We start from the raw sequence: 144179 nt of genomic DNA on the forward strand, positions 1-144179 counted from the left end.
TTCCCTCTGAAAACCAAGTCTGCAACTGAAGTGGGGCGTCATGTTTGCTCTCTCATATACAGACATGGTTGTCCCAAAAGAATCCTCTCCGACCGGGGTGGAGAATTTGTCTCTGACGTACGTCGGCTCTTGAATCACTGTTGTTTTAAATACTTTTTCTGCTGTAAAGCTTGTGTTTTACACCTCTGTCATTTTTTAAGCTTAACCACAGGCTGTGCGGTCTACTGGGTATTAACAGGAGTGTGTTAGCCACCTATCATCCACACACCAACAGCCTGGATGGAAAAACTCATGAAAATACACAGAGGCAAGTTTTATTATGATGCGGGCCCGTGTTCTTTTTGTTAAAAACTAAAGGTTTTGCTTTTACTATCAACAATAGTTAAAATGTGTATTATTATAAAAATATAATGCATTTTATATTAACATGTATAATTTTACTATCTAACTATAAAAAATGTACTCAACTTATATTTAATCTCAAATGAATCATAGTAAATGTGGAATCATTCTAAAGGGAGTAAGTTAAAATTATAATTAAAATGTTTATTTAGTTTAATCAGTTTGCATAAAATGAAAACCCTCCCAAAATTTACACTAGTCATGTGACTAATTACCCTAGTCACTTTTTTTTTTTTTTTTTTTTTTATAAATTTAGTCCTGTCCAATTCTTTTTTCCCCGATTTTCTCCCCAATCTAGTCGTGGCCAATTACTCCCCGTCACTAGGGGGCTCCCACACACATCAAGGCTACTACAACCACTCAGTCGGGAGGACGAAAGCTATCCCGTGTTTCCTCCGAACCACGTGACGCGAGCCGACCGCATCTTTTCGAACTGCTCGCTCACGCACCGTTAGGGGCGGAGTAACACACTCGGAGGAAAGCGCTAGCCGCTCCTTCCGTGTGCGCGAGCTCACAGACGCCCCTGATTGGCTGTAGCGCCGTGACTAATGTGGGAGCGCAAGTACCTCTCATCCCTCCCCCCTGAGAGAGCTCGGCCAATCAGCTCTCTCTGTGCCTCCGGCTGTGAGAGGAAAACAGCATCACCCGGGGTTCGAACCAGCGACCTCCAGATGATAGGGCGAGCGCTTTACCACTGCGCCACTCGGAGGCACATTACCCTAGTCACTTAAGTAATTAAATATTACAATGAGCCCTAGTCATGTGACAAAGTGCTTCAATAATCTAATGAGCTTTAGTCATGTGACCAAGTAGTTAACTATATAATGGTACCCTAGACAAGTGCAGTTTTCCTTTCTCGTGGCAGCAATGCAACTTGGATGCCAACCGCCATAAAACAAGAACTGACTTAAGTGCTTCAATATAATAGAAGCTAGTTTGACTAACGATAGTCAAGTTATTTGATATTATAATGAGCTGTAGTCACGTGACTATATTAAACCCTGACTGACACAGAGCTGAAATGAAAAGAGATGCGATCTTTAACATTAATTTCATGGTGATTAGCACCATTAGCAGATCTGTAAAAGTGCCATGCGTACTTGTTTAAACCTGTTCTGGAGGTAATCCTGCCCTACCTTCAGTCATAAGCCTAAATTCTGAAGCGTTCCTCAGCGCAGCAGTGCGTGGTGAGGGCAAGACATTCTGCACTGTTCCCCAGAGAGGTGTTAATGTGTTTTTCCTACTTGTTAGAGCACTCACAGAGCTGATTACTGAGAAACAGAACAACTGGGACGTCTTCTTGGATGCGATGCTGTTTTCACTGAGGTGTACGGTCCACACCGCCACACAGCATTCCCCGTTTCATTTAATGTACGGCAGGGAGGCAGTTTCACCCTCTCAGGTTCCTGCTGATGTGACGGTGAGTGAGATTCACAGCGACTCGGGGTTACACTAAAATATTTGTCTATACAGATTCATAATAACACAAATGCCAAAATATCAACTATTCATACATGTATTTTATCATGCCAATCTTTATACATACTTGTTTTTTATTATTGCATTCTAGCTTTCCTCAATAACTCTTCCTGAAGAGAGTACGTATGCAGCGCTCTCTAATATCAAAAACCCTGATGGAGACTGACAAAACAAACAGCAATGGAAAACCTCTGTAAGTCTCAGGAGAAACAGAAGCAGGTGCAATTAACACGAGTACAACAGACGTAAAGTACCAATGTACAGTAAAGTGTACAGTGTTTTGGAAAGGTGCTTGTGCTCAACACGAGAACGTGTGGAAGGAAAAGAGGAAGGATCGAGTCTCAAAGTACAGTTACAACTTTTGTATATAGTGTACAAAGAAATAAAGTATTGCCATTGTTGTGGCCACTTCACTAAAGGCTGGTTTATTTTTATTTTCTCTCTCATCTCCAAAGCTGCTCAGATTTCCTGATGCTCATTGAAATAGGTTTTTAAAGCGTGCTTAATTTATAAGACCATTAGACATGTTCAGTTTAAATAATCCGGTAATTTTCTAGAAAGTTAAAAAGTCGAAAGTATTTACTCTCTTACTCATTTAGCATCTATATACCACTTATCCTATATAAGGGGTCACAGGAGGCAATGAGGGTATCCCAGGGGGAGTTGGGGCACAAGGCGGTTATTCCATCACAAGACACACAAGTACACACACTCACACACTGTGGGCTACTTAGAAACACCAATTAGCCTAGTCTGTGCGTCTTTGGACTGTGGGAGGAAACCCACCAAGTAAGCCGAGGCCACAGTTCTAACCGCTATGTCCTTGTGCCGTATCCTGTCTATCCTCGTTAAAACTAAAAATTCTAATTTGTTTTTTTTACGCACACGACCCTACAGAGTATGTGAAATGCTTATATTACTGTTAGTGACCAAAAAGTTGAAAAATATGATAGAATAGGAAGATCGAAAGATTTTGCTGCAATAAAAGAAAAACTGGACAAATAAAAAAAAATTAATATTAAAATATGGGATGAATTTACAATCCACAATAACATTTAAATTCTACAAAGTTACAATAAAATATGATTAAAGTAGACGTATGTAAAATAATTAAATTACACGAGATCTGCAGGATGTGAAATATAAAAGGATAAAATAGATACAGTGTATAAATATAGAATGGATGGATTTATTGCATCAATCTGAAATTCCCGATAGATGGGGAAGTTTGCGTCCTAAAAGCAGCGTGTTTGTGATTCAATCCCAACCAAACCGACAGTATTATACAGCGCTTTATATACAGCTGTACTGTGTTCAGTAGCTTCGGTGCCTGGGCCCCTACAATCTCCGCACGGTTTGCTTGATTTGCTTAAAACGGAAAAGAACCCGGATGCTGTATTCTGATTGGCTCGTGGCGCGTGTCACCCGGAAGTCGCCGGCTCGCTCGGGTTGTGTGTGTGTCAGCACTCCCTAAGATGGCGGGGGTGTTTGAGGTGGAGGTTGACGGTGTACAACACGACCACGGACACGGGCACGACGACGCCGCCGCTCAGGTAATGACAGCTCCGCGGTTTGACTTTCACACACTCGGTGTTTCTCGGCGCGGGAAGTGAGACGTGCGGACGGCCTTCGAGATCTTGCGGAAACGGAGCTGACAAAGCTAAACGCTAGCAGCTCTGATTGGCGATTCGAAAGGCTCTGTCCCAAATCGCCATTTTATCAGACAGGTAGTGCACTAGCACGCGGAAGCCTCGTTTCCCTACAGCGTGTGCAGGGCGCGGGTGTAGGGAGCAGGAAGGGATTTGGGACTCGCTGTGTGATTTGGTGTTCAGCCAGAGAGCTCTCTGCTCACAGTGTTATGTACTGTATTTGATTTCATAGTGTTTATTTCTATCAGGAAAATAGTAAGATAGAAAATAAATACACTATTAGATTACTGCCTTTAAACCGAGTGCAAATATGTATAATGATCTTTACAATTGATGTTTGGGCCAGGAGATGAAACGATGTAATCTTTCTTTTTGTAGATAGATTCGATAGATTTTTCTTTTTTTATGCATCAAAAATTTACAAACTGACTAAAAGGTACTGATTTAATAAAATGATCATACCTGGGCTCTAAAATCTGTAAATATTTATTGAATTATTAGATTTTAAAAAATCCCCCTCAATTTGTGTTAATTATTTTTTTATTTTTTAAGTAAATCATTGAACTGCTTTTACATTAATTACTGTAATGTGAACACATTTTTGTATATATATATATATATATATATATATATATATATATATATATATTCTTATTGTGTTCCTGTTTTCAGTGTTGGATTTCATTTTAATTACATTTTTTTAAAATAAAATAAAAACCTTAAATAAAACCTTATAAAACCTCTGACTTATATTAAATAAATTTTTAATAGAATTATGAATAGCTGACAGTCTAGGAATAAATCTGTACACATAACTGTGATAAACCGTACATATTACAGATCGTATACTTTATATTAAACAAAGGACGTCTATTATCTTTTATTTTTTTTCTAATTTTTGTCATCTATCATTATCCTGCGTAGAAAGTGTGTCTGGGTTTATTAATCAGTCCCAGTTGTAACACCTTTATAATACTAAGTAATAAAAGATAGTTTTTGTAAAAATCTTTTTATTCGGTAGGAATAATAATTATTTTTAACTAATCAGGGCGGCATGATCATTTTTTTTTTTTTTTTTTTCATTATTAAATCGCATTGCGATTATTTTCACTCGATAGTTCAGGACTGGAATTTCCTACAAGTCTACCTGAATCTCCAATAACTACCTGGACTCCATATTAACATCAATTAACATCAACTGTTATACTGAACTGGCTAACACACCTAACACACAGTATGAGTGCAGATCAATCCCTGCTATCTGTTATCACCCAGATGAGGATGGGTTCCCTGTTGAGTCTGGTTCCTCTCAAGGTTTCTTTCTATTACCATCTCAGGGAGTTTTTTTCTTGCCACTGTCGCCGCCGCCCTCGGCTTGCTCATCAGGGACGATCTGACCATTTTGATTCATACACACTCACATTCCATACGAGCTTAAATAATTCTTTTGATGGTGTAAAGCTGCTTTGCGACATAAAGCGCTATACAAATCAAATTGAATTGAATTATTCTGACACAATTTGATTATATTATAGTTTAATTATATAGATCAATGGGTTTATAAGGTTTTCCATCCATTTTTTTTATATTTAAGATTTTCATTTCATTAAAAAAATTAAGTAAAATTAAATCTAACTGGAAACAGGAACATAAAAATATATAGACATTTCCATAATAAAAAAAAAATTGTTCACATTACAGTAATGAATTTCAATGATTTACTTAAAAAAAATAATACAGTATTTGGCAAATGTATGCATTGTGCATTATTTAATTGTACAGTTTTAACTACGATATGTAATTATTAAATGTAACTGTTTAATCGTGTTTGTTTGGACTAACAGCAAATAAGCAGATAGATGATCTCATTAGGTTTGACGTCCTTATCTGTGTTTTAAACACCTAAAAAAATTTTTTTTAATTAATTAATTATTGTCAATTTCTACATAAATTCCTGACTACGCGTGTATTGCTTGTAATAAAATTGCAGATTTCATGCGATTAAATAATTGGTTTGGCTCATAAACCAATATGACACATGTAATTAACTGCGCAGCTTTCCACCATTTAACACAGTCATGTATTACAAACCGACTTCAAAAGAGTTTTTTAATGATTTTCTTTTTAATTCATGTACGTTTTCGGTAATAAAATATTGCACTTCCTTTGTAGTCCTACAGGTGGTGCACTATTCACCTGGTGGTAAACTATTCATTCACACTTTGGCAGGCAGCTCAAGGTGCAGCAGGTCATTTGCTGAGCTATTTTTAGTATTGTAAGAAAATCTTTTAAAAAGTAATATCAGATCAGGATATTTATAAAATTCTAAAACAGATTTGCAGTGTCTGGATTTCATTATAATATCAGGCACTGACTGGTGATTGCCCATGTCTAGTTAACCAGAGAGAGTCAATATTTTTCCCGAAAAATAGGGGAAAAGCAAATGTAAAAGTTAAAATTAAACTGTAATATTGAATTGACTTTGAGTTTAAAGCCTGATCGCTAAACGACCCACAGAATGTAAGATATTGACCGTATGTTAGATTTAGTCTATAATATCACAAGCTGAGTTCTCATGAGTAACAAGGGTTATAAAAAAAAATGGCAGACATGAATAAATAAATCAAAGTCATGTCCATATTTTTGTTTATTTACCCTTTTTATTAAAATAAAATAAAAGTACAATTTTATTTTAGACAGGGCATAGGCAAGATGTTAAGCAGAGACCTGATTCATGAAAGCACAGCATTTAAAAAATGATATATAATCTCTGTTTTATTTCTTGACCAGAATCTTATTTTCTGTTTCAGGTCGACCTCTCGCAGCTTTCACCAGAAGAGAAGTGGAGGTATGTTCTTTCTCTTTCTCTCTCTGTTTATTTATTTATTTATTTATTTTTTATTATGATCACGGTCACACGATGCCCTGCATCATGAACCAACAAATACACTTATTACATTTGTGTATTTATAGAATCTGCTAATGTTCGGTGAAAGTTACTTCCAATACATTTGCCCAGCGGTTGTTCTTTAATGATGTATAAAGATGTTACAGGAGTGTGTGGCTTAGAACGGTGTTGTATTTGACGGTCATGATGGACGTTACATCTTAAACACAGTCATCCTGCCTGTATCCTGACATACATATACTCAGGATTACGGCGTGGCTCTGTGTTTTAAGATGTTACGTCAGACGTCGTCTAGCATACTGGTAGAACTGGAACGCTGGGTAAATATTTACTTTGTGGTGTGTGTTTAGGCTTTGTGAACAGTAGAGGAGCATGAGCTTCAATCAGCTGAGTGATCCTGGGTCTGGTCACGTTAGACCCCAACGCTGTTGGATTCTTTATTCTGTAAAATAAATTCAAAAAAGATCAAATAATCGATAATATCTACTTTTAAATCTACAATTTTTATCTACTATTAATACATTTTCTTTCATGCAGTTCTCTCCTCAGTTTGATTTCTACTTCCATTTTTGTCAGATTCCTAACATAAGTTTTAGGTTTTCCCCCCGGCGGTTGTCTATACAGGTGTCGATGTTCAGATCCCCAATGATGAAGAAAAATCTCCAGTCGATTTAATAACAGTCCGATCCGTGCTTGTCTTTAGAGCTTGATACAGATAGCTGATACAGAAGCTTCTTTCAGTTTTTTTGATCAGTTCTGATTCGGAATCGTACTGAAGGCGATATCGAGTCCATGAACGTCTGTTTTTTTTTGTGTGTTTTTTCTGTCTGACAGACTGGAACATGCGAGAATGCACGCCAAGCACAAGGGGCACGAGGCCATGCACGCCGAGATGGTGCTCATCCTCATCGTCACGCTCGTCATTGCTCAGCTTGTCCTGGTGCAGTGGAAACAGCGGCACGCCAAATCCTACAACGTGAGTACACTTTGCGTATACCTTATTCCAACTAAAGGCAGGTATTTTTTTATTTATTTATTTAAAATGACTAGATGTGGCACTGAGTCACTCTCGCGTGTTCTGCGTCTGTGTTTGAGAAGCTTTCTGACCGTTTCAGCTCAGGATCTGGTTTGTACTTCAGCTGGAGAGGAACCAGAAGGGTTTAAACGGTCCCGCCCCTCTTATGAGTCTCTGTTTGTTTTGGTTGTTTTTATGAGTCTCTGTTTGTTTTGGTTGTTTTTTTCCCACTGCACCCCATGAGCTCAGAATTTGATTAATCCCGCAGGCGGGTTTTCTGCAGATCCGATTTCTGTTTTTATATTAGAAACAAAAAGTGTGAAGCTGTGGAATTCTTTTCAGCTGAACTTCGGTACACGTTGCATCATGCGTGTGTCATATGAATTTGTTCTTGTTGAAAAAACGCAATATGTTTAGAAATAAAAATGATTCACTGTTGCTGACCGTTCTGAAGACGAACACGTGATCGGTGTTGAATGTCGTGTCATGCTACGTCCTGTTTCTACTTTTTCTTTCTTAGACTAGCAAGTCTTTTAACATTTACAGTATATACCGATTTAAACACAGAATCACAAATAAGCAAAAAGTATGTTTGTATTAGACGTAATTTTTTTTGTGAATAAAAAAAAAAATAAAAAAAATTGATTTTCTTTACCTTCCGAATCAACTACATCACACAGCTATCTTAAAATCTGTTGTTTTTTTGGGGGGGCACTTGGGGCACACCACCACACAGACTCCAAAATGTATTTTTTTCTATACATTTATTTTATTTTTAGTGTTTGCATTTGAGGTGATCTGTTGCAGTTCTGCTATAATCCCATAGGTGGTGCACTTTAAACTCTTAATCATAGGCTGTATAAAAAGCCCTGGACAAACCCTCTGTGGCGCCACCTGTAGGTTTACTGAAGAGCGGTTTTGAAGCTCAGCCGAGGGAGCTCTGGGTGTCACCATCTTGGCAGGAGCTGACCCCGCTTAAAACCTGGTTAATCCATAAATGGGCAAATGGGCGGAGCCAGTTTGGCTGTTGGTTGAAACACACCTACCTAACTCAGTTACCACCCACAAGCTAGCGAGCTTAGCTTTACCTTAATTATTTAAAATGATACGTTAATTTATATTAAACATTCATTTACATGCTAATGCATTTGATTGAACTTCGTCGTCCGGACCTTACTCGCTGTCGACTCCTCTACATTCCTTCTAAACAGCTAGCGGATCGACACCTGCAGTGCAGCTGTCAGTCAAATCAGCCACACCCCTAATTATGCGTAAGGATTAATATAATTTTAACTAATGAGTTTGATAAATATTCACCTGCCTGCACATGTGTTGTGAATAGGAAACTAACTGTCGAAACCAGACGCGTTTTTTTTGGACCAGGCTGTAAACAGGTTTATTTATGTTCATTTGTAAATTTGGGCATTTTAACATTTTACCCCCATGGTGGATTGATATACTTTATGAGCCTCTTTATGCAGTTCACACAGAACAGAGTGGATAGCTCTTTCCTCTCAGATAAACTCTGTGCTTGACCACTAGGTGGAGATGTAGTGTTTGTGAACTTTGCTACTCATAACTGATGAATGACTTTAGTAAGTCATGCACCACGTTGGCACCGGTGACCTATAACCTCTCACTGCATCAATTGCTCAATTTCTATTACTGCCAACGTTATCAGTTCTACAGAATAAACATTTGTTTTCCAATTATATATGGAACACTTGACATAAATAGATTAATAAATAACAAGTATGATATTTTTAATGCCTGTTAGTTCATACAGGAAACTCTCATGGTGTCATGCGTCATCGTTTATTAATCAGGCCTCCCTGCTGCAATTAAACAATAAAACAATAAAGTCCTTTCAGTAGTTAATATCAGTTTTGATCATATAGAAACCAGTTTAAATACTTAATGAGAGGTTAAATACACACTCCACCTTTGACAGTTTCCATGGGAAAGGCATGAAAGCCGAATCGTATACTATACAAGCTCATGTTAACGTAACGTTAATCATTTACATGAAATATCAGATATATTTATTTTGTTAAAAAAGGGTTTTGTTTTATGGAAGAAGGAAGATTTGAGCATATCATCAGAGGAAGGAAGAGATGGGTCTCTGTCATTGTACGCAGATGGTAAGATAGCGTGTTGTGACATTCGTTAAAGGGCAGCGTTACATCACGTGACAAGTGGATGCCACAGCATGAGTTTTGTTCACAGCTAATTATTAACCAGCGTGTTTGCAGTTTCAAACAGGGTGCTACTAAAACTTTTGTGCATTTTTGTGGACGTTATCAATTTTCAATTTCTTATTTTATTTATTACAGTAATTATATTAATTATAATATATTTTCCTGAGCTTGCTCCAAGCCATTTCTTCATGTTTGGGTCATTCAATTCAATTCAATTTTATTTGTATAGCGCTTTTAGCAATTTTCATTGCCGCAAAGCAGCTTTACATAGTCAAAAGAATTATTTAGGTTTGTATGAAATGTGAATTTGTATGAATCAAAATGGTCAGTTTGTCCCTGGTGAGCAAGCCGAGGGCGACAGTGGCAAGGAAAAACTCCCTGAGATGGTAAGAGGAAGAAACCTTGAGAGGAACCAGACTCAACAGGGAACCCATCCTCATTTGGGTGAAACAAAAAGCAGTAAATGATCTGCATTTATACAGTGTGTAGGGTGGGAGGCAGTTCAGCTATAATAGCTGATGTTAATTGATGTTAATATGGAGTCCAGGTAGTTATTGAAGACCCAGGTAGACTTGTAAGAAGTTCCAGTCATGAACTATCGAACTGTCAAGTCCCCAGAGAAACAGTTGCCAACACCAGTCAAGGCCAGAACCATTTTCTAGGTAGAGAGAATCATCCCCAGACACCAGACGCATCCCAGAGAGACACACGGGGCATCCATGTGACGAGATCTTCAGCCAGAAGCGGGGCACCAGGATGGGTCAGACAGGTCCGGAGGGCAGAGGGAGTCTGGATCACTGGCAGCTCAGGAACGACATGTGTAGCTCGACAGAGAGAGAGAGAAAGAGTGAAAGGGGGGGACAGGAGGAGAGAGGAAAAAGAAAGAGGGGGGGAAAGAGAAGAAGAGGAGAGATGGCAGTTAGAGGAGTTCATTAAAGGATTTAAGTTCATTAAAGGAGTTCCTGGGAGGCTGACGTTTCAGATTTTTCAGTGTACTCAAAAAACTTTCTACCTTAATGGTAGAAGCACTGGGATAAGTTCATTAGTGTATCAGGGGATTATATAGAGAAATTAAGGGAGTTTTTACTCTCGTGTCTGTGTTCTGTTATTCTGGACAATTACATCTGAACATGTTTAAATTTTACGATCTTAGTAACAAACATATGTATAAAATAACTAAAAACGAAACCAGACGATTGTTCCTCGCTCTGACTCACCTGTCTGTTGGCTTTCGCAGGAAAATACTGTTTATCTGACCACACATGCAGCCGGAAAAAATTTAAAACCTTTATTTCCAAGGATGGGAGATGTTAGCCAGAAGACCTCGGTCGTCATGATCGCTGACCTTACATCTAAATCGTACTAATCCAGGACAGAACTTATTAGAACTAATTAAAAACAGTAATCAAAGTTGGTTAGTGTTAGCGCTCAGTAACTGTCTAGAATAGCGCACACATTTTTTTGTAAGAATTATTTTATTCTGCTGATGGGAGAGTTCTCAAGTTTTATCAGAAAAATGACAACTTCTATTATTGCTTGCATTGAATTATGTGCGTTAATGTGATGTAAAAAATTCTTCAGTCCAAACTTGATGCTAGCTGAATTCCTGAGTAGATCAGCCAAGGTCAGGGTCTGTACAAAAAAAAATCTCAAAATAATTTTTAAAGTGTATGATTTTTTTTTATTTAGTTTATTCATTTAGGAAGTGTTTTGTAATAAGTAAACCCCAAGGATATCCTCACAGTTTTACTCACACACACACAATGGAAACCTATCACATGTGCGTCATGTCTTTGTGTTGGAGCTAATTTAAGTTTTATTGTTTTTTATTTTTGGGTGACTGACTCATCCTAAGTATGATGTCATAATACTGAAGTTATAAACTACATGAACGCTGAAACTGGGTAAAAGGTCGTGCATTAGGTCACATGACTTTTTCAGTTTTTACAGCCTAATCCTTATGACTAATAATTCAATTATCCTGTCGTACAGTTGGTGACCCTGTTTCAGATGTGGGTGGTGCCCCTGTACTTCACCACGAAGCTGCATTGGTGGAGATTCCTGGTGACGTGGTTCATCTTCTCAGTTGTCACCGCGTTCATCACCTTCCGCGCCACTCGCAAACCCCTGGAGTGCACCACGCCGAGGTAATTCCTCTTTTTGAAAAATTAAGATAGAATTGAAGGGGAAATGAAAGGGGTGGAGCATCTGAAGAGTCAATAAGATCATGAGTTATCCAGAATCAAATGTTGTGTAACATCATGACGGTGACCCAGTGAGTTTACGAGTCGTAGGTCATATGTCATTACGTTTCAACTTTTGTTAGTCACCTCTTTGCAAATTCTTTGTTAAGAAATCTTTAAATGCTTGAAGGGAACACCTCACTACACCGCCCCCGCTACACATATCCATCCAAAATTTTTCATTTTTTCTCTCTCCCTCTCTCTCTCTCTCTCTCTGTCTAGATTGGTTTACAAATGGTTCCTTCTCTTGTACAAGATCAGCTACACGACGGGCATTGTGGGATACAGTGTGGTCATGTTCACACTCTTTGGCATCAATCTGATATTTAGGTGAGTTGTACACTCGGTGAGATCAAAGCAGGGACGCCGCGGCGAGAGTGTTGTTTACAAACTCATATTCATTCAGCACTTTACTGTCTTAAAAAAAAAAAAAAAAGTTTAAGTGCAAAATGTTAGATGGGGGGTCGTTACTGTATTTAAGTACAGATTTAACATCTGTAGGTTTATTAAAGGACACTTTTTACTTTTACTTCTCTCAATGTTACAGGAAATATCTGTACTTTTACTTCACTACATTTCTGAATGGTGCTGCGATACCCAACCACAGTGCTGTGTAGTATTTAGGTTGTACTGTGACAAACACACAACATTTAGGAATCCAACTCATGCAAAACACAAAATTACATGCAATTCTTTTTTTACGTACAATTATTTTTGACTGATTTTAATCCATTGAATTTCTCCACCTCCAGGCTATTATGTATAATCACATGACTTGCTTTTCCTTCAACGCCCGCCGAAACACCTGACCGGTGTTTAAAATCTGATCAAGAAGGCTACCACGAGCTAGCTAATACACGTGGAAATGGATGATTTCTACAGTACTTTTACTTCAGTAATACAGGGTGTCCCAAAAATTTTTATTTCAATCATTTTTCACAATCATCAAAATTAAAACCTAAATCAGCAACAGTAGTGTTGGTACTGACTACCTCCAGAATTGGACACAAATGTCCAAAAGTGTGTGTTTACACTGATATTGCCGCCTCGCCGCAAAAAACACATGGGGTGTAGCGATTATTTTTTGAGGAATGCACAATCCAGGTTAAAGACCATATGCACAGCGTCTGGTCGCGGCTTTTTAACTTTTCAACCTTGTTTTCGAGTGAAATAATAAACATGTTAGCAAAACAAGCTCAAAACATTTGTCATGAGAATAAAGTGATGTTTTTCTCCCCCTTAGACATTGTGGATCACCCTGATCATTTTTTTAGAAATCCAAAATATTCCACGCCACCTAATCTGGGTGGAAAGAACCCAATTGAACAAGTGGTACACCTCGTGAAGTTTCTGAGCAGTGTTTACCATAGGGGAAACCAAGGGGTGTTCAAGTGAAAGCGGGACTTTTGATAATGGTTCAGAATAACAGAACACAGTGCTGAGATTAAAAACCCCCTTTATTTCTCCATATAATCCCCTGCACGGTGCTTGGAAGCTGTCTCAGCACGCTCAAGCCTTGACCGGCCCTGCCTGTCTGATTCACCTCTGAAACACTGGCCTCCCAGGAAAGCTTTTAATAAGACAAATATGTGGAAATGTCTTGCAGTGAAGAAAAGACCTTACAGGGGATGTAGAAATAACTCCCAGCTGAGTTCCTGAAATGTGCAAGTGGTGTTGGTGAAAGAGTGTGTGTACAGTATCACACACACACACAGACGCGTTTCTTTAAGTTCCACTTTAAAGTGAACGCTTGTCTTAGATTCCACAATTATTAAACGTTTCTAATTACCAACAAACGGTTTCTACACCTGAAGGTAATGAGAGCATTAACACGTGATGTGGTTCTGTTACTCTACACTCCAGTGTGTCAGAGTTTTTTAGAAACGACATTGTTTACCTGAAATAAAGTCGTCTCATGCAATAGCTGTGACTTGTGTGTAATCTGCAGGTATTCAAATAACTCATTGTGTTTGGCATGTCAGGTGCTTAACGAACGGGAATGACTCAGAGGAACACTGCATGACTTGGCAAGATTTTGTTCTGCATTAAAATCCCTAATCTTAACATCAGTCAGGGAAATGCTGAACAACAGGATGGGTCAACATCCACAATCACATGAAAACCAATAGGCTGCATGAGTCAGGTGTATCGTATATGCAAAAAATGAATGATTATATGGTTTTATAACAAATTTGTTTTACATTTTGTCTGTACTGTTCAAGATCTTTATTTTTAACACAAATTTAAGTGATAAACAGGCAAGTTTTTAGTTTTTCTTTTTTTCTTTATTTTGCTCATATTTCTCTCTCAGAATAAAACCGGAGGATTCCATGGATTTTGGCGTCTCCATGCTGTTTTACGGACTCTATTACGGCGTCCTAGGCAGGGATTTTGCGGAGATGTGCGCAGACTTCATGGCTTCTACAGTAGGAGTGAGTATCTGATGATTCTTATTTAAAAGAGACAGAGCTAAGGTAACGGCGAAACTAGCTGATCATGATCTTCACATATGCAGAGGATGGCAGACGTACCAGGCTTTCCTCTGAGATACGGTTGTGTGGCTTCACACTCTCCTGACATGCTGCCTTTTAAACCTTTGTGCCTTGTGTCAGTATTACAGTGCATCCGGAATGCCCACTAAACACCTGTCGGACAGCATCTGCGCCGTGTGCGGTCAGCCCATCCTGGTGAGCGTGGATGAAGAAGGAATCATGGAGAACACGTACAGGCTGTCCTGCAACCATGTGTATCCTTTAACGATTTAAAGCACCCATAGGTCGCACCCATAGGTCACATGACCACCTGACCGTAGCCTGTGTAGGGCGACAAGACCTCAGTAACTTTTCCAGACACTTCGAGCAACAACGCTTCTCTGTCATAGCGGAAGAAGATTGTTTTAAACCTGGACGTGGGTTCATGTTGGTGTTGGCTAGAGATGCGCGAGTGTGGCCGGGAATATCTCTGTAATGATGAGGAAACCAAAAACAAACCCACACACGCACACACAACCAAAGTAGGAGGATATAGCTTAGCATTTCCCAGCATGTCATTACAGGACAGTGTGTGTACAGTGTGGTGTTTTCCTGCTGCTCGTTTATATCATAAGGAAGGGAAATATAGCATTGTCTTTCCAGTCATGAGGTTCTCCAGGAACTATGACTTTGAACTGTTTTTATACATGACTATGACGGTTATGTCTGTGTAAAAACAATGAAACGCGGCATAAAATACTGGATTGTAACCTCAAAAGTAGTTTAGAAATAAAATAAGTGATCAAACAGAAATTATTAAAGGAAAAGGTAACAATCTTAATTAAATTATACAGTTGATTAAGATGCTAAAAGCTATTTCATCAAAGTGCTTCTAAGTAAAGTGAACCTTCAGGAAGGTCCTTCTGTCAGACATTCTGATGAATCAACTAATAAATAAAATTAAAACTAATAAAAGTACTTCAGTTCCTTTACACTAAAGTAATACAGACGTTTTTGTAGGTGTATGTGTACAGTATGTGTATGGTAGTCTATAAAACATAGCATTATCATATTCTACAATCCATTACAATAATTATAAACGTGTGAGAAAGTTTTTTTTTTTTGTGGTAGCTGAAAGTATTGAGACAAAATTAAAATTGTTTTAATGACTGTCAATTTTTTACAGTAATGATGTTCAACAGGCACTTGTAAGTCAGACAAATATAACATAACATGTATAATAAAATAACCACAAATGTCTTTTCTGTGCTCAGATCATCAGTTTTATTTAACCCCCAAGTGACATTCATTCCTAGTACTTCCTTTTCCAGTTATAACAGCTTTTAAACGTGAATAGCTTGTCACAAGTGTCTTGCAGTGATTTACGGGTTTCTTAGCCTCCAGTTCAGTCACATTCTTAGGCTTGCGCGCTGCAACTGCTTTCTTTAAGTCCCACCAGAGGTTCCCAATCGGATTTAAGTCTGGTGACTGCGATGGCCACTCCAAAATGTTCCAGCCTTTAATCTGCAACCATGCTCTAGTGGACTTGGAGGTATGCTTGGGATCATTGTCCTGTTGAAAGGTCCAACGTCTCCCTAGCCTCAGGTTTGTGACGGACTGCATCACATTTTCTTCCAATATCTCCCGGTACTGAAGAGAATTCATGGTACCTTGCACACGCTGAAGCTTCCCTATACCTGCAGAAGCAAAACAGCCCCAAGGCATGATTGAACCCCCACCATGCTTCACAGTAGGCAAGGTGTTCTTTTCTTAATAGGCCTTGTTCTTCCTCCTCCAAACATAGCGTTGATCCATGGGCCGAATTTTGTTTCATCAGTCCACAGAACACTATTCCAAACTTTTGTGGTTTTCCACATGACTTTTGGCATACTGCAGTTGACTCTTATTCTTTGGAGACAGCAAGAAGGTGCGCCTGGAAGTTCTGGCCTGGAGGCCTTCATTACGCAGTGTGCACCTTATTGTCTGAGCTGAAACCAGTCCCCTCATTTGACCAATCTTTTTTTAGTTCCTCAGCAGTCACACGGGGACTTTTCTCCACTTTGCGCTTTAGGTAGCGCCCAGCAGTCGAAGTCAGCACCTTCTTTCTGGCTTGACCAGGTAGCATTTCAACAGTGGCCTTTGCCTTGAATTTGCGAATGATGCTTCCTGTGGTGTCTCTTGGAATGTTTAACATCTTTGCAATCTTCTTATAGCCATTGCACTTCCTGTGAAGAGAAATCCCCTCTTCTCTTGTCTTCCTGGACCATTCTCTTGACTTCACCATGTTTGTAAACACCCCAGTAAATGTCTAGAAGGAGCTGAGTATCACAGTCATTTTAAATCTGCCTAATTGGTGCTTATTATGCTTGATTGCTGCTCGTTGACATCCACAGCTGTTTTTAATACCTGATCGAAAACACTTGAATGAACCTCTGTTCTTAAGAGTGGTAGTCTTTAAGGGGTTGAATATTTGTGTCAATGAAGAAATAAAAAAAAAACATTTATTACTGTATTACAAAAACAATTGATGTCATTTTAGATGCATTTGGTTCTTTAAAAAGTCCTTGTAAGATTTCATTCTGAACACAATTACAAATGTACACTGAATTCCCTAAAACCCTTTACAGCATTGGGGGTTGAATAATTTTGAACACAACTGTAAACATACTAGTTCACCATAATACTCTACGTTCTTAGATCTGCTCCTTTACCCAAGACAAATCTATTTATAAAACTGCTTGATTAAATAAATAGGTTTTTAGCCTGGACTTAAACACTGAGACTGTGTCTGAGTCCCGAACACTATTTGGAAGACTATTCCATAACTTTGGGGCTTTGTAAGGAAATGCTCCGCCCCCAGCTGTAGTTTTAATAATACACGGTACTGACAAGCAGCCTGCATCCTTTGATCGAAGTAGGCGTGGCAGTTCGAAGGACACTAGCAGATACTGCGGCACTATTTAATGCTTTATATGTCAAGAGTAGTATTTTAAAATGGATATGAAATTTCACAGGGAGCCAATGCAGTGAAGATAAGATAGGGGTGATGTGCTCGTATCTTCTGGTTCGAGTGAGGACTCTCGCTGCTGCATTCTGGACTAACTGAAGATTGTTTATACACCTAGTTGTTACAATAGTCCAACCTAGAGGTGAGAAAAGCACAAACTAGTTTTTCTACATCATTTAGTGACAATATATTCCTTATCTTGAGGTAAAAGAATGCTATCCTGGTGATATTGACCACATGAGCTTCAAATAAATGTCTAGAATCTAGAATCACACCGAGGTCCAGAAAGGCCATTTAAAGTTACAGTGTGATCAGAAAGCTTACCTCTAGCTGCTTGTGGTCCAATGAATAGAACTGATTAATGATATCACAGGGAGAACCATAAGACCTGGCTTGTATACGTTTCAGGACGAGGCAAACGTTTGGACACATCTTCTATTTTAATGTTTATTTAATCATTTATTGTTTAAATTTTCTATGTAGTAGAACACTACTGAAGACGTTAAACCTATATGATAATGCACATGGAACGATTTGATCAAGTAAAGAGAAGCGACAGTCCATCATCACTTTAAAACCTGAAGGTTCATAGGTCTGGAAAACTACAAGAACTTTCTTTAAAACCTACATCATTTTCAAATGCAGTCGTGCCAACCGTGGAACACTCCGCTGAACCTGTCTCGCAGAAAAGGAAGAACACGATTTATAACACATCAGGTTCCTTGACTGCTCCTGCCTGCTTCACCACTGTACAACAGTTTGTAATTGGGTTTAGAGTTGTAGAGACAAAAGTCATGATGAGCGAGTTCCTCTTTTACCATGAAGCTGTCCACCCTCTTGAAGCAGGTTTGTCGTGCTCCTGAGAGGCCTCCCCAACGTTCCAGCACGCCTGCAGCCATGCACTAGTAACTGAGGGAGTTCCCTTTACTGTACACATGCCTGTACATGTTTGTTGGTAGGTTTCCATGACGTACAATGCGAGATATGTTGGAGGACAATTTTAATAGTCACAGCAAACAAAAAAAAGGAACTGTCTTTCCGTTTCCTCATCGTATGTTAGTGACCCAGGTTTCCTTATTTACCAGTACGCTAACATTAAGCCACACAGAAAATTCACTGGAAATGCCTTTTTAGCCTGTTCACCAGAACAGATTCCTGTAGATTCTAGGAATTGGAGCACCACCCTCATAATGGTGGTTTCGATGGTTGTGGTGGTGGTCATGGTGATGATGATGGTAGAGGTGAAGTGCTCTCACTAACCCCTTGGCCTGACTTGCTGACTGTAAAGCTCATCATGTGGATCCATTCAAGAGTAAGACCTCATGGAGCAAGTTGCTGCACGTCAGCAGTGTTTTCTCGCAACACTGACACACATTTTTTTAGCTACGCATCATTGGTAGTGAGAACTTCCTCTCGCAGACAGCGGTTTGCTCATTGGAGTTTCGATGTGACCACATTAACATCCTTTTCTTTTTTGAATGGAGCTAAATTGATGTCGTTTCCACAACAAATGAATAACATTGGGAGCTACTGTATGTGTGTATCTTCAGGAGTCAGAGATCTCCATAGATATGCATTAATGTGTAAATTGAGCACAAAGAAAAGTCACAAAAGGCTTTCACCCTCTATAATTAAAGGCACCATAATGATTTATCAAACAGTAAATTATGATCATAGCCCTTAAACTGTGGTTTCTGTTTCATTGTTAATTTAAACAAACCTGATAGCGATCTAGCTAAATAAAGATAATTGCTTTTTTTTTTTTTTTTTTTTTTTTTGGTCTCCTCTTGATGGAGAATTCCTGATGCTGGATAAAGACTATCCAGAAGGCTCTAAGACCATGCTGCAGAATTAAAGACACTCAACTTGGATAGACGCTACTGAATTTTTTTATTATTATTATTATTCAATCTAAACGACAGATGAAAAAGGGAATCGTCTGCGTGGTTTACTGTGTGCTAATCAGGTTTATCTGATTACTTTCCCTGTTACTTTCTCATCGTCTATACCGCTTTATCCTGTACTCAGGGTAGTGGGGGTGGAGCCTATCCCAGGAGACTTAGGGCAACAGGGTGCCAATCCATCATAGGACACACACACACACACATTTACACACTACGCAGACGCGCACACACTCATTTACACACTACGGGCAATTTGGGAACGCCAATTACCTAACCTGCATATCTTTGGAATATCTGTGGGAGGAAACCGGAGTACCCGGAGGAAACCCACCAAGCACGGGGAGAACATGACAGGAATCGAGCCTGCACACAGACAGAAATCGAGCCTGGCCGGGAATTGAACCCAGACACTGGAGGTGCAAGGCGACAGTGCTAACCACTACACCACCGTGCCTGCCCGAGCTGTGACTGTGGAACAAAACATGCCTCCAGAGGGCGGAGCTTATGTTTTTTTTTGAAGAGCGTTAAATAGAACGATCATTAATATTTGAACAGATCATCAGAAGTGATAAACGCTTCAGTATCATTGAGGAACAGCTTTAAAAAGCTAAAACACCGATTCTGATTCTCTGTCCTGCTGTCTGCTTAAAGGTAAACACGTCTCTCATGATCGTAGTAAAACGCAAACTCCAGCGCAGGTTCTTCAGTCAGAGTTTCTAATTTCAGTTCTATTTTTAATCCATTGTCTACACATTTCTTGTGTAGTGTGCTTAGTGTGTATGATGTTTATTGTATGCCGGAGTGTTCTTTCCTTGACTCTTTTTTTTACCAGATTCCACGAGTTCTGCATACGAGGGTGGTGCATTGTGGGTAAGAAACAGACATGCCCATACTGCAAAGAAAAGGTGGACCTGAAGAGAATGTTCAGTAATCCGTATCCTTTGTTTTTGTTAAGCGTGCAGACATGCTGAATATTAGAACATGACATTTATGTGTGTTTAATTGCCTGATTCTTTAAGAAAAAGGAAGAAAGGTTGAAAACGGAGAAAGAGTTGTAGCAATTACTCAAAATTCTACTTTATTATGATTCAGCGATGTCTCAGTTCAATTCGTTAAAGCACCCAGCACTATACAGTAAATGCACTGTAATCCCAAAAGAATTATAACAATAATGCACAGCGTCTGTGTGAGATGCGCAGACTCTTAGAGCGTATAACTCAATAAACCTGTGCGTTAGAATGCAATATATTTTAATGCGCTTAACTAAACATATTGAATTATTTATTTACATTTAATATGTTGATAAAAATGTTTCAGGAATCAAACTTCCAGTCCGAATTCATCTTAAAGCTCACACAGAAATTTTCAGGATTTGGAACGAAAATACTTTTTCTTTTTTTTTTTCTTTTTTCTTTTTTTTACAGATCATTATTTGTTCTAATTAAAGTGAACAAAATCCTCACAAAAGGAAAATAAATAAGTTAAGCCTTTATGTTTAACCTGTATGTTACAGAACAGTTAAATTCTTTTGCATATTAGAGCTTTTAAAATAAACAAATCCTAAATTGGTGTAAACACTGCAAACCTCGAGGAGGTGTGGCTTAAGTCACAAAGCTAATGTTAGCTTAGAATTCTTTTTAGATTCTCGATCCTGCGTACCAAGATGGGAAAATCTCGTGCTGGGGCAGATGCAGTGTGTTGGTGCTGCTAGTGGGGCGGGACCTCATTATCATTCTAATTAATTCATTAAAGAACAACGTTCTTAAACGTTGGACAAAGCGTGATATTTTTTTATTTGTTAAAAAAATTAAAAAGTGAGGATGCAGGTGTATAAAATTATGAGATCGAACGGTACGATGTGGTACGATTCACTGAAACACATTTCATTACAAGTACGCATCGTCTCGTTCATACCTCCACTCCCCCTTTGTTTGCTGAACCATGGCCCTAAACCACCCGCTTTATATTTATAGAATGAATGATTGAGACGAATATTTGGGGTTTCCCGTGCATGTTCTTGTAGAACTAAAGGAATTCCACACTAGTTTAATCACCAACCTGTTTTGCTGGTTAGTGCGATTGATGGTTTAAAAGTTTCTTGTTTTTATCCTCAGACTGAAACAGATAGTAACCAGAGGGAACAGTTCACTAGAATGTTGAATTGACCTCACAAATCAGAAAAAGATTTTAAGTCACAGATTTCCTGTTTGTCATCAGCCTGGAATTGTGTTCACATTGTTCATGGTGATGGCACAGTTTTGTGTCATAAAGAAACATAAATGTGAAACAATGCAAATTTGTAAATATTCATACTGGTCACTTTAATCGGAACACCTGTGCAGTTATCCAGTCAGACCTGAATGTTCACAACAGAACGGTTGGAAACGTCTCTGTGATGTTTGAGCGTTTCAGAAAATTAAACTAATCTCATGTGAAGATTTTTTTTTTAATGTGCTTACATATAATATTGCATTAAACATCTACTTTTTTTGAGCTGTGGAGTTAACTCAGATAATCGTTCTGTTTAAATGTGATGAAAAGCATCTCAGCACGTCCAAGGAGCTCCAAAAGGGCACAAGCAGGTATCACCCAGGTTCCACTCGTATCCCAAACTGGTACAGGAGACTCAGTGGCTCTGAGATCAGATTCTGATGTTTAACATGAACTGCGATTGGCTGATTAGATAACTGCACATTTAGACAAATGTGTTTATTGGTTTAATGAACTCCAGGTCAACTCCTGTTGGTCTCCTTAACCAGTGTCTGTAAGGTGGGAGAGGCCTCACGTCATGTACGGTCAGTTACTGGACTGGCTTCGTTATCTCGTAGCCTGGCAGCCGGTCATCATCGGATTAGTCCAGGGCATCAATTACATCCTCGGTCTGGAATAACGGCTACGCCATGCCATCCCCTATTCCAGAGAGAGAGAGAGAGAGACTATATGCAATCTGTCTTTGCTAGAAGGAGACTGGGACTGAAACCATAATCACCAAAAGTGTGTAATGTACTGTATATTGGCACGTGCACACACACTGTGCATATGTGTATTTAAAGGAGAAAAAAGAGAAAAAGAAACCTACTAGACGTCTGGTTTTGTTCTTTCATTTTTAAAACGTGTTTCTTATTTTGGGATTTTAATTTTTTTCTTAAAGAAACTGCTAACCTGTCTTAATGTTTTAACTGTAAATCTTACCCTCAAAGTTAAAAAAAAAAAAAAATCACTCTTTTCCAGTAACAATGAAATTCCCTTTTCCCATCCATTGAAAATCCCTCTTTCACTTCTCATCATACACTTTTGGTTAGCAGTGTGTGCACACTGACAGGAATCTCTGAACCTGTAAAGTGTGCGCTTGTTTGTTTTTTGCTTTTTTTATTATTTTTTTTAAAGGAATGTCGAGAATTGTTACTGCAGTAACACAGAGTTTCTGTTTGACTCCTCACTGAGGCGGTGAGTTTCAGCGGCTCCGTGTTCTGACAGACGGTACACTGGGAGTCTGAATGATCGGATGTTTGTGAAATTTATATGACGTTTAATGAAACTGAGTTCATGAGATCATGGCTGATGGAATTAATGTTGAAAGTATTCTCTGTAAAAAAAATAATAGTTATAAGTCTTTAGTAAACTTTTGAAAATGTTTCTAAGATTTCACAGTTGAGAGAAATAAAGAGACTGCAGGAGAATATTTATAAAAGCTTCGAGTTTCGAGCAGGTTCATTTCCTCAGAGGTGGATTAGATGATTCAAGAAGCTCCACTCGTCTAAACCACACAAAGTTTTACATTTCAGCAGGACTACAGAGTGTGATGATGCTCAATAACACACGGCTGCACATCTTAAATAATGATATAATAATAGAGTTGTGTGTGTGTGTGTGTGTGAGAGACAGACAGAATCTTCTCAGTTAAGATAAATTCAGCTCCAAATAAGGGATTGAAGTCTAATCCATGACTTTAGAAGTGTTGTGCTTATAAGATCTTTTAATGATCTGAATCTTGATCATGTCACAATCTGTAAAGTTATTTCTACTAGATTTGTGTTTCCTCACCAACGCGCAGCGATGCGGTTTACACTCCGTAGATAAATCGCTGATTTATGTATAGAGGTTTCTAAAACATTATGCAGCCTGTAAAACAAATTTCAACATTAATTTTCACTCTACTGGATTAATTTTACACCTCATTATTTTAAATGTTTTTATTAAAGAAATAATTTATTTTAATTAAAATGTTTACAGTTTTATCGTGCCAAATTATTATAAGCACTATGACATCAGCCCCATTATTATTATTATTGTTATTATTATTATTATTATTAACAATAAATGTAATTGTATTTAAGTAACTAGACAAACAACTTGCTAGCAGACCTCAGTAATAAACAAAAAAAATTGGATACTAATAAAAGTGTACTGTACTATACAGTACCACCACGGTAATAAAATAAACTAATTAATAAATCAATTATAAATAACCAAGTGCTGCTTTATATAATAGTAATATTTTTTTAAACTTATTTTAACATAAAATAAATATTAAAATCCATTTTGTACTGTAGACGGTAAGCATATTTGATTGTGTTTATATATGTTTAGGGGAGTGTTGTTTATTTGAATTTATTCTTTTGTCTGAAAAATAAAAAATAATACATAGGCTATATTAAATATGTATTATTAGGTAGCCTTAACTGAATGTATCCGTAGTTATAATACATTGATACTTATTTATTTTTATATGCATAAATTAATATTTAACACTGAGATGTGTGTGTGTATATATATATATATATATATACACATATATATATACACTGCGTCGGTATTTTCCGATTGAAGCGCTCGTCATGACCAAAGCGGAAGCAGAGTGACGTCAGAGCGCTTCTTTTAAGCCGGCTCGCGCCTCTGGGGTGTGAGATGCTCCGCACCATGAGCCGGACCGACACCACTACAGGTACAGATCATCACATCATCACATCATCACCTCTGGGGTTAATTCATTCTGGATTGATTTTTGATTACAGATATCAAAATAAAGGGAATAAATAGATTATTAAGATATAACTTCTAGCATTACAGAAAATTTATCAGAAATATAAATGATTTATTTTTGCTATAAAATTTTCAGACGTTTTTCAGGAGGATGTGATAAAATATATTTTTCTTGATTATTTCTGAGTTCTCTCTTTTATTGACGTCCTCGTGCAGTTCCTGGTTAATGCACGAGATGTTTGACTTTAGATAATAATTTAATACAATATTATATTCTAATGCAAACTTCTCTTAACATCTTAAATACATTCCACAGACTTCAGTAACACACTTTATAAACAGAATTAAAAAGTATTTAACTATTTAAGACCAGAACTTTGGTAGACCTCATTCTAATACATGTGTTATATTTACATATTTATTCCTAATTATTTAAATGTAAACATGTTGATTGTGTATTCAAGCCATTGAGCTTTTTTTTTTAAATTCCCGAATGTGTTTTTATTCTTATTTTTATTATTATTAGATTATGAGATTCTAGATAACATTATTTTTAACCTTGCTTTTGAGTTACTGTATTTAGGTTCCAATTTAATTCCATTTAAACAGATTACAGGAAATAAATCATAATAATAACAAAAAAAATGTAGGTAATAAATAACAAATGCTTAGTTAAATATATAATTTAAAATATGCAGATTTATGCAGAATAATTTAGTTTACAATTAAAACTTGTTTCAAGGAAGGAAATATATTTCAGTTATTTATTCACTTTATCGATTTGCCTCCGTCTTTATGTCGTGTTGTTTTCCTTTTTTTAGTGGAGCATCTTGTTTAAAAAGGAGTTTTAAACCAAACTTTCACTTATTACTTTACTTCTGTATTTAACTGGACTAACCAATCTAATCTTTATGATCGCTGCTTTTTGTTTTAAACATTTTACTGCACAGGAGTAAAAAAAAATAAATATAATTATGAGTTACTTTTGACTGGTGGGTTTATTTATTTGGCTCAACCACCAGATTTAATTATGTCTCTCAATCATTTACTTTCACTTTTATGATGGTAATGTAAGTGTTAGGGGGTTTTAGGGCAGAAATTTTAGTAAAGTACACACTAATGTCTGGTTTCTCAAAAAGTACAAAGTTTAACCGAATGTTTCAGTTGAGGTTTTCTTCTGTATTTATGAACCTCAAACCTCCTGAGATCCACCAACCTGAGCCTATCTTTGAGCCTTGTTTTATAAAACTGAATGGTTTGTTAAACTGTTTTTCTATCCTTAGAAGAGAGACTTTGCACGCTGTAGATCAGAACATGTTGCTGTTTATCAGCCATTATATTTATAAAAAATTAGCACAACTGTTTGGTTTATGATCTTCGATCTAGCTTATCTATAATTTAATAAGAAATGCTACTAACATAAATATATCTACAATGAAATGAAGTACAATGAAATACAGCATGACATCCCTTTTATAAAGATCAAGGGAAAAATACAAATATAAGAGCTAAGTACAAAAATAAATAATACAGTATAACTAAAGAGCAGCTTTTCAATAATTAGATTATTAGGTCGCTGCACTTTATTTTTTTATACAGAGTCAGAAATATTTATTTTTCTCCAATCTAAAATACAGCAAAATGAAAATATCTTTAAAATAATCATTTTTATTATTTTAGGAAGATTATTAAACATTTCTCTGGGCATCTCAAGCCTGGTGCAGTTTTGTTTTATAGTTTGTTTTTAAGCATTTAAAAAAAGTAAAAAAAAAAAAAAAAAGTAAAATAAGAGAAATAAGATGAATCATTTTGTATTTTGGTTTACTGGATCAACATTCTGTGTTTATAGATTCGTTATAAAGAAGTGATTGGAGCCTATTGTTACTGGAGTGTGTGTTCTGTGTGTTATTATTTTGCCATGACTGTGTGTGTAAAGTGTGTTTGTGTTCTGTGTGTGTGTGTAGGATTTCTCAGTGTGTATATCAGCGCTGTCGTGCTGCTCCACTGCCCCTCTCACACCCCGGCTCATTCCAGTGAGTTCATTCACAATCTGACCTCAGATCAGTTTATAAATGTATTATAATGGCTTTAATTCTGTCTGTCGCTGGAAAACGTTGGATTTAGTGTCTGAGAGTCGTTTTAGTCAGTTCTAACCTCAGTACACTTTATGTAGACACTACTGATATGTTTTTCTATACAAAGATCTCTGTTTTTACACATTTCCACGGTTTCTCCAAACCCACTTGTGTTACTGTTTATATTTATTTATTTTACACACAATTATTCCTAAGGTTCTGAGCAGCTAAATAACATAAATCATAAAAATAAATTATCATGTTTACAGCTTAAAACTAAAAAATGTATTTATTAGGGTTTAACAAATAAATTTTCTATATTGTCTATACAAATAAAATCTAAAAAGATTACTTTGTATAATATTTGATACATCTGCCTTTATAGTGTTTATAGACTTTCATCCCAAATTAATGTTTTTAAAAACAAAAACTCAGTGAATTTTCTATAAATTGGTTCAATTTGCTGAAATCCGAATATCTGTTTTACAGCGATGGAAATCAGTCAACCTACGATCATCAAAATCAACACCAAACAAACAGGTGAGCTGCATTCTTATCTCTTCTACATTTCTTAGACGAAACATGAGTGTTTTTATATTAAAGATTCTTCGGAGAGTTTTAGAGACATTTCTGATTTAATCTGATTTAATGCCGAGTGAAAGCTGAACTCTGTTCCTAACCAGTTTGTCTGTGATGCATCACTCCTCAGTCAGGGATCACAGACTCACCTGCCTGGTGAACCCGGGAGGGCTGATGGACGAGACCATGGTGTACTGGCTGGCCGACGGTGACTTTTTGGAAGAAAAATATAAAAAGTTCGACGTGAAAAATACAGAGAGAAAGTAAGAACACACTCTTCCTGCATGCTGAGCTTTAGAACTTATCTATTACTGTATCACAGCCAGGCAGAGAGAGGAGGAGATTCATTCTCTATAACAGCAGCTCTGGCAATAACACAAATCACATGATCATATTAATCTGCTTAATCGTTTCCATAGTAACAGCTCATCAGCAGGAACGTATAAAGTGGACACACACGAAACATGATTGAAGCCTAAAAATATTTTTGTTGTTGTTTTAATAAAATTGAAATGTACATTATGATGTTTCGTGTAAAATAGAATTCTGGAAGGAGTCTCCAGTTCCAGTGCTTAGTACAGTAGCTCACAGTCAGTACGATTTCCAACACTTTCACCTCTAAAATAGAGAATAAAGCAGAACTGGTGAGGAAACAAGTGTTTTTTTTTTAGCGGCTAGAAAATAAGAACAGGAACAGGAGTTCGCTTGTTCTCCCTGTGCTTAGTGGGTTTCCTCCAGGTACTCCGGTTTCCTCCCACAGTCTAAAGACATGCAGATTAGGTTGATTAGCGAATCGTAGTGTCTGAATGGGTGTGTGAATGTTGACCGGAGGTTCTATCATGGTCGTAAAATAGAAATGAACACAATGATCATCACCACTGGACATTTACAGTCGCTAGTTGGACCTTTGTGTATTATGGTACTTTATATCTAACCTTAACATTATACCTTTCTGTCTGCAGGTCATCTGACGGGACGGTGCTCCTCCACTCCAAGGTGTTGTTGCAAGACCTCACTGCAAAAGACTTGAGCACCAACTTCACCTGCGTCGCTCTGAGCCCGGCTGGGTTTGACAAACGAACTGTTCAACTAAAAAAGGAACAGAGGAAGAAGCTAGCTGACCGCGAGCGCTTAGCGCTGGTAAAACACTGAAGAAGATTTTTTCTTGGATGAAGAATTATTTTGAAACTGAATTTACTGAGAAGTTATACTATGTGAAGAAATTTAATGTAATGATGTTGTGGTTTATTGCAGAATAAAACCTCTAATTTATTCATCTGTTTTTTATTAGTAGTAGTAAAAGTATTGTTGATTTAAAATTTTTATTTTTGGTTTTAATTGTTCTAGCTGTGCTGGAAAACATTTTTCCAGTCAAGGAACTTCATGTAACTTTATACCATTGTAAACTTTTTCATTGTAAAGGTTGGCCTTGGCAAGGGACACACTGTGATTATTTTTTGTAATTGCAATTTTCTACACCAAAAAGCTATGAAGTTGTGTTGATATCAGTGATATTAATAAAAAAAACTTTTTTTTACAAATCTCATGTGAACCTTTGAGTTTCTGTATTTAGATTATTTATAAGCATTGTGTGTGCAATTAATCTAAAATAATCTGATTTATAAAACTGTCTCAGGTACAAATCTCCTAAATAATAGGGATAAGAATCTCCACCTGATACGATTTTATTACAATAGGCGCTAATTTGATTTTGATTTCAAGGATGCACTTGTGATTTTATAAATATCTCAACTTTCCACAGATTTTTGTAACAATTCTAAACAAACATGGCAAATGATGCTACTACACAAGATGCTGTGCTGTGTCTTGTTTAGAGTGCACCACCTGCAGGATCATACAGGAACAGCAACATGAAATACAAACATCTATAATAAAAAAAAGTGTGTTTAAAAAATAAATTTGGGAGCCTTTCCCAGTCCATTATAAACAACAAAGTTTATTTTTTCATTACGATATATCTTTAATAAACCACATACACTACCGTTCACTTTCTAACTCCATGATGGTTCCTGATTTTTATTTCTCTCTACATTGTAAAGGAATACTGAAGGCGCCAAAAAATGCATTAATCTCCTTTGAACAGTTAATGGTGAGATGTTTCTGCTACTTCTGCTCTGTAAAGACTTCATAACGCCTCTAATCTGAGGTGCTGTTAATGTCATTTTTCAGGCTGATAACTCTAAATGAACTTCTCGTCTGCGGCAGAGGTAGGTTTTGGTCTCGCCCTCCTGGGAAGGCCTTCATGAGAGCCAGTTTCATTATGATGCTTGACAGATTTTGCAAATGCACTTGACACAATACTGTTCTTGAAGAACTATTACAGAAAGGCCGACCTCTGTGTCTTAAAATAACAACTAACTGATGTTTTTCTTGTTGTTACATAATTACCTAATCCCATATGTGTTATTTTATAGTTTTGAAATCCCCAGTATTGTTGTAGAATGTAGAAAATAAATCACTAAACAAAAACAAAGAAATTTGCAAGTCACCCAAAACTTTTGAACAGTAGTGTATATATGGATTATTATATAAATTTAGATTTAGGAACCGGAGTACCCGGAGGAAACCCAGCAAGTACAGGGAGACCATGCAAACTCCATGCACACAGAGACGGGAATCGAACCCGGACCCTGAAGGTGCAAGGCGACAGTGAGTTTCATTTCATCAAAAACCAGTTTTGTTTTTGATGAAATGAAAAATGATGTTATGCTTAACGTTCACCAGCAGATGGCAGCAAACACGGCAGCGCGACGTGCGTGGTGACGCAGGCCTCTGACGTCATGACGGCGAGGTGGAGCTCCTGGTTTGAAAGTGGCGGGTGAACTGAAAGCGAGCCGCTCGTACAGAAGCAAGATGGCGGCGCGTGTTGTTTAGCGGCTGCGTTTATTTTTACTGACAGCAACTGAGAGAAGATTATTGTACTATTATCTTTATTTTAACTAAACTGTGTGGAGTTTTGTTTCATGCACTAGCGACGCGAAGGAGATCCTGAGGCGGATTTGGAGAGTTTGTGCGTCTTTAATTCATCCTCAGCTCGGAGATTTAACAGCAGGAGGAAGTCCGTTAGCTTCACACTCTGAGGTAAATTAATACTCTGAATAAATTAACATCAACCTTTATTAAATTAAATATTAATATCAGTGACAAGCCTGCTAAAGTTAAGGTTTAATTTTACCTTTGTCTTGATAATACTAATGTTTGTCAGGCTTTTAAGAAAGTTAGCAGCATCATCATCATCTTCATAAATAACCAAACAAACCTTCACCAAATGACTTTAAGGATAAAATTGTAATAAAACGATGAGTTTTTGTGTTTATTGTTCTCTTCAGCATGACGAAGGAGGAGGATAAAGTGATCCCTGTGCGAGTGGCTCTCCGCTGCCGCCCTCTAGTGGCCAAAGAGCTGAATGAAGGATGTCAGACCTGCCTGACCTTCATACCTGGAGAACCACAGGTCTCTCTCTCACACACACACACACACACACACACACTCTGCATCCGCTGGCCACTTTAATAGGAACACCTGGCCATGCTCGGTCAACTAGTCACGTGACAAAATACTTCAGGTTTCAGTTCAGGTCCACATTAAACTCTGATCTCTTTGGGGTTGGTAGTGTTTGCACAGGATGGTGCGGAGGATGGACGAGAACCATTCGACCTGACTTGTGACTCAAGTGAACACTCTTTACAGCAGTGCTGAGCAGAAGAGCTCCCCAGATCATGTAGAACATTGGATGCCTCAGAAGACACCCGTAACAGTATTTTGAGGCTAAACTGAGATCGGATAGACGAAGATCCAAGAGGAAGATGATGATCAGATTACTGTTTAAATAAGCGGGTGTTCCTATTAAAGTGGCGAGCGATGCATGTTTGGATTGACTTGAAGCCCCACCTGTCTCGCATCACTGTGTTGAATTGCTCAGGTGTTTACGTTTGTCTTGCAGGTGGTGGTGGGAAACGATAAAGCGTTCACATACGACTATGTGTTCGATCCCAACACCGAGCAGGAGGAGGTGTTTAACGCGGCCGTGTCTCCGTTACTCTCAGGGCTCTTCAAAGGTCAGTGTGAATTTTATTAAAGGAAAGCTCTAACCTGGATGTGACTTCCGTGGTTAGAAATGTTTAGAAGTCTTCTTGATGTGCTCTCTGTGTGTGTGTGTGTGTGTGTGTGTGTGTGTGTGATTTGCAGGTTATAACGCCACAGTGCTCGCGTACGGACAGACAGGTTCAGGAAAGACGTTTTCCATGGGAGGCACTTACACGTCGGCGCAGGAGAACGAGCCCACCGTCGGCGTTATTCCCAGAGTGGTCCGGAAAATCTTTCAGGAAAAAGTCAAGAGCTCTGACCGCGAGTTCCTCCTCACTGTTTCCTATCTCGAGGTATCGCTTTCCTCTGAAACCCTCTTAAAGTGACCGTTTCGTTTCTTCTGCTCAGACTTGCCGTCATTTTTCTTCCATCTGTTCGAAGACAAGCACCTAATCGCTGGATACTTTGGTGGCCACTTTTTTAGGCACATTTATGCATCATCTGTGCATAAAGCCTTAAAAGAGGATTGCTTCTTTTTAAACATTTTCCAGATTGGCATTGACATGAACCCATATCATAGCAAAACTGACTGGAGTTTATACTTTGGATAATCCAACCTGTCGGTTCAACTTTATCACTTCTTTTTTGGAGTAAATTACAATTAGAGTTATTGTGGTAGGATCTCTAAATGCATTAAAAGGTCGCCATTTGATTGTCTGATTTGGTGATTGCGTTAGCAGGCAGGTGAATAAGTGTATATACAGTGGAACCTTGGTTCGCGAGTACCTCATTCTGCAAGCTTTTTGCAATACAATTTTTAAATAAATCTTAACTTAATAATTAGGTGAGGTCTTGATATACGAGTACTGTAGTGCGCTTTGTATGCCAAGCGTCACGTGATCACAACTGAGCTAATGGTTCTACTCTCTCTTGCGCTGTGGGATTGTGGGTAATTGTCTCCCATGCTCAGTATCAGTGTGCGTCACGTGTATTGTTTACTATAACACTGTGTTCACGTGTGCGCACTCGTAAAGCTTTTTTTTTATTTGTCGAGTGTAGTGACTGTTCTTTAGTGACTCCACTGCAACAACGACCCTCGTGAAGGAAAAAACGGTTACAAGGGCTGTAGCAGTGCGGGAGATGAATCTGTTTAACGACAATGCAACATCACATTTCAGCAAAATCCTGAAAGGGAGGCAAAAGCAAGTGACATTTAGAGGGGTTCCTTGTTAAAGAAGTTTCCAGACCGAGCTCTGTGTGTGTGAGAAAGTTGTCCTATAAAGCAGCCCCCTCCTTCCTTCTTTCATCTGGTTTCAGCCATAATTTACATTAAAGCATTTGACAGATCGTCTTATCCAGTGTGATTGACAAAACGTGTTTGACGTTTTAGTCATTGGATAAATACTAGGGATGCACCGAAATGAAATTCTTGGCCGAAGCCGAATAATAATGAAATGCCTGGTCGAAGGCCGAATACCGAACGCGGTGTTTGGCATTTTTTTCCTATTTATTTTGCCAATTTACATTAATTATTAATTAAATAGTAAAAGTACTAGTAATTATTTTATAAAAGTAAATAGTACTAATTTGTGTTGCTTTTCAGAAAAATAAATCAAATAACAAAAATACAATTTCAAAATATTTAACACTGAACATTTTTTTTTTTAGATTCCAGCATATTATACAAACAAAGCACAATATAACTTAAAATAAATAAATTAGTAAAATAAAAAAATATTTTTATTTGGCCATCTTTGAAGCCCCCCTTCTTGAATAGCCTATGTAAGAGCTATAACTGACTGCTGAAAGAATGTAACTCTGTATGTCTACAACAACAAATGTGCATTGAATAGTGCAAAAAATGTGGATTCGCTGCTGCTGTTGCCGCAACCGCCGCCGTGTCTTTCTCGTACTCTGTATGATGTTCGGGGTGTCTTGATTTTAAGTGATAAATTAAACTTACATGCTGTACGTTTTTGCAGATGCACCCTTTGCCTCTTTCTCTGACACTTTAAAGTGCTTCCACACTGCTGACATGTTTGCTGCATAAAGCGCGCGTATTAGTATTTGATCGCGTCATTAAAAACGTCGTCGTTCGGCAAAATTTATTCGGCCGAACACTGAAAGTGCTTTTTTTGTCTATTTTCGGCCGAATAATTTCGGTTGCCGAACATTCGGTGCATGCCCAATAAATACTTAAACTGGGTTACTAGGTTCCTAATTAAGTGCCATCAGTCAAATACAAATATCATTCAGCCTTCTACAGACGGAGTTGGGATTAATGGGTTGTTTGGTTAGGCCTTATTTTATAAGTTTGGAGAATAGTTTGGAGAATTCAGAATCTTCCAGAAAAAATGAAGAAAAAAAAAAACATTTTAATTGTTAAGGTATTTCCTTATATTTAAAGTTTCACATGTTTTTTTTTTTATTATTAATATCCATAATTTTCTGTAGAAACTTCAGTTCCTGGGATTTTTTTAAATCAACGCAGCCTTATAAAACAAGCGACTAAGTGGTAAATTTTTTTTCCTTTTTTGTTTTTGTGTCCAGATTTACAATGAAGAGATTTTGGATCTTCTTTGCACGTCAAAGGACAAACCGGTTATCAGCATCAGAGAAGATCCGAAGGAAGGCATCAAAGTGAGTTTAAAATCTCAAACAACTAAAAGAGCTTTGAGGACAAATCAGTCAAACAGATATTAATTCGTTAGTTTCAGTAGTTAACCCTTAAGTCGTCGACCTCTCGGTGATGAAGTGCTGCTTCGGTGCCGCAGATTGTAGGTCTGACGGAGAGGGAGGTGTTTAACGCCCAGGAGATGGTGGGCTGTTTGGAGATGGGGAACTCGGCGCGTACCGTGGGCTCCACAGCCATGAACGCGGCCTCGTCCCGCTCCCATGCCATCTTCACCATCAGCCTGGAGCAGCGCCGCGGCGGCGACAAGTGAGTCGGTTACACACTCTGGTCATGTGGTGTTTTCTCTGATCTGTGTCTCATTTGCATAATGTGATTACTCGTGTGTCCCAGTGACTTGTTCAGTCTAACTTCTCACGGGAACAAGAGAGAACTTTTTTTTTTTTACTCTAAGCCCGGCAGGATTCTTTTGTTATTCTTTTATTTCTAACTGTAATGTTGTTCTGAATATCTTAAAATGCCCCGTTTCCTTAAATAAGCAAATGAGTAACTTTTACACCAGTTTATTTGCAAATTTTTGAGGCCGGTGGATAAGTCATCTAATTTTTTTTAAGAGTTCTTGTTATTTATTTATTATTTTTTTTAATAATTTTTTTTATAGCAGCTCTAACAGTAGTAGGGTTATAATTACCTTTATATTAATTATTATGTCAGATTATATTAATGTGGTTATCCTGTTAAGGTTTTTTTTTTTTTTTTTTGTTAGTGTTGCAAGTTTCACGCTTTTTAAAAACTGGTTATGAACACGTTAATCATTAATCGTTAATGGTAATTAATAATAAAGACACATTTTGGAACAATCTTATGTAACTTAGTTATGCGAGACAAATGAATGGAGCACATAGTCTAAACAAACAGAATAATAAAAAATATATATAAATAAAGCATCAAGGTTGTCGAAAATCCTGCTCTTGTCTCTGTGTCCTCATTCATAAACGACAACAAAAAGTGTCCTTTAGTGTGCTTCACCTGAGCAGCAAGTGCGTCCTCTTGTGGAGTACGAATTAATGGATATGTGAGCTACAGAGAAATACATTTGTTAATAATCATCTGTTATTCTTAATGCCATTTAGTCAATTAGTTAATTTTTAAAATTCCTACAGCGACAGGGGAGGGAACGTTAGTGGAAAGCACATAAACTTTTTTTAACTTAATGTAGATTCTATTGCTCTTTTTAGACACGTCTTTCTCACTGTTATATATGTTTTTTACGACTTAATTCTGACATCACCACATACTTGTACGTGCACGGCGTTTGGCATTCCATCCTAGAGCTGAAATACATCAAGTGGTGTATAATATAACCCAGAGTTGCCAGAAAGACCGAATTCTGTGTAAATGGATGGATTTTTTTTTCAGGTTTACTTATAATTCAGTTTATTTCAGTTTCATTTATAAAGTACTTTTTAACAATCCTTGTCACCAAGCAGCTTTACAGAATAATAATAATAATTTAAAAGGTGTAAGGAAGTATAATTGTGTATAAAAGTTAGTGGCTTCTCTTTTGACAGTCAACTGTACACAACAGCCGTGTTTCATCAAATAAATCTATTTCACGGTTTGCTTAAGCACATGGTGACATTACAGAGCTTTAAAAAATCATAAATTATTACCTGCTCTAGACATGTTTTCCACACAAAGTTGAAAAAAGTAGTCTTCAGTGTCAGCAGTGTAGCATCTGTTGACATTTTAACATCTTCGGGACAGAGAGGGAGAAAAATCAAGCATGGAGAGAAAAAGACTGTTTAAAGTTGATATATAGTTAACAAGAACAGGAACTAACTTGCATTGTGAATATTTCACACCACTAAATGTTGCTATAAATATTTGGAAATAGTGATGATAATTTTTTTCTAATAGAAATAACATGAACTTTAAGTAGAAATGATGGGGTAATAATCGCTGAAGCCCTTGTCTCAGAACAAAACGTATAAAGACAAAAACATTTCTGCTCCCAAATTTTTGTAATTGCCCCAGACTGCTGTCAGTCATTTTATAGACATGCCTATTCACATCCTTATTGAATTATGAATACAAGTTGTCTGTTTATAGTGTTGTAACTTGAGATCTGAGATTTAAACTATTGGAGACCTGTGTTTTTTGTTTTCCACAAATTTGACCAAACGCACATTTTAATAGATTTAAGATGATTAAGCGTTTGGTGTATGATGATCCACCTCACATTATTGTAAAACACTCTAAAGGACAATCTGAGGGTGATTGAACCAGATCTCATAAGAAACAAGCATAAGGTGTATAATTCTCATTATAATACTGTGTGTCTCTGTGCCTTTCTGTGTTTTTATTTTTTTTATTTTTTTTTTTAGAAACGATGCCATGGTCTCCAAACTGCACTTGGTGGATCTTGCTGGATCCGAGAGGCAGAAGAAAACTAAAGCTGAAGGAGATCGTCTCAAAGAGGGTAAGTGGAGGAGACCGGAGTAGGTGTCGTGTGTGTGTGTGTGTATGTGTGCTGTAACTCTGTCTGTTTCTTGGACAGGAATCAGCATTAACAGAGGCCTGCTGTCGCTGGGGAACGTCATCAGTGCGCTCGGAGACGAGAGCAAAAAGGGCACGTTTGTACCTTACAGAGACTCCAAGCTGACTCGTTTGCTGCAGGGTGAGTGTGTGTTAACGCGCTTCAGGATTGAGAAGCTCTGATACTCAACCGCTTCATGCAAAGTTTTCGTGTCTTCCATGTCATGCCTTTAGTACAAACATGTTATACAAAATCACAGATTTTTATTATTATCTCACATGCTTATTATTACTATAAATTATTTTTATTATTATTTTTTTATTATTATGCTCAAAACTTTGGCATGTATCTAGTCCTGTACGGTTTGTCGTAGCCCCATGAAGTTTATGTGCAGCTTATTCGGGAATAGGGTGCTATGACGGTTAATTGGGCAATTTACCAGCTCAAACAATTTCATAGATTTGACACTGAGACCATCGTTGACAGATTCTAGAGGCTTGCAAGCTGTGTCAGAACACGCACCGCAAGAGATTACCCCTCGGGCGCAAAAGCTTGCCAAAATTGCCCCACTGACATCTAATGGTGAAGGCACCCCTCCCTATTGGAACAGGAAGTGCTCACAATTGCATTCCCTGCTATGGTAACTTCCACAGCAACTGTGGATCCTGTTGTCATAGAGACATGGGGGTGTGCTAGCAACATGCTAATAGAGTTAACATCATGCTAGCAATTGGTTAATTATGTTACCTGTATGTTAGCAGGTGACATGCTAATCACGCTAGCATCATGCAGGCGACATGCAAACACTGTTTTGAAAGCTATACCAGCACTTTTAAATGTTACTCTTTTTACAGAGAAATAAAGAAAACGTTGTAATATTTTGCTCAAGTTTTGCCACGGCAAGCACCACTCACATTTTATTCAGAAACTGTACCTTTCTGGTTATTGTTTCTCATTAAAAAAAATAATAATAATAAATTGTGTACATTTGGGATCCAGTTAAGCCATTGATGTTAAATTGTATCATTCTGTATGTTTGATCACCCTCTTCCTCAGACTCCTTGGGAGGGAACAGTCACACCTTAATGATCGCCTGCGTCAGTCCCGCCGACTCCAACATCGAAGAGACCATCAACACGCTGCGTTACGCAGACCGTGCACGTAAAATCAAGAACAAGCCGGTTCTCAACGTGGATCCTCGAGCCGCTGAAATGAAAAGGCTTAAGCAGCAGGTAGTACGGAGGACGGGCTGTTTGAAGAAAGTCACATGCATATATAAAGTCTCATTTATCACCTGTATATATGAATTGTTTGGTGCGAAACTGCTAAACGTATGTGTGTTGATATAAAGAAGGAAAAAATACCAGAGTGCCCAATACACCTTGTTCTTTAATTAAAGACCAGCCATTACAGTCGCAAAATAATCCTCATCGACAAATAATCCCATTTTAGACACTGACAGTAACATTAGCTAAACTGTACTAAAAACATAATGAGTGTAGTCATGCCTTTGTGCTCTAGGATTGGCTCAGGTTTTTTTTTTTTTTATGAACACGCAGTAACAATTTAACCAGTCATAGCAGAAACTTATCTCTTATACCCCATTATAACCATTATATATACTGTAAAAATAATTTAGGGGTTAAGTGTACGTGCTTTCCACGAGCAATGAGATTCAATAATGCGATAAATAAATTAAATACATGTTGCGTCGCCTACATGGTACAGGATCTTAACCAAGGTTTTTTTTTTTTTTTTACTTAATTCTTGTAACCTCTCATGAGCTCGATAACAGATTTGTAATTTGCATTAAAATGCATAATTTTTTACAAAAAAAGAACAAATACTAAAACTCAGTTTAAAGATATGATTTCGAAATGGTCCAACAGTGACTCTTAAACGTTTGCAATTTATCGTATGGATTTTGATTGAGCTCAGATATAAAGTGTTTATAAACCGTGTGTATGGTCGATTCTGTACAGTAGATGGGATTTCTTATTTTTGCCCGTTCAAAACTGTGTATACACCACCCCCAAGTGGTAGAAAAATGTACTAGCAGGTAAACAGATTGAGGTGCTTCTAACTCCATTTGCAGACTTGATTTAAAAAAAGTTAACGTAACATAAAACCTTATGATTAAAGATATTTAATAGATAATTTGATTATATGCATACAAAATTATATTTAGTTGTTATATTTAAACATTTTGTTTTGCTTAATGGAACAGAACTCTTATTCCCAGTGCATCTCGGCTTTTATTCAATTCACTGTTATTTGTATAGTGCTGTTAACGATTGTCATTGTCGCAAAGCAACTTTACACAATCAAAAGAAATCTTTATGGCATGTCCTAACATGTGATAAATGATAAATGTAGACTGTGTTTAACACTTTGATAAATGAAACTTTTTATTTGTTAAGCGTTCTTTGGTAACCAATTAATCTGATTTGTCCTCCAGGTGCAAGAGCTTCAGGTGATGTTGCTGCACGCCCGAGGAGGCGTGGCTCCTGTCCTTTCAGGGTAAGAGATCGTACAAAACCTAGGGTTAACCTGTATGTCCTGCAGATTTGGATAATTCAATTCAATTCAATTTTATTTGTATAGCGCTTTTAGCAATTTTCATTGCCGCAAAGCAGCTTTACATAGTCAAAAGAATTATTTAGGTTTGTATGAAATGTGAATTTGTATGAATCAAAATGGTCAGTTTGTCCCTGGTGAGCAAGCCGAGGGCGACAGTGGCAAGGAAAAACTCCCTGAGATGGTAATAGGAAGAAACCTTGAGAGGAACCAGACTCAACAGGGAACCCATCCTCATTTGGGTGAAACAGAAAGCAGTAAATGATCTGCATTTATACAGTGTGTAGGGTGGGAGGCAGTTCAGCTATAATAGCTGATGTTAATTGATGTTAATATGGAGTCCAGGTAGTTATTGAAAACCCAGGTAGACTTGTAAGAAGTTCCAGTCATGAACTATCGAACTGTCAAGTCCCCAGAGAAACAGTTGCCAACACCAGTCAAGGCCAGAACCATTTTCTAGGTAGAGAGAATCATTCCCAGACACCAGACGCATCCCAGAGAGACACACGGGGCATCCATGTGAAGAGATCTTCAGCCAGAAGCGGGGCACCAGGATGGGTCAGACAGGTCCGGAGGGCAGAGGGAGTCTGGATCACTGGCAGCTCAGGAACGACATGTGTAGCTCGACAGAGAGAGAGAGAAAGAGTGAAAGGGGGGACAGGAGGAGAGAGGAAAAAGAAAGAGGGGGGGAAAGAGAAGAAGAGGAGAGATGGCAGTTAGGTATGGTCACAGTCACACAATGTATAATGTGAATGTATATTAACTGTAGAGTGCAAGCAGAGACTCCGGCAGGACTAACTATGACAGCATAACTAAAAGGGAGAGCCAGAAGGAAACACAAATATGAGGGGAAACTAAGATGTAAAGCAACCAATCACCTCACCGTCAGCAAACCTGAGTGATCAATGAGAGTGAGGAAGACAGCATCCAAACATACCAGTTCACCATAATACTCTACGTCCATGAGTCCCCCAGATCTGCTCCTTTACCTATGGCTAATCTATTTATAAAAATGCTTGGCTAAATAAATAGGTTTTTAGCCTGGACTTAAACACTGAGACTGTGTCTGAGTCCCGAACACTATTTGGAAGACTATTCCATAACTTTGGGGCTTTGTAAGAAAAAGCTCTGCCCCCAGCTGTATTTTTCATAATACGCGGTACTGACAAGCAGCCTGCATCCTTTGATCGAAGTAGGCGTGGCGGATTGTAAGACACTAGCAGTTCGCTCAGGTACTGCGGCGCGAGACCATTTAATGCTTTATATGTCAAGAGTAGTATTTTAAAATCAATGCGAAATTTCACAGGGAGCCAATGGAGTGAAGATAAGATAGGGGTGATGTGCTCATATCTTCTGGTTCTGGTGAGGACTCTCGCTGCTGCATTCTGGACTAGCTGAAGCTTATTTATGCATCTAGCTGAACAACCAGACAGTAAGGCATTACAATAGTCCAACCTAGAGGTGATAAAAGCATGAACTAGTTTTTCTGCGTCGTTTAGCGACAATAAATTTCTTATTCTGGCAATATTTCTGAGGTGAAAGAATGCTATCCTGGTAATATTATCTACATGTGCTTCAAATGAAAGGCTGGAATCAATAATCACACCAAGGTCTTTCACTGTTGCATTTGATGGAACAGAAAGGCCATCTAAAGTTACGGTGTGATCTAAAATTTTACTCCTAGCTGTATGCGGTCCTATGACTAGAACTTCTGTCTTATCCGGATTTAGCAGAAGGAAGTTAATTAGCATCCAATTTCTTATGTCCTGCACACATTGCTCAATTTTAGTAAGCTGTTTTTTCTCATCAGGTTTTGCTGAGACATATAACTGTGTATCGTCAGCATAACAATGAAAACTAATACCATGCTTACGGATTATGTTGCCCAGAGGAAGCATGTAAAGGGGAAAAAAGCAGTGGACCTAAAACTGAACCCTGCGGAACGCCAAACTCCACTAGAGAACATGCAGAATAATCACCATTTAAGTCTACATACTGATAACGATGGGTCAGATAGGATCTGAGCCAGGAGAGGGCTGTACCCTTAATTCCCACTACATTTTCTAATCTGTGAAGAAGAATAGCGTGATCAACAGTGTCAAAAGCTGCACTGAGGTCAAGTAATACAAGCATAGTTACACAACCCTGATCAGAGGCCAATAGAATGTCATTTACTACTTTAACGAGCGCTGTCTCTGTACTGTGATGAGGCCTAAATCCTGACTGATACAGTTCATGTATGCCATTTCTATGTATATATGAGCATAGCTGCTCCGCTACTATCTTTTCCAGGATCTTAGAGATAAAGGGGAGGTTTGATATTGGTCTGTAACTGGACAGCTGACAGGGGTCGAGGTCAGGTTTCTTAATTATTGGTTTGATAACTGCTAATTTAAAAGATTTTGGAACATATCCAATGCTGAGTGAAGAATTAATTATTCTCAACAGGGGTTCTATTATTGCTGGTACTATCTGTTTAAGAAAATGTGTCGGTACAGGATCTAATATACAGGTTGATGAATTTGCAGAAGAGATGAGTGAAATTAGTTCATTCTCTTCAAGGGGAGTAAAGTATTCTAGGTTCTGATCTGACATGGCTAGATTAACATCTGCATCAATTACATTTTTCGGTTTCAAAACCTCAATTTTATGCCTAATATTTACAATTTTATTATTAAAAAAGTTCATGAAGTCCTCACTATTGCATGATGTTGTTGTGGAGATTTCTGCAGTGGTCTTATTTCTGGTTAATTTGGCTACAGCATTAAATAAGAATCTAGGATTATTTTTGTTATTTTCTATAAGAGTGGAGAGATATGTTGATCTAGCTACACTAAGAGCTTTTCTATAGTTCAGGATGCTCTCCTTCCATGCTATTTGAAATACTAGTAATTTAGTTTGACGCCATTTACGTTCTAATTTCCGAGCGGTCTGTTTTAAAGTGCGCGTGTGATCGTTATACCAGGGAGCAAGTTTTTTATCTCTAATAATTTTTCTTTTGACTGGAGCTACATTATCTAGGGTATAGTGAAATGTCGACTCTAAATATTCAGTCGCCTGATCGAGTTCTGTGTGGTCAGACGGTGATCTAATCGTAGTTGGGAACTCTGGGAGATTACTGATAAAACTCTGTTTGGTAGCTGATGTGAATGTACGTTTCATACGGTAGCGCGGCGCTGTGTGTACATTATTATTGTGACACACTTGAATTGAGACAAGATAGTGATCTGAGATAACTTCAGATAGTGGTATTGTGAATAAATTTCTTATACTTAATCCAAATAATATTATTAAATCTAAAGTGTGACCTGCTTTATGAGTGGGTCCTACTACACACTGATTTACTCCTACCGAGTCCAGTATAGACATAAATGCAGTTCTCAGAGGGTCTTCTGGGTTTTCAAAATGAATATTAAAATCTCCAGCAATTAACACTTTGTCTACAGAAACGACTAGGTTTGAGAGGAAATCTGCAAATTCACTAAGAAATTCAGAGTACGGCCCTGGAGGTCTGTAAATGACAATTAGCGGGATCGACTGAGCTGACTTAATATAGTTAAAATAAGAATGCTCAGCAATTGTCATCAAGGACTCATAATGTGTCATGGAATCTCAAGACTGCCATGTTTTATAACAACGAATGTTGTGCTGCAGGTCAGAGGAAGCGGAGAACGTCTCAAAGATCCTGGAGCGTAACCGCAGTCTACAAGAGGAGAACAACAAGCTGAGTCGAGAGCTGAGCGAGGCAGTAGGACAGACGGCCCTCATGTGTGAGAGGATCATCGTGGTGAGTTTTAATTTTGATATGATATGCATGCACGCTTTTTTCCACTGTATCACTATTTGTGAGTCTAATTATTTGGCTTTTTTTACTCAGATACATCATGGTGTGATAACGAGGGTATAAATATATATATATATTTAAAAACTTACTTTTGGATCTTAGCTGTGTTTATGTTTGGGGTTTGGACTGTTTTTGAAAGTGAGGTTTAAGTAATGCAATAAAAAAAATGGTGTGTCCTTATCCTTGGTGGATCTTGACAAGTTCATTTTATTTTTTTTTTCTCTCTTTTTCTCTCTCTCTCTCTTGATAGACGGAGCAAGTGAACGAGAAACTCCAGAGCAAGCTTGAGGAACTAAAAGAGCATGCTGCGTAAGCTTAAAGCAGAACTGATCACTGATTTATTTAAAAATCTATGGCTTTACGTAGTGGAGGTTACGATCCTCTGTCATGCCTGAATCTGACTTTTGCCTCAGGTGCAAAGTGGATCTTCAGAAGATGGTGGAGACCCTGGAGGATCAGGAGCTAAAAGAGAACGTGGAGGTCATCCGAAACCTTCAGCATCTCATTCTGGAGCTTCAAGTAAGAAGAACGTCAGACCTTATTGCAGTAGGATTGTGGGAGATTTAAAGGATTAAACTGTGGCTATATGACATCCAGTGACATTTACTGTATGTGGAGAAAATGGGTGGGTTGTGTCAGGAAAGGAATATGGTGTAAAAACTAGGGATGCACCGAAATTTCGGCCGCCCGAAAATTTTCGGCCGAAATAACATTATCGGTTTCGGCCGAAACGTAAGAAAGCGCCGAAAATAAAAGCCGAAATTGTCGCCACGCCTCTCCCATCCTCCCGTCTCGTTCGCGCTGTCATTACGCATCAAACACGGAGGGGGTTAAGATTTTCAAAAGGGTCGAATTGAGCGCTCAACCTGAAGGACGTACAAGCTAAATCCATAATGGGCAAATCCTCATAAAAGATATTAAGGACTAAGTCGCACCTCGGAGATCATTAACTTCAAATACTTAAATGGTCTAAAATTTATTAAAAATATGCCATAGCTTTTTCCATTTTTAAAAAGTTACCTGCAAAATATTTAATTAAAGAATATACACTTTTCATCTGTATATTATGGCTGATCCGCCACCTACTGGACAAGCGTGTTTAACGCGAAGATTCTTTGTATAAAACCTGACATTTAAACAAAAGGATAATTTATTTTAAAATATATTATTTAAAAATATTTGCATCTGAAGTAGTTACATGTTGCAGTTCCTTTATAATCCTACAGGTGACACTCTAAACTATTCCTACATTGGCCATTAATATTAAATCGGGATATTTATTTATTTTTATTTTTATATTAGATACTCGTAGTACACTTGAGTATTTGATTTGAAATTTGATTTGATTACTTTTAGCACTTCTTTCTGATATTTCAAAACCTGACGAAACAAATACGTGGAACCTCGGATTGCGAGTAACACGGTTTGCGAGTGTTCCTCAAGTCGAGGGTCAAAGATGTTTTTTTTTATAAATTTTGACTTGGTTTACGAGTACCAAGTTTCATGCATCACCCATGCGCTTCTTGTTTTGATGCAGTGTGTCACGTGATTACAACTGAGCCAACATTTTTTTTTTCTCTCTTTTGTGCTGCGGAATTTTGGGTAATGGTCTCCCCTGCTGGGTCATATTTTATTTTGTGTCCGTATCCGTGTGTGTACAGCACGAGTGTAAAGCAAAAGCAACCCTGCCCCCTCCCCCACCCTCGGCTTCACACACACAAACACACACACACTGCTCTACACAAACACTGCTCTGTAAATACAGGTTTGTTTGTTTGTTTTACTTTACAGCAGTGATTCTATAAGTAAGCGCTCACATGAGTGTCATTAACGATGTTCCTTGCTAATTTTTCCAATAAAAGTCTTTCTGTGTGTGTGTGTGTGTGTGTGTATATATATATATATATATATATATATATAGAGATATAGATATGTATATATGTGTGTGAGAAACTTAAATAAGAGACAAGTAATGTTTACTGTGTAAGATAAGAAAGGGGAGGGGGGGCTGTTTCCTCCTTTCCTTTTACTTTAGCTTCACACACACAGCGCCTGCGCGCATATGCGGAAACACTTATCTGTCTGGATTTATTTTTATTTTTTTTAAGGTAAAGTGCAGGTTAACTTGTTTTATTTTTACTTAATATTTTGTTAATTATTTTTATGTATTTAATTTTTTGGGCCGTGGAATGAGTAATTTGAGTTTCTATTATTTTTTTAATGGGAAAAATCGCTTTGGTTTACAAGTGTTTTGAAATACAAGCCCACTTCTGGAACGAATTATGTTCGTAATCCAAGGTTCCAATAAATAAATATTGTAATAAATATAGCAGCTTCAAATAAACTTTGCCATTGAATCAAAAATTGCAGTGCACAAAAAAAACAAAGTTACAGCTTTAATAAATGACAAAAGTCATCGTTAGTGGGTATGTCCTGGTCCGGTGATGTCTGAGACCTTTACTTATGAGTCCAATAACATTTCATAAGGTTGTAGGTTTCGTATTTTACTTCGTATTAACATCTGTTCTGAAGATCTGAAAATTTCTTTGGTTAATTATTGCTCATGCTGGTAGTTTCACCCTTGAAGATGTCTTCCATCTGTTTATTTCTGTAGAATGAGAGCGCAGGGATCGCAGCCACCATCGACGCCATGACCTCGGGCAATTCCACGTCCCTAGAGGTGGAGGCAGAGGGCAGCGCCGCAGACACGAGTCGCAGTCCTGCCACGGGATCGCCTCTGGTACTCTCTCAATACCAACATTAACTGTGCGGTTTAATATCACGCTGTAGTCCTTTTAAGACCCTTGTGTGTTCCTTTTTGTTTTATTTAACAGGCCGGTAATGCTGAACCTCAGGCTAAGGACTCTTCAGAGACCTTCACAACCCAGCATGCTCTGAGACAAGCTCAGATGTCCAAGGAGCTCATTGAGCTCAATAAGGTTCTTGCACTTAAAGAGGCGTACGTCAAGAAAATGTGTCAGAATGACAGTCACTTGGAGCCTATACAAACACAATATCAGGTAGCTGAGCGATCACCGTACTGCGTGTTTTTATTGTCTTTGGAAACAACTCTTCTCTCTTTCACATAATACTGTTTTATTCACTCACTCCTAGGAGAACATCAAAAACCTCCAGGCTGAGGTTGGAGCTCTTCAGAAAGAGAAGGAAGATCTGATCCTCGCTCTGCACTCTGCCAAGAAAGACACCAATCAAGCAAAGTAAGCTAGTGCTAACGTTTCAGCTTAGAAAGGGGTTGATTTCTTTCCCCAGTGCTTAGAATAAAATAATAATAATAATAATAATAATAATAACTTAAAACTAACAGGAGATAAATTTATCACTTAGACAGTGTGAAAACAGCAGGACAGTCGTGTCGAGGATTCCTGTAATCTGTGGAGTTTGGAACTGCTTACAGAGACGCTCTACATTTTTACTATAATCCTGTTTACGGATCAGTTGTCTAATATTCTGCTAATATAGCTGATAATGTCGCTGTTAATCTGCAAATCAAAATATTTAAACGATGCAGCAGAGGGGGGGGGAATGTAAACAGTTCCATCAACATTGACATTACAGGTAGTCCCCGACGTACAAATGAGTCACGCTCGTAAGTCGGATTTGTTCTTAAGACTCGTACGCCTTTGCCTCGTACAGTGGTGTGAAAAACTATTTGCCCCCTTCCTGATTTCTTATTCTCTTGCATGTTTGTCACACATAATGTTTCTGATCATCAAACACATTTAACTATTAGTCAAAGATAACACAAGTAAACACAAAATGCAGTTTTTAAATGATGGTTTTTATTATTTAGGGAGAAAAAAAATCCAAACCTACATGGCCCTGTGTGAAAAAGTAATTGCCCCCTGAACCTAATAACTGGTTGGGCCACCCTTAGCAGCAATAACTGCAATCAAGCGTTTGCGATAACTTGCAACGAGTCTTCTACAGCGCTCTGGAGGAATTTTGGCCCACTCATCTTTGCAGAATTGTTGTAATTCAGCTTTATTTGAGGGTTTTCTAGCATGAACCGCCTTTTTAAGGTCATGCCACAACATCTCAATAGGATTCAGGTCAGGACTTTGACTAGGCCACTCCAAAGTCTTCATTTTGTTTTTTTTTCAGCCATACAGAGGTGGATTTGCTGGTGTGTTATGGGTCATTGTCCTGCTGCAGCACCCAAGATCGCTTCAGCTTGAGTTGACGAACAGATGGCCGGACATTCTCCTTCAGGATTTTTTTGTAGACAGTAGAATTCATGGTTCCATCTATCAGAGCAAGCCTTCCAGGTCCTGAAGCAGTAAAACAACCCCAGACCATCACACTACCACCACCATATTTTACTGTTGGTATGATGTTCTTTTTCTGAAATGCTGTGTTACTTTTACGCCAGATGTAACGGGACACGCACCTTCCAAAAAGTTCAACTTTTGTCTCGTCGGTCCACAAGGTATTTTCCCAAAAGTCTTGGCAATCATTGAGATGTTTTTTAGCAAAATTGAGACGAGCCTTAATGTTCTTTTTGCTTAAAAGTGGTTTGCGCCTTGGAAATCTGCCATGCAGGCCGTTTTTGCCCAGTCTCTTAATTATGGTGGAGTCGTGAACACTGACCTTAATTGAGGCAAGTGAGGCCTGCAGTTCTTTAGATGTTGTCCTGGGGTCTTTTGTGGCCTCTCGGATGAGTTGTCTCTGCGCTCTTGGGGTAATTTTGGTCGGCCGGCCACTCCTGGGAAGGTTCACCACTGTTCCATGTTTTTGCCATTTGTGGATAATGGCTCTCACCTTGTTTTTTAACAAGGGGGGCAATCACTTTTTCACACAGGGCCATGTAGATTAGGAGTTTTTTTTCTCCCTTAACGTAAACCTTCATTTAAAAACTGCATTTTGTGTTCAGTTATGTTATCTTTGACTAATAGTTAACGGTTTTCGATGAGCAGAAACATTTAAGTGTGACAAACATGCAAAAGAATAAGAAATCAGGAAGGGGGCAAATAGTTTTTCCACACCACTGTATATACAATGTAAAGCGTACCAATCCACTTGATTCAATCTCTGGCCCCTTTTCCCAACACTGTCATGTGGCTGAAAACTATAATTGCGCTTAAAGAAATGAATCGCACACACGTCAAATCTAGCAGTGTTGTCTCTGAGCCAATTTGTATCAAAGCCGTTTTCCACTCTATTGGACTGTGACACAAAAATCTGAGACTTTTAAAAAGGTAGGTAAAATAAATCACTTTTGAGCATTCAGAATGTGACAAAAAGTAATCGAGTTGAGGGCATCGGACTTGGTGGAAGGGGATGGATGGATGTCATTACTGTTATTCCAGATTCAGTTACATTCTGTGTTAAATTGACGCGGTGTAATATTGTAATGATACGATTACATCAGTGTATCTCAAACTTCCCTCCACACCTGTACAGGTTGAGTGAGCAGCGCAGGAAGAGGTTACAGGAGTTAGAGGGACAGATGACCGACTTGAAGAAGAAACTCCAGGACCAGTCCAAGCTGCTGAAGCTTAAAGAGTCTTCGGTGCGCAGCGTCGCTAAGCTCAATCAAGAGATTCAGGTACGTCACCAAGCGAAGGCTGTAATGACTGAGTAGCAACTAGGAGCTACGAGAAGTGTTCACAGAGATACTGTATATATTTGTGTGTGTGTTTAGGCCATGAAGGCCCAGAGAGTACAGCTGATGAGGCAGATGAAGGAGGACTCTGAGAAGTTCCGTGTCTGGAAGCAGAAGAAAGATAAAGAAGTTTTGCAGCTGAAAGAAAAAGTGAGTGTAAATTTGAAAACTTGTGTAAGAGACCGTCTATGGTAGAGATTACATTTATTTATTTATGGCTGATTTTATGAGAGCCACAGCATTAACTGTGCTGTGAGTTAAATATGCACTTGGCCTGAGATGAAACTGAAATGAGAAGGCATGTTTTCTCCAGCAATAATTATTTCTACTTTTGTGTTAGGATCGTAAGCGTCAGTACGAGATGCTGAAGCTGGAGAGGGATTTCCAGAAACAGGCGAACGTCCTGCGACGCAAAACCGAAGAGGTAATGTTTACGCTTGAACAGAGACGGACTCCAACTCCGGGAATGTTAAATGAGTAGATGTAGGACGCTTTTGGGGAAACGCTCACGCTGTGCTGTTTAAGGTTAAGTGGTCTGTCTGATCTCGCAGGCTGCTGCAGCCAACAAACGGCTGAAGGACGCTCTTCAGAAACGGAGCGAAGTGGCTGAGAAACGCAAAGACACGCAGAACCGCGGGATGGAGGGCGTCGCCAGCCGAGTCAAGGTACACAGAGCTTCTCAATGCAGACGGGATCAAACTGTATTGGGTTTTGCAGATATTTATCCATATGTGGGTGTGTGTATATATATATATGTGTGTGTGTGGGTGTGTATATATATATATGTGTGTGTGTGGGTGTGTGTATATATATATGTGTGTGTATATATATATATACACACACACACACACGTGTGCATATACAGAATACTTGTATGAGTTGAGGCTGCATGATGTGGATTATATTTTTACGATTCATAAAGGAACTTCTATAAGGAGAATCATTACAGTATTTAGTTTTGCAAAGCACAAAAAAATTTGTTTAATGCTTACAAAAAAGCATTTTTATTAGTTTTATTGTAAATAAAATGCATAAATAAATAATCCTGACAAGAGTTCAAAACCTGTTTGATATTTCATTCTTATAACACATTTGTTTTATTTATAAAACAAAACAAATATATTGCACTAAACGTTTTTGCAGTCTTTAATTACACTGTGATGTCTCATTAACCCGCGCCTCTCTCCCAGACCTGGCTGCTGAACGAGGTGGAGGTGCTGGTGAGCACGGAGGAGGCACGACGCCACCTAAAGGACCTACTTGAGGACAGAAAGATGTTGGCGGAGGAAATCTCGCAACTTCGGCAGCAGATGGAATCTGGAGAGAAACCTGTAGCTAAAGTCCGCGTGAGTTTTTTTTTTTTTTTTTTTTTTTTTTTTTTTAAGAATGATTCCCGGAAAAAAGAGAAACAATAAACACTGTGAAAATCCGAAGGAGGGAAACTGAAATAAAACTAATCTTGTTGTTTTCCACAGCGCCGCACGCTGACCATCTCCGAGCTGGAGGGTAAAGGAGAGCTGGAGGCTTCCATCAGTAAACAAGTGGACAACCTGGAGACTGAGATGGACCTCAGGTCAGCTACAGAGTCTCGCACATATAAAGATTTATAAAATAATAAGATATAAAACAAAGTGAGCTGCATGGAGCGATCAGTGGGCCCAAGCACCGACTATGCAGCAGTAAATTCATAATGTTTTGGCCCATGACTTCCTGTCTGCGTGGTGCAGTGTGTTGCCATGACAACAAATATTATTTTCACAAGTTTAGCATCTTGAATATCTTCACAGCACGCTGCTTTGCATCTGATGAATTCTTCATTTTATGTGTCAAAACATGGAAAGTTCTAAATGGCCGACTTTAAATGTCATCATAAATTTTGTTTACTTGATATAATCCAGGGGCTTCTCACATTTGGTGCATGCAGGTGAAACAGGAAGCTGATTCCCAGTGATTACTTGATTTGTGTAGAATGCTGCCCGAGTTTATAAGCACCTTAACAATTCTAAAATAAGCAAGACGCTTCTTTTTGTTTGTTTGTTTTTCCCCTCCCATGCAGGAGCGCTCAGATTGCCGACCTACAGCAGAAGGTTCTGGATGCTGATAACGAAGGCCGGATGAAGCAGCGCTGGGACTCGATCACCACCATAGTGGAGGCCAAGAGCGCCTTAAAGATTCTCATGTCTGAGGTAAAAGTTAATGTCCAGTAGATTTAATTTTTAAAACCACTTCTGCACACATGTTTTTTCATTTTCTTTAGTTTGGAACTTCATATTATAGTGATGGACAAAATGATAAGATTTTTTTTAGAGGTTGGATGGAGGACATCACTTAATGGGATACAATTAAGGCCTTTTTTTTTTTTTTACCAAGTATGCTGTCCTGTTTTTAATTTGTTGGTCATTAAGATACTTTTAAAGCCTATTTATTATACAACATGGAAAAACTGTTATCTGATCAGAACATGCAGTTAATCTCTTCTGGTTTAAATTCCAATAGGTGTTTCCTAGTCTCTTGTTTGTTTAATATTTACATTTAGGCATTTGGCAGACGCTCTTATCCAGAGCGACTTACATTTTTATCTCATTACACATCTGAGCAGTTGAGGGTTAAGGGCCCAACAGGGACAACTTGGTGGTTGTGGGGTTTGAACCTGGGATCTTCTAAACCGTAGTCCAATGCCTTAACCACTGAGCTACCCCAGGCCATATATATATTATATATCTCACACGCACATGCTCTAACCTTTTTATCTGTTATGACCTTTGACACGCTGCAGGTCGTGTCCTCAAAGACGTCAAACGCGAAGCTGGAGAGTGAGCTGAAGCAGGAGCGAGCGAACCACACGGACCTACAGAAGGTGCTGTGTGACGAGAGGAAGCTGATGTCCACTATGGACATGGAGCACCAGAGCCGCCTCGTGGAGCTCGAGCAGAGACACCAGGAGAAGGTCAGTGGGCTGCGTGTAAAAAATAGAAGGATTGTGATGGACAGAACCATCACCCTAATAAGAGAAATACGTAAAGATTGGGGGGGAAACTATTGAACATAAGCACATGAGCTGCGTTCTCATCCCATCCCACGTTTATTTAATTACACATTTGTTATGTACGTTTAAAATGTTTGGAGCAACGTGTTAAAGGTACATAAGAGGATTAAAACCTTTATAAGGAAGCGTAGACATGCGCTCGCGAGTATGTCTTTAGAAATAAAGAAAATTTTGCCTTCATTCCTGATCAGTGAACCTTTTGAGCTCTAAATGGTTAGACGCTTTGCTGCGTGTAAAATATAAGCCAGTCATACATTAGACTGAATTCTTCTAACCAATCATAACGCAGAAGGTGGGATTAGTCAGGAAACGATTGTAAACCTGACCTGCCGTCAAAGTTGGAGATAAAAATTTCATCTTTTTCTGGTAGGTTTTAAGCAGTTTAAACACTTTACAGTGAGCAGAACCACTTTAAACACGTGAGAGAAATTATAATTAGATTAAACACGTGAACACATTTCTTATCGGATCTTCGTCCGCAAAATAGACCATTCAGGTGGAATCTCTAAGCAAAATGATTTGAATAAATGTGGTTCATGAACCATGTAGCTAGTAAAATCGAACTGGATCTAATTTTAATTTAAATATTTATTCCAAATATTTTCCTTTTTTTTTTTTCCTTTGGTAAAGTTTGGGTGTTTTGTACATGATGGATCTTTTTCATTTCTATAATTTCTTTTTTTGGGGGGGGTTTGTTGTAGGTTCTTTACCTCCTCGGTCAGCTGCAGAACAAACCTGTGGAGGAGGAAGAGGAGGAGAAACAGGAGACATCTAAGAGGGAGAGAGAGCTGCTACAGCGTATAAAGTTTCAGGTTATCATCAGAACATTTTATTTTTATTGTTACTAAATATGAAACATTTCATATGATGATTAACACACACGTGTACACACACAACTGTAACAGGACGAGGAGCTTGGAAAGATGCGAGAGCTCACTGAGCAAAACCAGAAACTCCTGGAAGAACTTGAACAATACAAACAGGTACGAATAGACGATGTTCAGTTAATTTATGAATGTCGTTTATTAGGACGTGAATAATTTTAGCTAACTACATGCTACATCAACAGAAATTACTTCTGGCTCAGCTGACCAGCGCAAAGAAAGTGGCTGCGGCGGCGACAGTGAACGAGTCACCGGACACATCGTTCGAGTACATCCCTCCTAAGGTACGATTAATATCGTAAGGTACGAGAAATTAACGTCATACATGGGTTCTGATGCACAACGTCTGGTCTTCAGAGAGAGACAAAGCTGACAGTCATTATTTCTTTAGAAAGATCTTGGAGAATCTTTTATCCTACACTGTGTGTTAGTTTATACCCTATACAGTAATGATGTAACATCTCAGACGGGTCCAGAGAAAGTGTTTGTGTGTCTGAAGTAGAACTTCACGTGTAATAACAGGGAATTATTTAATTAGTTTCATTAAATTACACCTGAGGAAATCCTGCATTCTAAACACACTTGGTTTAGATCCTGTGTGTGTGTGTGTGGTTTCCTTGTTTCTTGTTGGTCCTCACGTCGTGGTTTCTCCCTGAAGCCTAAACCCAAATCGTTGACCGCACGAGTGCCGCTGCAGGAGCCCGTCATCGACCTGGATGAGCTGGTGTCTCCATCGGAGTCTGAGAAGGAGGAGGACGAGTGGCGTCCGGAGAAGAAGGAGAGAAGCAGAAGAGGATCTAAGAAGTCCAAGATGACCGGGGTGAGGATCGGTGATGTTCTTCTGTCCATGGAGTACTTTAATCAGGGTCTTGTGTTGATTAGTTAGAGACACGCTACGTTATTTAATGTAATACAACAGCGATGATGAAAGTGTCGAATTCTCACCTCAGAAGGTGTTGATTTAATTTTCAACAGTTTAACAACACCTTTTTTTGTTTGTTTCTATAGCAACAGCTCTTTGATGAGAACAGCTCTTTGTTGGTGGAATAATTATTTTTTTGCCTTTTGTGTGTGTGTTTGCTGTAGTGCGCATGTAAGGGCCGGTGTGTAAATAAACTGTGCCGCTGCCGTAAAGGACGGATGACGTGTGGTGAGAACTGTCTCTGCGATCACGAGAAGTGCCGTAACATGGACAACCAGGCCAGCATGGTGAGGAGAAACGATACACGTCACTAGTGTGTGCACCAGTGTTACTCTACTGAGCTTTTTGTTTTCTTCTTCACTTCAGGAAGTTGCTGAGATAAACGACGCATCCAGAGAGACCGTTCCTGAAGACCCCACGGCTGTAAGCCCGAGAGATGCCACCTTCTTCAGACCTCCTTGTGTTCCACCAACTAAAAAAGTAAGTTCTCTCTCTATTATTATTATTATTGTTATTATTATTAATTCTCACTAGCAACCGACGGCGCTACAAGCTCTCACTTTTGTCCAAATTAAGAGACGAATCCGATCATGGTTTGGATGATCAGACCCGAAACAATGGCGTGGACAGTCACATGTAATGTGGTTATGATGTCATACTGGTTATAAGAATAAATGTCACAGTACACACTTCTGAAGTCTCTAAACTTTCAGATTTATTTTTAAGCTTGATTTTAGGGATGATCTCGAGGTGACGATATAAAACATCCTTTTTCTCATCACTGTTCATTTCGTTCTAAAATAAGCACAAACGCTTCTGTAGTCTGTATGAGAGAAAGTGTGTGTCAGAGCGAGTTTGTGTTACATGTGTGTAAAAGAGGAGGCTAGTGTGTGTGTGTTTGACAAAAAATAAGTGTGAGACAGCGATTGCACGCGTGTGTGAGAGACAGACAGAGCAGTAGTGTGTGTGTTGCTGTGTTGGAGCGATGTTCTCCCGTGACCCTGTGGCGTTTGTGTCTCTGCAGGAGATGGGTGACATGAGCAGCCTGGCGTCGGTGCTGAAGCTGGAGAAGAAGCCGCTTCCCGCCGATGTGGAGAGCGACGGCGAGGAGTCTGAGGAGTCCATCATGCCCAGCTTCCTGCGCAAGAACAAGAGAGGACTGAGCAACTTCAAGAACAGCTTCTTCTCCGGCTGCACGCCTGTTCGAGAGGAATCCTGAAGACTTTCTCCCCTCACTTCCCCTCACTCTTCTTCTCTTTTCTTACCTTCCGTCCGTTTTGTCTTTTACATGTGCTGATCTTTCTCCTCTTTAATCCGCGTCTCAGAGCGTCTTCTGTCTTTTAACCCGAGTTCCGGAAGGAAACACTATAGTTTTGGTCATGTGACTCTTTTAAACGGATCTTTACTGTAGTAAAATAATTTTAAAATCAATAAATAAGAAATGTACTGGAGCAGTCGTAGGAGTTCTTTAACACTTAGATACGTTTATTACTTGTAAAGAATAAAGGTTTCAATAAAAAGGTTGAAATTTTTGACGTTTCTGAGCGTTCTCGTTCTTTGCTGAGGTTTCAGCTGAAACTTTAATTACATTAAAGAGTAAAATAAAGTGAGATTCAGGTGTGAAAACATTCATTACCTGAGGGGTATTTCAGCTGGGGCAATCACACACACACACACACACACACACACACACACACACACTCTAGGGGGGACCTGTGTAAATGGAACCTTTAATGTAGGCTGGTATAATCTATGATGTTTATTTAGGTGTACAGGATTAACTGCAAACTTTTATCTTTTCAGTTTGTGATCAGTTTATCAGGACGGAACTCCTGCACAAGTTAAGGAGCATCTAAAACCCTCCTTGTTATAGAGATCAAATAAAATCTTTTACTGAAATCTAAAAAAAAAAAAAGAATATCATTTGTATAACGCGTCTGTTTTACATTTTAATCTAATAGAAAAAGATTTGAAAGGGACAAAAAAGGAAATGAAAAGTGTTCATCGCACTTGCAAGCAGAATTGCATCATCTGAGAACTGAATGATGAAAATCAGACGTCACTACATTAATATTTATTTATTTATTTATTTATTTATTTACGATGTAGCTGGATGAGGTTTGCGGTCTTCAGTGATGATCAGTAAGTGCTTCAGGAGTCCATGCAGTTGTAGCTGTATCGGTTTGTGATAGGGACCGAGAGAACTCCTGGAGATTCCACTCGCACAGAAACCTGGGATTAACCCATAAAACCCGGTGCTGTGACGAGACATTTACTGCTGCGGCACAAAGACTTAGTACTTAGTACTTTTAGGACTGCACAGAGAAATGTGAAATTCTGGACTGATGCTGATGTTTAAAATAATAATTAAACTGATAGTTCATGTTTTGTTGTTTATTCCTGCCTTTTGCACCAGGATTTATGAAACAACCTTTTTGTGAGATTGTAACTGTTTCATCTCTTGGAGCCCAATGTACAGCTGCGGCTCAGTGAGATGAGTTTTTACAGTATTTCAGTAGCACAACAAAAACCTTTGAAACATAAACCAGACTGTAAAAGCAATTCAATCTGATTGGACGAGAGGTGTTATTTCCATGGGTGCTGATAACAGACAGTAACAGCACTGTAACTATACGTATGAGTGGGCGTGTCCCAGGTGTTGTCCAGTGGTTAATGACACTGTGTGTCTCAGCGTGGGTGAGAGTAGGTGTGTACGGTCCGCAGTACTGAGGAGAGAGCAGCTGTCTGACTAAACCCACATTCACACCCAGTCACAGAAGCACTTTCAGTAAGAACACACATCTGATAACGTTATGGCGTCTTAAACAACACGCCGTCTCTGCACTAATCACTTCTAAGTCCTTCTCAATCGCCTCTGAACCGTCCGTGTTCTTTTGTTTTATTTAAACTACTTGGTGTTGTGGAACAAGGGGTTATAAACTAGCACACTAGCTTTCCATTTAGGTCTATTTGGGATTCAACCTCAGAACCAGACAGTTAATGGAGCTGATATTCTAAAGTGTAATAAGTGTAAATATACAGTAAATCTGATGAGTTTCTCAGGACTGCCCACCACCTCCATGGTTTATTCTCATCACCTTCTGACTACAGAGTAACACTAAGAGTTTAACACCACTCTCACCTCCTACTGCGGTTAGTTAGTACCACCATGTGCGGAGGGATATGTAAAGTAAGAATAAAAAAAAACTGGTTAAATAAAGAAACAAATCATAAGCTGTTGATTTAAGATTCAAGAATTTCATTTGTCACCTACATGGTTGTACAAGTGCAGCAGTAGTGAAAAGCGACTGCGACAAACTCCAGACTGTGCAGATAAAAAAACAACACACAATTAAAATAATAATAAATAAAATCACTAATGATAATAAATATGTACAACAGACTAGGATATAAGTTATACAGTATAAAAGTTATGTTCTGTGATGTATGTGCAAATATAATAATTGAAAATAAAGTTTCATTATGGAACGGTTGTATAAAAGCGATATCACACTCAAGGTCTTGCTGTTGTACTGAATATTGCAGACATTGTGCTTACATTCACCACAACAGCGCCACCTTGAGAGTGATATCGCTTAATCAGCCGCTGCTTCAGCGAGAGTTATCTTAATTGCCGATACGCTGATGCTAACAGGGTGAATATAGAAAATAATTTCTAATCCTTCATGTCATTATTTCACGGCTAAAGGAAATTAGATATAGCTGAGAAGGAAGCTGGATGGAATAAAAAAATCCTGTGTGTTGTTCTTACGCTGTGGAGTTTTAGCTGGGTTAAACGAGGACCTGTTTTATGACGTTTCTTGACCGTGTAAATAATAAACAGTATCGCAGAATGCATTCTCATTAAACACGGATCCTATTCCCATTCACCGGCAATAACGTTTGAATTATTTAATTATTGGTTTTGCCTTTCATGTTTATTTTGAAGCAGACGCTAATCACTGAGAATGAGTGTAAACACTGTAAAGGAGCGTATGGCGTCTGACGGCGCATACTCGATCCCTGGACGTCGTCATGGGGGGAAAAAACTTCATAACGAAAATATCAAGTCAACTCTGAGTCGTGAAAATCTAAAGTGGCTCTCTGACATGTTTCAGGTCACGGGGTCAAATGGCCGTGACCTTTACTGAGACTGAACTTTATTTTAAGGTTGTTTTTTGGGGAGTTGTGCCAAAATTTAAATCATGTTCTGATTTCATAAGTATTCACTCCCCTAATGTGAATTAGATATTTTGAAAAAGAAAAATATAATAATAAAAAGAATAAGAATAAATACATAGAAATAAGAATAAATATGTACAACAGACTTAGGATATAAATTATACAGAATATAAGCTAGATACTGTGATATATGTGCAAATATAATAATTTATAATAAATGATGTTTGTGGAACTGTGGTATAAAAGCAACATCTTTTGCGATGTCTTATTTTTTGTTTCATTTTATTTTTGTTGCTAATGAAGAATTTCTTCTCATCAGTTAATTTTGTCAGTAGCTGAGTTTATAACTTGAGTTTACTGCCCCCTAGTGGAGGACTTTTTGTTTAATAATTCACTTGAATCACACACTAAACAAAATGATTTCAATTTTACACTTTTTCACACTCTTACTTTATTTTTTTTTATGTTTTATTTTATTGACCTTTTACCTATACAGTCTATATCCCCTGATTTTTGGCACTGCTTCTGCTCCTAGCGCATATGATACAATGACATCTGACATCCTGTGTCTTCCTTCTTATTGAAGTGAATGTTAGAATGTTTATCAACTCTGACGTTTCTTGTACAGCGCCCTCTGCTGCTGTGAAGCAATCACACCTCTCATTTTCTTACACAAACACATTTCTAGACTTGAGTGTGCCGGATTAGCAGGGCCTTATTGGGTCGGTTCTGACCCGTGGGCTGTTTGGGGCTTGAGATCTTATAAATCTAATGATTTTCGTTCTTTAGTTCGACACAGTTTGTACATTATTGATGACTCCAGCAGAATGTTCCTTACACACTGAAAGCTGCTTTTATAAAAGGTCTGTTTTCTTTCAGCCACGCGGTGCAGAGCTCGGCTCAGAGCCACAACACTGACGTCCATTTCATCCACTGACTCTGGTTTCAGTCTTAAAAATCAAATCGAGCAATATTAGAGAGCTATTTCACCTGCGGTCACATCCTTATGACCTGATATCATCACACACGTGGCTGTGAACAGCGATAAGGACACAGAGCTCCAGATGGAAACTTTAAAGTATTGTTAGTCTGCAGGTTCCTGACCCTGGCCTTGGAGAATTCTGTGTCCTGCACACTGTAGTGTTTCCCCTGCAAATTACTCACTCTCTCTCTCTCTCACACACATGCTTACACACACATGTACACATACAAAGAGCTGAGAAATGACATCATGAGTGCTGGGAGAGGAGAAAACCTGAACACATGCAGGACACGGGGTTCTCCAGGACCAGGGACCAGTGTGTGTTACAGCTTTCACAAACAAATGATTAAATCTTATTTACAGTTTGGTGGTGATTAATTCTGTGTTTTATATGTTTGTCTGTTTATACTAAATGTTAAAAAGTTTAATATGAATTTAGTAAATCTTTATTAGTTCCTAAACCCTGATCTTGTCCCTACTGCTTAAATAAATTATCGAGAGCGTTGACGACAAACTTGAAATCATTTTATTAAAGTTTGATTCATTAATTATATGATTAAGTACAATGTACAATATGGAATAAAGTTAAAGACCTGAACATGTGAAATCGCGTCCCAAATTACAAAAATAATTAAATCCGCCCTAACTAAAGAATAAACCAAGCCTTCTCTAAACTATCTCAGGTAATTAATCAACACAGAAATGCATCATGGGTCTGGAATTTGGTTTTAATTACTGAAACAAATCTATAAATTCACTAACTGCTCCAAAAGCTTGTCCATAAAGTCGAGGTGTGGATGTGGTCCAGCTGAGATACTGTAAACGCTAACCCACAGCATAGTTATTCTTCCTTAGGATAGTCACACCCTGGGTTGCCAGATCTCAGCAACATTTCCATCTTAACTATAATTGTTTTGGGGGAAAAACCTGCACCTAATATATACCACAGAGCTTACATTTAGGTACATAAGTATTTGGACAGCAACACTGGATTTGATATAAAGCGCTCAAGGTGTGATTGAAGTGTGGACCTTCTATACTTTCTATAACTGACTTTGGACGGCACGGTGGCTTAGTGGATAGCACGGTCGCCTCAGGGTCTGGGTTTAATTCCCCATAGTGTGTTAATAAATGTGTGTATATGTGTGACCTACACTGGATTGGCAGCCCATCCGAGGTGCCTCTAGTGCCCTAAGTCTCATGGAATAGGCTCCACGCCCCCCAAAACCCTGAATACGGGATAAAGCGGTATAGGCGGTAAGTGAGTGAGATGAGATAATAACTGGATTTTAAAAATATGACTATAACAGAAACTGCTCTATAAATAGACACACTGTCTGCACTTACACTTTAACAAAAATATTTGGATTTACTTTTTAATTACAGTGGTACCTCTGCCCACTGTAAGTCGCGTGTATGTCCAGGAGCCGTTCATAACGTGTTTGTGTCAGTGGAAAGCAACCAAAGCAAGTTTATTTTTGTTGTGTGTGTGTGTTTTTTATTTGCATTTTGTGTAAGATTTAGTGAAGACATAACACCATGGATACCAAGAATGTTATCAGGGACGTTAGCAAGAAGAAAAGGGAGCAGCTTACAGTTTGGTTTTTAAAGCAGCCAGTGCCAAGAGGAATCATAGATTAAGATTAAGTGGATCTTTTCTGTCTATTTATTTGATAAATTGCCAGAATATTGTATCTCGTTCCCACGCCTTGGTGAGTATTGGCCAGAATATAATATCTCATTCCCACGCCTTAGTAAATATTGGCCAGAATATAGTATTTCGTTCCCACGCCGTAGTAAATGTTGGCCAGAATATAGTATCTCGTTCCCACGCCTTGGTGAATATTGACCAGAATATAGTATCTCGTTCCCATGCCTTAGTAAGTATTGGCCAGAATATAGTATCTCGTTAATAATATAGTATCTAATATAGTAAATATTGGCCAGAATATAGTATCTTGTTCCCACGCCTAAGTAAATATTGGCCAGAATATAGTATCTCGTTCCCACGCCTTGGTAAGTACTGGCCAGAATATAGTATCTCGTTAATAATATAGTATCTAGTATAGTAAATATTGGCCAGAATATAGTATCTCGTTCCCACGCCTCAGTAAGTATTGGCCAGAATATAGTATCTCGTTCCCACGCCTTAGTAATTATTGGCCAGAATATAGTATCTCGTTCCCACGCCTTAGTAACTATTGGCCAGAATATAGTATCTCATTCCCACGCCTTAATAACTATTGGCCAGAATATAATATATTGTTCCAACACCCTAGTAAATATTGGCCAGAATATAGTATCTCGTTCCCACGCCTTGGTAAGTATTGGCCAGAATATAGTATTTTTTTAATAATATAGTATCTAGTATGGTAAATATTGGCCAGAATATAGTATTTCATTAATAATATAGTATCTAATATAGTAAATATTGGCCAAAATATAGTATCTTGTTCCCACGCCTAAGTAAATATTGGCCAGAATATAGTATCTCGTTCCCACGCCGTAGTAAATGTTGGCCAGAATATAGTATCTCGTTCCCACGCCTTGGTGAATATTGACCAGAATATAGTATCTCGTTCCCATGCCTTAGTAAGTATTGGCCAGAATATAGTATCTCGTTAATAATATAGTATCTAATATAGTAAATATTGGCCAGAATATAGTATCTTGTTCCCACGCCTAAGTAAATATTGGCCAGAATATAGTATCTCGTTCCCACGCCTTGGTAAGTACTGGCCAGAATATAGTATCTCGTTAATAATATAGTATCTAGTATAGTAAATATTGGCCAGAATATAGTATCTCGTTCCCACGCCTCAGTAAGTATTGGCCAGAATATAGTATCTCGTTCCCACGCCTTGGTGAATATTGGCCAGAATATAGTATCTCGTTCCCACGCCTTAGTAAGTATTTGACAGAATATAGTATCTCATTCCCACGCCTTAATAACTATTGGCCAGAATATAATATATCGTTCCCACACCCTAGTAAATATTGGCCAGAATATAGTATCTCGTTCCCACGCCTTGGTAAATATTGGCCAGAATATAGTATTTCATTAATAATATAGTATCTAGTATAGTAAATATTGGCCAGAATATAGTATCTCATTTCCACGCCTTAGTAAATATTGGCCAGAATATAGTATCTCGTTCCCACGCCTTGGTGAATATTGGCCAGAATATAGTATCTCGTTCCCACGCCTTGGTGAATATTGGCCAGAATATAGTATCTCGTTCCCACGCCTTAGTAAGTATTTGCCAGAATATAGTATCTTGTTAATAATATAGTATCTAGTATAGTAAATATTGGCCAGAATATAGTATGTAGTTCCCACGCCTTGGTGAATATTGGCCAGAATATAGTATCTCGTTCCCACGCCTTAGTAAGTATTGGCCAGAATATAGTATCTCGTTCCCACGCCTTGGTGAATATTGGCCAGAATATAGTATCTCGTTCCCACGCCTTAGTAAGTATTTGCCAGAATATAGTATCTTGTTAATAATATAGTATCTAGTATAGTAAATATTGGCCAGAATATAGTATCTCGTTCCCACGCCTTGGTAAGTATTTGCCAGAATATAGTATCTTGTTAATAATATAGTATCTAATATAGTAAATATTGGCCAGAATATAGTATCTTGTTCCCACGCCTTGTTAAGTACTGGCCAGAATATAGTATCTCGTTAATAATATAGTATCTAGTATAGTAAATATTGGCCAGAATATAGTATCTCGTTCCCACGCCTCAGTAAGTATTGGCCAGAATATAGTATCTCGTTCCCACGCCTTAGTAACTATTGGCCAGAATATAATGTATCGTTCCCACACCCTAGTAAATATTGGCCAAAATATAGTATCTCGTTTCCACGCCTTGGTAAGTATTGGCCAGAATATAGTATCTTTTTAATAATATAGTATCTAGTATAGTAAATATTGGCCAGAATATAGTATTTCATTAATAATATAGTATCTAGTATAGTAAATATTGGCCAGAATATAGTATCTCGTTCCCACGCCTTAGTAACTATTGGCCAGAATATAGTATATTGTTCCCACAACCTAGTAAATATTGGCCAGAATATAGTATCTTTTTAATAATATAGTATCTAGTATAGTAAATATTGGCCAGAATATAGTATCTTTTTAATAATATAGTATCTAGTATAGTAAATATTGGCCAGAATATAGTATCTCGTTCCCACGCCTTAGTAAGTATTGGCCAGAATATAGTATCTCGTTCCCATGCCTTAGTAACTATTGGCCAGAATATAGTATATTGTTCCCACACCCTAGTAAATATTGGCCAGAATATAGTATCTTTTTAATAATATAGTATCTAGTATAGTAAATATTGGCCAGAATATAGTATCTCGTTCCCATGCCCTAGTAAATATTGGCCAGAATATAGTATCTCGTTTCTATGCCTTAGTAAGTTGTGGCCACAGATTATTTTTTTTCAGAGGGGCTCTGTACAACCCTGGCAACCCTGCTCTTAGGAATCACGAATGCTGCTCAGTTCCTCCGTGAGGAGTCGACTCCCGAAAGGATTCAGTACTCGGTCGGTACACCCATTCTTTTCACGTAGCTGTAATTGAGAATACAGACTCCAGAGTACGCAGGATGCGTAAGAATCGGACGTAAACTGCGTGCTGGATGGTGGAGGGAGAAGTGCTCACGGAGTGCTGCTGGATCTGCGGTCAGGCACAGGATCCTAAAAACAGACAGCGACATCGACACTACCGACACCACCATACCCGGTGCTTCTCTACGCGCAGGCCCGACCACACACACACACACACACACTCAGACACACAGACACACAGCCCAGGGGCAGTATCCGGGTGATGGACGGCGGTGTTTGTGCTGTAATGCTGCAGCGTGAGGATGCGACCTGACAGACGGGTGACGGCGGTCCTGCCCACCGGGGGGCGAAAACTTTGGAGCTCGCGGATCGAGCAGTGAGACACACACACACACACCGAGTAACCGGTTCAGTGATGAGTTCGGAAATGACTCGCGGGTTTCAGTGACGGAGCGAGAGAGAAAGAGAGTGTGTGTGTGTGTGTGAGAGAGAGAGAGAGAGAGTGTGTGTGAAGGGAAACTGCGTCGATTTGCGGTGCGCGCTCGCGCTCTCGGTCCCTGCGCCTCGCGCTCAGCTGCCTCGTCGGTTTTAGATCGCGTGCATGTAAACAACTGACAACACACACACACGCACGCACGCACGCACGCGCACGGTTCCGGGGCGGAACGTCTCGTCTCGTTTCGTCTCGCGCGCTGAGAGACAGCGAGAGACGGATGGGTCCTGCGTGCACGAGCGGCCGGATTCCCGCACACTGAGGGTGCAGTGCGGTGCGGTGTGTCTGCGCGAGCTCTGATCTCACACGGTCTGATCTGATCTGATCTTCGGATTGTAGTTTTTGACACGGGGACGCATGATCTGATTCAGGAGGTAACACCAGCCCTGTGACTTCTTTACCCCACCACACACACACACACACCCCTTCACACCACCACCACCGGGGTATTTATTTCTCCGTTATTTATCCCGGGACGCAGCTGGAGCTGCCGATCTGCGAACATTGCGTAAGTCTGCAGCGTAGGCTGCGCTCTCTCCGCTTCCGTCCTGCCGGGTGACATTGCAGTCTCTTGGAAATCCCTTTTACTGGGCTTTTTTTTTTTTTTTTTGGATGTAAGCTTACTTCCGGGGGGATTACGTTCCCGAGAGGAGGAGGAGGAGGAAGAGGATAAAAAAATAAAAAATAAATAAATAACTCAATCTTAAACGGTGAAGGTGGAGCGTCGTGCGTCGTACGTGGTGACGCAGTGGGATTTTTACGCGTGGTCGGCGTTTGGCCCCGCCCTTCCCGCCGTGACGGCGATGGGTCGGAAGCGGTGTGTCGGTGCAGATTGTTCGAAGATGGCGGCCGGCTGCTGCGGGGTGAAGAAGCAGAAGTTGTCGGGATCCCCCGGCTCAGGGGGTCCCGGCGGGGCGGGCGGCGGGGCAGCCGGGACCGGGCACTGCGGATCGGACCTGGGGATCGGGTCCTCGACGTCGACGGTGGTGGCCGGAAGTGTGAGCCGAGTGAACGGCCTCGGGGGTCCGGGGGGCAGCGGGAGCTGTAGCGGGAGCAGCAGTAGTAATAATAACAGCAGCGGTGGAGGTGGAGGAGGCTGTGGCGGCGGCAGCACCAACAACACCAACACCGCTCTGTCCCCGGCTCCAGGCGGCTACAGCTCCAGCACCGGCCTCTCCCCGAACCTCAGTCCGGGACCGGGCTCGGCCAGGAAGATGGTGGTGTCGGCGGAGATGTGCTGCTTCTGTTTCGACGTGCTTTATTGCCATCTGTACGGATACCAGCCTCCCCGCACTCCCAGGTTTACTAATGACCCCTAGTAAGTACAGCGAATCACTCAGATATTTCAACACACACACACACACACACGAATATGTTTTTTCTCTGTTTTTCTTTTTGTTTCATATTAATTCACACGACACACACACACACACACTCTCACTCCGTGTTCATTTCTCATCAAACCCAAACCTGCTTATACGATTATTCATTTGGAACACACTTAAAAAAATGGAACTTGCTTTGCGAGTGTGTGTGTGTGTGTGTTATAAACACTACTTACTCACCGTCTCTTACTCAGGATTTCCACACCAAGTGCCGAGGTTTTTATTTATTTCCCTTTTTTCTCTTCCACACAAACTCACAACTCGAAAAACGAAAGCTTTTACAACAACATTTAATATAAACCAGATTTACATTTCTTTCTATATTTACGTAAAAATTGACGCTAATTACCCAACGAGTTTCTCTCTCTCTCTCTCTATTCAGCTTTACGGGGAACTCAGTGAGTCTCACAGGGCATTTAAAACCTTTATTTAAAAACCTTTTTTTTTTTTTAAATCACGTTTATTCCCTCTTTTGTTTAATTTATTCCCATATTTATCCAGATAACCGATGTTAATTCAGGATTAATTCACAACCCCGGCTGATTTGATCCCTGAGCTTTGTAGCGTTAACTGACGGCTAGCTTCAGCTCCATTTTTTTAATATATATGTTTTTTTCTTTTAAAATTTAATAAAAACTCATATTTAAAATGTGCTCGACCATGCTCTAGTATAATAAAACACTTTTACAGTATAAGCCTATGTCCTTCATGTTTGTCTCATGAGTTTATTTATATTTTTCCTCAGAACTCGTTGTTTAGCGGAGCGGCTAGTTCGGTTGTGTAGCTAGCATGTCTGTGCTAATGCTATGTGAGCTAACAAAGCCCGAGTTGTTGAGGCTGTTTGCTGTTTAACTCGAAGCTGCGGTCTAAAGGTCAGGGTTTTAGCCTCGATTTGTGAAGTGTTCGTGTTAGAAACGAGCTCTGGTTATTTTTAAACAAATTTAATTTAGTGTGTGTCGGTGTTTTAGCGTGAACTCACACTGACCTGACTGAAACCTAATTAGCTTAGCCGCTTATTCAATGAGAAGCTCTCTCTCTCTATCTCATTATCTCTCTCTCTTTATCTCTCTCCGTTTCTCTTTCTTTCTCCTTCTTTCACTTCTCTCGTCATTCTCTTTATATTCTCTCTCACTTTTTTCTTCCTTTCTATTTCTCTATCTGTTTCTCTTTCTCTAGCATTTTCCTCTATTTTTCCTCCCTCTTTCCTCTATGTTCTCTCTTTCCATTTTTTTCTTTCTCTCTTACATTTTTTATCTCTCTTTCTCACTTTAAATCCCCCCTCTCCCTCTTTCTTTTGCTCACACACACTCTCTCTCTCTCTCTCTCTCTCTCTCTTTCTCTCTCTGTTTGTTGCTTTGTTCATGTTCATTTCCACCATCTGGTATTTTCAGTTCTTTTTGTGAAAGTATAACGAAAGCGTTTTTAATTTCTGGGCCGAGCGATGTGACAGGAAAGATTGTATCACGGTTTTAACACAATTGTGCGATATGTTACTGATATCACAGGCCTTTAATAAAATATTTTAAGCAGTTAAAATTAGTATCAAAAGATGATGATTCCAGTCAGATTGTAAGTATAAAACGTTCGTTCGTAAAAATTGTTCACAAACATAGTTGATGACCGTATCGATATCCTTTATTCATGTCATTGAAAATCTTTTCTTTGCGTTAACATTATTAAATTGTATGTTTAATGTCCTCCTTTAATCTGGTGTGTTTTGTGTATACAGAATTTTATACAAGAAACTTCCTGTTATGAAGCGCTGACACTTGAGACTCCTTTAAAAAATATATATTTTATATTTATATATATATATAAATCGCTTAAACCTCTCCTAACAGACGGCATCACTACATCAGCACTTATATAAGGGTTTGTTAGTCTGAGATCACATGACGTTGCTATGGAAACATTGATGTAATTAACTAGAGTACATGGGCTACTATAAACATTGACCTGGACTGGGGCTGCGACTTTGGATGAAAATTTAGCATAGTTGTGGAAGAAATGCTAACTATATGATGATCCTCAGCATTTTGGGATAATTATAATAACTTTTTTTTTCCCTCCTCTTAGTAAAATTTTTTTAATTTTATTTTTTGCTGATAAATGAATTTTTCATTAGTGCCTTGTTTTCCCTCAAACCTCACTACTGTACTGTTGGGTGTGTTTATTCCATTTGTGTCATAATCTTTATAATAATTATGCTATATTCTTATTCCTGTACTTTTTTTTTCCCTCTTTTTTTTCAGTAAGCACTTCTTTGTCTCTTTTGTATAGACGGATCGTTTTCAGGTCGCCAGGGGCGTCCGCCATTTTGTAGGTTAACCGGTGAACGACTTTTGAAGTGTAACAGTTACAAATATAAATACAATTTGATATAATTGCACTAAAATCTAAAACGCCAACCCGTTTCACAGCGTTCCAGACAAAGCTTGGAATACTTTCAGGATTTGTTTCGACATTGTTAATCTGTGTGTGTCAAAATGGCGGCAGTGGTACACCTCATCTCATGTGACGTCACCTGAAATCTGTCATCTTAATATTTAAAGCAGTTTTTGTGAAAAAAATAACTCTGTGCTCGTACAGATCCACAACATGTACGTTGAGCATTTGCACAGATTTCATTGAACTACCCCACATTGGAAATCTGCTCCAAATCCTAATCCTTGCCCTTTTGTACTCCTGTTTGCAAACACAATCTCCAATGTGTTTGAAATCCCACAATGCACCGTTTATTTCGGCGAACGATGAACCCTGACCTCTGTCGTGTCCCGAAGGACCCGGGGATGTCCATGTTTGCCGGAATAATAAAGCAGGAGTTTTGACCCCTGTGTGTGTGAGTGCTTGTTTCCGTTGTGGCTTTAATGAGAACGTTAAGTCTGTGGCTTAATGATTTACAGTCAAGCAGCTGAACACTAATCACCACAAGCAGCCCTGTTTCTGTGACAAATTCTGCACTTCAGTGTGAAAAGGAAAGAAGAAGAAGAAAAAAAGTATCGCTCTCGTGTTGTACGCCGTGACCTTTTACAGCGACGTGATGATCCGATGACGTAGATCGATCGTTGCTCGTAAATTGATTATCGCCTGAAAAGGGCAGCGTGCCTCGCAAATAATTGAACACACCGACAAGGTGCTTTATCTTTAACTTTAATACTCTTATTAGTGCTCTGTACGGAGTAACAAAAAAACCACAACTGCGTTTAAAATTTAGTTTTCTTGCTCTAATCCTGGTACAGGATACAAAGCAGACGACTTTGCGGCGTGTATTGTTTGTATTCTCATACCCTGCGATGGTTTAGTTTTGATATTCATCACCAGAAGTGTTTTTTACACACTTGAGCTTAAGGTTTCCACCTGGCATCTGAACTACCTCAAAGCGTGCGGTACCTTTATATCGCAAAAACTTTAAGGTTCCCCAAAGATCTGTGTTTCAAACACTCGGCCTGTAAAATAATCCCAAAGCGGTCTGCTGAACGTTTCACACTTTAGTACGTTCCCAGGTTGATAACGTCTCCCCCGGACAAACGGACCGGCGTAAAAGTCTTTGCGTTACATCATTGATGAAGGAGGAGAACACTGTCCGCCGTTTGTTAGTCGGATCATGTATGACTTTGTATTTGACTTAAATTTTCCTCTTATTTCCCCCCGTATCTACACCCCCACTGCGCTGATCTGATGCAAGTGCTGGAAATGCAGCAAAGAAAAGCAAAACAAGCAAAGTGAAAATGAAATGTGGAAAGAATGAAGTGATTAGAAAGAGTTATGGCATCACAGAAAAAGGTTCTATTATTATTATTTTGTCCCAAAGACACTCACTGGAGTTGAGGTCAGGACTCCGTGGTGTCCAGGTCGTGTGTGAAAATGATTCTTTACACTCTCAGGGTCGCTCTTTCACACCAGTAAAGATGAAACTCTCCATAGATGTGATCCTCTGGTGATTCAGTACATTCAGGTGGTCAGCTGACTTCATTTTATTGCCCCATAGCGTGGCTAGACCTGTCTAGACCTGAGCGACTGAAGGAGCCCCATGATCTCCCATGGCACTAATTCAGGATTGACTCTGCACTTACACAGTTTAATTTGTTGTCAAGACAAGATAATTATATTGTAATGTAATATTGTGTTAGTGTTAATATCATCTCCTGAAGCCTCTCGTATCTTCTGGCTGCCCTCTGAGGGACGTTCAGAGACTCCAGAACGACCTGCTCCAGATTAAAACTCCTCAGACGACCGAGATGACGTTTTAATAACCAGGATACTTAAAAACGATCTCGAGAGATCAACGTGCTCAGGAGCTTTTAGCCTTAATTGCAGCAGGTTTAGTCATGGACTTTATTTCTTTGTGCTCCACATGAGGAGATGAAGATCTGACGAGCATCATGGATATTTCCTTAACGTGTAGTTTTATGAAGTTAAAGACAATCCAGGGCTCTTGAGTGGCGTAATGGAGGAGCGCTTGCCCTGGTACGAGTTCATGGGCGGTGAAGACAAAGAAAACAAATATTAAATTAATAAAAGTATATGATTAAATAAAAAACCCAATCCCATTTAGCGTTGTTTTATTTTATTTATTTATTTATTTTTTTAATCGGCAGTGATTGTATTTTATAAACAATTATTTATATATAAAAAAAGGTTAACTCGCTCATGTATTAATTTGGGCATATTCAGTAATTATTGTTCTTTTATTTATTATTTGTTTTTCTTTGTCAATAAAAAAAAATAACCATGCTACAGAACCATTATAAAATAAGAAATAAGAGTTCTCAAAGTGATGATTATATCAGATTTCATGATGAATATAATGTTGGTGCAATTGTAATGTACATGTAATTAGATAAAAATGTAGATCTTTTTTTCTTCTGTTTGAGTCTGTCTTCCTTCAGTCCTCTCTGTCTCGTATACCTCTTAACATTGTCTCAGCATTAAAAATTTAACCTCTAAAACCCATAAAACACACACAATGAATAGCGCTGTCAGTCACAGCGGGTCGGTCGATTTATTATCCCGGGCAGCTTTATTTCTTACAGGTTAAAGTATTAAAAAAACTACTAAACGTATCTAATAAACACTGAAGTGCTGTGTAACATATTGATTGTACAAAGCGGAAATCACACTCCAGTCCAGTAGGTGGCGGTGCTGTGCCAACCGCTAATAAATTCTGCAGCTATAGAAGAGTTAACCTAAAAAGTAAAAAAAGAAATAGAAAAATGGAAATGAAAACTGACTCGCTGCTTTGATTCAATTTAGTTAAATTACATAATCGATCGAAATCACACAGCGGTAATAACGAGCACTCGCAGGTTTATGATGTATGTGGTTTCAAAGAGAACAAAAAGTGAACGAGCGGGTCCAAGCACCTGCGCCATCGCCACAACCTGTGTGCTTTGATGACATGTCATGTCCCTCAATATGAAGTCTCTCAAGGCCCTGTTTTTTTTTTTGTTGATCCGAGCAGCGATGCCGCAGGTGACTTGGCCTGGTGGTTAATATCTTCAAAAAGGCCTGGATAATTGCTTTAAAAAAAATCCATAGTAAAACAGTCGAGGCCTCACACACTGTGACGTCCGTACAAAGACATCAACACTCATCATAGTGAGGTGATGACATCATAGTGCTGATGTCATAATGCTTATTCCAACATATCGGTGTGGGTGGAGCCATTAGGGAGCGGTGTTGCTTCGGCTTCACGATGATGTTTTTCTTTTCTTTTTCCTCGTCTCCTGTTAGACTAGCGGCGACTCATTTTCTCATAGTAACGAGTTCAGTGACGAGTCTGAGCGAATCCCAGCTGTTTGTGAAAAGCACGAGTTTGTTTATCCTTGCAGTGTGTGTAGTCTGTGATTACGGTCACGGTGTTAAAGCTACAGATTCATTCATTAAGAAATGAAAATAAAAACGACGGAAGAAAAACAGCACTTGAAGTTGTTTTATTAATTTACTCCGAACGTTTCCTGACCAGCTGCTGCAGATCCATTAACCGTGATTGAGATTTCCTCTGCAGTCGGGGTCACGGCTTTGCGCGCTCAGCTCACAAAGCTGATTTACATCATATATATATATAATCAAAAAGGCTTTCGGTAAGTGTGGACTCTCATCAGACGTTATTTCAAAGAGCACTAATTTATGAAACAACCTTTAATATAACCTTCCTTTACAGACAGACTCTGTTTGTGAGATCTAACTGTTTCAGGATCCCTTTTAGCCTAGTGTGTGTGTGTGCAGCTGCCGGCTCAGTGACACCATTTCTACACAACCTCCATAGCACAATGGCAACCTTTTATTGCGAAACATAAACCGAACTGTCGAAGGGTTACGAGAACAAAATATAAAAATTTAGCATCTTACAAACAACACATCGCTCTGATACGATAAAATACTCCCACACTGCGCGTGTCCACGATGTCGCTGTTATGAGAGGTCTTACTCACAACACCACCTACTGGAGCCTTCATCATACTGCAGCTGATGTCTGAGTCAGGCCGCCGCGGCTAGACGACACCGTACAGACCGAGTAATCTGATTGGGTGAGAGGCGTTCCATACGTGCTGATAATAAATGGTAACAGCACTGTGATGTTTAACTGTGATGTTTGCTGATTGATTGATTCTAACAGAGTGAATATCAGCTTATTTGAATAAATCAGTTCGTCACTAGATGGGGTGGTTTATTTATTTACTTATTTAATTTATCCCCCTCTCTCTATCATTTAATACAGTATTTTGTATTGTGTTTACGTGAGAACGACATCCCAGTGAAAACTCCCTGCATTTCTTGTTTTTTTTCCTTTCCTTTTTTGACACTGATGTGATTGAAATTGTGTAAAAAGTTTGAATGTACATGTACCACAGTGCTGATGATATTTGATATAAAACAAGACGATTCTTATTTCTTTAATTTGGTTTAGATGTGATGTTGTAAAGCGTCTCTGTAGCTTTCGATGTGTTTTTGGATCCTGATCGTATTAATACGACTGTGTGCGGGCGGCTTTGTGCTGTAATACCTGTAATATCCGTCCTCACAAACGTGGTAGTACAGTGTGTTGTCTGTACATTTCTGCACTTGTGTATTGTGTTTGGTTAAAGTTCGAGACCAAGTGCTGGATATGGAGACGTTTTTGTATGCACATCATATTTACTGAAAATGTTCATCCTGCCCCGCCCCGCCCCCACCCCTGGCTGGAAAACCCAGAGCCCCGAACCCTGAGCATTTAGTAAAAATGTGTCACTTCATTTCTTAAATCTAAAAACGTTTTAAAATGCTTATAAATTTGCTCGAAACAACTAATGAGGTGTAACAAAAGATTAGTAACTAGTTAATTTATATGCATACATTTCTTTTTTAAATAAATTCAAAAACTGGTAAAAATCTCATTACAAGCAGATGATTTTATACTTATTATGTATAGCAAGAACAATTGTGCAATTTTAAACATTTAGATTTTTAAAAGCCCGTGCGTCTCAGCTTGACTTTACAAACTCTTCATTAATGAACAAGAACACGTCAAAGATCCGGCCTTCATCAGCTTTGTTTAAATCTTTCCCCTATTTTACACACACACACACACACACACACACTAGTTGGAAGACAGGAAGTGAGAAGCTGTTGGCTGAAGCCCGGTCATGTGATCAGGTCTCAGTTTAAGTGCACTGGGATTTCTTGAATTAGCGCCCTATTTATAGCTGCGCACTCGGTGCGGAGAGGCGGAGCTTCACTGGAGCGGGGGCGTCTTTCTCTCCTCCTCGGTTCTACAGTTTCGTCTCCATTTGACGTGTGAAGTGAACTCTGGGCCGCGGGTCACCGTACCGAGCAACTGAATCAGAAGCAGATGCTGTGACTTTCTGAACATGTTACGACCTCCACAAAGCCCCTGCATGCTGAAAAAAGTTAACTAATCCACAGAAGAACAAGAGGGGCCTTCACACACTGACGTCATAGGGCTGATGTCATAGTGCTTGAGTCCTAATAATCCTTAGAAGAACAAGAGAACCTTTCACACACACTGATATAATGGGGCTGATGTCACAGTGCTCAATATATCATCACTGCGGGTGTTTTTTTCCTCTCAACATGATCTCTTTCACATAATGTTCAGGACAACACGATAGAACGCTGGTCAGCATAATAAATAACAAAAAGTCACACGACGCTTTTCTGATTTATTTTTGTTCAGATTGTGCGATCGATCTGTGTAGACTGAGTGGAAAAACCTTTTAAAATATTAAATCTGCAATGATGTATACTTTAAAAAATGCTCTTAACTTTTAGAATAAAAACAATATATATCCAACCATATATATGGTGTGTAATATATGTATGTCTGGCAGAGCAATGGAGTAAATGGATTGTTTTTTTTTTTTTTTGCCATACCGCCACACTCAGGATAAAAGCTAGCATCATGTTGCGCTAGCTAGCACAAACCCTGGAAAGCTAGCCTATAGCCAGGAAACGTGACAGTGTGATTCTGTTGGTTCAAATTTGTTTTATAATTTTTTTTTTGTGACGTTCCCGCAGTGCCGCTGGGGCTCAAACGTCTTCGTGTCCAATTTATTTCCCGCAGAATCAGATTCAGGATCGAAACGCACCTCATGTCTCGGACTGTGTGTGTGTGTGTGTGTGTGTGTGTGTGTGTGAGATCCGTACCCGTGTTCTCACCTGCAGGAAGTGAAAAACAAGCAAATCGTCCAAACCTGTAAAACTTGACATCACGGTTTGGTTTTGAGGTTGTGTGTTTTTGTAGTCGTGATGTCACATGACCGAGAGACGAGCGAGTCCCGTCCGGGCTGTGGTGCGTGTTAATCCTTTGATCCTTGTTTGTTTGTCTGTCCCGAGATTTAGAGGTCAAAAGGAAACGCCTGATGATGAATTCCCGAGCACTCTGTGTTCAGCGCCGCACAGCTGCATGGGTTTTATTTTTAATCATCTTTACTGATAAAGTGCTTTTAAAAAGATTTTTTTTTCTCTTCACGTTTGCAGAGAGTCTGAGTGATTATTACGGATCTTGAGATCACAATCTGGTGGGAGTTAAAATTAAGCCCGTTCCCCCCCTCAGGGATTTCAGCACGTTTTACAAAGCTCATGTTTTACAATTATGTTGTTCAAGTCACATGACCACGTATCAGAGATGTATATCTGCGAAAGTGACTTGACTGAGAACGGGCGGTTGGTTTTAGATGCTGTTTTAGAGGACAGACACGTCCCTCCACGTTAGAATTAGATGAAAGTCACGTGTGATGGTTGAAAAACAATCTTAATTTATTGAATCAATCGCGGGTCATAACGAACATTCTGAAACGTCAGGATTTTATGATGCGTTTTTAATCATTTTTAACAAAAGAAAAAAAATCCTTAGATTGTTGTTTTTTTGTGAAACGGGCGCGGCCTTACAATGTTTCATCACACTGAACATCACATACACGTGCTCAGGCGGACACACTCGCTCGTGTGTTTGTGTGTGACGGAAGTCTACAGGATGGCAGATGTCGAAGGTGTGCAGTAAGAAAGGAAGCTGGGACCCGTGTCCTCCACCCCTGAGTTCCTTCCTACATGAACTCTCTTCAGCGCTTCGGCTCAGGAAAAAAAAAAACCCTAAATGTTTCTCCTTTAACAACGCCCAGTTCTGTTAGTTTCCGCCCCCTTTGATATACACCAGCTCACAGATGCACGCGTTTGGTGCGAGAGAGAGAGAGACCACGCCCCTCACACCCTGCGAGCATGACTGATTTAGCTCGCTCAGACCCGTGGGATTCGAACTTGTCCTTCCCCTCGTGTTCAGAGTAGAGCGTCAGGGGATCTGACACAAGACACGTTTCCACTTGAATTAATCCCGCTTGTCTGTTTTCTCACACACACACACACACACACACACACACACACAAACACACACACACAGAAAAAAAACACACACACACAGAGCTCCTGATGTACGCGTCACTCTCTCCTATTTTACCTGAATAAACACTTATCAAATCTGTTTTTGTTCTCGAGTTTCAGCGTGAAATTAAATGAAGCGTTTCAGCTTTACTCTCGCGCATCAGGTGGAAATGTTCCCTTTTTTTTGGGGCGGGGCGGGGATTTTGAGCCTTTTCCGCTTCAGGAACATGGGTCACATGACGCAATATTAAAGTCGTTGGCTGACGAGGGCCTTCATTTTATTGGTCATGATGGTATTTTATAAAAAATAAATTAATGAAAGAATAACGACCCTGAGCGTTTCCTGGTTTTGATCTTAAGGGTCAAGCCAAGAGGGGCGACGGGAAAGTAAAAAAAGAAAAAGGAAAAACAATAGAGGCCTCGGACACACCGACATCTGCACTATAAAATATCAACACTCTCACAGTGAGCTGATAGTCACCATGATGTCATAGAGCTGATGACGTAGCGCTTGGGCCCTAAGTACAGTTGCATCAGTATCATCGCGCTTCTGTTTTTTTAAGATTCTTTTGTCGCAGATGTACACCAGGTGTGTGACGTTGTAGCTTCTTATTACATCACATGGGTTTAAGGAGGAAAAGAAGGGGGCGTGGCCTGAACTCCAGGGCATGTTTACTCTGTAGCTGCGGGCGACTTCTGAGTTTTTCTGACTTTAAAGTAAAAGTTTTTCCCCCTGCTCAGGTATTTTGAAGTGTGTGTGTGTGTGTGTGTGCCCGCTCCAGAAGGCAGGCAGCGCTGCTCAAACCGCTTTGCTCTCTGTTTGACGGTTCGTGCAGTCAGCACTCTCCACGCCTCGCTAAGCGAACGCGCCGCAAAAGACGCCGAGGTTCTTTTTCTTCTTTTTTATGCCCGCGTGTTCCTCGTGCTGCTGAATCATCAGGAATAAACCCGAACTCCAATCGTTTCTAATCCGCCGGAGCTGCTCTTTCAGCGCGTGTCCAGAGTGCAGCGTTCAGAAACATCCATCACGCTGGAGTGAAGGTGCGGGTTCACAAACGCAGCCAGATGTTCCTCCGGATGCTGAACGGAGCGGCTTCGGCACCTTGGTGACCAGATCACACGTGAAAAACCATGAGGAGACGCGTTTATTTATGTTCTGTTTGCTCGGACGGGCCTCGAGCGAATCGTTATTGTTCAGTATCTAGTGTGTGTGTGTGTGTGTGTGAGAGATTCAGTTTGTCTCGATTGAGTTATAAAGAGACGTACATGTACTGATTAAAAAGTGCAAATATTTACAGGTGAAACATTCAACCTCTGATCCTTCAGACATAATTAAATCTTTCTTGTACTCTGTGTGTTTGTGTGTGTGTGTGTGTGAGAGAGTGAGAGAGCAGCAGCCGGACTGTAACTCGAGCTCCGGGTTTTTATTACCGTGCTGGTTCTGATTCAATAGTGTTTCTATAGTAACGGCTCGTTTACTCGGACAGTGGAGTGTGAATAACGTTTCAAACGCGCGATAACTCATGTGGTTGGGTTATGATTATTATTATTATTATTATTATTATTACTTTTTATAATGTTTATGTAATGAGTCTCCGGTGTCGGTCTGTTACTTTAGAATGTTTTTCAGCTGTATGTTCAGGACGGACGAGTTTAACCTCCGACCCCTCGGTAACACAACAAGCCATGTGTAGAGAGAGAGACAGTTAAAGGGAGAGACAGAATCGCCACAATAGAGCAAGACAGCGAGAGTAAGAGGGAGACGTACTGAAAGGGAGACAGACAGACAGCTAAGTTGGAGAGACTGTTAGATCTATCACTGATCAGGACATATTAAGGCGGGTCAGTAAATACATTTCTGTATGTCTCACACCCTGTTTGTTTTGCGCGCACACACACACACACACACACACACATGGTACTACCTGTTTAAATCTGTGTTTTGTAAATGTTGATTATAAAAAATGTTATTTATATTTCTGTAGTGAGTTGTATTGACGAGTAATTTCCCCCTCCTCTCTCCGCAGCCCGCTGTTTGTCACGTGGAAGATCGGCCGGGACAAGCGGCTGAGGGGTTGTATAGGTACATTTTCTGCCATGAACCTGCACTCAGGACTCAGGGAGTACACCCTTACCAGGTACGCATTTCCTGTTCACTTCCTGTTCACTGTAACCCCGACTCATTTGGTTTATCACTGCAGTGTTACACTAACAGACATCATCCAGGCAGAGAGGGGGCACTGTTCCCCTCCGGAGAGGATCAGCTTCCTGTTTTAGTCTTTTTACTCTCTCTCTCTCTCTCTCTCTCTCTCTCTCTCTCTCTCTTTCTCTCTCTATCTATATATATATCTATATCTCTCTCTCTCTCTCTCTCTATATATATATATATATATATATATAAACACACACACCCCACTGGAGGGAGAGAGAGAAAGAGACGCGGGGGTGAGGAGGAGTAACACACTCGCGAGACCTTGTAAAGATGGCAGGGTTTTATTTACTTCTGTGCCACTGTATCCCACACTCTCTCTCTCTCTCTCTCTCTCTCTCTCTCTCTCTCTCTCTCTCTCTCTCACACACACACACACACACACACACACACACACACACACACACACACACACACACACACAACATTTAAAGTTGAGACACATGAGAGATGAGACGTTGGAGCTCAGAGTGATGAATCGTCTGTCTGTGGGGCGTCTGTTCATATGGGGGGGGGGGGGGGGAGGGGGTCTGTTCAGGGGTCCATCAGGACGAGGAAGAAAAAACAATCAGTCCAGCAAATTTTTTTTTATTAAAGTTTTTTGATGCTTAATAAAAAAAAATGTAATTATTAAAATGTTTTACTAGTTTTAAAAATAAAATATTAATGTTTATAATATATTTGTAATATAATTCAAACTTTAATAATAATTCAAGTGTAACAAATAAACAGTCTAAAATATTAAATAAATATAGAACGTTTTTTAAATTAAATTAAAACAATAAAAAAATATATAATTTTTATTTTGTCCAAATTAAAGTAAAAGGTGTAAGATGCTTGGGCCTGATGATCGGTATCTATATTTTTAATTTAAAAATACACTAATTTAAAAAATGGTAAGGTTTTTATTTTTAATTTTTTAAATCCATCCAAATTAAAGGAAAGACTGGGTCACTGAGAGCTGCCCAAGGAGGTGCAGGGTGTGGGGACGCGTCTCATCACTGTACTAAGCTTGAAGTCCATTAGTTTTTAAAATTTATTACAAGTCCCAGTTTGACTCGAACGCCCCCTTGTTGTGATCTTAAGTCCAAGTGTGGCGGTCTCGGCTTCGCACACTGGGATGCTCCCAAAATCAGTCCGTTAGTGACTGTGCGGAGAGGAAGTGCTGAAAGTGGAGCGAAGGTGAAATACGCTGGCGCTATTTGCAGACTTGGAGATGAGACGCTGATTTCAACACACGCGCACGCACACACAGTTGTCAACAAAACCCCTACTGAGAATATAAATGCTCTCTGACCCCCCCCCAACTCCCCTACGTTCCTGATAACACGCCAAGTCACGTTTGCACGCGGCATACCCGTTTACGCGACGTTCTGCTCGTGATTGGACAGATAAGGACTAACAGCGCCAGATTTTTCCCCCCCACAAACAGTCAAAAAAGTTCTTATTCATCTTGCGTCCCTTCAAATTATAATTTTTAAAAAATATCGTACAGACTCGCCAACTTTACAGGTTTATTATATGTATTATATGTTGTTGGTCTTTCGGCTGCTCCCGGCAAGGGGTCGCCACAGCGGAATATCCAGTCCGCACAACAGCTTGGTACAGGTTTTACGCAGGATGCCCTTCCTTACGCAACCCTCCCATTTTATCCGGGCTTTGGACCGGCACTGCATTCATTGGCTGGGAAGTTTGGGCAGCGGCTGTATTATTTATGAAAACTTGTACAGTAAAACCTCGGATTGCAAGTAACGTTGTTTGCCAGTGTTCTGCAAGACGAAAAATATTTTAAATAAATTTTGACTTGAAAAACGAGCAAGTCTTGGTTAAGAACTTTGCAGAACGTCGGGCATTCACTCGCGGCGGCACACAAAAGCTAACACCTCTTCTCACCCACGAGTCAAACCTATTGGTGAGATCTGGCTCATGGATTACATAAATTGTCTGAATAACGGATTATAACTATAACTGTGTACTTAAATGGCAGACATAGTGCGTTAGATTACTCGTTACATCAAAAAAGTAATCCAAGTACTCTAACGTTACTCTGTAACACCTTACACACAACACTGATTAACATCTCATACACTTCTATTTCAGTAGTTTTTTACTTTGTACATACTGTAAATTTCCCAGCTAAGGTTTCTATTTGTATTTCTATAATTTCATATTTTATTACTTTATATATTTTAGGTATTTTAGGTCATTAACACGTGCACAATATGGTCAGTTTATTAGAAAATTCCCTGGTCAGGTCCTCTCTATAAACACACACACACACACACGCACACAGAGGCAGGTTTCTCAGCTGCTCCAGTAATTAGGGAAGCGCTCTCTATCCTCTGTAGTGTTGTTGCCCTTTCGAGCCGCTCGGTTCTGCGGTAAATTTCGGTCCGGGCGTCGCCACTCCGGCACATCAGGAGAGAGTTCATCCTGCAGATGCTGTCGAGTCTCCTGCTTCCTGTGACACACCCATAGGCGCACAGAGTTTAGACCAATGATTTATAAAATCTAATGTTTTGTCTGATTTAAAAAAAAAAAAGTGTTATGAGTCACATGACATGAACACTTTCTAAACAAGTTCTAAACCTTAGTGCTCGCAGCCCTCTTTGATCTGTTTAATAATGTTTTTTAAGTACATGGAATTGTGATGCCTTTTTGTAACTTTTTAAGCAGCACCACGTGGGGTCACGACCCCTAGTTTCCCGATTGTGATGACATCACAGCTTCTGAGCGGCTTTCTGTTTGCTGTATAAATAAACCCCTCTGTTTAAAAGAGAGACTCTAGCAGTATTCGCTCGTATACACATAATACACACACACACACCAGGAAAAACCCTTAGAGCCACAGGGAGCTTTGGTGTTTAATCCTGCGCTTTAAAGAGAGGGAGGAAACACTGATCAAGTTGTTATATATATATACACTGTAGTTATTAATATCCGATCTAATCAGAGAGTGAACGTTAGAATCAGGAAGGAGTCAGAAATGTAAATCAGGCTTTTAAATCACGCCGTGCCGCGCTTTTTGTAATGAACGGGAAAGCTTTTAGAGTAAATATCAGAGTGATATTTCTGCACGAGCGACGTGTTTATGCGCGACCATCATAAATCTGCCAGAACTTCATCATCGTCATCATCTTGTCTTAATGTCAGAGTTTCTAGTTTCCCTTTTAAAATCTTTTATATTCTGCACGTCACTCTTGTGGTTCAGCAGACCAAGCTCTTTTAGCTGCTCAAGAGCGGCGTCCTGAACCGCGTGACTCCTGACGTTACAATCCCGTATCAGAGGAGCGTCAGGTCTGTTTCTGCAAGTGAAGGTATTACGACTTTCCAGAGAATACGAAGATTCTCCTCGTGCTGTCTTAAAGCGGAACGCTGCTGCTTATTCGAGGAACTCGAGTGACACTGGACGCCTGGTTAGTGTAAAACAGACGCTCACTGTTAGAGCCGCGCGAATATCCTCCAATGTCATTTGATCGGTTTTGGTTAAATCAGTTTATAGAGTTAAGAAATCAGTTTTCGATCCCGAATCAATTCACACCTTAATTATTTCAGTAAATTGATAATTTCTTTATAATACAGTGCTACTGAAAATGCAAACCGCTTCCATCTTCTTCTTTTGACTTTTTGTGCGGTTGGTGCAATACTGCCACCTACTGGACTAGAGTGCAGAGCAGAAAATCTGCATTAAAAAAAAAAACAATTAGCAACAGACATTGTTACAGCATTTCAGTTTGTTAGATACCTTATACTGGATAGTTTTTAAAACCTGAATGAAATTTAGCCGCCTGAGAAACAAATCAGACAGTAAACATTAGTGTGACTTAAAAATCACAAAGCTCCAAAAATCCACCTGGACTTGAATGTGTTTAACGTCTTTCACTTTCTGAACGCTGCTGAACTAAAGCCGCAGGCGTCAGTCTATGAGTGTGTTCTCACACACACACACACACACACACACATGCCTGTCAATCATCTCCGTTTGTCTTGTCTGGGTTTTTTTTTTTTTTTTTTTTTTAGGGAGATATACATTTGGGAGAATTTTTTTTCTATTTTTTTTCTTTTAATGTTAACTCAGAAGTCACATGACGTCTGGCAGTCTAATACACAGTCATGTCTAATTTTACTAATTAAAATGTTATTTGTTATATACACTGTATGATGTGCAGTGAGACGCTTATACGACCGCCTGTGACCTAAAATGTAAAAAAAAAAAATACTGTGTTTATGTAATAAGATAGAATTGAAATAGGAGAGAGTGTGTGTGTGTGATGTGTGTTGGTTATACAGGATACGTTACAACCAAGTGCAAATTGTTATATATAAATAATATAATAATAAACATAAAGTGATGTAATTAGAGTAAATATTACAGGATGGTGTGAGAGAGCTGCACAGCAGGCATGCACTCGATACACATGGCTAATGGAGAGAGAGAGAGTGTGTGTGTGTGTGTGTGTGTGTGTTTAGCAGCAGGACGTCCTCGTCTCCTCTCCACGCCGTGTGCTCAGGCTCCCTCGTGGCGTCGGTCTGTCGTCTCGTTTTGTGTGAAACGGACATAAAACCAGGACGACGTCTCTCAGGGCCGAGAGAACCGTTCGCTTTTGGAGTTGTTTGTTTATTTATTTACTTGGCGTAATCTGTGATCACCTGTAACGCTGTGTTCAGGCATCATCATCCTCCTCTCCTGAGGAAACCCCTCGCGCCGTGTCTCCCAGGGGCGTGTCTGGGAACTTGAAAACAACGCGCTAAAAGGTTCGAGGGGACGCACGCACGCACACACACACACACTCGCACGTGTACACACTCGGACATCTGCTCGGACTGGCCGGATCTCATTGGAAGTTTCTCACGCGAGTTCCCTATTGGCCGCGTTATAACTGCGTTGCTGGGACGTTGACCCTGGAGCCGAGGTCACGTCTCACTGCAGGGCGTCCCGATGTCCCTGACGCTCGGTTTATCATCTTATGACGATTATTTAATTATTATACTAATTATTATAAATTATTCCTGTTTTTATTTATTTATTTTTTTATTATTGGTTCTGGGCCTGTGCTCCTCCTCCGCACTTCTAATGCACTTGGCGCTCAATCGAGACTTTCCTCTTAGACATGAAGGAATTCTTGTCTCGTTCCAGCTGTCCGTCGTGTCCAGGTCAGAGTTAAAGTCCAGGAATGTCGCGATCCCTAAAGACTCGATGTTCAGCCAGTTGTCTTAAAGTCCTCTTCAGGACGCCGTCCCCGCTCTGCTCCAGCACGGCGTCGATGAGTTCTGATAAGCTTCGATCCCGTGTCTCTCTGAGTGGGACACGCCCCTCGTCTTTAGGGTTAGAGAAGCTCAGGTGATGAAGCAACACTGATCAACTCTGAGTCACACTTCGTTTGGTGTAATAATAAATCGCCAGTTTGTCTGTAGTTAAAACACACATCTGCTGAAACTTCTGCTTCTTCTCTTTCTCTCTCACACACATCATGGACGTGTTTGTAGGAGCTGCACGAGTTCTGCTGTTTAAAGTATTATGGGAAGAAATCAGGGAAGGTTAGGAGTCTTTGGAGTGACGGCTTAATCCTGAACAACTCCTTGATGAGTTTCTGTAAAAATAACGATCCGTGGAGAGGTGTGTGTGTGTGTGTGTGTGTGTGACTGTGCTCTCCACATCAAGGCTCTTGTATTATTCATCTCATCAGTGTGAGAAGTGTGCAGGAGTGTCTGTAGAGACTTGCGTGTGTGTATAACTCTAGATGGTTCCTCCACCCTTCTGTTTGGATGACGGATCGGGTTTGACTAGGCAAGCTGTCAGGGTTCGGAACTTTGTATCGTCAGTACACTCGTGTCGTTTATATTATTTTATGGAAATCAAACACAACAATGAGGAGATTGTTTTAAGGTGTAGGACGTTTTGAAGTCGTACACAAGGGTGTGTACATAAAGCTCCGCCCCCAGGATTTACACTCGTTATAATTTTATAATCGCACAGAATTTAGCTCCGATTTCTTAAAACGAATCTGAATTTGTAAAAAAAATGAAAAGGTTTATTTCCCCTTTAAAGTGCTGACGCAGTGGAGTACGGGACTCTGGGGGTCGCTGTAACTCGATCCCTTTGAAGCAGAAGGTCAGGACCGGGGCGTGGCCGAGGTCAGAGCGCGTGACTCCTGTTTCCCAAATCACTGCAAAGTTGATTGTTTTTAAATAAATGTGTTTATATTTTTATTGCGTTTAAGTTGGTAAAATGTTGCTGTTCCTTTATAATCCTGCAGGTGGAGCTCTAAACTATTCATACAGCAGCACAGCGTCCTGAGCTAATTATTTAGAGTTATAACAAAATCTGAAAATAAAAGGGTGTGTGTCTGTGTGTCCCGGGGCTCAGTGCTCGCAGAACTGAAGGGATTTGAACGTTCACGCTTTGTGATGGAGCTCCAAGCGCTAGACATCACACACACACACACACACACCGTAGATACAGGCAGCCTCCAGGTACGAACAAGATCTGTCCTTAAAGGTCCCGTATATTACTGTTTCTTTAACAGGGTAACACGTCTCTGAGCTACACCTGTGTGTGTGTGTGTGTGTGTGTGTGTGTGTCTGCGTGCATGCCCCAGCTGAAACATCTCTGTATTTCAGAGCCAAGCAACAGGGCAGGGGGAGGGGCTCCTCATATATGCTGTCACATTAGGGGGTAATCGAATCGGCGAGTCCCGCTGGCGCTGGTTTTTAGCTGCTTTATATGGTGTGTGACGTCCCCGAGTGTGAGAGAGACCCGTGTTACAGAACAGCCGTAACGGTTATCTGTGCCACTGGTCAGAAAATGTCCGTGAGGGGACGTAGGGACGAGTGCGGAGCCGTAACTTAGGGTGCTGGAGGGAACGTCGCTTTCTCTGCCGTTTCCATGCGGGTGAACCGAGAGATTAATTTTACAACTAAACACTTGTTCAATTGTGGTACAACTCTGTGGTGTTAAATCACAGCACCAGCGCTGGGGCAGGACTCGTCCTCTTGGTAGTCTTACCCCCTCTGTCTGTGTCTCTCACTCTCTCTCTCTCTCTCTCTGACTGTCTCTCTCTCTCACTCTCTCTCTCTCTCTCTCTGACTGTCTCTCTCTCTCACTCTCTCTTTCTGACTCTCTCTCTCTCTCTCTCTCTCTCTGACTGTCTCTCTCTCTCTCTCTCACTCTCTCTCTCTTACCGTCTCTCTTTCTCCCTCTCCCTGATGGTCTCTCTCTCTGTTTCTCCCTCTGTCTTTCTATGTCTCTCTCTCTCTCTCTCTCTCTCTCTTCTTGTCTGTCTCTCCCTCTCTCACTGTCTATGTTTCTCTCTCTCTCTCCTTCTCTCTCTGACTGCCTTTCTTTGTCTTTCTCTCTGTCTCCCTCTCTCACTGTCTATGTCTCTCTCTCTTTCTTTTTCTCTGCCTCTCCCTCTCTCACTGTCTGTCTATGTTTCTCTCTCTCTCCTTGTCTCTCTCACTGTCTCTCTTTCTGTCTCTCTTTCTCTTTCTCACTGTCTCTCTCTCTCATTGTCTCTCAATCACTCTCTGTATCATGTGAGATAAGAAGTCATTTCCTCTGATGGAACCCTCGGCTCTGGCGTCTCTAATCTCTCCACTTCCTCCCGCTGTGGTCACGTTCATCGCGCACGTCTACAGTGATATTTATCAGACGCTCATTTTGTGAGAAGAATGAAACGTGTGTGTGTGTGTGTGTTTCTGAGACTTGTGGAGAGCTCCACACATCTCCTCGTTCGTCCCCGAGTTCAGGAAGTGACGACAAATCAAAATGGCCGCTCACATACGGCAGGAGCGGTGACCTCTGCAGCACCTCTTAGCTGTAAATTTCTTACTGCGTACACACACACACACACACACCTTACAGTGTTGGAGCAGTCAGAATACACACAGGTACACTGCTCACCTGTACACGTCACTGTAGAGCGCAGTTCTAACTCACGGTAACCTCCAGGACGCATCGGTGCTTATTTTGTATGTTTGGAGTCATAACGCCGAGATTCGTGATGTAGGCAGCGTTGATCTAACGGTCCGATCAGAGTGAACATCGCCACTTCAGTCCTGTAGGTGGCGATATCGCACCAACCGCTCATAAACTCAAGTTTAATGTTTCACATTTTTTAAATACAGTTTCTAAAGCACTGACACTGGAGACTCCTTCCATAAATGTTACATAAATATGTTTGACATTATTTACGAGTTTTCTTTTTTTTTTTTTTACTTTAAACCCTTAATCTCTAATTAGTTCGAATCCATGTGAACGAGATGTTGCCACGATAACCATGCTGTCCAATGATGAAGGAAATTAAGCTAGACCTCCGGTTCGTTTCTTTAACGCAGAAATGGTTCCACGTTTCCGTTTCAAATTAAAAGCGAGACACTCGTCCCCTGCGAGCCGACGCCCGGTTTAAGTGAAGTGAAGGCGACAGCTGTACCCCTCTGTCTCTGTCTCTCCGACACCCAGCTTTCCTAATCTTCACACCATCTCTGCTGCTGTGAAATGAACCTGTGAACACAACGCTAACTTGGTGTCGCCGCGGCTGCGGGTTCAGCGTGCGGATGTTTGTCAGAGAAGAAGAAGAAGCGGGAGGATGAGGATGATGATGATGGTTCAGTACTCGTGGTTTATCTCAGAAGAGCTGATTCACATCCCTACAGCGTTAAACAGAACGCTCCAGCTCGTTAGCAGTCTGTCTCGACTCAAAGTAGTGGCTTCGCACGTTTTTAGAAGTGATTCACACGTTCGAGGAGCGCTAAAGTAAAGCTGTGCGTGTTGTGAAAGCGAGAGCCAATCAGATGCGTTCCCATTTCGTGCGCAGCAGATTCCTGAATCCGTAAACACGATGATGTCACTTTCATATACGTCGTTCCGTTGTGTGTCAAATCCAAAATCTGCTTTATGAAAACACATGCGGTATAAAATTAGCTGCGTTTCTCCTCACTTTGTGTTTTCCAACCCGTGACTCCTCAGAGCGTTTCTCCTTCGCAACATGGTGACGGTCTTTATTCTCTTTGCAAGGGTGGGTTGTGGATCTCATCTGTTGTTTGCATGTGCGCGTGTGTGCGAGAGAGCAGATAGAGCGGGCGTTTCTCGCACGCCGTGATGCTGAACAACATGAGCGGCGGTGTAATGGAACCAACAGGAACTGAAGCAGAACATCAGATCATCGGCGGAGCCTCAGTCACGTCTCGTTTCTAATTAGTTACATTAAAATGTTATGGACATGATGCCCTGTCGTCTCTAATAATCCTCCCCCTGTCTCCCCCCTCCCTTTTCTCCCCTCCCTCAGTGCCCTTAAAGACAGCCGCTTTCCCCCGATGACGAGGGAGGAGCTGCCGCGCCTCTTCTGCTCAGTGTCTCTGCTCACCAACTTCGAGGATGTTGGTGATTATCTAGACTGGGAGGTAAGACGTTTAACACCACCGAACATGAACAGCGCCCCCATGTGGACATCGTCTGAGTGCTAGATTATTATCATAAATAATTCCACATCACACTTTTCATGAGATCCTCATCTTCTCTTAAACCAAATCTTTATCTTCCAAAAAGGCCACGCCCGGTATCTGATGAAGTTTCTGATAAAGTTTTATGCATAAATGTTGCATCGTTTTAAAGTAATCTCTTTATTGTGTTTTTTTTTTACCATAACTTTTTTTCGCGTTATTCTTGTTATTACTTAAACTTGTTAGCAATTCTATACATCATGATCTTGAATCCTGTTATGTTATAAGTTATGGTTGATGTGATATTCCAGTCGTATCGGCGAGTCCTAGCAAATTGCATGTTTTTATTAACTGATAATTGATCATGTTCTTTAGCAAGAATTGATTCATCATTAATAATTAATACCCATGAAATCCAAACAATTTAGTTAAATACTCCAACAAACAAACAAAAAACTTGAATTAAAACTATAAGACTTTTAAAGGTCCCGCTCCCGTCTCTCCGCGCTCTGGTCTCTAAAAATCCTGCTCGATGCTTGAACCGCAGGTGCGCCCTCTTGTGGTGAATAGGGTAATAGACACCTGAGCTACTGAGAAATATCATGCAAAACAAAAAATTCATTATTAAAAAATAAGCAAAATTAACAATTAGTTCATGATTAGTCATTAACATCCTTTATGACAACTGTTTTTGTTTATTTTCATGGTTTGCAGTCGCACCTGTGTATGATTTGTTTTTCATTTTTAAAATTTGTTTATTTTTACTAATACCTAAATGAGACTCTAACGAACCATTTTTACCGCTAATGAGCTTCTATTATAGTGCAAGAGACGCCTTCAGGGGGTGTGGCCTACACAGTTCTAAAGAGCGCTTCACTTTAAGATTAGAAAGAGTTTCTCTAAAATAATTTTTTTCCTTGAAAATAAAATGAGTCTGAGGCTGTTCCGTGTCCTTAAGGAACAAAACATTTTGAGAAACAGATTTTGATTCCATTTGCACTTTAATCTCTAATCAGAATTAATGCATATTTATGAAACATTAGCATATAAACATCTCCAATGAGGCACTTACGGAGCGGCGCGTTATAGCCGCGAATGCTGGGGTAATTATGTGTGTTGGCTTCAGGCACGTCTAGCGCGCGTGTGTGTGAGAAAGTGAGACAGGTGTGTGGGCGATCCCCGGGTTGTCCTGCAGTGTGTGTGTGTGTGTCCATACGGGACGTGAGCTGAGAGATAAACAGGCTGCAGGATGAACTTTCACTGATCCTGATGACGCGGCTCGATCGTTATAAACTAATCGCTCAAAAACCTGATGGTTCTGAAATCTGATTGACTGAGCCTCGTCGAGTTGTTACTCACCTGCGATGTTTTACTGTGATTTAAATTTTTTTTTATCTTTGCCTCGCTCACTCACCACTTATGGTTTGACGTAAAATGAAATAAAGTGGACACTTAAGTACGCCCGGAGGAGGAGGAGGTGATGAAGACGATGATGATTGAGGATCACTGTTTGATCACTCAGATGTTTGTCCTGTTTGACCCACACAAACCACTTCATGAGAGACAGATGTTTCCTCACCCTGAGCTCCTCAGTCTTACCCAGAATGCATTGCTGCGCTGGTTTCTGTTCTGCTAAAGCCTCACCAGGCCTTAGACTGTTTACTGTAACGGTCCTCAGCACAGTCCCTCCTCTGCCCGAACTCTGTGACCTGCTGAACACACGCGCTCTAATCATCGTGACGCCGTCTACACCACGCCGTGTGTGTGTGAGCTCGCGCTGAAGGACCTGCAGTGATCACTTTACTCTGAAATGCAGGCGAGGAAACCAAGAGTGAGGACAGACGGCTCAGGACACACACACACACACCACACTTTACACATTATTCACACACTACCCACGCTACACATTACATATACACACTAAATTCACGCATTATGTGCATACACAGACATATACACGTAACACAAGTTATACACACACACACACACACACACACACACACACACACACACCAGTCCCTCTGATTGATGCAGTGTGTTGGACGCCAAGCGCTGATTCACTCTAAAGTTTAATCCCCTAAAGATTAACTCCTGAGATTAAAGATGCTGCTGTGCATGCTGAGGTCCGGTGGGCAGGAGGGGGGCACTGGGGGGGCAGTAGGGTGACCTTCGCTCAGCTCCACAGTTTAGGATTTTAATTTATTTTTTACTGAATTGTTGGAGGCCTGTGAAGGATTTGTATTTTATCTCTAATCTCATCTCTTTTAGTTATTAAGGTCTCAGATGTTCTTTATGCTGTAAACCTTAAAAGCAGCCCTTTGACTAGAAATCTCACCGATCTGATACAAAGGAAGGAAACTCAAAACTCAGCAGTGGATCAGACGCCGGAGGAACGGATCAGATAACGGATTCTTTAACGAGTGGGCGGAGTTAGAGGCGCTTTCGTCTTACTGGGATTTATTCTTCTCTTTGTAGAATCCGTTAAATCTTCACTACAGCATTTTTTGGATAAAAGAGTTTAATTATAAAACGTTTCTTAAAGACTTTAACAAGAGAAGACTTAAAGACTTAACGCTTCTTAAAGACTTTCAACATCAAGAAGATGTGTACAACAATCATAGGTCTCATCATTTAGCATCAGGAGTGTGTGTGTGTGTGTATAAATGTCTACATGTCTAAGGCTTAGATATAAATGTGTGTTCATATTTACATAAAGAATAAACTGCAGGTATAAATGGTTTTACAATAAACAGCTTAACCGAGGTCAGGTTTTGTAATTTTTTATTTATTTTGTTGTGATTTTGTTTTTTAATTTAGGAAGTTTATATCTGACTTTACCAAAAACAATTAAATAAATAATCCATGTTTATTAAACCAGTGTTTTGCTCCAGGTCAGAGAGCCTCGCTGCGTTTTGAGTCTAGAACCGGCTTTAGACTTTCAAGATCAACAATAATAAAAAAAAAAAATAAATTAAACTTTCCTTTGTACATGAACAACTGCAAAAAACTTTATTATACAAGAAGCTAATCATCTCAATAATCTGTCTTCCTCTCCCCCTGCAGGTGGGTGTTCACGGCATTAGGATAGAATTTTTCAATGAAAAAGGATCAAAGCGCACCGCCACCTATCTGCCAGAGGTTGCAAGGGAGCAAGGTGAGATTTCCCCGTTCCCCTCACTGAAACCCGTTCCCCTCACTGAGCGATGAAAGACGTGACCGGGGACGGGGAGTCCATGATCTGATCTAAAGCTGCTTATAAAAGAAGTTGTTTGAGAATAAATGATTCTGTTAAAGAAGTGATTAAAGTGAGAATCTCTCACGCGCTGCGTCTGAGCGCTGACGTCATAAACACGTTACACTTCACACCTTCACTCCTCCTCCTCCTCTGCTGTGCGCTTCGCAGGATGGGACCACATTCAAACCATAGATTCCTTACTGCGAAAGGGAGGATACAAAGCTCCCATCACTAACGACTTCAGGAAGACCATCAAACTGACCAGGTGCGTATGGCATCGCTCGGGGAGCCCCGCCTTCATCCTAAAACTTATCATCATCATAATCATCATCATCATTATTATTATTATTAATATTATCATTAATATTTAGGCTTTGTCTCTAATGCTGCTACTACTAATAATAATTATTGAAACGACAGTAAACTTGTATAATCACTTTAATGGCTGAACTGTGATTTAAAATATTTTTGTTACAAAAGACATGCTTAGTCACATGACTAGGGCTTATGGTAATTAAAGAGAGAGTCACGTGACCCTGGCTCATTATAATATTTAATGTATTTAAGTAACGTTACTATTGTGACTAATCACAATTGTGCATGCGTGTGTGTTTCTCTCACCGAGCCACAAGGGAGGGCGGGGCGGTGACGTCGCTCACTCTCATCTCCTCGTGACTCAAAACACTTTTTAAAATGTTTATAAAATGTCTAGTTTATATCTGTTCATTTACTTTTTTTCCAATAAAGTAATGATCGTCCCACAACCAGTTATTATTATTATTTTTTAACTCTCTAAATCCTTATCACCTAAAAACTCACCCCTATCTATAGTCTTTTTAAATTCCTTGAATTTTTTATTCTTATTTAAAAGAATTTTCCAGAATTAATTTATAATTTTAATAAATAACTAAAATATTATTGTGCGAATCTAACTAATGTTAATAATTATTTAAAAAAAAATTCTTTAAAGAAGCTACTGGTTGCTGTGCAGAACTCGGCCATGTGACGATGTACTGTAATCGCATTTTTAAGATTTTATTATCAGTTTATTTTTCAAAGCAGCTGAATTGGTTTGTAAACATGTTTTTAGAGTTTCTCATTAAACTGTTGAATGATGTAAGAAAATAAGTGTTTGTTTCTAAAAGCTAGCTGCAAAACACGGACGTTTCCGACTTTGCTGAAATTTAAACCCTTATTGTAACTGCTCTAGCTCTAACAGTAGCTATAACTGCGCCCTCTAGTGGAAAATCAAAGCAACGCATGTCTACATGCAGGAAAAACAGTCCAACATCTAAACTATTTTTTTTTTCTTTTAAGCTGACGTTGGCATCCATCCCTGATGCTAATTAGCATTTTACGTTAAAATCGGTCAGGACGCAGAGGCGTGTGACGATCACTGTCTAATCTTTAGTTTTGTGAATTTCCATGGATAAATCATTCAGCGTGTTTTTCAGAAATGTTCTCATAAGCGATGCTGATGGACTTATCTCTGTACCTCCTGATCCTCTTCATCTTGTGTTTGTCTGTTTTTTACACAGTTCTAACCCGATTCTGTAAATTTTTTTTCCCCTCTTGTTCTTTCAGGTACCGTAGCGAAAAGATGACGATGAGCTACGCGGAGTACATCGGCCATCGCCAGCACCACCACTACCAGAACGGCATCGGGCACCCCCTCCCCCCGTACAACCATTATTCCTGACAGCGAGCCGCATGACCAGTCACTGGACCTCTCCGCGGACCTCTTCCCGGGAGAGCCCGCCCCCTCGTGGTCTAGCTATCTCTACTACTGTACCATTTTATGATGATAGTTTCCGTTGCCATGCTAGCACGCCGGTTATGATGCTAGCATGGCAGCGGGTGGCAACGAAGATCACGATTATGACGTGGAAAAAAAAATTGAAAACAACTCGTTTATTTTCTCCTTTTTATCCTTTATATTAATTTAGTTTTTTTGCAGCATATATATGAAAAAAAAAAAGAATATGTATATCGACGTATAACCCCTTTTTTCCCTATTTTTTAAAAAGCAAATAAACAAGTACTGCTTTTCTTTTTTGCAAAAAAAAAAAAAAAACTGAAACAAAAAAAAAAATTTTTTTTTCCAACAATCCTAATCAGGTTTTTGAGTCTGTGGATGGAAATAAGTCATATTCCCGAGGGGCTCGTCTCGCAGATTGGAGATTTGTTGATGTTCGCTTAGCTTTAGTTCCGGCGTACGCTACACGACTGGGTTACGGTTACGCCATCATGCTAACAACCGCGACGATTTCATGCAAAAAAAAAAGTGGGGCGGGGGGATTTGTGTCCAGTTTATAGTTCACAGTCAGTTACTCGCTGCCTCTTTTTTTGTTTTTACTCCGAAGGAAAAAAAAAAGAAATCCACGCCTTCGGCTTTTCCTTTTACCGAGATATGTGGGCGTGGCTAGAACCTAAACTGCTGATCTGTGCAGAGAATCTTTTGCAAATGTGGCAAGGATTTTTGTTTGCGTTTGTCCACAAAAGAACAACAACTCGAACATTCGCTAAGACGTCGTCGCGATGATGGCAATAACCGCGGCGTCAGGGTCGTGTAGCATCTGCTCGGTCGCGCTATTTGCTTTTATTTCTTCTTATTCGTTTTTATGTACCGCGTGTAGCCACGAAAGGGGGTCGTCTTTTTGTTTCTTTCCTCGCTGCGATTCTTCTCCAGTCCAGATTGTTCTTCGTGAGGTGACGTTTGACGTGAAATCGTGAATAATGTCCGTGAGGTCTTTGGGGTTTGTTTTGCTTTCTGATTGTGAAGTTTAGCCAGACTGGCTTAGCTTATCGCAGTTAGCGTGTTTCTGTTTTTCCTCTTTCTTTCCTTCTGCTGTGAGGTGTTAGATGTACGTTGATGTTCGAATGAAGAAACTCGTCAGAAGAAACCGCTAGATTAAGGAGTTACTCAAAAAGTCTGAATATTTAGTTCAGTATCAGACGGACAGTCTTGTTTTTTTTCTCTCCCTTTTTCATTTTAGAAGAAGCAGCCAGATGGCGCTGTTGTTCTGACGGTGCTTCGATCTTGGTTCCCCATTCTGTTCCTCACAGTGCTTCAGGGTTTGGTGTAAAAGATGCTGAACATGAAGCACTTGAGATTTCTTAGCTCATTGAGTTAAACGGAAAAAAAAACAGCGCCACCTGAAGTCAGGAGGAGTTGGGGGGTCTCGTTCCACTTTGCTGAGACGCTGATGAGGTTTTTCATTTTCATCATACGATAGAGAGGAAAACGATCAGAGCAGGGACGAGCGGGAAAACAAAAACTAAAAGCCATAGTCTTCTGAAGGCATCGCTTACTGGTCAGGGTGTGGCTGTGGGGTTCTCCCAAACTGGGAATTTCTTTACTGGGATGTTTTCAGTCGCTGATGCTTTTAACTGCTTGTTTTGTTGTTTGGTTTATTTTCGGGGTCTGGGTTGTTCCTAATCAGGCGAAGTGTTGATGGAAACGAAACCTCTTCTCAAGACGTTACCTCACACTTTGAGACGTTCACATCAATCCAACACACACACACACACACACCACACCTCATGATGCTCGGCACAAGCAATGTTTACATCCATTTCTAAGCGCCATAAAATCAGGCGCCGCTCGCCGTGACACTCTGGGTCGTTCGCAAATCCCGGCGTCGAGCCCAGGCGGCCGCCATCATGACTCCTGCGTTGCACCGCGGCCTCGCGAGCGTCTCCTCTAGTCTCTCTCTCTCATGGGGTTCGTCAGGTATCGGTCACTTTTCTGAGCTTCTCTTCACGGTGGATGAAGAGCAGCGTTCCACATAGGTCTTTCACAAACCTGTAGATGGTAGAGTGTGGTGTTGCAGAAAGACGCAGACTTCTCAAGCAGCTCTGGTTCCGGTCCAGTTCTCCTCCTGGTGTCACAGAACCAGGCGTTTGAGATTTAAGAAAGTTAAAAATATATATATATTTTTTTCCTTTTAAAAGCTGAGACGCTTTTCCCAGGAGGACTCTCTTTCTCTCTTTGCTTTCATATGCAAAAAAAAAACAAAGTGTTAAGGGCTTTCAGTGTTCCATCCACAGTCATCTCCAGCTCCATAAAGTGAAAAACACGAAACTCCTGGATTCAGTTGTGTTGCCTTAAAACCGGATCAGTAAAGCGTTTGTCCCAATCGCTCGGGCTGCTCTCCCACGCCACGGCGAAGCGGCTTTCATCTCCAGCAAAAAAAACCCACAAATCTAAATCTGAACATTCGTTCGGATCTCTTCGTCTCAAGTCTCGTTTTATTTTTCTAAACGCTTTAAGAGAACATCTGGGTGAACATCTGGCAGGCGCTGAGCGATCGGGTCACCGGTTTCTGATCCATACTCGAGTACAGCACAAACTGGATTAGATTTATTAATGTTATTTTTTTAGATTTTTTTTTTCTGCTGCAAAAACAAAAAACTGATTTATTTTATTTTTTTGCGTACATGAACGAAGGTATTTATGCACATCTGCAATACGTTTGTTGCGCGTATGTTACAAAGGCCGTGTTGAATGAAGAGAGAGAGTTAGAGAGAATAAAATGGTGCTACTGGACCTCATTTTTTCTGGGGGGTTAAAGGTCACAGTTTAATCGTGACTGGTCATGCGGACTCATCAGTCATATCAGACTTATTCTTATCCTCGAGATATATGCAGATCTGTTTTACAGGTGTTTTTGTTTTTGTCTGTATTTTGTTTTTGTTTAGTTTTTTTTTTTTTTTTTTTTTTTTTTTTTTGTCGATCCGACTCGTGTAACAAACTGAACTTTCCTGCAGGTTTGAAAGGACACGGAGTCAGACGTCTGTCCCCATCCTTCCCTCATGGCCTCGGGGGAGACACACGGCCATCCACGTCCCGTCTCGTCTCATAACATCTCTGTACAGCAGACGAGCCACGGCAGCGGCGAATACGCGCGCACACATTCGCGTGCAAACGTGATGACTAGTTGCAGTCTGATCCGAGACGCCTCCGAGTTCCGTTATGAAACGATCCTGACTGAACGACTGACCGCAGTCACGCGCGCCCGCGGCACCGAGACACTCCGCTTTCGTTAACGTTTAAACTGTTATGCTGCTTTTGGCGCCGCCAGCAGGATTCGTCAAATACTTGAAGGCATCGAGCTCGACTGACGAGTCGTCCGATTCGCATTGCGACGCATTAGAGATTCGATCTAAACCCCAGACGAAAAGAAAGCGTTACGCCGTGTCGCTCCGCCAGCATCCGAGACCGAATACCATCGTTAAAAGTTTTCATCGTCACACGTTCAGACGGTGTCCGATGCTCCGGATCAGGACGATTGGACGCGCAGGAATCCGATCTCCTGTTCATCGTCGTGTTCGTTTTTATTCCTCACTCAGTGTGTGAAGGCTCGCTGCGTTAACGTTGTGTGTTCGACTGAACCAAAGATGCCTCCAGCCATGTCCTAATGCTGCTCTCAGACCTGCCTTCCTGTCCTTCCAAAAGTAAATGCACCCTGCAAGAATTCTGTATTTGTCATTTTTTAAAATATATATATATTATATATTTTTGTTTTGTACAATTTCTAACATTTTAATTTTTTTTTTTCGTTTCCCTGCAAACTGAGCGGCGTTTGACGTCTCACTCGTTCAGCGGCGAGGACATGACATCACGCCGACTCGAACCTTTGTTAGTTTTCATTGTTGTTAATATTATTATTTTTTTGTTTTGTTTTTTTTTTTAAAAGAAAACCCCATAGCGTGCCTCTTAGATTCATGGGTTTCTTAATGTGTTTTTTCCTAAAGACCAGCAGTTATACTTTATATAAAGATGATGTGTTGATCCTTATTTTTAAATGTCATTAAACGAAAAAACAAGCCTCTTTTCTTTACTCTGGACCCAGTAGCAGCACTGGTATACAGTACAATCGCACTGACGACTAAAGAAAACAAAAAAAATAAATAAATCAAACATATAAAATAATAAATGTCATGAAATAAGAACTACAATAAACTTGTTTGAGAACATTTTTCTAAGAAACTTCGCTTAAATAAAAAAAAAAAAATTTGAAAAAAAAGACAATAGTAAACCAGACAGTTTTTTTGTACGTCACACAAACATACAAGAAAAATAAAAAGGAACTTGATTCTTTAAAAGGAAAAAAAATATTTTGGATCTAGTTTCTAAATTATTTTAGTGGTTTTCTATGTTCTGGAACTTTTCAGCCGAGTTTCAGAGGCGCGACTCGCGGCCTGATGCGCGGGGTACCTGGCGTAGCCCCTCACAAAAGCTCCGCCTCCTTCACCTTCTTTTCTATTTTTATTCAGTTTGGAATTTTTTCTCTGCTTTAATAACTTGAAATTGTTAAAGATGATGATAACCTGAAAAAAAATCTGTAAAAAAAAAAAAAAGAAAAAAAAATTAATGACAGGAAGCCCCGCCCCTCCCCTCTCCTGTAGAACTCTAGACTCCTCCCTCTTCCTCCTGAAGCTGATATTATTGTGTGAAGAAACTTGAAATGGGCATTTATTAAAGATTGATGAGAAACTATAATATAATGAAAAAAGGAGGGAAAAAAATGACAAACATTAAAAAAATAAAATAAAAACCTGTGTGTGGAGGGGGGGTCGTCTATCGATGGATTATCAGTGGGTTTGTGAGCTGTGGCGATGATGTAGTTTTAAACCTTGTTATTACCTTTTAAATCATTTATCCAATAAAAAATATTCTGAAAGAACAAACATCCAGCGTTGTTGGATTTATTTTCTTATCCTTCATAATTTCTTTGTTTATGATAAAACTGTCTGGTGATGTTTTTTTTACCCCTGAAAAACATGCGCACCGTCCTTACAGGGAACTTCCACGTTAAACTCTCACACAGGACCGAAATCAGAAGCAGAAAGTCTAAACTTGGATTTGCACCACATTCGAGCTGCAGATAACCAGGGAAATAACCTGGTCTTAATGAAAGGACATGGTGGCGTTAGCTACACGCTCATCAGTGTGCATAACATCCTGCTCTGAACTCTGAACAGTGTGCTTTAGTTTTCTAAATTGGATTCTTCTCCACTGGTATGGTAGGTTTTTAACTTTTGTACTGTTTTTTATGAACACAATTAGTTCATACTGTATACTGTACCTAGTTTTTGCTGTTTGGTAGTGTTGATTGCAGTGTGATTGAAGTAGGTCTAAAGCAATTTGTTCTCAGGTAATTAATCAAGAGTAGTTTCAGGCTTCCTTAAGGTGTGAATTGTGGGCAGGGCTTAGCTACATATATTGAAGGTGTCTCCTGCAAGAATATCCTGCAACAAGGGTAGTGCACAGAAAATTGACTCAAACTCTTGTTTGCCAAGAAGTTACAAGTTTTTATAGACAGTTACCTCAGTCTAGCATGTGTCTTCAACCTATCTCTGTCAGTTCTCACAGACCACGATGCTTTTACTCACACAGCAGAGGCAGATCTCCCAGAAACCTCATCTACCCTCCAATACTGTCTCATTGTCCTGCACTGGTGGTAGGTGGGCTCTGGAACTGCCAATATGCTGTAAAGAAAGCAGACTTTATCTCTGCCCTAGCTACCCATTACTCTTTTGACTTTCTAGCACTAACTGAGACCTGGATATCTCCTCAGAACTCAGCTACACCGGCTGCCCTATCCTCTGCCTATGTATTCTCTCACACTCCACGAGAAACTGGCAGAGGTGGTGGTACGGGTCTCCTGTTGTCCAAGAGATGGTCCTTCTCGCCTATCACCCGGTCTCATTTCAGCTTTTCATCATTTGAATTTCATGTAGTTAAGGTAACCTCTCCAATTAACCTCCACATCTTAGTTATTTACCGTCCTCCTGGCTCTCTAGGAAACTTTCTAGATGAAATGGACATACTTCTTAGTCTTTTTCCTTCTGCTAACACTCCTCTCACTGTTCTAGGAGATTTCAACCTTCCATCTGATAAACTCCAATCCTCTTTCCTTCTCCCTCTCCTTAACTCCTTCTCTTTAACTCTAAACAGCTGCCCTCCTACACACAAGGCAGGAAATTCTCTCGACCTTGTTTTCTGCCGCCCTTCCCCAGTCACAGATATCACTACTATTCCTCTTCATAAATCTGATCATTACCTGGTGTCCTTCACCATAACCCTTCCCATTCTATGTAAACCTAACCACCAAAATGTCTCTTTTACCCGCAAAAACCTTCACTCTGTCTCGCCTTCCTCTGTGTCTTCATACACCATATCATTCCTCCCAGACCCAGACTCCTTCTCCTCTTTACCATTAGAGACTGCGACTGAAACTTTCCTCTCCTCTCTTTCCTCATCCATTGATCTCCTTTGCCCGCTGTCATCTAAACCAAGGAAGACGTCTTGTCCTGCTCCTTGGCTATCTGATGTACTGCGCAACAACAGGAGAGAATTAAGAACTGCGGAGAGAAGATGGAAGAAATCGCAACTTGATGCAGATCTCATCTCTTACCAGACTCTTCTTTCCAAATTCTCATGTGATGTGACTTCTGCCAAAACTATTTTCTTCAGACAAAAGTTGGAAGCCTCTGCACATGATCCTGGCAAACTCCACAACATCATCTCCTCACTACTCAACCCACCGACTCCTCCTGCCCCTTCCTCTCTGACTGCTGACGATTTTGCCACATTCTACGATGGGAAGATTGCAGCAATCCGCCAGTCCTTCGCTCTCAACCAAGCTCCTACGGCAGAACCTCAGGACCTTTCCTTCCCTCCTTTAGCAGAATTTTCCAACCTGTCATCTGATGAGATTCAACAGATCATCTCGTCATCTAACCCCACCACCTGTTCATTAGACCCAATCCCTTCCACAATGCTCCAGGCCATCTCACGGGACCTCCTTCCCTTCACCACAGCCATCATCAACCATTCCATATCATCTGGTCATGTTTCTGCCGCTTTTAAGAAGGCGAGGGTTATTCCCATCCTCAAGAAACCCTGCCTGGACCCATCAGAAGTTAACAACTATCGCCCGGTATCACTGCTCTCTTTTATTTCCAAAATTCTTGAAAGAGCTGTTTATAATCAAATGTCTCTTTATCTTTCACAGAACAACCTTAATGACCCAAACTAATCTGGATTCAAAGTGGCACATTCCACAGAGACTGCCCTTCTGTCAGTCACTGAAAAGCTCCATGCTGCTAGATCTGCTAAACTGTCATCTGTCCTCATCCTCCTGGACCTGTCAGCTGCATTTGACACGGTGAACCACAAGATTCTATTATCTATTCTTACAAGCCTTGGAATTTGTGGAACAGCGTGGCAATGGTTTGCTTCTTACCTAAAAGATAGGTCATATGAGGTAACATGGAGGGGATCTACATCTGCCCCACGTAGACTCTCTACTGGTGTCCCGCAGGGCTCAGTACTTGGTCCTCTTCTGTTCTCCCTCTATACCCGGTCTCTTGGTAAGGTCATATCATCGCATGGGTTCTCATACCATTGTTATGCAGAGGACACTCAACTTGTTCTCTCCTTTCCTCCCTCTGAAACTCAGGTTTCCACCCGGATCTCAGCATGTCTGGCAGACATCTCATTTTGGATGGCTGCTCATCAGCTGAAGCTCAATCTCAGTAAAACCGAACTGTTGTTTATCCCTTGTGACTCATCTCCAGGTCAAGACCTTGTGATATCCATGGACAACAACCAAATCACTCCTTCAGCCACCGCCCGCAATCTTGGGGTAACCGTGGACAATCATTTGTCATTTTCCCCACACATCGCTAACCTTACTCGCTCTTGTTGATTTCTTCTTTACAATATCAGAAAAATCCGCCCATTTCTTTCTTCACGGGCTACTTAGGTGCTTGTTTAGTCCCTTGTTATTTCAAGACTGGACTACTGCAACTCACTCATGGCAGGCCTGCCCCTGTCCACGATTTGTCCTCTGCAACTAATCCAGAATGCAGTAGCACGTCTCGTTTTTAACCTTCTCAAGTTCTCCCACCCCACTCCTCTGCTCCCTGCACTGGCTTCCTGTAGCTGCCCGCATATAATTCAAAATGCTGATCCTTGCCTACAAAGCTAAAAATGGCCCAGCACCCACTTACCTCTCTGCGCTAATTACACCACGCACTGCACCACGTTCCCTCCGATCCTCCAGCACTGCTCGCCTCATCCCACCATCTCTCAGGGATCGAGGGCGGCATTCATCCAGGCTCTTTTCTGTTCTGGCACCTAGGTGGTGGAATGAACTTCCTCTAGATGTCCGTACATCAGAGACTTTGACTATCTTTAAACGACGACTCAAGACTCATCTGTTTCTCCAGTACTTGGACTAACTTTTATGTAAACATTAAAGCACTTTTTGTAAGTCGCTCTGGATAAGAGCGTCTGCCAAATGCCTAAATGTAAACTGGACTAACTGAAGCTTGTTTATTGAGGATGCAGGACAACCACTTAGTAATGCATTACAATAGTCCAGTCTGGAGGTCATGAATGCATGAACTAGCTTTTGTGCATCAGATACGGATAAGGTGTTCCTAAGCTTGGCAATATTTCTAAGATGGAAAAAGGCTGTTTTTGTGATATTGGAAATATGATTTTCAAGTACAAGTTACTGTCTAATATTACGCCCAGGTCTTTTACTGTCGAGCTGGTAGTAACAGTACATCCTTCTAAACGCAGGCTGAACTGTGAAAGCTGTTGTGTGCTGGTTTTTGGGCCGATGAGTAATATCTCTGTTTTGTCTGAGTTCAGTGAAAAAGTTATCGGTCATCCAATCTTATATGTCCTGGACACACTCGGTTAGTCTTGACAACTTTCGTCTGATTTTGTTGAGATGTATCTGGGTATCAACAGCATAACAATGGAAACTAATCCCATGTCTTCTAATGATGTTACCCAAGGGAAGCATGTATATTGAGAACAGCAGAGGTCCTAAAATTGACCCTTGTGGGACTCCATATTTCACTGGCATTACACCATTCAGTTCTCTATTTAGATCTAAAAAAAACGGTATCGATCAGAGAGGTATGATCTTAACAATTTTGAACGCCTGTCCCTGAATACCTACAGTATGTGATTTTGTAGGCCATCTATGAGAAGATGATTGGATCTGAAACCTGACTGAAATTCTTCGAGGATATTGTTTCACTGCGAGACGGCGCATATTTGCATATTCAGTCGGCTCAGATGCTCGACCCTAGCAGCTTTTAGAGCCTGTCTATAGCTGCACATACTATCTTTTTACGTGATTCAAAAAACTTCCAATTTAGTTTTTCTCCACTTTTTCTTGGGATTACTTGTTGCTCTCTTGAGGGTGTGAGTATGATTATTGAATCATGGTGCAGGTGTTTTATCTCTGACCTTCAGATGGGGGCAACAGTCTCCAACAACATAGCTATTTATACCTGCACACTAGTCGTGTAATCATCTGCATTTAGGGCTCTGGTAAGAAGTTAAGACTGTCCAGGGTGTACCCCGCCTCATGGCTCATGTCCCCTGGGTTTGGCTCCGCACCACGTGACCCTGAATACAGGACAAAGTGGTATAGACGATGAGTGAGTGAGTGAGAGAATAAAGACTAACACCAGATTAAATGACAAGATTCCATCTTTATTCAGTATCTAACCAGCACTTTATTCCTTGTTGATATTTCAGTAGTAATCAGCTTGGATTAGAAAGTAAACATATGGACAGACTCCATGTCCTGTGATACCCTGGTGGACTCTCCCCATGCGCACCACTGCCCAACACAGTGCAAAGGGAAATCTAAAGTCTAAATGCAAATGCAAGAACTGAATTTTCAGTGTCATGTTTTGCACCAAGTGCTTTACAAGACCTAAGCAAATATTCCACTTGTTTTTCAGTCATCTGCTTTGTTTGTTCCTGAGAAACTCCATTGTCAAAAACTTAAAGGCTTCCCATGCGTTATTGTCCTAGTTGCACAACACACATCGACTACAGCTCTGCATTTAATACCATAATTCCCTCCAAGCTGGAGCACCTGGGACTCAGCTCATCTATGTGTCAGTGGATCTCCAATTTTCTGACTGGCAGACCACAGGCAGTAAGGATGGGCGGACATGTGTCAGCCTCACTCACTCTCAGCACTGGAGCCCCCCAGGGTTGTGTTCTGAGCCCCCTGCTGTACTCTTTGTACACCCAAGACTGCGTGGCCACTACCAACTCCACCACCATCATCAAGTTTGCTGACGACACTGTCGTGGGGGGCCAGATCACCAACAACGATGAGTCGGCCTACCTAGAGGAGATTGAAAATCTGGAGAACTGGTGCCAGAGGAACAATCTCCTCCTGAACGTCAGCAAGACAAAGGAGCTGATAGTGGACTTTAGTACAAAGCAGGAGAGGAACTACCAGACCCCATCATCAACAGGAGCCCAGTGGAGAGAGTGGACAGCTTCCGATACCTCAGTGTTCACATCACCATCGTGGTAAAAAAGGCCAGACAGTGTCTCTACCACCTCAGACACTTGAGAGACTTTAGACTGCCCTCTAAGGTGCTCAGGAATTTCTACTCCTGCACCATAGAGAGCATCCTGAGGGGAAACAGCACCATGCAGGACAGACGAGCTCTACAGAGGGTGGTGCGATCAGCCGAGCGCATCATCCGCACCGAGCTCCCTGACCTGCACTTGATCTACAGCAAGCGGTGCTGGACCAAGGCCAGGAAGATTGTGAAGGACCTCAGCCACCCCAACAATGGACTGTTTTCTCTGTTGCGGTCTGGGAAGCGATTCCGCTCCCTGAGGGCCAACACTGAGAGACTGAGGAGAAGCTTCTTCCCGCAGGCGATAAGGTCTCACAATCACATCACACCACACAGGAGTAATGTCTTTTAAACATTGACACTGACTGGACAATCATGGACACATTCATGCAATACATATTTACATATCTAACCATTGCACATGACACTTTTCATAAGTCACTTTATACAATACATGTTTATCTGCCATTGCACATGACACTTTGGCATTTTAATGCCACTTTAAAACATTTTATATATATTCCCCCCCATATTCCTATATTTTGTGATATTTTTTACATGCCCTTATTTGTACAGTTTGTTTATTTTACTAGTTACATTTATTTTCCTTTGTATTTTATTTCTTTTTATTAATATTTATTTCTTATATATAGTTTTTTTATTTTCTTTTTAAGGTTACCGGCGGTCGTATAAGCATTTCACTGCATATTGTACTGTGTATGACTGTGTATGTGACAAATAAAATTTTAATTTGACAATTAAACTTGTCATCTCTGAACCGTTCCCTGATTTTTGCTTCGCTAACTCTTGGGAACTTTTCATTAAGATATTGGAAATCTGGTTGTGTTTTGTCTACAGCCTTTACAAGTTAAGTTCTTCATCAGGCTCAGCTTTTTATGTAAACGGTGCTAACAGAATTCAACAAGAGCTGGATTTAAAAAAATTTTCCTCCCTGGTTCCCAGGACTGTTGTGATGGCCAGCTGGTCTTTCGAAAATAGAGATCCTGACATCATACTGTAAGAGGTCCCACTGTTGTAATCTGGAGCCCAGTAGTTCTGCCTTACTCTTAGGCAATTCCAAATTCCTGACTGGGTCACTCAGTGAAATTAGATGTGGTTCAGGAGGAACATACAGTGGGGTGAAGTCTGGATCCGCCGACATCGTCGGCCCTGGATCACCTGCATCCTGCTCATCGTGACCCTGGTCTAGAGAGTAACATTCTGGTGGATCTGGATTTGGCAATGGGTGAGGCCCTTAACCCTCAACTGCTCAGATATATAATGAGATAAAATGTAATTCACTCTAAATAGGGGCTTCTGCCAAATGCTTAAATGTAAATGTAGGATGTCTCTTCCACCGTACTTTCTTGAGAAGTTACAAGGAATCATCATCAGACATCCCCTCCATCATAGGCCAACATACTCTACCAGTGTATAAATCTTTATTGTGAAATAACTTGAGCCAACCAGCACATCTCTCACCAGTTTCCTAATTTATCTTATAAAAATATGTAAAGATCAGCACATTTTAATTTCCAAAGATTTGTAGATGAGATATTTGTGTGAGAGTTATTTTGGTGAAGAATCCCTGTATGACACACAATTGCTGACCTTCAGAAAAAAAAAAGAGACAAACATCAGCAACAAACACATCACGAAGAATACACAGAAGTGTGAACATGGACACGCTCGTATAAACCAGTTTATATTCACACCTTTGGAAAGCTCTCGTGTATGAAGGTGTGAACACGGTGTTGAGGAACATCAGAGGAAGCCGACAGCTTGGGGAGAACTTTTATTTTTTTGTTACCACAATACAGACAAACTTTAATAACAGTACAAAAAAAACTACAAAATCCCGCTCAGTCCCTCTTCTCGGATCCAAACAGCTTGGAGGAAACACCGTCTGGAGCCGACAAAAACCCTGCTGAGATCCAACTGCTGGAATCAGATCTGTTTCTGGAGTGTGTGTGTGTGTGTTTATATAACGATATCTATCCACTGAAACTGGCAGTGTTCATGTGCAGGCGTCTGATCAGCGTCTGTAAATCCCTCATGTTCCTAAAGACACAAAGGTTCGGCTCTCAGACGGAAGTCTCAGAGAAACTCACATCACGTCGAAAAACATCTAGAAATGACCTAAAACTACACAACATCCTCGTCTGTACACGACATCACAACTTATTAATGTTTTCCTTTATTAAAAATGTGCAGTATGACAGTTTTATTCATGAATTAAAAAAATAAAACACAAAAACATTGAGGTGTGAGTGTACAGGCGCGGCAATGCAGAAAAATGAGGCATTTTTAAAAAATGTTAACAAAAACGTCGTGTGTGTGTTCTACAGTACAGTCCGCTCTCCGACGGCACCCTTTGTACATCGTGTGTGTGTGAGGAACGTGTTGTGAGATGGAGAGGCAGAAAGCGTTAAAAGCGTCACATCAACACGAACACGACATCGACACACTGACGCTGTTCACGACACGTTACCGGGGGAGGGGGGGAGGGTTTGAATTGGGGCAGAGCCTGGGATGTGTTTGAAGTGACCACAGAGCTGTGATGTCACAGACTGTACATGTAAAAATGTAACAAATAAAATAAAAAAAAGAAAAACTAAAAGGCAACTGAAGATTAAAAAGTCTGCTGTTTTAACGAGAAGCTCAGAATCGAGCAGCGAGGCTTCGGGGGGAATCCTCTGGACCGGCGCGCAGCGTCTCCGGGTTCATACACACGCAACACACACTCGGCCCCGGGCTTGTGCGATATCAATGCTCGGTCAAACGGTTTAATCATCACGGATTGAAAGACGGAAATGTGGAGTCAGAGTTACAGGGTGTAGCGGAGTGAGGATGAGGAGGAGTGGTGGTCATATTCCAGCTGTGGAGGCGGGAACTGTTTGTAGGCGGAGCCAATCACTGCAACGGATGAGGTTTAATAAAAAAAAAAAAAACACAACAACAACAGCGCGTTTTAATTTTTAAAAGTCCTCACACACACTCAACATTTTTACTGTCGAGTTCAACAACGTCTGAGCACACAACTAACACGAGCGGGAAAATAAAAAGATAAAAGCGGTGTGTAAATAATCTGTATGTTTAGTTAGGGAATTAAACAAAAAACGAAAGCGGGGTGAGATGATGGGAGGAGGCGGGGCTTCTATGCAGATCTGATAAAAGTCTGATCTGGAGGATCTGATCTCGTACCAGAGACGTCCTTGTGTGTTTCATCGTCGTGATGTTGCTATGAAAGTGTGTGAGACTCGTTAGATCTGGAGAACGCGTGTGAGAGACGAGGCGAGACGAGACGAGACGGAGTGTGAGACGTAGAGACGATTAAACCGTTAAACAGCACAAGCCCGCCCGGACCGCTCACTATCTCCGGTTAGAGAAACAGGACCGTGGGTCGGAGCGCTCTGCGTCCGGAGCCTCAGTCGACTTTCTTTGAGCGCAGGCGGGCGGAGTGGAGCAGGTGACACAGAGTGGGCGGGGCATGCTGACAGAGGACGGTGAGTGCTTTGCCGTGCAGGAGCGTCAGCGCCGTCTGGTGGGCGGCGGCCCAGACCCGGTACCACGGCCCGTAGAATGGATCGGACACGGCAGGACACAGCATGTTGTTCAGGTTCACCTCAGTCACCTGCAACAGACAGGTACAACAGCGTCACACAAACGCACACACATACACACACCTGCACGACTAAACAACGGTTTGACTAAAAGTATTGGCACCCAAAGTAAAGCCCAACGTATAAAACATTAAGTAAACACAGATTCTGTTTTTAAACCCATACACACACATACACAAACACACAATTCACACAGACACCACACTACTACGGTGTATATACAGTAAGTAGTGTCAATGTACAGTTTGTGTGTGTGTGTGTGTGTTACAGACAGCAGGTACAGGGTTTTAAACTGACAAGAAGTCAGCATCCCGGAAAGCTGGCTGACGGTAAACACAGATATGCTACTGATCTCATTAACTAACACACACACACACACACACAATTCCCTGTCAATCACCCGCTTCAGCTGTTTACATAGCGTGAAATCTATGACATTTTCCAGCTGGATTTTATGTCAGATACAGCTGTGTGTGTGTGTGTGTGTGTGTGTGTGTGTGTGTGTGTCGTACCATTCCCAGGCCCTGCAGGAACACAAAATGGTAGAGGAACAGGATGCCTGTGGATAACAGCGCCCACCACATGTCACCCAGCGGCTCCGGCTTGTACACACCTGAGAGGAGAACGTGAAGGAGCAAGCATGAGGAACATCTGAATGTTCAGGCAATTAAATATCAGATCCAGGTTTCAGTTAGTGTGTGTGTGTGTCTGTCTTGTTCGGAGATGCTTTTCAGGTTGTATGCCACAATAAACACAATATTTTAAGTAAAAATCATACACACGTGTGTAATAACTGTATATCACCACTAGATGGCAGACTGGTTTTAGTGTTGCTGTGTGCGAGCGGAACAGGGCGTCAGGATGCGCTTCTGCTCTAACCGTTTTTTTTTTTTTTTTTTGGTCATTAGCATAAACAGGTGAGTGTGACAGACTGGTTTGGTCTCTGTGTTTTCGGTAATTAGAGCAGGATTTACACAGAGCCAGGTGTGAACAGGACGTCCTGTTAGAGAGGTGTTACTTTTATCATCATCAGATCTCTCGCTTTACTCTGGGTTTAAAAAGCAGAAGTGGGCGTGGTCTAGAGCGCATTCAGTTTAGCACCATGTTCAGGTTAAAAAACTGAGAATAAAAACAAACATCTACATAAACATTTACATTTGAGGTAGTAATATGTTGCAGTTCCTCTGAAATCCTACAGGTGGAGCAGTTTGACCTAGTCACACACGTGCAGACTGCCCAGCGTCCTGTGTGGTACGAGCAAATTATTCACCAAGTTTGTTTCGTATTGTAACAACGTCTGAAAAAAAACCTTAATATAAAATCAGGATGTTTATAAAATCATTATATTTACAGAATCGCAATACAGATCGAATCAGTGCAGAGGTATCGAGATAATATCTCACTGTTTGATCCCTGGCGTTTAACCTCCATTTTTTTTCTATTCATAAGAACAGCCTTCCTTAGCCTCAGCTACATCACATCATAGTTTATCACGGTTCTTAGTGTGACGCTCTGGAACTTCAGAGAAAGATTTTTTCATTTCTAAGAGAGTCAGTCATGTGACTAAAAATAAAAGCCTGTGGATGTAAACCAGGCAAACACTCCCAAATCAGGAAAACAGTGTTATTAATTGTCACATTTTCCAAAAATAGACCTGGTCAAGTTTCTAGATTTTTCCTAGAAACTTGACGCAACTAGGATTTTTTAGATATTATTAAAATCTAAATTTTAACTTATGAATGTGCTACCAGAATGAAACTAGTTCGTAAGTTGAATTTGTTCTTAAGATTGTCAAAGTCTTGTATGCCTTTCACACGAATATACAATGTAAAGCATACCAATCCACTTGACTAAATCTTTGGCACCTTTACCCAGACTGCCATCATGTGGCCAAAAACTGTAACCATGCCTAAGGAAATTAATCTCACACGTCAAATGCAACAGCATCTGCGGAAATTCGTAACTCGAATGTTCGTACGTTGGGGAGTATAAATTAATCTAAAAAAATTACGAAACTATGAGGGTGAGTGCAACAAATAAAATTTTTCATATTTTTCTAGATCATTATTACATGTTTACGTTAACCAGCGTGTCATGAGATTTACACTTCCTGCTTTTGTCAAACGCTTGTGGTGGGAAAAACACAAACTCACTTCTATATTGTATTTGTATTTATAAATTTCGAACAGTTCAGTTTGATTAAGGCACGTGTGTTCGTTTCCGCTCCCTACTGTATGCCGGGTGAAATCTCACCTCCTTTCCTGAACAGGTAGATGGGCACCAGGTAGAGCATGGAGTGCTGGATGTAGTAGATCTCCTTCTCAAAGGGAAGCTGCGAAGACAATTCACACACAGTTTAGTCTGAAAAAAGATAATTAATTAAATCACTCCTTCAGCCACCGCCTGCAATCTTGGGGTAACTGAGGACAATCATCTGTCATTTTCCTCCCACATTGCTAACCTTACTCACTCTGGTCGATTTCTTCTTTACAACATCAGAAGAATCAGCCCATTTCTTGTTATTTAAAGACTGGACTACTGCAACTTTGTCCTGGCAGGTCTGCCTTGGTCCATGATTTGTCCTCTGCAGCTGATCCAGAATGCAGAAGCACGTCTTGTTCTCAACTTTCCCAACTTCTCCCACACCACCCCACTCCTCCGTGCCCTCCACTGGCTTCCTATAGCTGCTGCATCAAATTTAAAACCCTGATTCCCGCCTACAAAGATAAAAATGGCCCAGCACCCACTTACCTTTCAGCTTTAATCACACCACGCACCCTAAAAAAAAAAAAAAAAAAAAACCTCTTCCCAGTTGTGTTTGACTGATGGCACTTAGTTAGTAACCTTGTAACCCAGTGAAAGTATCTATTCAGTGATGTAAACTTCAAAGTCATTTTTGTAAGTCGCTCTGGATAAGAGCATCTGCCAAATGCCTAAATGTAAATGAAAAAATTATTTGTTTTTTCCCATTTTAGTGGTTCTGGTTTCAGGTGAAGGTTCTGGTTATCTAGCATTATTTAAAAATAATACAACTGTTTGTAAAATAATAGGAACAGGAGAACTAATCCTTAATCCCTACTGTACTAAAATTAAAACAAAGCAGCTTTGGTTGCTGAGATCTGATTGATTGTTGCTTAGCAACCAACGCTTTCACTCCACACGACACCGCTTGACGGAAAATATCTTTTAAAAAAAAATATTAATAATATTGAACCGAACATATGATTTTATCAGTTTAAAATTGTAATAAGCAACACAGGTGAAGACGTGAGGAATGCTGCTAATGTTACGGCACGTTTACTCTGCGTTAGCGCCACTCACGCTAATCTTTAGGTTTTATATAAACACGATTAATGATTTATAACGAATTGATCAATAAATTATAAGATTTTACCCAATTAAAGCCTAAGGTTTCATGTACTGCAACCTCAACAACCCAGCCATATGCTAACGCTAGCTTAGCTATCCTGACTAGCCAGGCTTGTTTCATGCTTAAGTTCAAGTTCAAGTAGGCTTTATTGTCATTACAACCATATACAGTTAGTACACAGTGAAACGAAACAACGTTCCTCCAGGACCAAGGTGCTACATACAACATAAATTTACAACATAAATTAACAGAGACACTAAACTAGCTAACCAAGAGGCCTAGTTAGCTGGCTAGCAGAGACAGGACAGAGAGACCTAACATAAATTACAACATAAATTAACAAAAACTAACTAGCTAAGTATAACTACAGGTTTTATAGACAACATAAAGTGCACATGCAAATGTGCAAAAAGAGCAACAACAAAGTGACAGTGCGCAACCACGACATAACAGAACATAAAATATGGTGTTGAGGTAGTGGGTAAACATAAACATTCCTTAAAACAGCAGCAAGAGTTGAGGAATTAGTGCAAAAAGTAGTCCAGTAATGATCATTGTGCAAAAGATAAACAGTGAAGCATTTACAGGTTGGTGTGTACGATAATTTGGTGGTGTAGGTCAGTGTTTCTGCACTTGTGTTGATTCATCAGTCCAGTCCCAATTTTTTGAGGTTGTTGAGTTACATTTAGGCATTTGGTAGATGCTCTTATCCAGAGCGACTAACATTTTTATCTCATTATACGTCTGAGCAGTTGTGGGTTAGGGGACGCGCTCAAGGGCCTAACAGTGGCAACTTGGTGGTTGTGAGGTTTGAACCTGGATCTTCCTAACCGTAGTCCAATGCTTTAACCACTGAGCTACCCCTGACCCCACGTTAAGCTGAGTGATAATGTTTGTGTTGTGATGGCTTGTGGAAAAAACTGTTGCACAGTCTGGATGTGTGTGCCCGAATGCTTCGGTACCTTTTTCCAGATGGCAGGAGTGAAGTGTGTGTAAGAGGGGTGTGTCCGATCAGCCACAATGCTGGTGGCTTTGCGGATGCACCGTGTGGTGTAGATGTCTTCAATAGAGGGGAGAGAGACTCAGATGATCTTCTCCGCTGTCCTCACTATTCGCTGTAGGGTCTTGCGGTCCGATATGGCACAATTCCCAAACCAGACAGTGATGCAGCCGCTCAGGATGCTCTCGATAGTTCCTCTATAGAGGGTGGTCAGGATCGGTGGTGGAAGCTGGGCCTTCCTCAGTCTTCTCAGAAAGAAGAGACGCTGTTGGGCTTTCTTGTGTAGGGAGCTGGTGTTGAGGGACCAGCTGAGGTCCTTCTCTAGGTGGACACCCAGGAATTTGGCTCTTTCGACAATTCCCACAGAAGAGGTGTTGATGCTCAGCGGAGAATGGTCGCCTCGTGTCCTCCTAAAGTCAACAACCATCTCCTTTGTCTTGTCAACATTTAGAGACAGGTTGTTGTCTTTACACCAGTCCGTTAGCCTCTGCACTTCCTCTCTGTACGCTGACTTGTTCTTGCTTATGAGACCCACCACGGTCGTGTCATCAGGGAACTTAATGATGTGGTTCGAACTGTGTTGCAGTTCCCGATCCGTACTGACTGAGGCCTACCGGTCAGAAAGTCCAGGATCCAGTTGCAGAGGGAGGTGTTCAGGCCCAACCGGTTCAGCTTCCCAATCAGTTGTTGGGGAATGATAGTGTTAAATGCTAAGCTGAAATCTATGTACAGCATTCGAGCGTATGTGTCCTTCTTGTCCAAGTATGTGAGGGCAAGATGAAGTGCAGTGGAGATAGCGTCGTCCGTTGAGCGGTTAGGACGGTACGCAAATTGCAGTGGGTCCAGTGAAGAGGGCAGCAGGGTCTTGATGTGTCATGAGGAGCCGCTCGAAGCACTTCATGATGGTGGGTGTGAGTGCAACGGGACGGTAGTCATTGAGACAGGACACAGTAGATGCTGAGTAGATGCTGATTACTTATTTGAAGAGTTGCATGTCTGCGATTCCTCCTGTCAGCTCTGGATTGAGTCTCCTGGTTACACTCCACTTCCACATCATTATTTTTTGTGGAGTTTTATGTGGAGTATTGAATCTGAATATTTAAAAAAAAAGTGATCGTAATCATATTGTATCGGATCGTCCCTGGTGATTGCCGTCCCTAATACACACTGTACAAGCTTATATACAGAATCCTTCTCATTTCCAGCATGACACAGCAGGTGTGTGCTTGTGTGTGTGTGTCTCAGCACACACATCACTTCACACCATACAGAGATTTTTAATAAAGTCACACACTTTTTCTGTTTAGTGATCATGTAAAGAGACGGGAAAACTGGCAGGAACGCAGTGCATCTGTGGAACACGAGAGTGAAGCAGAGCGACTCGTGTGATTATTAATAAAAATATATGAGGCCAACACTGGGCTCTCAGTCCTTCACACACACAGTGCGCTGTGTGTGTGTGTGTGTGTGTCTGCTCATAAAATTAACTCTCCTCTATATGGAACTGCAGTCGAACAAACATTCCACTGTAAAGAGATCCGTGTGTGTTCATGTGTGTGTCCTTACTCTAAAAGTTTTCAAGCTAACACTCCCAGGTCATGCCTCATTCCTCTCTGTACACACTGAACACTTAAACCAACCACACACGCACGCACGCACGCACGCACGCACGCACGCACGCACGCACGCACGCACGCACGCACGCACGCACGCACGCACGCACGCACGCACGCACGCACGCACGCACGCACACACACACACACACACCTACAAGTCCAGCCCATTGAAGACCTGGTCCAGCTGCGCTGTAAGCTGATGAGTAAGCGCATAAATACAAAGATGTGTCCTTATTATGATTATTATTATTATAGTTTTCTTTTATGCAGGACAGAACAGACCCGCCCTTTAATTCCAAAGATCAAAGGTCACGGAGATGAACAGGTAGGAATCTTGAAACCCCGCATTCTGTCATTAACAGGATTAGTTCAGGTTAAAGAAAAAAAAAGGTGGGCAAAGTGCACAAACCCCCAGGGCAAATATTAAGTTAGAAGTCTTACGTTTACATGTGATTTAAGTAAGAGTATAGAAGTACTCAGCTTTAAATTTACCCAAGTAACAAAAATTATATAAAAATTCCCTTTTTTATATTGAACCCACTCCCCCTCTCTCTTTCCTGATGGAGAACATTCTGTTTTTCCCTCCCTGTCTACGATAATAGGCGTGTCCCAAAGGAAAGGCAAGTCACGTGGTTACACATAACAGTCTACAGGCAGCGACATCCCTGCCACAAGACGAGCAAAGATTTTTTATAAATTTTGACTTGAAAAACAAGCAAGTTTTGGTTTACGAGCACCGAGTATCATGTATCACGCATGCGCTTCTTGTTTTGACAAGCATCACGTGATCACAACTGAGCCAACAGTTTTTTTCTCTCTTGAGTTACGGAATTGTGGGTAATCGTCTCCCCTGCTGGGTCTTCGTGCTCGTCTCTTACTGGTATAATCAACATCCGTGCGCGTGTGTACTATTTCCTGTAACACTGTGACCACGTGTGTGTAAAACATATTTTATTTTGTGTTTGTATGCGTGTGTACACTCGCATGTACTGTTCCTTATAACACGTGTGCGCGTGTGTTAAGCAAAAGAAAGTCACATTAGCGAGGTTAAAGATTTATTTTCTCTCTTTGTATCAACGAGCCCGCTTCCCGAACAAATTATGCTCGTAATCCAAGGTTTCACTGTAAAAGTAGAAAGTATAATTTTATAAAACTATATTGAAAAATATGTACTTATTACAGGGTAAGTGTCTAAAAGAGCGATATTGAAGGTCTTTAGAGTGAGTGAGCCAGTGATACGTGATCGATTCTGTGAGCTGGAGCTTCTATGCACAAACCCTAATTTTTTTTTAACAGCATAAAATTATCAAAATCCTCCACTCGGCTTTTCGAAACTCGAATTAAGCAAAGCACTTGTGTCTCGAAACACACACTTCCAGGTTTCGTTATAACCCTACAGGTGGCGCTTTGAACTATTTTCACATGGGCATCCTGTGTGGTAGGACTGAATAATTTGCTTTAGAATAAGTTTGTTTAGAAATGATAATTATGGTGGATGACACGGATATGCTAAAGCTGAGGATAAGGTATAAAACTTTGGAATTACGATGACTTTTTATTAAGGTTCAAGGTCTTAAAATTGTTTTAAGCTTTGGAAAAGAAAATAATATTAAGGATATTGATGCAGAAATAACTTACTGAACAACTTGTAATAGTTAATTAATTGTTTACAAATAATCCAGCATTACTGACCTTAAATTGTGTCTCAATGAGAAAACGGATTGGTTTCATTCTCAGACGATACACTAAAGCCATGTGACCTGACGCATCACGATATCACAAAAAGATCATTTATAACACAAGGTCTAATTATTCGCGCGGTTTTATTAGTTTTTTTTAATCAATATTTTAATTGCTTATTTTATGAACACGGACAGATCGTTTGATGCCAATTTTACATGAAATTCTCATTAATGATCCACACACACTGCACAGACCACCACACATGCATACATTCTTTCTGAAACTGAATCAGATTAGAACATCTGATGTGTTTTTGTTTAGACGTGTAAACAGGAAACAGTACTTACTAATCTGGTGTTGACGACGGGAAACAGGAGCGCTAACAGGGCTCCGTTTAGCATGTGAACCTGTAGCCTGGAATAGAAAAAAAAACACAAAAACAAAACAAGAATGTTAATTTAAGTCTTTGGGACTTTCTGTGATTACCCCTTTCATATTAGCATTAGCTGAATAGCATGAAAAGACAACACATTTAGCAGCACAGCTATGCTGACAAACATAAGTGGAACAAACCCATGACCCAAACAGACATTTTTTACTTTTGGTACACATGAACAGAGCTCTTTCTGTGTCAAAGATCTTAAAGGATTTTTTCTCAGCATGGGAGACTCATCAGCCAAATCTCTTAATATAAACAGAGTGTTTCCTTAAGGAACGCGACGTTACAGGGTTTACAGCCTCTCCATCATCTCGCGGTGAACCGCAGCACGCGGCCAAGTCGTGCTCGACATGCAAAGAGATGAGCCGTCGCTAATCTGGAAAAAATTCTAATTTGTACTGCAAACTAAACTCCTCTAAACGATTTGACTTGCAAACAGGTTTGTACAGACACGTTAAAGTTTATTTCCAACAGACTATTGATCGAATGACTTCCAACAAGGTACAACGAGTTCATGTTCACAGTGTTTCCTGATCAGATACGATCCGATCAGCTTTCACATAATATCAAACTGTCTCTGCCTCAGACGTAACGCCTTCAAAACACCTCTCTTGGGTCTGAGAGACGCGTCTATGGATCCTTGTGACACACACTTGTCTGTGTGCAGTGTGTTAAACTAAGACCTGGTTTGTATTTGTAGACAGAAGACAGGAGGATTATGGGTAACCGTGGTGTAGAGAGGTGCATTAGCTGTTCATGGCGTAGTTGGGCATATAGCTGGGCGATACGAACTCGCATCAATATCACGATTAACTTAACGGTTTACCTCGATTATGATTAATGAACGATTATTTACTTTGTTTGTTTTCTTTGACCAGGTCTGTGCTGTAAATCTGCTATTTAAGCCGTGATTTTTCTTTCTAGGAGAAATTTTTCTCCACCATGTTGCTCCGATCTCAAAGACTGGGCGGGGTGGAGTCATGTGACCACACATGCAGTAGTGTGTTTTAAAAAGAAAACACACAGTGGGAAAAGTATTAACAGAATATAAGAAACCAGACATAACCAACACAGGATCACATCAGTTAGAGGTTCTAAATGTCGGTTTTTGAGGCGTGTCCAGTGACCCCATCCAGGGGAGACCCCGCCCTGGGCCCGGATCAGCGCTGAGAGACTTTAACCACAGACGAGTGACATCTATTCAGCGATGCGTCACATAAAACTTCACTTTATTTATGATTCACTAAAATTATTATTATTATTATTTCTCCTCCCCAAAGCTTAGGTTTCCAATGATTTGGACTTCACAAAATCGTTCATAGCAGTCCTGAGCCACGATGTGAGTTCACAGTTTGGCTTTACACATTCATCACTGTAACTCACATTGTTGTTACTTTGACTTTCAAAGTCGTTATTCTGAATAACGAAGCTATTCTGACTTGCTAAATCAAATGATTATTTTGACTTGGGTTGTTATTTTAAGTTGTTTTGACAAAAATCTCATTAAAAAGAACAGAATACATTTTGGCTTACCAAGTCATTATTTCTATGTTATTATAATTATTATTTAGTTTTACCTTTATTCTTATCAAATAAATTTCTATTCTGACTTAACTTATTTTAGGTTAATGAATTTATTTTTACTTAAAAGTATTAAAATATTATAAATATTCTTACTTATTATCTCATGATTTTAACTTTTTGGATTGAAGTCATTATTTTCTTTTTGGATCACATTTTTCTGACTTGGTTACTAAGTCGAAGTAACGAGTTGTGTTTCTGGCTTAGTAACAATAAATAATAGAGAATTTGAAAAGACCCCAAACTTTTATTGATTTATTTATCACTGAATGCATTTCTGTAACTTATGCTGTGGTCCGTGAAACGTTGCCCCCTATTGGAAACTCATCACCAAAAGGGTTTTACTTCACTCGTGTGTCCGTAAACGATGTGCGCTGGAAAATCAGCGCCGACACCATGGCGTGAACCAACACACACTCTCAGAGAACAACATTTTTCCCGGATCCTCGCTCTCTCTCTGCCTCGCTCTCTCTCTGCCTCGCTCTCTGTCTCCAGCTCAGCGCTCTGAAAGCTTATTCACGCCGCCGTGCTTAGTCACCTCACAGAGAACAAAAACAGAACAGAATGGGACAATTAACATGGAGACGCCGAGCCCGGCTCCCCGATCGCCAATCGTATCACGCGTACAGCCTCGAGCTGAATCCCAAAAATCTGATTGGTCAGATGTTGTGTTCGGCTCCGACGGTCGTTTCAGCTGAAAAATGAACACCAGATCGGGATTAATGCGCTCATTGTGGCTTCTATAGTAACAGTGATTTTTAATTAGATTACACCCTCACATCTTTCAGGACATTTATCCAGCCATTTAGGGAAGGAGTGAGTGTGTGTGTGTGTGTGTGTGCGCGTGTTTGTAAGCAAACGCTGAGTAGCAGTTAAACAGGGAGAGAGAGAGAGGATGTTTATCATTTAAATTGCCGTGGTAAAAGTGAAATAAAACACGTGCTGTTATATGAGAACAACACACTGCAGGGTGGTAACAGGAACGCCGTTTCATACACGTGGTGGATTATATTTTCGCATAACACAAACAATGATGTGCTTTTTGTTTTTTTTGGGATTCATCCAAATTTATTCAAAGATATTCAAACTCTGTAGCGCACACTCTACTCATCTATTTCATCATTCTGACAAAAACACACGCTACACACACTTCCTTTGAAATGAATAAAAGAATCACAGGAGAAGTTGGATGTCGGTTCGTTACATTCTCTGTGCTTGCGAGTTTGCTGTCGGTCCGTCCAGGGGGAGGGGCAGCTTCAGTGAGTGGCTTGAGCCACGCCCCATTCACTCACACACACACACCTTTGCCACCGTATGTGCTAGAAACCAACCGTTTTAGCATCTTGCCAAGGAAGAGCACTTTACAATTATTTACAAAAGATACATTGTATCTATTTATAATTATAATCCACAAAACTTTATTTAAAAATACATTTTATATATTGCAGTGACAGTAACTCTAATGACCAATGTTTACAAACTGAACAACTCACTTAAATTTATTAAAACATGCATCCATCCATTTTACTCTATTCTACTTTTCTCTTCTACCTCCACTTTGTTTCGGCCAGTTTATACTGTTAATATTAATTTACAGTTATTTAATACACATGCACTTTTTATTTTAAGCTTTACACTACATCTATCATTCCAATAGTTATATTTTATTTATTTGATTTTTGCACTAACAGCATTTATTTATTTATTTATTCATTTTTAATTTTTTTTTTTTTTTATAGATTGGATTGTATTTCATTAATACAACATCAATTCAGCCCCACTGGATTTCACGTGAACTATCTGGAAGTTCAAGATTTTTAGTGAAAATAATAAAAAAAAAATCCTAAACCCCTGTTAATAAAGTGTTTTTTTCTGACGTTTAGGCATCCATCTGTTTTTTTTCCTTACCTTCTTTAATAATGTATTATATTCCTTTTATTAGCATTTCTTAATCAGCGATCCAAATCAGATCCGGATTATGCCTCCGGTATGTTAAACACACCTTTGGAGTCACTGGATCTGCACTACATGCAGGGCGTGGCCAGGGTTGATTGTTAATCGATTTATTTAAAAAAAAAAAAAAAGTTTGTGCACCCTGATCAGAGACAGTTCACCTAGGGTTAGGGTTCAGCTTCTCTGTTTATTTCTGTTTTAAAGCAGAGGTTATAAAATTCTCAGGTATGAGTGTCGTTAGTGAGGAGTCATTACTCACCTGAACACCACCATGGCTGTTTTACCGGGGGGACACGCCAGCAGGAAGATCTGCGGAAAACAAGACAGAGACGAGATGAGACGAGCAGACGTAAACCCCGCGTCTGAGCCATTTACACGTTTCACAATACGATACAAACGCAACACAATATAACTTTTGATACACAATTAGAAAAGAAATGATGAAGTAAATTTAGCCCTATTATAATAATAGTAGTAGTTCATTAAAGTCCAACATAAAATAAACAAAAGTACTAATTAAAGAGAAAAAAAGTCATACAATAAAGATTATCTGTTGTTCAAAATTTACTTTTAAATCTTGTTCGGATGCCACTTGCGCCTTGAGAACACGAGAGAAAAACCACACTTTTTTTCTGTGCTGAAGTAACGAGACCTCGCCGTCATGAACCTTACCATGACCTTTAGTGAGGTCGCGTCCCGTCCTGCGCTCGTCATAACCCCTGAATTATTTTTAAATAAATGAATAACTATAACAGCGCTGTGTTTTCTTTTCATTATCACGACACACGCACGCAAATACACACATGAACGAGCGCACATATTTGGACAGCTTTAGTAATCAGACAAATGTCTTTACAGCCTGTTAAATAAAAGCTGTGTAATGTCATAAAAACGTCAGTAGAAAGATTTATATTCAGATCTGTTTACTCCACTTCGCCCGAGGTGTTTACACTAACAGGCTATTAACAGATTAATAGTTTACTCAGTTATTAACGGATTATTAATGGATTATTAACGGATTATTAACAGATTATTAGGGTGCACATGAGTGTAGCCGCTGAGTTCTCAGTCTGAACTCACTTTAGTCTTAAAAACACACACTGTCGTTAGAACATGACGTGTGTTCCAGTTGGTGTAGTCTGAAAAAAAATTGGAAAATATGAAAAACTGGAAACTGGTCTGCTGATGTCTAATGTAACAGATTCCTCCAGGGTAAGTCCTGAATAAACAATAAAGTCAAGCACGGGTTTCCGAAGAAGAACAGACCGAACAAAAAAACCTGGTAAGGTACGTCATCTGCGTCACCTGACCCGAGTCTAATCCAACACCTGGGAGGGATTTTATACAGAAAGTCAGCACAACGCACATGCACACACACACACACACATACACACACACACACACACACAGTGTGAAAGAGCACCTGGAAGGACATAGGACTCTGGGAAACGATGAATAATCTATGATTTGTGACCGTGAAAGGAAACTTAATAAAGAATTTAAGAATTCAGCGCAAAGTGTAATCCCTGCAGAGACACTGTTTTTAATCAGATACTCAGATTGGACTCGTCCTTATGTTCCTGATAACAAACTGTGCTTTATCTCGAGTAAAGATAAGAGACGCACTGTACTCGAGCCTCGTCAGGACGGTTACAAATAAATATATCAGCCCGAGAGCCGAGTGCAAATCAGAGCTATATTTCATACTTTCGGGTCACAACCGCACAGGATCTGAAAATTAAGGAGTATTCAAAGAAAGAGTATAAAATAAGAAACAAATATATTATAATGAAAATTGTACAATACACAAAAATATATAGAAAACATTAAAAGCAGCAACATTTACAATATGTAAAAGTAACTAACAAGTAAGTAACAGATACAAGTTTGTTAGTGAAGGTAAAGGTTAGCTGAGAGGCGTGTGGGGGGTGAAAACTTTCCCATCAAGTGTTCAGATGATTATTAGAATGTTTACGTTAATGTCCCGTTCGTCTCTCGAGTGCGTCAGGTGCCTGCGGCGCTACAGCTCTGTGCTCCGGCTCGGCCGCTAAGACTGAAAAACGCTGCACTAAACATACACACACACACACACACACACACACACACACACACACGATGAGTCCGATTCATTCGGAGTCACTGAAATGCTTTATACCTGCGATTAAACTGAAAAGAGTCTCAGGTCTTAACAGTGTTTGATGTGTTTCACACTCGCAGAAACCAGTGAGAATATACCAGTGTGGAGAGAGAGAGAGAGAGAGAGGGAGGGAGAGAGAGAGAGAGGGAGGGAGAGAGAGAGAGAGGGAGGGAGAGAGAGAGAAAGAAAAAGGGAGAGAGAGGGAGAGGCAGATAAGAGCATGATGTGACCCGTTAAGTAACAGGCCGAAACCACAGTCCCTCTCGTCCCTCCTCATCCTCAGGGCGAGGAGCTGAAACCCAGCCCGAGTCAGCATCCATTATTTATTTGTTCCTATTGTGGCAGGAAACAGGCGGTCACAGATCCATTAATGTTAATTTACTCATTTCCTCTTTACAGTAACGCTAAAATGGCGCCTGAAGCTCTGATCCAATTTTTGTACGTTGATGTTTTATCTCAAAGTCAAAGTGGCTTTGGGGGGAGGGATAAACTGTGATCTAAACAAACCGAACAGCGGCATAGCGAGACGGCTTTATACAGAGAAGAGATCAGCGATGGAGGATCTCCGCTGATGTACAAACATCTCGTCCCTTACACACCAACATCAACAGGTGGAGAAACAATAAATACATTTAAAAAACAACATTGTGCATGCAAATGGAAAAAACTAAACAAAACACAGAGCATGACACACCTCCTGGAATGTTACACAAATGAGACGATATGGATAAAAAAAAATTCCCCTTTTCTTTCTGATGCAGATAATAAGGACTGAGAAACAATTCCTCACTTACAGCTCGCTCTCTGGAAGCACAAGCACGGTTAATTGGAATAAATTAGACTTAAATTTGCAAATTAGATCAAAACTAGATCAAAATAATTATCTTTCCTGTGATATCTGCTGAGACGCTCTTTTAGCCGTCCTTCCTGCCTGTTATTAAATACTGATTAAATTTTAACAAAGTGAAAAAAAAAAAAACAGGAAGGAGAATGAAGTGACAAAAAAAAGAAGACGAAAAGTGAAAAAAAGACAGATAACAAAACAAATGTAACCTTTTAAACCATTTTTTTTTTTTTTTTTTTACAAAAAGTAAAAAAAAAAAATGTTTCAGAAAGAAAAATGCAATGACCTGTGGATGTGGGTGTGGCTATGGATGATAGACCAGTCTCTCACACACCACAGGTACAGACGTGTCCATGAGACGTACCTTCATCTCGGCCTCATTAACACTACTCATGTTTTGAACTTCATGGTTTTTAGAAAGAAGGAGAATATAAAAAAAAGGTCTTAACTAGGCCACGCCCACCACAATAGACGGGTATTATCACAGGATAAAGGTAATTATTCAGGAGGACTTTGCTCCGACATACACACACACACACACGCATGCACCGAGGGGGGTTACTCTCATCAAGTCATCCAACCAAGGTTTAGATAAGTACGTGGAGGATTAAAAATTTAAAACATGATTTTATTTGGGAAGTAAAGCGTAAATGTCCTTCTACAGTTTATACACAGGTGCTGTCTCATTCTGTCTCTTCTTTTCATTCTGTAATCGTCTTCACACCAAAGGAAGACGTGAAACATCATTAACGTCCTGTATGACATCACACGTTACTCCTCAGGAATAAAAGTGCGCTCTAAAAGAGAACTGGACTCGATCGTTCCTACACCTCTCACACCGCCACAATATACAGTCACGATACACCAGGATAACGGCGTCAAAATCTGCGTCCTTACAATGGCTGCTTCACAAAAACCATCTTCATACCAGATTAATCAGAATGCTTCACAAGTGTGTGCGGTCTTCTGATGTCAATCAAACTTAGCCATCTAACGGCAATTACACAAATTTTCATTTCTATTCTTCTCACACCACAATGAAGCGCTCTCACAGAAACTACAACTCTTTCAAGCAAGATACAACCATGTTTATACCTACCAGAGTCTCCAATAACTACCTGGACTCCATATTAACATCAATTAACATCAACTGTTATATTGAACTGGCTAACACACCTAACACACAGTATGAGTGCAGATCAATCCCTGCTATCTGTTATCACCCAGATGAGGATGGGTTCCCTGTTGAGTCTGGTTCCTCTCAAGGTTTCTTCCTATTACCATCTTAGGGAGTTTTTTCTTGCCACTGTCGCTCTTGACTTGCTCATCAGGGACGATCTGACCATTTAGCTTCATGGACATTCGCATTCCATACAAACTTAAATAATTCTTTTGATTGTGTAAAGCTGATTTGCAACAATGACAATTGTTAAAATCACTATACAAATAAAATTGAATGCGCTTGAAAATGTTTCCCAAATCTTTACTAGTAGCGCCCTAAATCTAGTTTAACCACTTAAAGATTTTTTATTAAAGAAAAGTTATATATATATATATATATATATATATATATATAAATAAATAACAATTGTGGGTGCTGGGAAGTATAGCCTTTAGAAAGAAAGTCAAACATTTATGAAGAATGTTATAAAGCCTAATAAACTAATGACTGTTTATCCAACGTCATAATTTTATTAACATTAAACCGTGACATTCACTTTTTATAAATGCAATTGTTTAGTTTTGGTTTCAGTTTGGTGTAACACACGCACACACACAAGCTTCTGCCAGGTGTTCTGTGAACATGAATGTATGATCTACTGCTGTTGTAGCTCTTCCACATCAGGAGTGTGTGTGTTCCAAGATGCTGTTCTTCTCAATATGTTTGTAAAGACCATTTCTGCTGACACTCAGTGCACCATCCTGTATAAACTCTAAATTACATTCTGGGTAAAAAAATCCAAGGAGATCAGATTAGTTTGTGAAGTGTTCCAAACCGGTCGGGTACTAAGCGCCACGTCACGCTCGTCTAACACGACCATAAAAGTGCCGACGTTTTACAATCTAAACTGCAGTAATCCCTGAAGCACAACATTCTTGGCTTGTGTTTTGACTGTAAATGAAGGTGTGTTAGAAAACTAAAGCTGTACCACTCACAGGTCAGAGGTGAGGCAAGCAAAGAACAGATAAGAGGAATAAAATCTAAATCAGTGTTTGAGAGCTGAGTTAGAGTTATACACACCCATTACTGTATTATAACTGAGCGAAACAATCTAAAACTTTATACAGAGCTACCTCAACATAATCCGTTCCGGAGGCAAGTTCTTAAGGTGAAATTTTGTATTGTGAAACATGTTGTCCTATAGAAAATAATGTAAATGCAGATAATCCGTTCCAGTCAGCCAAACATATTACCAAAAACGCTTCACTTGGCTTGTCTGTCTAGTTTGTTTAGAAATTTAGTTTAGAATTTTAATTAGTTTTGTATTGTTTAAATTATTTTTGTTTTATTAAAAAAAAATATCATAAAGCTTAAGAATCAGAGATATTATTCAAGATATTAAAATTGCAACAAAAAATTACCCTAATACATAGGTATAGCTAATGTGGATACATACCCATCACAGGGATACTTATAATTATTGTCATAGAAATCAAACTAAACATCAGATCACATACTGTAGACTGTAAATAACCTCTGGTTTACTCAACATTAATGTTCCGTGTGTTTCCTGGGCGTTGGTCTTCACCCATGTAAAATATTAAACCTCCTAAACACAAAGGCTCGTTGTCCTCCAGTGCGTTCTCACTGATTCGAGAGGACCTGCTCAGGACCGTACGTTTGATCTGATACGAGGCTCGAGCTCAACATCACGCAACCTCCTGTAGCTCTTTCTGCATTTCAGAAATAACGACTAAATCAAAGACAAGCTGCTTCTCCATTCCCATCAGGATACAAAGCGGTATACATTATAAACGTATACACTGTTTGACATCATCGCTGTGAACAATCGGCGATTTCATTCATCAAAAAAAAAAAAAAACCTTGTAGTGTGTACAGAACAGATCATTAGCCGCAGCTTTCTCTTTTCTACTTCCAGAGAATAGATTAACAAAAGAATAAAAGTTAATTATAACCTTTCAAAGGCTCACTGATTTCAGCTTGACGTTGTTGTTCTACAATCTCACTCACACACAAAATCACACCCACCATACACTCATAAACATGAATTAGTCTTTTATTTCTCAAAGACGTTTCTTTTTTTTTTTAGTTTTCCCACAGACGAGTGTGGGATTCCTCCCTGTACACGATCAAACCGGACCGTTAGCAAACACTGAAAAGCATGACAAACGTTACACATGTTCATAACGAGGTCGATAAAAGCTTGATGTCTGGCTGAAGATCGAACTGGAACAGATTAACTCAAGAGTATCGGGACGTACGCCGCTCAGACGACTCGGAGCCGTGACTCTCTGAAGGTTTCGCCTCAGACTCGGCTGTTAATGAAGCTGAACGTATTCACGTGTCAGTAGGAGCCGGCGATTAAGACGCGCTAGATTAGAGCCCTGTGTATTTACACTTTTCCATAGCGATGATTTTTCCATGCTGGTGAATTAATCATCCAAAAAGGACTACAGAGCTCAACTCTCAAGCTTAAACCCCAACTCAAAATTTATTAGGAGCCTTTAACCCTTTCTGTGATTCGCTGTCTGGCTACGACTCCGAGGCTTAAAAACATAACTAGCAAAAATTTGATTTTGATTTTTCTAAAATATTTCAATATCATGTTCTGCCTTTAAAATAAAAATAAACTTCTGGACTTTTGTCCTTTCTGTTAAAAAGATCCGGTGTTCCCAGTGTTACTTTATATCAATGAGCAAGAAGATGATTTTATCACTTTGTTTAAAACATTTTAGCCAATTAAAGGATTAAAGAGCCATGAATTAACCATAATTATTGTTTACAAACTATTATCTATTCTACTGATTAACACCAAAAACATACGTTTGAAAATTACAGAATAATAGCTTGAGAACAGACGGAAACAAGTAGGGCCCAAGCACTGTGACATCAGCCCTATTTTGTCATTTTGTGTGAGGGCTCTCTTGTTCTTCTAAAGATTTTTTTTTTAGAATCCAGGGCTTTTTAAGGGTCTTAAGATGATACTCAAAAAGTCATAAAAAATAAGCAGACAGGATGGAATCTGCTGCCATTAGGATGCTTGAGAGTCTGGGCCCCAGAAGTGGCACAAGGTCCATATATGAGATTTTGTTGTATAACTCATACCCACTTGCACATATGCATGCGAAACCTGGTACACATTTAGAGCTTATTGAGCTGAACAACTTTCACATTGCATGTTATGGGTTCAACTCAACAGAAAATCTAATATTTTTTGGTCGTTTGCAAACTATCAAACCGGGCCGATGTGATCTCAAAACATTGAGGACACGAAATTGCGGAGGGATTTTCAATAATCCAAACGGGTCAGCTGTGACGATGCCTTAAACTTTTGTTGCAAAGTGCTTGGGCCCGCTCATTGTTGCTTGCAACTTCATATTTTAATGTTGTTAACAATACTGCTAAAGTTTTTACGAAAGTGGCCACAACATTAGCGTAACTAGATTTTATTAGCGCAAGGCTGTCAAATTAATCAATCACAATGAGTTGTTTTTTTTTCTGTAAAGATAGATCACCTGTCCAGAGCTCGTGGGTTATTCAGAAAGACAAAAGAAAAAAACAAACAAAAAAAAATAAGCGTATCAGAGATCAGGGATTAGTAACAACAAAATAAATAAAACAAATAATTGTGTGTGGAATAAATTTAAGAGCAGAAAGTCGCTCTGTGTTCGATTGCAAGAAAAACAAACCACAGCCTCTTACAAAAGTTACGAAACTTCTTTAAAATCTCCACCGTGTCAGTCTCTCACTCCTCTAAATTCACTAAGCACTTCTTGTACACGACTGTTCAGTTAATTTAACATTACTGTCTTAGACATGCTGTCAGTGACTTAAACTTTGATCCTCATGTAACTTTAGATATTGTTCAAGTAAACATTTATCTTGTAGCCAGAGAGAAGAGCAGAAAAAAATTGGATGTGCAAAAAATATGGGATGAAAGTGAGCGGGTCTAAGCATTCTGACATTACTGAGCAGACCCTGAAGCTAAACGATGAGCGAGTTACACAGGTAACACCGTGATGTCCAGTGTGCAGCCTCTGAGTCTCAGTTCACATTCCCACGGCCCTGTGGAGAGCTGCTAAAAAGCCAAACACCACAGGGGACAAAGGATTAGCAGCCCTGTGACTAAAGTCTTTCACTGAACACAAGTCTTCAGGTTAACAGAGTGTCTGTGCAGTGGGTGTTCGGGGTCGGGCATGACGGACAGCGCCCTGTTTAGCGTCCTCCTCTCCAGAGAGTCCAGCTCCAAACCAACCGCCGAACCAACTCCCCTGACCGTCCCTGTCCAAGTGCGGGACAACCCCACCACCGCTTAGTAGTGGACGTTCGAACAAGAAAACCAGTTAACTGAACAAATCAGTTTGCAATGAAATAAAGTGAAAGTGAGTGTCGTTAACAAGCAGGGTGCTGAACATGACCGACTTCGTCCAGTCGATTTATATTATCAGTAATAATTTGTAGCTCTCTCTCTCGTGAAACAAATGCACTACTCAGGGTATCTGAGTAAAAAAACTTAAGAAATGTACATGAGTACATCAGTAACTACATGATTGTAAACAGTTAAAAATTGTCAGCTATGAAGGGGAACTCGTTTGTTTTAAAAAGAATGTGAACTTTGAGCTAGGATCTTTTAAAGGTTCTTGCACAACACTTAACTCATAAGTTCTGGTAAATGGGTAAAGTTTATATGTTTTATGTTATGAAATGACTAAGTCTGAGTTAAAAAATAAAATTAAAGATGTGTACAGTAATGTGTAAAGTACTTCAGTACATTTTAATTTTCTTTTTTTTTTATTGATCTTAAAAAAATTGTATAGCAAAAGTATCTATCAGGATCCGGTACCGAAGTCAAGGTTTCAGTATCGATATCAAAAATGATTAAATACCCAGCCCTGGTTATAATTAACACACAGGTACATCACATCTAGTTCCTACTGATGTTTCTTACATGCTTTCAATTTGCAAAAAAATTATAATTCATGACCATAACCAGTTTCATGCAATTCCGCAATTCATTTTCATGCAATTCCGCAACTCATTTTGTTTTAAACTTTGAAACATAAAATGTACCTTTTACACGTCTGTATTGTATCTATATCACATTTTACACTCCCAAAAACACTTTATCATCTTAAGATGCAAAAAATTAAGACAAACCAAACACATACTTTAAATCCTGAATGTCGTTAATAGTCCTATTTCAGAATTATATATTAAAATCATTTATAAAGGAAAATAATAAAAAAATAAAAAGTTTATAAGCTTTTTTTTTTTTTTTACTGGAATTTGAATCTCAAACATTTTTATTGTATTTTAGTTCTAATGCATTAGAAAATCTTTTTTTTTTTGGGGGGGGGGGGGGGGATTTTTAGGCTAATAAATGAACTCCTTACACTAACCAAAAATAGATAAAAAAAAATTAAATTAAATTAAATACATTTTGAAGAATAAAATTAATTTAAGAATAAAAGAAATGTTGTAAAAAGTTAATTTATAAAATGAATACATGACTTAAATTTAAAAAATTTATAAAATATATATGTTAAAAATTAATATATTAAATTAATAAATAGTAAAATAAAAACCCAAAATCTTTTACGTTTGAAATTTAAATATAATTTAAAATTGTAAACACTGTAGGTTTTAAATAAATCAGTGTGTAGACGTCGTGTTACTGATCCTACACATCACACCATGTTACTCTGGTCACACTTCTCTCTCTCTCTCTCTCTCTGCTTTAATATTACAATTGACAAAAGGACATAAAGGTGAGTAAAGGTTATAGAAATCAAGTAACAAACTCTTTGAAACCCAAGTCACAACACCGAGCACCTGAAACTCCGCGAGACAATGGGAGCCGCGCTGCACGTTTGGTGTTCAGGTATTATAGACGATATTAAAGCATTTCACTGCATATCGTACTGTGTATGACTGTGTACGTGACAAATAAAATTTGAATTCGATATTAAGGCGTGGAAAAGTTCTAAAAAATTTAACTGTAATAAGAAAGAGTTCGCACTTGATTTAAACTAGAAGCAAAGTCAGAAAGTTTCTACTTTTATTGAAGTTTTTTATGTTTTTAGTGCAACACTGGATGATCGTTTACACGCTTAGCTGTAGTGACACCGAAGAGTGAGCATCCGCGAGCTCCTAGTGTAGCAAGTAATTTTCTTACAAAATTGTTAATCCGAAATAAATAAGAAACAAAAACAACAAAACAATTTACGTGTAACGAGTACACTGGCTTAGAAATAGGGAAGGTCTGAAGATATAAAAAAATGCTGTATCGTCCAACACTGCGTACAGCCTCCGTATACATGACTAGCGCTACACATCAACATTGCTATTGAATTAATCAGAAAAAAAATCCTTTTACTAATTTATATTAGTAAGATTAACGTATTTAATTACTAAAAATCATTAATATTAGCTGATGGAGTTGAGGCGAGTTCGGTGGATTATCGTCACCCTGCCGAGATTCAGACACTCACAGAGTTACAGCGCTGTCTGCACTGTGTAGCGTTTGCTCGTTAGAGAGGAGAAGTTTGTTCGTAAAAGTACTTTAAAGATGTAACCGAGTAAGAGTATACAGGTTTCGGTGATGATCAGTTACCCCACTCTCCTGCTTCAACAAGCAGTAACAGGAAGTGGAACCTACTGCAGCGCTTAAACAAACTTGCCTTGGCATGAGCCGTGTTCTTAAAAAAAGCCTTTTCTCATCCTTCCTTTCTCTTCATCTGCAGGCCTGAGAAAACCGCATTCCTTTCCTTTTGGCCATTTTTCCCCTGACTGAACTCAAAGAACCGTGCCAGGAGAACTTCACTGCTCTGGCACCGCGCCCTTCAACTTGGCGTCATGCCTGCCCGCGCTCTTGCCAACCGTCCTGACCTAGGTCGAGTCTCCAGGGGGAGCTGTGGAGGACGAGCGCACATGCAACAGGAGATGCGAGATGTTAAAAAGAGGAAGGGAGTGATCATGCAATCCGGGGGACAATAAAAAAAAAATCTGTGTCATGTGAAGAAACTCGTCCCCGCAGCCAGGGGTGCTTTTACTTTTGCACTGCTGATTTTTTTTTTTTTTAATCTGAGGTTTGTTACAGCTTACTGGAAAACTTCAGACCTTTCACAATGACTTCCTGAAGCTGGTCTCTCCCTTTTTTTTCCCCTTCACTTTCTTTGCACACATCATGCCTGAGATCTTGGATAACTATAAAAGAAGATATTGAGAGTGTTATATTGATGCCTTTGTTCTGATGCGTTATGGTTGCCATAGCAACATCATCGTTCAGAATCCTTCACATTTTAACTTCATTTATTTACAGACCCACGACAGCATAAAAACAAACCACAGGAGATGAAACTGAATGTTTCCATGCAGACACGATTTCAGATCAACCCAAAGGAAAAAATTAAAAATAAACGCCGACTGGTCTCGAGTTCTGGCACATATGCAAAATTGAAAAAAGAGGGGAAAATAAATTCTTGATTTTTTTTCCTTTTTTAATTTTCTTGTATTGGCCAGAGTTTAAACAAGCCAATTAATCAGAGCCCTCTCCCCACCAAATGTGACCTCATATGAGAAAAACCGCTCCACGGCCAGAACTGGTGCATTTGGAGGAGAAGTGAATAGGGATTGTGCGATTTAGGTAAAAACATTTTATAAAGCAGAATTTCATTTGAGGCATTAACTCTGCAAAATATGGAACCTTTAACAAATCTTCGGGGTTCTTCTGTTCCTTGTATACATGAGCGCTGTAGCACATTTACTCTAATTTATATGTTTAAATACATTTTTAAAAGACCTTAGAGTGGCATGATGGTGAGTGTGTGTGTGTGTGTGTTTTGTCACAGTCGGAGGATTTTAAAACTCTTTATTTAAAACCCAGCTCATGTTTTCCATACACACAAATCAAGTTTCTCCTCACAAGCTGCTTTCTGAGCCCCGGGGTCTGTACGTTTTTGGCAACTGGGTGTTTTTTTTTAATTGTGCTTGCTTGTTGAGACACTCATGGCATTATAACACACACACACACACACACACACCACAGTTAATTGTTCTCATTTAGTTTTAATAAATCTCTAGCATGGCTTGATTGCACAAAGCGAATAAATCGACTCTGAATCGACTCCTTGAAGGATGTGAATCACTGCATGCCGTTTGTTTGACTTCTAAAACAAATATCGTCATTATGCCCTTTTTTGTATAATTTCTACATAAATATCTCGCAGTGATCTGGAGCAAAAGTCTGATTGCCCCGAGATAATCTGGTCTATTAGAGAACATCACCAAGTGCTTTTTCTGGGTGTGTAGAAAACCAAGAAAGCGAGCAGCACTCTGAATCAGGAACAAATCAGGCACTTTAGAATGTTTAGCACTGTTTATTGTATGGCTTTGTGGTATTCTCTTGTTTTCTCACTCTCATTTTAAAGCACACTAGGGCTGACCCGCAGCTCCACCTGACGATGATCCGGTAACCAAATGAAGAAATATTATTACATCACAGTATGGTATAAAAGTTGATGATGACACTACCTATTGTTTTATTCATTGCGGAACGCCTGTGACACGCCTGTAACACACACACCGTCCACAAACACCTGTTTCACATACAGTATGAAGTTTATTTTATTGTATTATTTACTGCATTTTAGGTCACTTTGCTTTCTTCATCCCACACCTCATTTATTATTTAAACATCTTAATATTTAATGTTAACCTGACGATACAAAACCACTAGATAAAAAGTTAATCAGTTGCTATTTGTATTATTAGCCTATTTTAATCCTTTTTGTACATCACTTTAAATTTTATGAAGTAACAACAGATTAATAATTTTAATAATCAATTCTTAAATCCAGGAAGCCATAAACCTGTAATGTGATGACACATAACCATATTTTGCAAGTTTATTTTTTTTAGCCACACTGTGATAACAGTAAAGACACAAGCGTTTTTTTCCCCCCTACTTTTTATCACTGCTATTTTTAATTACAGTTTTATTACTCAGCTGATATTTTGTGATTATAATCATTGGTTTTCTGTTTCAGTAGATACTGTAAAGCACTCGAATTTCAGTTGTATGAAATACTGCTACTACTACTATAATAATAGAGCCATAGCCAGAGTACAACATGCAGTTAAATACTTAATACTTGCATTGTCCAGGTGTACAAGTATTAACAGGTGTAACAAGCATGGTAAGCACATGCCCCCATATATATAAAATAAAATCATAATAATAATAACAACAATAATAATAATAATAAAAGAATTCCTTATAAATAAATATAAAATGTTGTGACATTTGCATTGGAATTCTGTCTTAGCTTATAAGACAGGAAGACAAACATCAGCACAACATCTGCCTGAAAAGCATTACTACCATGTGCAGTTTCCATGGCAACCCTCCACCCCCAGCGCATTTGAATAAAGACAAACGTTAAGCTTGTTTTCATCTCGGAACCTGTAAGAGCTCCGACTTTTTAACCCTCGGCGTAGTTTAAAATCCAAGTGCAAGATCAGATCTAATCTGAAAACTCTGTGTCAAAAGTAAACTGCGCTCAGCTTTCTGGAGGAAACCGTCAAGGAAACTAATCTATGAATCAGAATTGGGTTTTATTTACCAAGTATGTTGAGACACACACAAGGAATTTGATTCCGGCTGTTCAAGGCTCTCAAAGTACAGAGTATAAACACTCTCAAACTCATCAAGTAAACATACTGATGTAAATTTTATGCACATCTTAAACAATGCAGTGTAAAATCTGAGTTTCTGCCTCTCCACTTTAACTTGTCTTTCTTTTTAATGAAATGTTTTTTTTTTATTGCATTTTAAAAAAGTAAACTTTCGTTTAATGTGAGGAATTTCATTTGGAGATCGGACGACAGAGAGAGTGACAGCTGTTTAAACACTCCGGCTTAGTGTGTTTAGTCAAAAATATTTGGGGGAAAATAAAGAGGGAAATTTCTTAGAAAAGTAGGAGTGTGATGTTTGTAGATGATTGGAGATTGCTATTTTTCATATTAAAAATAATAATAATAATAAATCAAGTTATGTAACTCTAGGCTACATGGTTTATTGTCCAGCTCCATAAGTGTTAATTTATCTGTGAGCATGTGACCATAACATTAGTAACCGTCATTGTCGAGAAAGGCTAATAATAATCTGATCTGATCTTTAATGTAATCAGTGATATTATAATTTCAGTCTGTCTTTCTGTACGGCAGAACTCTCTGTCTAACTTATTAACACAAAAAAAAATCACATTCTGTAAGGTTGAATATCCTATCCCTTGTTTACACTAAGTTGCACTTCTTTCCTAATCAGCCAAATACACTTCCAGTTTCGTTAATCGGAGAGTGAATCACAGATGAGAAATCTGGGACATAACTGCTCATAACATCACTTATACTTCACATTTATGGCACAGGTAAATACCAAAAGTACTACCAAAGTTTCAATAAATTTTGTACAGCCAGTTTTGCGTGATGCTGTGACAAAATTTGGCTAGACAGACAAACAGACAGTTCACTGTCGGGTTCTCCAATGAATGAAATGTAAAGATATCATTGAAAAAGTGAGTTCTGAATGTACACACAAAACCGCTCTTATGTACGGTATATGTAAGTTCATACCGTTGACCTCTGTGAAGCTGCAGGGGACACAGCAGTACAGTACAGTACCGTATGCAAATTTTACCTTTACATTCTTGTTTTGTAAGGATAATGTATTAAGCTGAGTTTAAAATGAAATTAAAGTGTTTCGGGGCATATTTAGGGTTTTAACTATAAAAATCTGCATTTTTTGACCGCATCCAAAATTAGTTATCCCCCCCATAATTTGCGGCTGCTCTAGGAACTTAGCCAGCAAATTTCAGGGGTCAACTCTCCGTGAGCGAGTGTGTGTGTGGGATGGCAGGGTGGGTAAGTAGTTATCACTGTTGCCTTGCACCTCTAGTGTCAAGAGTTTAATTCCCCCCTCAGGGTGTGTGTATGTGTGTGTGTGTGTGTGTGTGTGTGGACTGTGCATGTTCTTCCAGTGCTTGGTGTGTTTCCTTCCACAATTCAAGGACATGCAGATTGGGCTAATTTACCCATAGTGTGTGAGTGAGTGTGTGTGTGTGTGAGTCCCGCTATGAATTGGCAGCCCGACCAGGGTGTACCCCGCCTCATACCCAGGGACCCCTTCGACCCTGTATACAGAATAAAGCTGTATAGACGATGAGTGTGTGTGTGTGTGTGTGTAATAAGTGACCTTATGTATGAAAAAAAAATCTTTTTAGGGACAATTCTGCACATTAACTCAATAAACGTATTATTATTTTGTAATCACGTGACGCTGTTAGACATCACCTGTATCATGGTGACCACGTGACAGGGGTTGAGCAGGTAGATGACGGTCTTGGTGGCGAACTTGAAGCCCACCTCCACCCCGAAGGTGACGCAGAGGGCGGCGAGCAGCAGGTTCTTGCCCAGGCTGTCCCCCTCCCGGTGCCTGCGCGTGTCCCTCACGGCCTCGCGGTGCGCGCGCGCGAAGTTGATGTGGCGCGCGGAGACAACGACCTCGGCCACGGAGAGCAGCACGAACACCAGGCTCTCGCACGCGCGCTGCATGGGCGGCAGGAAGGCGGCGCATTCGGGCCCTCCGTTCCCCTCGAACCGGGGGTCCACTCCGCCGTACATCCAGTCCAGCAGGCTGTAGATGTTGTAGCGGGACATGTTCCTCTGGTCGTACTGGAACAGGGACGAGCAGGACGGAAGGAACGACAGGACGCCGACTTCGTGACGGAACATCAACTGCGGCGGCGGCTTCGGGGGAGGGGGAAGGGGGGGTGAGGGAGGATGGATGAGTGAAGAGGCTGAAGCTAGGCTGAAGCTAACCGGCTCTAGCTAACGAGCTAGGTTACCGTTACCTCAGGAGAGAGGGAGCTGCGCGCGCTAATTCGGTCGCGCTTTTACGACGACATCACAACACTGCACGCGCTGCTCTTCACGCGCGCCTCACGCGCCACAACCCACACGCAACGCCCTGAGCCTGCTTCCTGTCACAGCGCTATCTCTCTCACCCTGCCACTGCGCCCTGACACATCTCCACCCTGAAATATGTGCACACACACCTCTCTCACACACACACGCGCGCGCGCGCACCAAGCGATAATGAAATATACAGCTATCAGACAAAAATAAATAATTAAAACGGTCCCTTGTTCGCCAAAGATAATCCCGCGCGCACCCCGATCAGCTGTCTTCCTGTCCTCACCCCGTCTCACCCTCCGCTCTGCCTGCACTCAGCTCCCCACAGCCCGTCTCCAGTCCACTGGCGCCGCTCCCCCTCTCCCCCACAACGCCCCACTCGACGTCACGCCCCCTCACGCCATCATTGGCTGATACAGCGGACTTCTGGAGATCGGATCACAGCCACTGGCCCCGCCCACTCCCGCGAGCGTTCACTGCTAACTCTTTGTTCGCCGCAGCGCTTTTACTTTTGTAATAATGAATAATTAAATAAAATATATGTATAAAAAAATGTTGGTCTTTAGGTGGAAGGTGAATAAAAAGATGCATAAGGAAGGAAAGAAGAAAGCTAGTATGAAGTGAAGAGTACGTGGGTGCTGAAGTAGAAATTAAATGACTTAATAGAAAGAAAGCAAAAGAAGTAGGTAAAGGTATTTAGGTAAATAAACACACACACACACACACACACGCACGGCGGTATACGGTGGCCGAGGAGTTCAAAGCAAAACCGAAAACAAAATAAATTCAAAAAGAAATAACAAAACCGGAAACAAAATTTCAAACCCGAAAACAAAATAATAAATCTGGAAACCAAGTGTAGTATTTTTGTTTCCAGATTTGTTCTTGTGTTTTCCAAATTTGTTATTTAGTTTGGTATTTTGTTTTCGTAATTTTGCAATTTTATATTCAGTTTTGTTATTTTGTTTTGCACTTCTCTAATTGAATCTATTCCCGAGGCGAGTTCTCGTAATTGTTTCGTATTGTGAAACGCATTGTCCCATAAGAAACAATGTAAATGCTGGTAATCTGTTCCAGACACCCTAAAGTATTACCAAGTTCCAACCCTATCATTATATATATATTTATATATTTATATATTTATTTTATTTATATATTTATTATATCAAATATTTAGGACAAACAAATTAAATATGAAATAAATAGACATTAAACTTGGGGCATTTATATGTTGAGGTACTACTGTAATTGAGAAAAATTGTGTTAGTTCATACAAATGTTTTTTCAAAAAAGTGTGCTTTAAAGATCTTATTTTCTTGGATTTTTCCGCATTAGAAAGGTATGCTTATGATTTTTACTCTCTCTTTTTTTTAACACGGTTGGTTCTAAATTCTTACCTAGTACTGCTGTTAACCCTCCCAATAGTGTGTGACTGATGTATTTATACTTAGTAATCTAGTAACCCTGTGTAAGAATCTATCCAATGACGGAAATTGCACAGCACTATTGTAAATTGCTCCTGATTAGAGCGTCTCACAAATGCCTAAATGTGCATGTAAATATAAAAAGGTGTAAAGTTGGAATTAAGTGATTAAGTGCATAATTAAGTAAGAAGTGTGCAAAGAAGGAAAAAAGTAATGAGGTAAAGAAGTTATTAGGAATGTAATGTAAATACAATTTAAAGTAACAAGAAAGTGAGCAAGTAAACAACATCCAAGCAAGTAGTGAAGAAGGATGTAGGTAAGTAAAGATATAGAGTTATGTGAAGTAGTAAGTAAGTAAGTTGATAAACTGTAATTAAATAAGGACAACAGAAAGAACAACAATAATTAGGTACAAAGTAAGTAGGTAGGTATTATGTACAGATGGAAAGATGGAAGTAAAGAAAAAATGAAGGGAGTGAAGAAAGGAGGTAAGTAAGTAAGCAAGTAAACCTTAAGAAATCAGTAATGATGGTTGAAGTAATTAAGTAAATAAGTAAGTAGGAAAGTAAGAAGTATGGAAGAAAGAAGGAAGTAGGTCCAAATTGAGAAAGTAAGAGGAAATCATGTAATTAAGTAAGTAGACAAATAAGGAATATTTAAGCAAATAAGAAAGAAGGATATGGGTCAATAATTAAGGATATATTAAGTAGTAAGGAAGTAAAGTGGTAAGTAGGTAGAAAATGTAAGTTATTAGGTACAATAAGTAAGGAGTAAGAAAGTAAATAGTAAAGAAGTAGGTAGATAGAAGTAAGAATTTAATAATTAGAGGCCGCAAAGTGTAAGAGTAAGTAAGTAAGTAAAAACATTAGAAAGTATTTTAAGTTCAGCTAGAAAGTTTCTATTGTTCTGACAACATTCACACTGTCCAGTTTTCTGGATGTTTGTTGGATTGTTAAATCACATATTACACAGTGTTTATACAACACTTTCAGAACTACATTTTTATGGTGTAGGATCTAATTTCTTTTTTATATATCATGTTGTATATTACATCATTTTTGTTTTTGTCATTGTTTAGAAATCATTTTTGTGTAGATTTTTAATAGGCCTAGAGTGCTGACCAAAAGTATTAAGACAACATGAGAAGCGGGCATGGATTGAGTGAGTGACAGTACGGTACTGCAGTCGTCTTTTTGACTCTCTGCTCTGCTCTACTGTATCCCAACACAGAGAGACTGAGGAGGAGCTTCTTCCTGCAGGCGATACGGTCTCTCAATCACACCACCACACAGGACTAAACAGTCTGTGAACTATGACTTTGCACATAATTCTGCACATTCTCTTGCCCATGACTGGACATGATTTGTACATTCCACTTCAATTCTTTTTTTATTTTATTATATTTGTATTTATATTTTATTATTTGTACATAGTGTAATTTAAAAATTCTTTTTACAGCTATTTTTTTTCTAAATGTTTCTATATTTCTAATTTGTAAAAAAAAGAAATTCTCTCATGTCATACTTTATATTCTCATTAAAAGCTTTACTTTATTTTACAAGCTTTGCTTTTTATTTCACAATTTTTAGGTAATCAGGGGTCGTATAATCATTTCATTTCATATCATACTGTATATGTGACAAATAGAAATTGAAATTGATTTATAATTTATATATTCAAAGAACTTTATTAATCCCAGAGGGAAATTGCTTATGCTAGGTTACAGTTGCTCACAGTTGTTATCTAAAGGAAAAAGTAATAAATAACCTATACACAAAAAAACTGAATAAATATAAAGAGTCCTAAAACAGTAAGTACCAGAAATATGACCCAAATCACCGTTCTTCACTCAGAGGTGGAAGGTAACTAAGGAACTTTGCTTTGTTACTGTACTTTACTTTATGAGAAGATACTTTTCATTGTTCCTCCACTACATCCCACAGCAAATTTCTGTAGTACTTTTACCCCACTACACTTCTGCACTGCAGTGTTTTACTTAACCAAGGTGGTGTTTAATATTTTGAAGTGAGAATCTCGCCACCTGCTGACAGTTATATGTAATTGCATTAGACATGCTTCATATTCATAACCTCAGAGGTACCTGAAATCATAAGCGGAGATGTTTGCATACAGAGATGAACAAAAGAACAGAATGTTTACAGTCAGGAAGGGGAGAGAGAGAGAGAGAGAGAGAGAGAGATGTTTACTATGATTTAAAAGCTCCTGTGAAATAATACAGGTTCAGGACTTAAAGTTACTCAAGCTGACACGTAAATGAAAGACTTCCACTTTTACCTGAGTAATATTTGCTCTATGGAATCTCTACTTTTACTGAAGTACTCATATGAAATATATATATATATATATATATATATATATATATACAGTGGTGTGAAAAACTATTTGCTGATTTCTTATTCTTTTGCATGTTTGTCACACAAAATGTTTCTGATCATCAAACACATTTAACTATTAGTCAAAGATAACACAAGTAAACACAAAATGCAGTTTTTAAATGATGGTTTTTATTATTTAGGGAGAAAAAAAATCCAAACTTACATGGCCCTGTGTGAAAAAGTAATTGCCCCCTGAACCTAATAACTGATTGGGCCACCCTTAGCAGCAATAACTGCAATCAAGCGTTTGCGATAACTTGCAACGAGTCTTTTACAGCGCTCTGGAGGAATTTTGGCCCACTCATCTTTGCAGAATTGTTGTAATTCAGCTTTATTTGGGGGTTTTCTTGCATGAACCGCCTTTTTAAGGTCATGCCACAACATCTCAATAGGATTCAGGTCAGGACTTTGACTGGGCCACTCCAAAGTCTTCATTTTGTTTTTCTTCAGCCATTCAGAGGTGGATTTGCTGGTGTGTTTTGGGTCATTGTCCTGCTGCAGCACCCAAGATCGCTTCAGCTTGAGTTGACGAACAGATGGCCGGACATTCTCCTTCAGGATTTTTTGGTAGACAGTAGAATTCATGGTTCCATCTATCACAGAAAGCCTTCCAGGTCCTGAAGCAGCAAAACAACCCCAGACCATCACACTACCACCACCATATTTTACTGTTGGTATGATGTTCTTTTTCTGAAATGCTGTGTTACTTTTACGCCAGATGTAACGGGACACGCACCTTCCAAAAAGTTCAACTTTTGTCTCGTCGGTCCACAAGGTATTTTCCCAAAAGTCTTGGCAATCATTGAGATGTTTTTTAGCAAAATTGAGACGAGCCTTGATGTTCTTTTTGCTTAAGTGGTTTGCGCCTTGGAAATCTGCCATGCAGGCCGTTTTTGCCCAGTCTCTTTCTTATGGTGGAGTCGTGAACACTGACCTTAATTGAGGCAAGTGAGGCCTGCAGTTCTTTAGATGTTGTCCTGGGGTCTTTTGTGGCCTCTCGGATGAGTTGTCTCTGCGCTCTTGGGGTAATTTTGGTCGTCCGGCCACTCCTGGGAAGGTTCACCACTGTTCCATGTTTTTGCCATTTGTGGATGATGGCTCTCACTGTGGTTCGCTGGAGTCCCAAGGCTTTGAAAATGGCTTTATAACCTTTACCAGACTGATAGATCTCAATTACTTTTGTTCTCATTTTTTTCTGAATTTCTTTGGATCTTGGCATAATGTCTAGCTTTTGAGGTGCTTTTGGTCTACTTCTCTGTGTCAGGTAGCTCCTATTTAAGTGATTTTTTGATTGAAACAGGTGTGGCAGTAATCAGGCCTGGGGGTGACTACAGAAATTGAACTTTTAACTGTGATAAACCACAGTTAAGTTATTTTTTAACAAGGGGGGGGGGCAATTACTTTTTCACACAGGGCCATGTAGATTTGGAGTTTTTTTTATCCCTTAATAACAAAATCTTCATTTAAAAACTGCATTTTGTGTTCAATTATGTTATCTTTGACTAATAGTTAATGGTTTTTGATGAGCAGAAACATTTAAGTGTGACAAACATGCAAAAGAATAAGAAATCAGGAAGGGGGCAAATAGTTTTTCACACCACTGTATATATATATATATATATATATATATATATATATATATATATATAAAATGTATTATAATGTATATATATATCATCAGTAGTTTTTAGAATGAAACAAATTGTTCATTTCATTAAAAACACACATAAAAAAAAATTAAACCTGAAAACCTGATCAACTCTTATTTGATTCCAGATCTGTATGTAGGAGGCTAGGAGCTATGGCTAACAGTAATGTTATGGCTAACAATGATGACACAACAAGGTAAGATGAACAAATAATCACTGTGAAAAGTGAAAATGAAGGACTCAAACACACCCTATAAATAGACAAGTCAATTAACTTAAAGAGGTTCAGATGAATGGCATTATAGCATGTGACTATTGTAGTGTTTGCTCGGAAATGGAGTCAGGTACAAACTTTAACATACCCCTTATATTTTAGTTTATTTCAGTGCATCACTTTTATGTTCTTTTCATCCTTTTGGAGTACAAAGGCTTGATTCAGGCTTCTAAATATAAATCAGCAAAGATATTGACTTCAGATCGTGTGTTAGTGCTGTTAAGGTTGGACCTAAGTGATGGACTGGTGTGCATAAAACACATCTTCATATAGAAATACATGAGCATCATCATACATGATTCATCAGGAGCCCCTGCTGGTACCACAGAAGACTTGAGCACACCGTCATCACCACTAACATGTGAAGATGAAATTCGCCATGTGATGGTGTCACCAAACAGTATTAGATTCCTGTCTCACAACAACAAGCATGTGGCTGGTTAGTGTGTGAAAGGAGTTTCTAGAAACTGGTTTCTACAACTCCTGATGGAAATGTCTCCTTCTCCTTTTTCTTCTTCTTCTTCTTCTTCTTGGACGTACCGTCTAGACCAGAGTTTGGAGCTTAAAAATGTTACAACTTAAAAAATAAGTTCCTGGGACAAATGTCATAAAAATTATACTTGAAAATTTTTTTAAAAAAATTAAAGATATATATATATATATATTTGGTATTTAACATTTTTTAAGAATGTTAAAAGAACATTAGTTATATAATGTTGCACCTTCTAGGAACCTACCTTCTAGGAACAACCGTCAATGATTGTTCTGAGAACAGTTGGCTGGGAAGAAAGGAAGGAAGTAGGTTAAAAGTATGAAAACATATAAGTAGGTAGGTAAGTATTAATTCAGTAAGTAAATAAGTAAATCAAAAGGAGGAAGAGAGGAAAGGATGTGAGTAAATAAGTTAAGATATAGTAAGTAGTTTGGAAGGAAGATATAAAGTAACAAATGCTTTTAATCAAATATTGCACATATTTTAATTCACAATTGACAAAAAAAATATCCCAGCAGAGGCAATGATATAATATAATGTGATACGAAAACCTTATATTTTATAAGTGGGTTCAATATAAACCAGGTGAGGAAATAAAGGTGTAAAATTGATTGATATTTACAGAAGACTTCGAGTACAGTATGGTGATGAGACTCATTTGAACTGTGCAAACTGGTGGCTCAGAGCTCACTGCAGTCATGAACATTATAAACATCTGTTTGTGTGACCTGTACACACACTCATTCCATCAACACCACTTGCATGTTTCAGGAACTCAGCTGAACGTCATTGCCACATCCCCGGTACAGTCCTGACCTCGCTCCAAGCCATTTCCAAGCCAGTTTGGAAAAGCCTTTCCTGGGAGGCCGGCGTTCCAGAAATGAACTGAGTGCACTGAGAAAACTTCCAACCTTGATAAGCACTAGTGTGTTTCTCCATATCACACACTCTTCACCATGCTGCTCTGCATGTGTTACACACCAGCTCCAAAGTTAACACCAGGCTACACCAATCATCTCATCTACAGCTTCATGACCAAAAAACATCAGCTGTTAGGTCGAAGCGTCCAGGTGAGATGGAACAGTGTATCTGGGAAGTGCAAATCCTTTACAGTGTTTACCAGAGACCATGCGTATCAGTGTTGAGACTTGAGAGCAAACTAAACACACTGCACATGGATTCAATGGAAAGTGTTTTTTGTCATCTTTTGTTTTTTCTCAATAACATGAGGCGATGTGATCTCTGTGGCTTACATGGCGTAAAAGCAGCAAGAAAAGCACAAAGCAAAGTTTCACTTCACCCACTGGAAAAAGATTACTAACCATCTACAGAGCAGTGGAAAAATAATCTGCCCATCTGTCAAGTGCTCGGACCCGACTTGTCACCTACATGTCACCAGGGACTTACGTCTGAACAAGCGGCAGCAGGACATACAGGACTCCTACTGGCACAGCCGCACCTCTCTCTCTCTCTCTCTCTCTCTCTCTCACACACACACAAACCAAATTAATTATGGTATTGTACAATTGTATTACTATTAACATGTGTACTATGTTACTCTTATTCTCCATTATTGTTTTGTCTCTGCTATTACTTTTGTTTATTTCTTGTGTGGTATCTATCTATCTATCTATCTATCTATCTATCTATCTATCTATCTATCTATCTATCTATCTGTCTGTCTGTCTGTCTGTCTGTCTGTTTCAATGATCCTAATGGGGCAAATTAAGGCAGGCAGAGTATTTCAAACAAAGCCATCAGTGCAAATACCAAATAAAATAACATAAATAAAATACAACTGTGTCTGTCATTCTTGTCATTTGTGTTTCTTTAGTAAAATTTTAATGAAGTAGGATTTGCTTTTTTTTCCGTAGCTCTTTCACACATTTATAAATAAGTGGTGTGTGATGCTATTTATTGTTTGTTGTCATATTTGCTGTCCTTTAGAAGCTCTTCTAATAGAACTGACCTGTCTGTAACACACCTCTAAAGAAAAGGAATGTATATCAAAAAAAGCATGTAATAATATATAGATGCAGGGAAAATGGCAGTAAAACAGCCATGAAAAAACAACAACTATGAAATATGAATAATAATAATTTAAAAAATATATAGATTGTTCAACCAGATTTTATAGTTGCTTACGGAGATGTTCCTGCAGCTACAGAACTATTTTGTAAAATGAATTGTATTGGTACGAGATACTGGGTAATAGTTAAAGACCAGTTTGATATATTGGGGGGTTTGGTTGGAAGGAGGGGTTAGGGGATGCCGGGGGTGGGGAATGATGTGGGGATTTTCAACTTTCATTACAGTGACAGAAATCCCATGCCAAATCATGATCAAATGTATCATTCCTTTGTAAATGTTCCTGAAAATGAACCTTTTCATGAATTTAAAAATAAACAATCATCCTCTGGTGTAGCTTTACAAGCCTTTTAGTCCCTTTAACATAATAATAAAGGCAAGATAAATAAGAAAATATTTATATAATGAAAATAAATAAGTAAATAAACAATAAATAGCATACATTTAATTGTAAATACTTTTTAAAGATAATTAAAATGTAAATATTATATCAGATGCAGTGGGTCAGTCACCAATTGTGCAAGGCCTGTAATCTTCATCATGGGTATACCTCAACTACAGTATGAGCGACAAAATAAGAAAAAAATAATCCAGAAAATCACATTGTAGGATTTTTAAAGAATGTATTTGCAAATTATGGTAGAAAATAAGTATTTGGTCAATAACAAAATTTCATCTCTACACTTTGTTATATCCCCTTTGTTGGCAGTGACGGAGGTCAAATGTTTTCTGTAAGTCTTCACAAGGTCTTCACACACTGTTGCTGGTATTCTGGCCCGTTCCTCCATGCAGATCTCCTCTAGAGCAGTGATGTTTTGGGGCTGTCGCTGGGCAACACGGACTCTCAACTCCCTCCAAAGATGTTCTATGGGGTTGAGGTCGGGAGACTGACTAGGCCACTCCAGGACCTTGAAATGCTTCTTACAAAGCCACTTCTTCGTTGCCCGGGCAATATTTGGGATCACTGTTATGGTGAAAGACCCAGACACGTTTTATCTTCAATGTCCTTGCTGATGGAAGGAGGTTTTCACTCAAAATCTCACGCTACATGGCCCCATTCATTCTTTCCTTTACATGGATCAGTCCTCCTTGTCCCTTTGCAGAACAACAGCCCCAAAGCATGATGTTTCCACCCCCATGCTTCACAGTAGGTATGGTGTTCTTTGGATGCAACTCAGTATTCTTTCTCCTCCAAACAGAAGTTCTATTTTGGTTTCATCTGACCATATGACCTTCTCCCAATCCTCTTCTGGATCATCCAAATGCTCTCTAGCAAACTCAGATGGTCCTAGACATGGCTTAAGCAGGGGGACACGTCTGGCCCTGCAGGATTTGAGTCCCTGGCGGCGCAGTGTGTTACTGATGGTAGCCTTTGTTACTTTGGTCCCAGCTCTCTGCAGGTCATTCACTAGGTCCCAGGGTGAGATCTTGCGTGGAGCCCTAGATCGAGGGAGATTATCAGTGGTTTTTTATGTCTTCCATTTTTTAATAATTGATCCCACAGTTGATTTCTTCACTCCAAGCTGCTCACCTACTGCAGATTCAGTCTCCCCAGCCTTGTGCACGTCTACAGTTTAGTTTCTGGTGTCCTTTGACGGCTCTTTGGTCTCGCCCATAGTGGAGTTTGGAGTGTGACTGTTTGAGGTTGTGGACAGGTGTCTTTTAGACTGATAACAGATGCTATTAATACCGGGAATGAGTGGAAAACAGAGGAGCCTCTTAAAGAAGAAGTTACAGGTCTGTAAGAGACAGAAATCATGTTTGTAGGTGAACAAATACTTATTTTACACCATAATTTGCTAACAAATTCTTTAAAAATCCTACAATGCGATTTTCTGGATTTTTTTTCTTATTTTGTCTCTCATAGTTGATGTATACCTATGATGAAAATTACAGACCTCTCTCATCTTTTTAAGTGGGAGAACTTGTACAATTGGTGGCTGAATAAATACTTTTTTACCCCACTGTATAATATTTAATCATTTTATTATTCCTAATATAACTAATAAACTATAATTGTTTTAAATAAAGAATATTACCTTTTTTAAAAGAAATTATAGATGTTTATAAAAATTTTATGTAAAGAAGTAAAAAATGTTTTTATTTAAAGTAAAATGGATTCTACAGGTGAAGCTTGTGACTGTCTTAATAATATTTTAATTATGAAAAGGAGAATCAGCACCAAACAGCAGCTACGAGCCGATTATTTCTCTTTAAGGTCAGGAGATGTGATAATGTAATATCAATTTTTTTAAATATAAATTTTAACCTGGATTTTATGGAGTATTGTGTAAATCTAAAACTGTCAAATGTTTTTAAAAGTAAAAAAATAAATAAATATATATATATAATATATTAGTGTTAGATTAGAGTTTAGTCTTTAGTAAAAAACTACTCCAGTAAGAGCTGTAAAAGGGAGAGCGATCTGTCCCGAGTGACTCACGTGACGCAGAAGAGCAGCGTGAGGGCGATGAAGGTCACGGGGAGAGTGTAGTGACTGTAGCAGGAGGAGTGTGGAGTTTAACACGTTGAATCATCTTGCTCAGAAATTCCTTCAAGCCTCCATTTTGTTTCTGCACAAAACCTGCAGGGAGACATGACACTTCAGC

At 39.7% G+C, this 144179-nt stretch overlaps 4 protein-coding genes across 5 annotated transcripts; 3 read left to right on the forward strand and 1 right to left on the reverse strand.

The window, feature by feature from the left end:
* The first annotated feature begins 3302 nt into the window (after positions 1–3302).
* Positions 3303–22828, forward strand: rnf121 (ring finger protein 121). The gene is made up of 9 exons (XM_053478483.1): positions 3303–3434; positions 6341–6378; positions 7273–7414; positions 11644–11798; positions 12117–12224; positions 14206–14326; positions 14507–14640; positions 20109–20210; positions 22046–22828. Exons 1-9 carry the CDS (start codon positions 3357–3359, stop codon positions 22164–22166), a joined length of 999 nt encoding a protein of 332 aa, XP_053334458.1. The 5' UTR covers positions 3303–3356; the 3' UTR covers positions 22167–22828.
* A 6936-nt stretch (positions 22829–29764) lies between these two features.
* On the forward strand, positions 29765–54559 carry kif4 (kinesin family member 4). The gene is made up of 31 exons (XM_053479263.1): positions 29765–30015; positions 30264–30387; positions 30878–30992; positions 31123–31313; positions 33511–33600; positions 33735–33901; positions 35980–36074; positions 36153–36272; positions 37188–37363; positions 38590–38651; positions 42363–42495; positions 42803–42861; positions 42966–43071; positions 45167–45292; positions 45387–45572; positions 45667–45770; positions 47974–48118; positions 48215–48325; positions 48516–48599; positions 48727–48840; positions 49366–49521; positions 49651–49748; positions 50232–50361; positions 50952–51122; positions 51923–52033; positions 52127–52204; positions 52291–52389; positions 52764–52925; positions 53192–53314; positions 53394–53507; positions 54052–54559. The coding sequence occupies exons 2-31, from the start codon at positions 30265–30267 to the stop codon at positions 54244–54246; spliced, it is 3744 nt and encodes a 1247-aa protein (XP_053335238.1). The 5' UTR covers positions 29765–30015; position 30264; the 3' UTR covers positions 54247–54559.
* Positions 54560–62757: 8198 nt separating this feature from the next.
* On the forward strand, positions 62758–95103 carry ammecr1 (AMMECR nuclear protein 1). Of its 2 annotated transcripts, XR_008355819.1 has the most exons (7): positions 62758–64590; positions 76561–76671; positions 86030–86144; positions 89247–89337; positions 89587–89683; positions 91003–94082; positions 94189–95103. XR_008355819.1 is itself a non-coding variant. In XM_053478309.1 (6 exons), the coding sequence occupies exons 1-6, from the start codon at positions 64076–64078 to the stop codon at positions 91115–91117; spliced, it is 1044 nt and encodes a 347-aa protein (XP_053334284.1). In that variant the 5' UTR covers positions 62758–64075; the 3' UTR covers positions 91118–95103. The 2 variants fall into 2 exon arrangements, 1 of the variants encoding a protein (XP_053334284.1); XM_053478309.1 differs by having other exon boundaries at positions 91003–95103.
* An 8530-nt stretch (positions 95104–103633) lies between these two features.
* Positions 103634–133723, reverse strand: LOC128507798 (transmembrane protein 164). Its single transcript, XM_053478911.1, has 6 exons — positions 132626–133723; positions 117369–117418; positions 113484–113550; positions 107721–107799; positions 105980–106080; positions 103634–105478 (listed from the first exon to the last, which is right to left on the reverse strand). The coding sequence occupies exons 1-6, from the start codon at positions 133064–133066 to the stop codon at positions 105272–105274; spliced, it is 945 nt and encodes a 314-aa protein (XP_053334886.1). The 5' UTR covers positions 133067–133723; the 3' UTR covers positions 103634–105271.
* Positions 133724–144179: the final 10456 nt, after the last annotated feature.

The sequence above is a fragment of the Clarias gariepinus genome, chromosome 19, assembly GCF_024256425.1.
Source record: "Clarias gariepinus isolate MV-2021 ecotype Netherlands chromosome 19, CGAR_prim_01v2, whole genome shotgun sequence".
Lineage (NCBI taxonomy): Eukaryota > Metazoa > Chordata > Actinopteri > Siluriformes > Clariidae > Clarias > Clarias gariepinus.

Excerpts from the sequence above, each read along its gene's own strand:
- rnf121 (XM_053478483.1), top strand. The coding sequence starts at position 3,357 with ATGGCGGGGGTGTTTGAGGTGGAGGTTGACGGTGTACAACACGACCAC. Across the intron at positions 7,415-11,643 it reads GGCACGCCAAATCCTACAAC|TTGGTGACCCTGTTTCAGAT; the intron begins GTGAGTACACTT and ends CCTGTCGTACAG. Across the intron at positions 11,799-12,116 it reads CTGGAGTGCACCACGCCGAG|ATTGGTTTACAAATGGTTCC; the intron begins GTAATTCCTCTT and ends CTCTCTGTCTAG.
- kif4 (XM_053479263.1), top strand. The coding sequence starts at position 30,265 with ATGACGAAGGAGGAGGATAAAGTGATCCCTGTGCGAGTGGCTCTCCGC. Across the intron at positions 31,314-33,510 it reads TCACTGTTTCCTATCTCGAG|ATTTACAATGAAGAGATTTT; the intron begins GTATCGCTTTCC and ends TTTTGTGTCCAG. Across the intron at positions 52,034-52,126 it reads TACAGCGTATAAAGTTTCAG|GACGAGGAGCTTGGAAAGAT; the intron begins GTTATCATCAGA and ends CAACTGTAACAG.
- ammecr1 (XM_053478309.1), top strand. The coding sequence starts at position 64,076 with ATGGGTCGGAAGCGGTGTGTCGGTGCAGATTGTTCGAAGATGGCGGCC. Across the intron at positions 64,591-76,560 it reads AGGTTTACTAATGACCCCTA|CCCGCTGTTTGTCACGTGGA; the intron begins GTAAGTACAGCG and ends CTCTCTCCGCAG. Across the intron at positions 89,684-91,002 it reads AAGACCATCAAACTGACCAG|GTACCGTAGCGAAAAGATGA; the intron begins GTGCGTATGGCA and ends TTGTTCTTTCAG.
- LOC128507798 (XM_053478911.1), bottom strand. The coding sequence starts at position 133,066 with ATGTTCCGTCACGAAGTCGGCGTCCTGTCGTTCCTTCCGTCCTGCTCG. Across the intron at positions 117,419-132,625 it reads ACGTGGTCACCATGATACAG|ATCTTCCTGCTGGCGTGTCC; the intron begins GTGATGTCTAAC and ends TGTTTTCCGCAG. Across the intron at positions 105,479-105,979 it reads TCCTGCAGGGCCTGGGAATG|GTGACTGAGGTGAACCTGAA; the intron begins GTACGACACACA and ends TGTCTGTTGCAG.